This window comes from Jaculus jaculus, chromosome 14 (genome assembly GCF_020740685.1).
Source record: "Jaculus jaculus isolate mJacJac1 chromosome 14, mJacJac1.mat.Y.cur, whole genome shotgun sequence".
Taxonomy (NCBI): Eukaryota; Metazoa; Chordata; class Mammalia; order Rodentia; family Dipodidae; genus Jaculus; species Jaculus jaculus.
This window is the reverse complement of record NC_059115.1, coordinates 18989944-19109392: the sequence shown is the minus strand read 5'-3', so window position 1 is coordinate 19109392 and position 119449 is coordinate 18989944. Positions and strand designations below refer to the sequence as shown.

General features: G+C 50.7%; 6 protein-coding genes across 10 annotated transcripts; 1 reads left to right on the top strand and 5 right to left on the bottom strand.

The window, feature by feature from the left end:
• Nucleotides 1–16070: 16070 nt before the first annotated feature.
• Emc10 (ER membrane protein complex subunit 10) lies at nucleotides 16071–21519 on the bottom strand. Of its 2 annotated transcripts, XM_004672556.2 has the most exons (8): nucleotides 21339–21519; nucleotides 20067–20139; nucleotides 19183–19292; nucleotides 18344–18448; nucleotides 17816–17997; nucleotides 17635–17728; nucleotides 16894–16980; nucleotides 16071–16726 (listed from the first exon to the last, which is right to left on the bottom strand). In XM_004672556.2, exons 1-7 carry the CDS (start codon nucleotides 21450–21452, stop codon nucleotides 16894–16896), a joined length of 765 nt encoding a protein of 254 aa, XP_004672613.2. In that variant the 5' UTR covers nucleotides 21453–21519; the 3' UTR covers nucleotides 16071–16726. The 2 variants fall into 2 exon arrangements, with proteins under 2 accessions (XP_004672613.2, XP_004672612.2); XM_004672555.2 differs by lacking the exon at nucleotides 16894–16980 and having other exon boundaries at nucleotides 21339–21516.
• Fam71e1 (family with sequence similarity 71 member E1) lies at nucleotides 21508–41996 on the top strand. Its single transcript, XM_045133960.1, has 5 exons — nucleotides 21508–21832; nucleotides 21982–22082; nucleotides 22806–22936; nucleotides 38100–38343; nucleotides 41850–41996. Exons 1-5 carry the CDS (start codon nucleotides 21748–21750, stop codon nucleotides 41904–41906), a joined length of 618 nt encoding a protein of 205 aa, XP_044989895.1. The 5' UTR covers nucleotides 21508–21747; the 3' UTR covers nucleotides 41907–41996.
• Nucleotides 41997–44900: 2904 nt separating this feature from the next.
• On the bottom strand, nucleotides 44901–72571 carry Mybpc2 (myosin binding protein C2). Its single transcript, XM_004672576.3, has 27 exons — nucleotides 72553–72571; nucleotides 70472–70549; nucleotides 69906–69992; nucleotides 69445–69593; nucleotides 68956–69073; nucleotides 67027–67075; nucleotides 66809–66868; nucleotides 64377–64570; nucleotides 63984–64116; nucleotides 61021–61145; nucleotides 60841–60946; nucleotides 58869–59041; nucleotides 57259–57424; nucleotides 56721–56827; nucleotides 56380–56409; nucleotides 56047–56186; nucleotides 53125–53284; nucleotides 52932–53036; nucleotides 51913–52101; nucleotides 51421–51555; nucleotides 50439–50606; nucleotides 50207–50295; nucleotides 49577–49772; nucleotides 47931–48070; nucleotides 47332–47491; nucleotides 47076–47212; nucleotides 44901–45206 (listed from the first exon to the last, which is right to left on the bottom strand). The coding sequence occupies exons 1-27, from the start codon at nucleotides 72569–72571 to the stop codon at nucleotides 44901–44903; spliced, it is 3519 nt and encodes a 1172-aa protein (XP_004672633.2).
• A 3472-nt stretch (nucleotides 72572–76043) lies between these two features.
• Spib (Spi-B transcription factor) lies at nucleotides 76044–82815 on the bottom strand. 2 transcript variants are annotated; one of them, XM_012952231.2, is made up of 6 exons: nucleotides 82793–82815; nucleotides 82009–82036; nucleotides 78712–78787; nucleotides 78288–78508; nucleotides 77753–77903; nucleotides 76044–76535 (listed from the first exon to the last, which is right to left on the bottom strand). In XM_012952231.2, the coding sequence occupies exons 1-6, from the start codon at nucleotides 82813–82815 to the stop codon at nucleotides 76237–76239; spliced, it is 798 nt and encodes a 265-aa protein (XP_012807685.1). In that variant the 3' UTR covers nucleotides 76044–76236. The 2 variants fall into 2 exon arrangements, with proteins under 2 accessions (XP_012807685.1, XP_004672611.1); XM_004672554.2 differs by having other exon boundaries at nucleotides 78712–78784.
• A 732-nt stretch (nucleotides 82816–83547) lies between these two features.
• Pold1 (DNA polymerase delta 1, catalytic subunit) lies at nucleotides 83548–111720 on the bottom strand. The gene is made up of 27 exons (XM_004672553.2): nucleotides 111623–111720; nucleotides 97522–97724; nucleotides 97018–97131; nucleotides 96532–96678; nucleotides 96328–96453; nucleotides 96064–96232; nucleotides 95899–95980; nucleotides 95660–95789; nucleotides 95235–95401; nucleotides 94914–95018; nucleotides 93165–93305; nucleotides 92964–93074; nucleotides 92569–92760; nucleotides 92395–92483; nucleotides 91849–91965; nucleotides 91264–91377; nucleotides 90915–91062; nucleotides 86982–87077; nucleotides 86680–86817; nucleotides 85750–85925; nucleotides 85330–85482; nucleotides 85148–85250; nucleotides 84748–84880; nucleotides 84561–84674; nucleotides 84265–84317; nucleotides 84093–84190; nucleotides 83548–83707 (listed from the first exon to the last, which is right to left on the bottom strand). The coding sequence occupies exons 2-27, from the start codon at nucleotides 97721–97723 to the stop codon at nucleotides 83602–83604; spliced, it is 3324 nt and encodes a 1107-aa protein (XP_004672610.2). The 5' UTR covers nucleotide 97724; nucleotides 111623–111720; the 3' UTR covers nucleotides 83548–83601.
• An 854-nt stretch (nucleotides 111721–112574) lies between these two features.
• Nucleotides 112575–118811, bottom strand: Nr1h2 (nuclear receptor subfamily 1 group H member 2). Of its 3 annotated transcripts, none has more exons than XM_045134243.1 (10): nucleotides 118640–118811; nucleotides 118414–118545; nucleotides 117079–117140; nucleotides 116823–116996; nucleotides 116321–116611; nucleotides 115980–116242; nucleotides 115707–115886; nucleotides 115129–115228; nucleotides 113163–113371; nucleotides 112575–113050 (listed from the first exon to the last, which is right to left on the bottom strand). In XM_045134243.1, exons 3-10 carry the CDS (start codon nucleotides 117119–117121, stop codon nucleotides 112904–112906), a joined length of 1407 nt encoding a protein of 468 aa, XP_044990178.1. In that variant the 5' UTR covers nucleotides 117122–117140; nucleotides 118414–118545; nucleotides 118640–118811; the 3' UTR covers nucleotides 112575–112903. The 3 variants fall into 3 exon arrangements, with proteins under 3 accessions (XP_044990178.1, XP_004672608.1, XP_044990179.1); XM_004672551.2 differs by having other exon boundaries at nucleotides 116883–116996; XM_045134244.1 differs by lacking the exon at nucleotides 115707–115886.
• Between the last annotated feature and the right edge of the window lie 638 nt (nucleotides 118812–119449).

The window sequence follows — 119449 nt, the reverse complement described above, 5'->3', positions numbered from 1 at the left end:
ATGGACCCCAGGGGCCTTGGGCACAGGCTGCTAGTGGGGGAGGGTGCTGGTGGTAAAGGCATGTGTGCGCAGCTGTCACTGGCCTGTGCTGACAGCTGAGGCCCGATTTAGCTGCAGGGCCTGGGTCTGGCCAGATAAGGCGATGAGAGGGGGAGGACCCGCCCCCAGGGCACCCCTTAAATTGTGGAGCTGAGCTAGGGTGGGGGCGCTGCCTCCGACACCAGGTGAGAGGATCACCCTGCCTGCCCAGGGCCCACTGAAGCAATCTGGCTGTCTGCTCTTTCCAGGCTCCCTCAGTCTTTCTCACTTTTTGCAAGCTCCATGAGCTGTCTGTCTCCCCTCTCTGCCTGTCTGTCCTGAATCACCCCCTCCCCACTCTCGCCTCATCTCTCTCTCTCTCCTCTCTGTCTTTCTGTCTCTGTATTTGTCATCGATCTATCTTTCTTAGTCTGACTTTCCCTCTCTTTGTCTGTCTCTTTCTCTGTCACCAGCTTTCTGTTCTCTCTCAGCTTGATTTTCCCTCTCTCTAACGCTGTCTCATCTATCTAGTCTCCCATCCATCTATTTGTCTGTCCATCTGTCTATCTTGACCTGACTTTTCCTCTCTGTCTCTTTCTCCCCTTTCTCCCTTTCTCCTTTTTTTTTTTTTTCTTCTCCCTTTCTCCTCCTCCCTCTCTGACCCCTCTCAGCTGGGGACAGTCCCTACCCCCTGCGTTCTCTGCTGAATAAAGCTACTCTGTCCTGGCTCTCACTTCTCTGTCTCCTTCTTTTCATCCTCATTCCTCACTCCTCCGGGTGCCCATCTGCGATCCCCAAATGAGGAGTGCAAGAACCCAGGGTGGGGAAGAACCTCCTTCTCCCCACACAGCAAAAGCCAGGAAAGACAGAGATGGGGACTGAAGGGGACTAGAGATGGGAGAGGCAGGAGAGGGATAAGCAGATGTGGCACAGTGGGTCACAGGGACACAGAGGCCAGGCAGTAGCCCCTGTACCCAACAGACCCAAGGGATCAGATTGGTTGGCTACCCTCCCCCTATGGGCCAGGCTGTGCCAGCCATAGGACAATGGTCTCTTGTTCCCTCTCCTGGCAGCTGAGGGTGCCTGAGGGCTGGTAAGAAGGGGCTGCCCCCAGCCACCTCCTCCCACCTCCCTTCCCAGGGCCAAGGCCTTTCTGCTGTGCCAGGGCATGGGAGTGCCTTTGGGGAAAGGCCTTCTGTGCACCTCCTGTGTCAAGTCCATTCCTGGGCTACAATGTCCTTAACTTCCCTCGCTTCTGGCTCCAGCCCTGGTGTTTGAGAGCCATTTCAACCCTGTGCCTCTTATCTTTTAGTCCTTCTATCCTCTGCCTTGTCCTTCCTCCCCTTTCTGGTTTGCCTGGCCCCTCCTGACAAGGAGATGGTCATCTCCCAAGCGCCTGCTCTGTACGGGGGGTCCACAAACTACCCTCTCTCCATCCTTCTCTCCTTCCCAGGTACTCTTTTCTGCTCTCCTGGAGGAAGGAATGGACACATTTTGAGCCCCTACAATGTACCAGGCACTTCACACTCCTATTCTTCTCTTTACACACTCTCCTTATCCCCTGTTCTTTCTCACTGTCCTCTCTGCCCTCTTCCAAGGCAAGAAACACGTTCAATGAGCACTTCATGAGCGCATGCCAAGCAGTGGCGTTGTATTCTCCTCTTGTTCTCTAGTCTCCACTGATGCAGGATCTCTGCCACCCTCAATTCTGTGCATTTATTGAGCATTAGCTGTGTGCCAAGGTCAGGATAAGCCCTTCCTGCCTTCCTCACATATACACTTTCTCCTTTTCCTTCCTTGACACTTCCCTTTCCTCCCCCCAGGAAAGGGAAGGGCACTAATTAAGTGCCAGCTCTATGCAAGGCAGCCCAACCTATGTCTCTTCTTGGCTCTCTTTGGACCTATCCCCCTCCTCTTCCCTGACAGAAAGTGTATGTGTGTCCTCAGGAACCCAGTCCAGAATGGGACTGGTCAGCTTGGCCTCAGGTGCAGGACAGGTGGCAAGGGCAAAGGACTTAGGCTCCAATCTGATCTTTCACTGGAAAGGAATGTGGCTGAGAATAGCCATGCCATCATGGAGGAGTGAGGGCTGGGTGAGAGCCAGAGGACGAGGGAGAGCACTCAAGAACAGTCCCTGGAGTGCGCCTCTGTGCCTAGGGCTTCAGTGTTTACTGGGTCTTTCTTCCCTCCACCCATCTGCAGGCCTACACGGTGCAGACCTAGGGCAGGGGTCACCCCCAGATGTGGCTCAGAAGGGAAAAGGGAGGGTCTTAACTGGCTGGCCTGTATCCCCTATGACCATCTTCCTCTTGCTGTCTGTCCCTCCTGCAACTCCCTCTGCCTCTGTCATTCTTGTTACACAAGGACACCCATTGCTCTGTTCCCACCTCTGCCCCCATGATGGGGTCATGTGTGCTCCTCCAGGCACAGAGATCCTCACACACTAAACTTCCTTCCCATCCCTTCTTACTCAGGCTTTATTATCTCCCCTGCCTTCTCCCCAGGCTGGCCTCTTCCTCCTCCTCACTCCTTCACCTGCTACTTCTACTTTACTTAATCTTCCTCCATCTGCATCTCCATCTACTCCTCCCTCTGTACCTCCTCTGCCTCATCTCCTCCTCCACCTTCTCTGCTTACATCTTCTCTCCTTTCTCCTCTTCCTCTATCTCCTCCATGTGTTACTCCTCCAACTCCTCCTTCTTCATCTACCATTCTTCCACTAACTCCATCTGCTTCTCTTCCATCTCCTCAATTTTCTCCTCCTCTATCTATTCCTCCATCTCCTCCTCATTCATGTGTTCCTATGACTCTATCTCCTCTGCTACCTTCTCCTCCTCCACCTCCTCCTCCATCTCCTTTTTCATCTACTACTCATCCTCCTACTCCACCTGCTTCTCTTCCATCTCCTCCTCTATCTGTTTCTCCCTCCAACTGCTCTTCCTCCATCTCCTCCTCTTTCATCTGTTCCTACTACTCCATCTCCTCCTGTAGCTCCATCTCATCCTCCTACCCCACCTCCTCCACCCCTACTACATCTCCTCCTCTTCTGTCTGCTTCTCTGCAATTCCCTCCTCAATGTTCTCCTTCAGCTACTCCTCCAATTCCTCCATCAACTCCATCTGCTTCTCATCCATTTCCTCCTCCTTTATGTATTCCAATCTCATCCTCCACCACCTCCTCCATCTTCTTCTTCTCCACACTCCATCCTCTTCCTCCTGCTCCTTCTCCATCTCCTACTTCTGCTCCTCTTCCATCTGTTCTTCCTCTATTGTTCCTCTATTTTCTCCTCCTCTTGTTCCTTCTCCTCTATTTGTTCCTACTACTCCATCACCTTCTCCTCCATTAACTCCTTCTCTCTCTATCTCTTTTTTCATTTTTCTTTTATGGGTTTTCAAGGTAGGGTTTCACCCTAGCCCAGGCTGACCTGGAATTCACTAAGTAGTCTCAAAGTGGCCTCGAACTAATAGCAATCCTCCTACCTCTGCCTCCCAAATGCTGGGATTAAAGATGTGTGCCACCACACCTGGCCTCTAACTCCTTCTCATTTTCATCCTTCATCTCCTCTTCCATGTCCACCTTCCTCATGTATGACTCCTCCAACCCCTCTACCAATTCATCTGCTCCTCTCCAGCTCCTCCTTCATGTACTATGCCTCCTCCATCTATCTCCTTAAATTTCTCCTCCATTTCCTCCTCCTCTATCTACTCCATCTCCTCCTTCTTCATCTATTCTTCCTCCAATGACATCTGCTCCTCCTTCATCTACTTCTCCTTCACCTGCTCCCCCATCTCCTCCTCCACCTCCTGCTTCCATCTCCTTCTCCTTCATCTCCCTATGTCTTCTCCTCAATCTCATCCTCCTCAATATCCTCCTCCTAGATCTACTTGTCCTTTTCCATCTGCTCTTTCTCTATCTCCTTTTTCATTGTCCCTTTTCTGAATGCTTTTATCCATCTCTTGCTTCTGCTCTGCCTTTATCTGCTCTTCCTCCATTTCCTCTAACATCTGCAGCTACTACTCCATATACTCATGCTCATTCATCTCCTCCTCCAACTGCTTCATCAACTCCATCTGCTCCTCCCTATCACCTCCAATATCTGCTCCTACTACTCCATATACTTCCTCATCATTTCCTCTCACCCCATTTCCATGTTCCTTAGTGTCTTCCTTTCTGTTTGATCCTCCACCTCCTACTACTAGTCCATATCCTCCCCCATCATCTGCTCCTCCTTCATCTCTTCCTGCTACTCAATCTCCTGTTCCTCCTCCTCCTCCTTCATCTCCTTCTCCCTCCTTCCTTTCAATCTATTACTTCTCCATCTCCTCACCCATCTACTCCAACATCTGTTCTTACTACATCCAACTCTTCCTCCATCATCTCCTCCTCCATCTGCTTTTCCTCCATCTATTACTCCACCATCTTCACATCCTCCATTGCCTTCTCCATTTCCATCTTTTCTTATTCTCCTCTTCTATCTCCTACTCCATCATCTGCTCCTCCATCTGTTCCTCCTCCATCTCTTCCTCTGCTCTATCTTCTCCTCCTACATCTCTTCCTCCTTCATCATCTCCTTCTCCAACTGCTCTTCCCCCATCTCCTCCTCCATTTCATTTTTTTTTTTTTTTTTTGAGGTAGGGTATTGCTCTAGCCCAGGCTGACTTGGAATTCAGTATGTAGTCTCAGGCTGGCCTTCAACTTATAGTGATACTCCTGCCTCTGCCTCCCAGAGCTGGGATTAAGGGCATGTGACACCATGCTCAACTCCCATTTCATCTTTTTTTTTTTAATCTTATTCTCCTCTTCCAGCTCCTCCTCCATCATCTGCTCCTCCTCCAACTGCCTTCTCCATCTTCTGTATCTTCTCTTCTTCCATCTCCTCCCCCATCTCTTCCTACTACTTTTTTTCCATTTCCTCCACCTACTTTATCTCTTTTATCTTCTCATCCTTAGCCTCTTCCTCTTCTTTCTACTCTTCCTCATCCATCTCATCCTGCTCCTTCATCTCCACCTTCTCTTTCCTGCACCTCCTTTTTCATGTCTTCTCCATTACTTCCTTCATTTCATCCTTTATCCCTTCCTCACTCATCTCCTCCATCTTCTTCTCCTCTATCTCATCCCTCTCCTATCCTCCTCCAACTCCTCAATCTCCTTCTCCAAGTACTCCAACTCTTTCTCTTTCTCTCTCTCTCTCTTTTTGTTGTTTTTGGAGATAGGGTTTTACTATGCAGTCTCAGGCTGGCCTTGAACTCATGGTGATCCTCTGCCTCTGACTCCCAAGTGCTGGGATTAAAGGCGTGCGGTACCATGCCCAGCTATCTTCTTCTTTTCAAATATTTTATCTATTTATTTAGCCAGGCGTGGTGGTGCACACCTTTAATCCCAGCACTCAAGAGGCAGGGGTAGGAGGATCCCCATGAGTTTGAGGCCACCCTGAAACTACATAGTGAATTCCAGGTCAGCCTGGGCTAGAGTGAGACCTTGAAAAAGACAACAAAAAAAATGTATCTATTTATTTGAGAGAGACAGAGAGAGAATGAGAATGGGCTCACCAGGGCCTCTATCCACTGCAGACAACCTCCAGACACATGAGCCACCTTATACATCTGGCTTACATGGGTAATAGGGAATGGAACCTAGGTCCTTAGGCTTCACAAGCAAGTATCTTTAACCACTAAGCCATCTCTTCAGCCCTTGTTTTGTTTTGTTTGAGGTAGGTTCTCACTCTTGTCCAGGCTGATCTGAAACTCACTCTGTAGTCCCAGGCTGTCCTAGAACTCACTGTGATCCACCTACCTCTGCCTCCTGAGTGCTGGGATTAAAGGTGTGTACTATCATGCCAAGCCTCTTTCCCTTATTTTCTCTCCTCCTCCAACTCTTCTCTCTCCTGGTTTATCTCTTTTTTCCATTTTCTCCTCCATCTCCACCTTCTCATCTTCACCTGTCTCTTCTTCCTACTGTTTATCCTGCATCTCTTCCTCCTGTTACACTTTTATCTCCTCCATATTGTGCTCTCTATTGCTTCCTTCCCCATCTCTTCCTCTTTTATGTCCTCCTCATCCATATCCTCCTCCTCTGTCTTCCCCTTGTCCTCCTCTTGTACATACCTTCTTCCTACTCTTCACCTGCTGCACCTATCATCTCCTACCCTTCCTTCATCTCCTCTTCCAGGTCATCCTCCTTTGTCTCTTTGCCCACCTTTCTCTTCCATCTCCTTCAATTCCTCCATTTCCTCCTTTGTCTTTTCTTGCTGCTCCTTTTTTTTTTTATCATGTCTTCTTCCTCATTCTCTGTCTTCTCCCACTTCATCTCCTCCTCCATCTCATTCTGCTACTCTACCTCCTCCTACTTCATCTCTTCTATCTCCACCACCTTTTTCATGCCCTCCTCCATCTCCTCCTCCTCTGTATCCTCCAACATTTTCCTTTCCTCCTCTATCTCCTCCCTTCCATCTCTTTATCTCCTCTTCCATGTCCTGCTCCACCTTCCTCTGTTCTGCCATCTCCTCAGCACCTCTTCCTCCATCTGCTTCACCTCTTCTTTCTCAATACCATCCTTTTCTAAATCTACTATTCCACTTTTTCTTCCTCCCATTCCTTCTTTCCCCTCCATTTATTCTATTCAATCTACTCATTCTTCATCTCTTCCTACTCCTAGATACCAGCTCCATATATCCTTACTCCTTTTCTTCTATGTCCTCCCTCTCTTCTAACTTCTCCTCCTCTTCTTCCTTCTTCCTCTCTTCCATCCCCTCCTAATCCACTATCTCTCCATCCCATCTTTCATCTTTTCCATGATTTCCTTACCCCCTCCATTTGCTCCTTCATCTTTTTCCCACTTTTATCTCTTGCATTTAAAAAGTATATTTTTAAAGTTTTATTAAAGAGAGACAGAAGTGGGAGAAAGAAAGAGAGAGAGAGAAAATATGCATGTGCCAGGGTCTCTAGCCACTGCAAGTGAACTCCAGAAGTGTACACTACTTTGTGCATCTGGTTGATGTGGGTACTGGGAATCACACCTGGTTCCTTAGGCTTTGCAGACAAGCACATTAATTGCTCCAGCTCTTCCATTTTTTTCTTACCTCTTTTGTCTCATTTTCTTCCTCTTCCATTTCATTTCCCTCTTGTTCCTTCTACTGATGCACCTCTTCCTTCATCTCTTCCTTTTCTTCCTTTTTCTCCTATTCCTCTTCTTTAAATTCTCCCTCCTCTTCCTTCTAATTTGCCATCCTCATCTTCTTCCCCTTCTGTTCAATCTCCCTCATTCACCACTGTTCTTCCTCTCATTTCTGCTCTTCTTCTCAATTTCTACTCCTCCCTTCCCCATTCTTTTAAAAAATATTTTCATTTATTTGCAAGGAGGGCAAGAGAGGGAGGGAGGGAGAGGGAGGGAATAAGGGAGAGAGGAAGAATGGGAACACCAGGGTTTCTAGCCACTGAAAACAAGCTCCAGATGCATGTGCCACTTTGTGCATCTGGCTTTACATGGGTCCTGGGGAACTGAACCCAGGTCGTTAGGCTTTGCCAGCAGCACCATCTTCCCAGCCCCTCCATTCCCCCATTCTCACTCCTCATTCTATCTACTTCTCTCCCCGCCCCTTCTTCTCTGCTTCTGTCCTTCTCCTACTAGTCCTTGCTTCTCTCTTCCCTTCCAGTTCCTTTGCCCCTCCTGCTCTCCTCCATATCATCCCCCATCTCCTTCTCTTAGACTTCCTTCTCCCCATACAGTTCCTCCTTCTATTTCCTTTCTCCATCTCATCCACCTCTTCCTCTCTCCTCCTCTTACTCCTCATCTCCTCCTCAACCTTTGTTCTCCCTCCTCTGTTTCATCTCTACCACTTCCACTTACCATTTGTCCTCCCACTTCCTCCCCTCACTGTTCCTTTCTTGCATTCTGCCACTTCTTCATCCTTCTCTTGATGTTCTCTTCACCTTTCTATTCCTCCTCTGTCTCCTTCCTCAACTTCCACTCCTCCTTCCCACCCTCATTCCTAGTCCTCATGCCTTCTTTCCTCCTCTACATCATCCTCCTTTTCTTACTCCACTCTTTCAATCTCTCCATTTATTCCTTCCATTATGATATTCCTCTTCCTCCTTCTCTACCTCTTTATCCTCCATTTTCCTCTGTCTGTACTCAACTACTTCATCCTTCCTCCTCTGCCATCTCCTCCTGTTCTTCCTGCTGCTGCTGTTCCTCCTCATACTCCCCCTAACTTTCCATCTTCCTCCTCCTCTTCTCATTCTATCTCATCCTCTATTCCTCCTTTCATCTCCTTTTAATCTTTCTTCTACTCCCTCTCCTCTAACCTATTCCTCTTCCAAATGCTACTACTACTTCTTTTTCCTTCCCCCTTTGTTCTCTCATTTACTTCATCCCCTTTCCACTTCATCCCCCTATTCCTTACCCTCCCGTCACCTCTTCTTCATCCTCCCTATTCCGACTATTCCACCTCTTCCCCCTCATTCACTTTCCTGTCCTTGTCCTCCTCACCTCTTCCCCAAGCTCCTCTTTCTCCTCTACTCTCCCTCTTCTCTTCATCCTCCTAGTTTCTTCTCTTCTTCTTCCTCCTCCTTCCCTCATCTTCATCCTCCTCTCATTTTCTTCCTGTTTCTCCACCTCCTTTGCCCTTCTCTCTCATTAGTTTTTTCCTTCTTTCTACTGCTTTCTCATCCCTCATTATCCTTTTTTCCTCTTCATCCTCCTCATTTCTTACTCTCCCTTAGTCCTACTCTGCCTGTATTCTTTCTCCTCTTCCCTGTCCTCTTCACTTTTCTTGCTCCCTTTCTCCCCTTCCTTTTCTCCTGTTTGTCCCTCCTGCTTCTCTACATCCTCCAATCTTCCCCTTCACCTCGTCTTTCTCTTCCTTTCCTCCTCTTCATCCCCTCATCGTCCTCTTCTCTGCCATCTCTTTTTTTTTTTAATTTTATTTTTACTTATTTACTGAGAGTGACAGCAAGAGAATGAGCATGCCAGGACTTCTACCATTGCAAACGAACTCCAGAGGCATGCACCACCTTGTGCCTCTGGCTCATATGGATTCTGGGGGATCAAACCGGGGTTGTTACGCTTCACAGGCAAGCGCCTTGACCGCTAAGCCATCTCTCCAGCCTCTCTTTTGGTTTTTGCTTTGTGCTTGTGTGTGTGTGATATTCACATGCATGTGCCCTTGCCGCACCCCATGTGCTCGCCTATAGCAGTGGGGTGCCTGCCTGCGGAGGCCTGAGCTGAACATCAGGTGTCTGCTCCATCTCTCCTCTGCCCATTCTCATTTTGAGCCAGAATCTCTTTAGGGGAAAAATGTGATTCAGTTTCTTTCTTTCCTTTCTTTTTTTGTTTGGTTTTTGTTGTTTTCTGTTTCTCAAGGTAGGGTCCTGCTCTAACCCAGGCTGACCTCAAATTAGTCTCAGGCTGGCCTTGAACTCAGTGATCCTCCTATCTCAATTTCCTCCTGAGTGCTGGGATTAAAGACATGTGGCCATTACACCCAGCTAATTTCTCCTTTATATATATATATATTTAGTTATTTGCAAGCAGAGGGAGACAGAGAGGAGAGAGACAGAGAATGGGTTCACCAGGGCCTCCAGCCACTGCAAATGAACTCCAGATCCATGTACCACATTGTGCATCTGGCTTTAAGTAGGTCCTGAGGGATCCAATCCAGGTCATTAGGCTTTGCAGGCAAATGCCTTAACTGCTCAACCATCTCTCCAGCCCAGGCCAGAGTCTGTTACTTAGACTGGAGCTTGCTGTTTTTCCTAGAGCCAGGTGATTCCCTAGCCTCTGTTCCCCTTTGTGGGACTGAGTCACATGCATGTGTTGCCACACTTAGCTGTTTATGTGAGATCTGGAGATTTGAAGTCAGTCTCAGGCACCCAGGCCCCTCATGCTACTGCCAAAAGCACATTTAACTGCCATGTTTCCAGCCCCTTTGCCATCTCTTAATGTTTCCTTTTCTTCTTTTTTTTTGGGGGGGGGGGGCAAGGGTTTCAAGATAGGGTCTCACTCTTGCCCAGGCTGACCTGGAATTTATTGTTGTCTCAGGCTGGCCTCAAACTAACAGTGATCTTCCTATCCCTGTGCTGGGATCAAATGCGTGCACCACCATGCCCAGCTTTAATTTTTTCTTTTCTCTCCCTCCTCCTAATCCTCTCTCCTGTTTCTCTTCCTTCTTCTCTGCTTCTTCCTCCTCCTCTTCTTCCATTTCCTCCCCCTCCACCCCGTCTCTTCCCTTTCCCTCCTCCTTCTCCTTGTTCTTCCCCTCCTTCTGCTCTTCCACATTCTCAACTCCCCATGCCCTCCTTTTCCTCCATCTCCTATATCATTTCTCCTCCTTCTCTTCCTTCTTCATCCATCTTTCTCCTCATCCACCTCCCCCCTTTTCCTCTTCCTCCTTTCCGTCCTCCCTGCTCATAGCTCTTCCTCTTCATCTAACATTCCTTCCATTTTATGCTTTTCACTGCTTCTTCCCCTCCATCTATTGCTGCCTCTTCTCCTCTTTCCTCCTCATCCAATGGTTCTTCCTCTTTCTACTCATCCTGCCACCTCCATTTTCTTCCTCCTCTTCCTTCTACCCATCCTCTCATGCTTTCCTTGTCCTCTTTTTCCTGCTTCGTGTCCCTGCTCTTGTTGCCCATTGCAGTCTTCCCTCTACCTGACCTCATCCTCTTCCTGCTTCTTTTCCTCCTGCCTCCACTTCCCATTCTGTCTCCTTCACTTTGTTTCCTCACCCTCTCCTCCTCTTCTAACTCAATCCTTTGCTTGTTTGGGTGTTCTTGTTTTTCAAAGTAAGGTCTCACTCTAACCCAGGCTGACCTGGAATTCACCATGTAGTCCCAGGCTGGCCTCAAACTCACTGTGATCCTCCTACTTCTGCCTCCTAAGTGCTGGGATTAAAGGTGTACGCCACCACACCTGGCAAACTCATGCTTTATTCTTATATTCCCTAGTGCTACATGTGCTTGTCAAGGCCTGAACATCTCAATGCTACTTCTTTTTTTGGGGGGGGGGGTGTTCAAGGTAGTGTCTTGCTTTAGCCCAGGCTGACTTGGAATTCACTATGTAGTCGCAGGGTGGCCTTGAACTCAATGTGATCCTCCTACCTCTGCCTCCCGAGGGCTGGGACTAAAGGCGTGTGCCACCAAGTCTGGCCCCTTCCTCCCTTTCTCTGCCCATCTCTCCCCACTTGTCTGCTTTTCTTGTCCTCTGCACCCTCTCTGCCTCTCTTCTCTCTCCGGGTCTCCAGCAGAGTGCTCACCCCCTCTGCATGGCCCCTTTTCTGTTTCTTGCATCCCCTTACTTCCATCCTCTCTCCTCCTTGCTCTATTCCATCCTTTCTTTTTACCCCTCTTCCTCCTTGTCCTCCACAGTTCTCATGGGTGCCCCCACTGCACTTGTCACCTTCCCCTCTGCTGTGAGTGGGATCCTTTCCTGCAGCTTCCAAGTCTTCTGCACTGGTTCTGTGAGATCCCCAGGCTTGGGCAGGACCTGGAGACACCATAGGTCAAACAGACCAGAGGCAGGAGGCTGGCCACAGTCCAGGAGTGGGCAGAGACCTTTGTGACACCCTTTTCTCTTTTCTGTCTGTCCTGAACGCTGGACACTGCCTGGAGGAATCAGATCCTTGAAGGAGGAACCAACGAACTGGCTCAGAAACAAGGAGCTGCCTACAGACAAGCCTGTGAGTGACAGGGTTGGGACTTCACGGGTACCCTGGGTTGACCACAGATGGGTTCCTAGAGTCAAATCCAAGCTGGCTGAGGGGGGGGAAGAGATTTTGTGTCCCCTGCTCCACCTTCCATCCTGTCCTCAGGCATCAATGTGGAAGGACTTCCCTGATTTCAGTTCCCAGATGAAAACATCTGTACCCAGCAACTCTGAAAGACAGCAGCTCCTGGACACACAGCCTTCCTTGGACCTGCCCAGCTGGAATGACCAAGCCTCCCTCCACAGCACACCTGTGTGACAAGAGGGACCAAGACCTGCCTCAGAGGAACCATCACCACCTGCGGGCAGCACATAGAACTGCAACTCTACTGTATTAGACACAGCAAATGGTTCCCAACAAAAGCACAGTGACTGGGAGTCTGAGAGGGGCTGTTGGGTGGGGGGAGTGGAAAATTGGGAAAATTCTGTAGAAATGAAGATTTGTACTCAATACATAAACATACCGAACAAGCTTTGTTTTATTTTCTGTGGGGAGGAGTATACATGTTTGTATATGTATGGATAAAGATGTTATGTATGGTGTGTGTATATGTACATGTGTGTAAACAGAGGCCAGAGGACAACTTCCGGCATTGTTCCTCAGGTATGCCATCTCTTTTTGAGACAAGGTCTTCACTGGCCTGAAACCGATTAGGTTAGACTGGCTGGCCAGTGAGCTCTAGAGGATCCTCCAGTCTCCACCTCCCCAGTGCTGAGGTGATGCACACATCAGCACTTCTGGCATTACATAGGTAACGGGGATTGAACTCAAGTCCTCATGCTATGAGTCAAGCACTTTACCCACCGAGCCACTTCTTCAGTCCCACTGGTTTTGACACATAGCCCAGGGTGGCTTCAAATTCACTACATAGCAGAGGCTGGCCTAGAACTCCTGATCGTCCAGCTTCTACCACCCAAATGCTGGAATTCCAGGTGTGTATTACCACATCCAGCTTCTTACTGTGCCATTTTACACAGTCCTGAGCCTCACATTTTTAAGTCACTGGGTGGGAGGCTCCTTTCTGACATCCTCAGGATTATAATGTGAGATACAGGAAAATACTTGGCGCATAAAAGCTTGTTAGAGACTTGTCTCCATGATTATAGGATTATTTCCCTTTGTACTGACACTGTCATATTGTGCTAAACAGAGGTGGATTCAAGCAGGAGCGGGAGAGGCTGACAGAGGCCCAAGAACTGCCCAACCACAGACTACCTTGGGAGCAATGTCCAGGAGCCACATCATGGGCCTATAGAGTCTCACAAAAATCTTAAAGTAGCAACTTCTTCACTGTCACAGAACAGAGATGGGCACCCAAAGGCAAGGTAGAGAATGAAGGCAGTCCCCCTCCTCAGCTCCCTCACTAGAGACCTGAAGCCACCAGTCTGGAAAGGGTCCAGAAGGAGACGGTGAGGATAACTTGAGACCAGAACCCTGGCCACAGAGGGCCATGCAGGAGGTGATGAAGGGTTGGACAATGGGGAGATCAGAGCAGCATGTGAGGTCCCACTTATCTTGATGTCATTTTGACACATGCAACCATGAGCCTCGCATTTCAGGCTGAGGCACTGGGATTGTGTTCTGTGGGTGACAGGAGGAGGGGGAGGAGTGGGATCAGCATCAGCCCTGGTATTAGAAGGCCATAACAGGATAGGAAATAGGTTGGGGACAATGGAGACTGGGAGGCCAGGAGGAAGCTGGATTGAAGGTCCAGGAGAGAGTGGATGAGGGTTAAGTTGGGGCCAGATACAGGAGTGAGGCTCAGGGGCGCTGGAAAGGCAGGAATGGTAGGGCTAGAAAGAGCAGGTCCTTTCTCCATGAGGCTGGGCCAGTAGCAGCACCCCTTCTAGAACAAGGATCACAGAACAGCCATGCAGGACAGCAGGAGGCTCACGGGAGCTGTGAAGAAGATGGGGCCATAGCCTTGGGAAAACAGGGATGTTGGGATCAACAGGAGGATGCCACAGAGACACAGAACAATGAGCAACTCACTTCACAAGCATGCAAGTGTAAGCTCACACACACTTCATCCTGAGTGATCTGTGCATCCTATGACACTGCGAACATGACGCAGTCACCAAGCTCTTGCGCGCAGGTGTGACAAATCCCAAGACCAACCCACAGGGGACCAATGAAAGAAGCTCTGGCCCCATTTCTGGGAGATGGAGGTCTCTCCTGTGGCCGAGCAAAGATGCTTTGCAAAACCATCCACAAGGCGTTGGCTGTTTGTAGGCTGTTTCCAGCCAGAGAGCCATGTCCCTAGACACCATAGCCCATAAAATAAATGGCCAGTGAGCTCCCCAAGAACCAGTAAGAACTGGGAATGCAGCTTAGTGTGAAAGAGCCCCAGGGAGCCTGATGTAACTCAGACAACAAACTACAACACAGCACAAGGTGCTAGTTAGAAAACCATCAGCTATATAAAGATCTCCAACTCAGTGAAATGGCTCTGCAGATGACAGTGGAGAGGATATGTCTCCATAAGACTATTTTTAAAAACATTTTTAAAATTGATTTTATTTGAGAAAGAGAGAAAGAGGCAGATAGAATTGGTGTGATAGGGCCTTCAGCTGCTGCAAACTCCAGATGCATGTGCCTGCCACTTTGTGCATCAAGCTTACATGAGTCCTGGGAAATTAAACCGGGGTCCTTTGGCTTTGCAGGCAAGTACCTTAACTGCAAAGCCATCCATCTCTCCAACCCAAGACTATTTTAAAACTTTTTTTGCAGTACAGGGGAAGGAATTCAGGGATTTAAACATGTTAGGTACTCTATCACCAAGCCACACCCCCAACCCTAACTGTGGGTTCTATATTGGTGCTCTACCCCTGAGCCATATCCCTACCTAGCCCCTCACTGTGGATTCTAGGCAGGAGCTCTACCGCCTAGCCACACCCCCAGCCTGGGACCTCAAATTAAATGATTAATTTTTATAATGAAAGTTTGAATGGAATTTCAAAGGGAAAAGTGTGGGGGGTGGGGAGGGAGGGAATTACCATGGGATTTTTTTTATAATCATGGAAAATGCTAATAAAAATTTTAAAAATTTTTTAAAAAAAAGAAAGTCTGAAAAAAGCATCAGAGCCTCTAGGGCAGTGTAGAAGACAGAAGGGTCGATCTACATTGAAGGAAGGCACAAAGAGTGGTGCTTGTTCTAGGAAAAGATGTGGACATTGGAGAATCTTTGGACCACTGTTCCATGCATCACCAGCCAACTGTCATGAACACCAAGGGAACATGATGGCCAAACCCAAGAGACTCTGAGACTTTCTGTCATATTGCAATGTGTGTTGAGAGGGGCATAGTACTGGAAGAAGGGGCCAAGGGCAGGGCCCTCATGAGGCAGGTCCAATCAGAGCACCACTCCCATATCTCCTCACAGGCGAGGCCCATGAAGGGCAAGGGAGAGGAGCTCAAAGTGGACATGCTACCCACAAAATGCTGCTAGATCCTTTCTAGCCTATCAGACTGGCCACATTCCCATGAGACCAGTTTGCTTTGAAGGCTGAGGGGACAAAAATTGGCTTTTGTGGGACTGGTGGTGGGACTGTAAAATAGCCCGCATAGCCCATGAGTACCTGAATACCTCCTAGTCCCCATATAGTGGCATTATTTTGAGAGTCTGTAGAACCTTTGGACAGCGGGGCTTGGCTGGAGGAAGTAGTTCACTAGGGATGGGCCTTTGAAAACTATAACTGGCCCCTGGTTCCTCCCTGCTCTGCACTCAATCTGCCATGGTGTGAACCATTTCTGTGCCACATTCTCCCACCACCATGAGGTGAGCTGCTCTACCAAACCTGCCCTGTCATGATGAGCTGAAACCCTCTAAAACTGTGATCCAATACAAATCTCCTCCGTTAAGTTGTTCCTGCCAGGCACTATATATCATAGTGACACAAAAGTGAAACACCAAGTTACATCTGCACCCAAAAGACCTAGGAAAGCCAATCAGGGCAGGTGAGGCTGAGTAAGCACTGAGAAGGTCAGGTTCAGTATGTTGGTTGGTGTTCTAACACAGGGCCTCATTACCTAGGCCAGGCCCGTAATTACACACGCCTGCCAGCATATCCACCAGTGTGCTCTCAGAGTGCTGGCTTCAAATGCAGTCTTTGGGGTGAAGAACAGAAGACTCTCCCAGCTGTGTCTGGTACCAGGAGGGACACTGACTTGCAGTGACACGCCTCCTTGCACAGTGACACGCCTCCTTGCACTGTTCTGAGGGTGCTTCCTCTCCCAGAAGCCTCAATCTGCCCCAACCATTCAACTGTCTCACATCCCAAGGAAATCAACCATGCAACAGCCAGATGCAAAGAACCACCAAGGACTATTTAGTACCACAGAAAGCAGTGAGTGAGTTAAATGGCAGCCATCTGAGGAGCAGTTTAATCAGTGGCCACACAACACAGCTGAGCTTTACTTTCTCGTGTTCCCAAAGTCTATAGTAAGTGCCCAGCAAATCAACACAGCCTGCGTGGCATAGCTGTGCCATAAATCAACAGTTGTGTACAGCTGCTAGAAATGCAGTCACTATAGAGTAGTAGACATAGACAGATGGGGACTAACAGCTGAGCCCATGATCCTCTCCTGATGCCACAATTGGAGTGGGCTGCTCGGGCCCAGAAGCTAGAGCGCGCCTGGCAAGGTGGGATAGGAGGGGGCAGGACACTAACACCAGGGCAAGGGGAGCCAGTGGGTCTGAGGGGAGCTTAGGGGAAGTGCACCCCCCATTCTGGCACTCCTGGGCTAACAGGAACAGAGGGAGGGCCTTCTGGGAGATGCAGCCTTCCACCCTAATGGGATGGGGGGACTGGAGGGGTCTGGCAACTCCTTCTTGAGATGGCCAAGGATGACATGAGGGGTGTCTGGGTGGCAGGGAGTCCCTGGTGAGAGGACAGCTGCTCACCGGCCACTACCCCCACCCCCACCTCCGCCTCCACCTTGGCCTCCAGCAGCATCTGGTGCTCCGGACATCATGAGGAACAGGACAACTGGAATGATGTACATCCACTGCCAGACAGATGGACAGAGAGACAGAAGAGAGGGAAGTAAGTGTGGGCGAGGCTCTGCCCAAGTGGGGCCACGTGAGGGAGGGCCCCAGGTCCCCTATTATCACTACAGGCAGGGGCAGGGCCACGGGGTTGGAGGGGTGAGGTGGGTGGGGGCTGGGTCCTCACTCAGGCCTCCATTGGTGGCAGCGCAGGCCCCGGGGCAGCAGGACGCAGGGCTGTGAGCAACACGGCCCCCCCCAGGATGAGATGCCACTGGGGAGGGAGGAGGGAGCAGTCAGCAAGCTCCTTGGGTTAGGAAGGGTGGGCAAACAAGGGCTGAGCCTTGCTGGGCCTCAGTTTCCCTGAGTGGCTGTTTAAACTATCTAGACAATCCTATACTAAGGCCCCTAAGTACAAGTGCCTGGCTCAGTAGGCTCCGTGAGCCCAGGCCTCAACACCCTCCCACTTCACCCTTGAGCCATGCTAGCTTTGCTGGGCCCTTACCTTGTTGGGCCTGGGCCTGACACAGGTCTCCAGCCATGAGGGACAGAGGACTCCTCAAGAAGGGCTTGCCCTTCCTCGTCCCTGGCCTCAAGCTCAGGTAAGCTTTGGGCCTGTATAGACTTGCTCCTGGCTGGAAGGCCCATTCCACACTTGTACCCTGAGCCCCACCCCCTCCCCCGGGTCCACCCCAGGGGCACCTCCTAGACCCTGGCCTCTGGGTCCATGCTTTTCCCTCCTACTGAGCATGCTCTGAGGCTTCCTGCCCTCACTGGCTACCCTAAACACTGGCACAGCTCCTTGGGCCACCCAGCCTCAGATCTTTCCATGAGCTGACACACAGATGGGGTCCACACCTGCAGCCACCTGCCAGAGGGGCATGCTCACCACCTGCCCAGGAGGAGGGGGCCAGACAGCTGCACTCACATATTTGGCAAAGAAGGACTTCTGTTCCTGGGGGTTCTTGGCCTTCTGGGCCTGTTCCATCTCCAGACGCTCGATGAAGGCCGCTGTCTCGGGGCTGGGCACATGGAGAGAACCTGAGCTGAGGCAGCCAGAAAAGGCACTAGAGCCTCCCTCCCTACCATGGTCTCCATCCAGTGCTCACCCCGGGGCCGTGCCCGGTGGCCTCAGCTGCACTGAGGTGTTGAATAGTTCCAGGTCCACATCTTCTACTTCATGACCCCTGCAGCCACCAGGGTGCGTCACCACCGACACGCCCACCACATTGCCAGCCACATCTACGTGCAGGGTCAGCTGGTCTGAGAGATGTGACTCCACCAGGGAACACTATGGAGAGCAGAAATAAGGATGCCTGGGTCTCTGCTACCCTCCACATGAGTCCAAACTCAACAATCTCCCCACACAGAAGCCCATGGGCGGAACCCAGGCTCGAGATCCTCAGGCAAAGCCACAGAAGAGTCCTCTTGGCCTCTGCCCAGAGAGGTGCTCTATGAATGTGAGAGATATTGGTGCATGTAGAAATAAGGCAGGGCGTGGTGGCGCATGCCTTTAATCCCAACACTTGGGAGGCAGAGGTAGAAGGATCACCATGAGTTTGAGGCCACCCTGAGACTACACAGAGAAATAAGGCAGACAGGGTAGCAAAGGAGTAATGTCCTGGTCACTGACTCACCGCAGGGACAAAGGAAGACACATAGCCACCAGCTGCTAGGTCATCAGTGGACCCAGATCGCCTTGGAACCCGGACCCGATACAGGCCATTCAGGGCAGCCACATCCTGGGGGTGTGCAAAGGAGGCCCATGAGAGAGAGGATGCTGACCCCGCCCCCACCCAGTTTCAGGCAAAACAAGCCTCACCCAGTCTCATTCTCCCAGGATCTCACAACCTCTGGCCAATGCAGGTCTGCCCAGGACTCTTCTTATGGGGGCAGCCTGGCTAACATTGAGACCAGACCAGTGGGCCACTTTGCCTACAGAGCCAGCTCAGCAACACAGTGAGTCTGAAGACATGCTCTGAGCCTGGATCTAGCCACACCCAATCAGCTGCACTTAGACCCGAGGTGACAGCAGTAGGGTTCTTATGAGAATAGCAAGGACAGGGAATCAAACAGGTGCCAGGCAGAAGCAGGCCAGGTGGATCCCACACTGCCCTCTTTCATGGGGAAGGCTGGGGTGGGAGACAGAAGTGGGATCGAAATACACTGGCTTCCTTGAGCTAAGCCTGGACCGGGAGGAAGCTGTGGCAGTGACAGAACAAGCCTCCTGTCTAGTCATGGCTCTTTGGAAGTTCTCCCCACAGGCAGGGAGAGTGCCTCAATGGACTACTGGGGGGTGGCTCCATACCAGGCACCAAGGCTAACCAAAGTGCCATTCAGTCTCATTTTTGCTAAAGTCCTAACCTTCAAGAGTTCCAACTCCTGTGGCAGCCACAGGGATAGGACGGGCTCAAACTCTGCCTGGACCTGGAGAGATGTCTATAGGCTCACCCACTCCTCCAGGTTCCCACCTCACCCGAAGTCGGCCTCGCTCCTCCTCACTGAGTTGCCGCTGAGACAGGGACAAGGTGCCATCCTGCTGGCTCCAGAGCAGTGAACCGCGCTTCCGGAAGTTGGCACTGTCATCTGTGGGGAGCCAGGCCCACCCCGTCACACTCTTCAACACTAGCAGGGGCCAAGCGACTTGCATGCAAGCCTTAGCCTGGCCTCCACCTCGTAATAGGTGGCTTCTTCACCCTGAGCCCACTTCCTGCTCTGGACAGCCCTCTACCGCCCAAGGCTGCCCTGAGGTCCACCCCTGTCTTACCAGGCGACCCTGGGAGTTCATAACCTGTATGTGCTGACCAAGGTCAGATTTTAACAAGTGCCCTCAAGGCCACTAGGAAGCCCTGGGCGGGGCTGAGCTGGCTCTGAGCCTACTGGCCTCTGCCACTTTCGCCAGTTTAGCTAGGTGGTCCTTGGGGCTGTCCCAAGCTCTGCCATTCCCTGACTGATTGGTGTCAGCTCTGCTGCAAAATGGGGCGAATGCTTACCTCTGCTGCCTCACATGATATAACACAGGGAAAACATGACACCACTAAGGCAAGGCATGTGTCAAAGGTCAGAGAAGTCTACTCTGACACCATCACTTCAGCCTGACCAGGTATGGAAGCAAATAAATAAATAAATAAATAAGCAAATGAATTTGTATAGGCTCATACATGTCTATGAATATCTATATCATTTCCAGTACCAGGGGTGCAGCCCAGATTTTTGGGCATGCTAGGCCAAAAAATATATACCACTGAATCAAACCCCCCAGCCAAGTTTAGGGGGCATTTAAAGGCAATGTTTCTCTTCAGCCATATCCTCCTCACTGGACCCCAGGTACAGGCCAAGTGTAGGACATGCTAGACTTACCAATCTCAAATGAGTGCTCCAGCAGCAGTGCCACGGTGCCACAGCCCTCACCCTCGCGGCCATCTGCCCCCACCTGTAGAAAGACAGGAGCCCCAGTGAGGACCACTCAGTGCTGGGAAGGGCAGGACACATAAGTCCCTCGACAGACTGGGGGACTGGAGGGAGAATCTTGTCTGCATGGTCACATCCAAGTATAGATGTCTTTGCTCATTCCACTGGTGCCCGCCCACTCATGAATATTCATAAACTGGACTCCCCATTAAGAAAGTCCTACCAACATGCTTAAGTTATCCCCACCTGACTTTCTTTCCCTCTCTTTGGCCTGCCTCCACTTCTCACCATAAACATTCTTGAGTTCACTGGAACTGGATTACTTCGCTTGTTAACATCCATATGTCCTCATTCTCTTTTTTAAAAAAATTTTTTTTTGTTGCTTTTTACTTACTTGAGAAAAAGAGAGAGGGAGGGAGAGAATGAACACACCACGGCCTCCACCACTGCAAACTCCAGTCACCATGGGCATCTGGCTTATGTGGGTCCTGAGGAATCGAACCCAGGTCCTTTGGCTTTGCAGACAAAGTGCCTTAACCTCTAAGCCATCTCTTCATCCCTAGTTCTCATTTTTTTTTTGTTTTTGTTTTTGTTTTGTGAGGTAGGGTCTCACTGTAGCCCAGGCTGTCCTGGAATTCACTATGGAGTCTCAGGGTGGCCTCGAACTCACAATCCTCCCACCTCTGCCTCCCGAGTGCTGGGATTAAAGGCGTGCGCCACCACGCCCGGCTCAACCTAGTTCTCATTTTTGTTAAAGTTCCAACGATCAAGAGTTCTAACCTCGTCCAGTACATCCTAGAGCCTACGGTTTTTCTCTTTTTGGTGTGTTAGGACAGGGTGTCATGAGTTGCCCAGGCTGGCCTGAAACTTCCGATCCTCCCTGCCTCTGACAACCAAGTCCTAGGATTACAGATGACCGACTTTATTTTTTGGTTTGAGACAGGGTTTTCTATAAAGCCAGGGCTGTCCCTGAAGTAGCGAGTCACACGCCACAGCTTCACCAGGGCAGACATGACAAACCCTCCTCATGCATATTCAGAACTACGACTCCGCCCCCGGCCCTGGGAACCACCCCGCGGGCGTCTCGTTTTAAATGTCCAGACTTCGGATTGGTCCGTCCTACAGGGCACATCCTTATGAATATGCACGACGGGGACCGGTCACCTCTAAACCCACCCATCGACCTTGACTTCCGCCGGCCGCGAACCAGTGAGCACTCACCCCCCGCGAGGCGGCTCCGGCACGGCAGTTGCTGCCCCGGGCCCGACTGGGAGCCGCTGCGGCCATCAGCAGAATCACGAGCAGCCGGGTAGTCCCGGCGCCGGCCGCCGCCATGCCCCAAGCCTCTTCCCCCCAGCTAAGAGGCTGATATTGAGCCAGGCGCCGCGGAGCACGCTGGGAAGCCGCGTGCTGACGCGCATGCGCCCACGGACCGGTGCCCAGGGCCCTCTGCCCGGAACAAAATGGCGGCCATTTCTGCATCCGGGTCTCTAGGGCCCGCCCATCGGGTGTCACCTTGCGGCCCGCGCTGTCTGTGACGTAGACACAACGTCACAGTGCCCGAGGTCCCGCCCCCAGTTTTCCTTCCTTTGCTCCTCGGTCCGCTGCCCACAGGAGGCGGGGCATTGCGATGGGGCCGGGCGTCGTGATGATGTGCGAGCGCGAACGTCGGCCTGCCCTTGGCAGAGTTGAGGCACAGCCCGGCGGGATGGCAGGTGAGAGACCCGGCCCGGTGAGGGGACCCCGGGAGACCCGGCCGGCAATGCGGACGTCTCTATGCTCCCGAAGCTCAGCTCAGGGCTGCCGGGCCGAGCCTGCTGAGACTGATCCCGAGCTTCGCCCTCCACACTTCCCCTGGTTGCAGCCTTGCCCCCCCGCCGCCCCGGCCGGCTCCAACGTCACCTCCTGAGCGGCGAGTTCGACCAGCTGCGGGACTTCCCCATCTTTGAGAGCAATTTCGTGCAGGTGCGCAGTCCCCCGCCCGTTCCCGGTGGGGGAACCCTGCGGCCACTCTGTGGCTGCTCCCCACGATCACCTTCGTGGAATCAGCCTACATGGGAGCCCACGCATCCATTATCTCCAGCCCTTTAGCTTTTCTGTGCCCTCGGTTTTCTAACTCAGATTCCCGGACTCCACATACATTGATTCTTGTCCCCAGCCCCTCACTGTGGATTCTAAACAGGAGCTCTACCTCTGAGCCACGTCCCCAGCCCCTCACTGTGGATTCTAGGTAGGAAGGAGCTCTGCCTCTGAGCCACGACCCCAGCCCTCACTGTGGATTCTAGACAGGAGCTCTACCCCTGAGCCACGCCCCCAGCCCTCACTGTGGATTCTAGACAGGAGCTCTACCTCTGAGCCACGCCCCAGCCCTCACTGTGGATTCTAGACAGGAGCTCTACCCCTGAGCCACGCCCCCAGCCCTCACTGTGGATTGTAGACAGGAGCTCTACCCCTGAGCCACGCCCCCAGCCCTCACTGTGGATTCTAGACAGGAGCTCTGCCTCTGAGCCACGCCCCCAGCCCTCACTGTGGATTCTAGACAGGAGCTCTACCTCTGAGCCACTCTCTGTCCTCCCTCTGCTCCCCACCATTGTCCAATTTGATATTCAAATCCCCTCCCAAGACTCTTGACCTCTATCCCCTGCCCAGTTCTGCCCTACATCTTTCTTGTCTTCAACGTTGCCCTAGGTTACCCGGCTTGGGGAAGTCGCCAACAAGGTCACCATGGGGGTGGCAGCCTCCAGCCCAGCCCTAGAGCTCCCAGACCTACTGCTGCTGGCTGGTCCAGACAAGGAGAATGGATGCCTCCAGCTTCTCGGGTGACTGCCCCGCTGAGCCCAGACCTCCTCTCTTCATTCTGGTACCCACGCCTCAGGAATCAGGATCATGGGTGGTTGCCAACCCTGTCCACCAAATGTTATAGCAGGAATAGTCCTTAGGGGGCAGAAGGCATGGACAGGAGGGGGTCACAATGGGGACATTTCCATGGTGCTTACCACATGCCAAGAGCCCCTGGGGCCATGCCGCCAATCTCAAGCTTTCATCACACTCAAGCCTTCATCACACATGCCATCACATCAGGCCCACCATATCAGAGCCTGCAGTTCTCAAGTTTATGTCCCCTATTCCCTTATGCCTGGTTGGATCTTTATGATCGATTGATTTTCTGATGTAGTGTCTCACTCTAGTCCAGGCTGACCTGCAAGTCACTATGTAATCTCAGGGTAGTCTTGAACTCACAGAGCTCCTCCTGCCTTTGCCTCCTGAGCACTGGGATTAAAGGCGTGTGCCACCATGCCCAATATTGTTGTTATTATTTTTTATTTATTTATTTTTGGTTTTTCGAGGTAGGGTTTGCTCTAGCCCAGGCTGATCTGAAATTCATTATGTAGTCTCAGGGCAGCCTGGAACTTATGACGATTCTCCCACCTCTGCCTCCCAAGGGCTGGGATTAAAAAGTAACATACACAGGAGAGAGTAAATACTATAAGGTATAAAACTTTTAAGCACAAAATATCCTTTTCTATCCAGGTTCCCATCCCCAGAGGAAAACATTTTCAGACATTTACATTTACATTTACCTTCACTTTCTCCATCCCATTTCAGTTTATGAAAGAGAGAGGGAAAAACTAAGGAGGGGCAAGGCCTGATGATACATACCTGTCATCACAGCTACTTGGAAGGCTGAGGTAGGAGGGTGAAAAATTCAAGGGCAACCTAGGCTACAGGAGACCTGTCTGAAAAACAAAGGGCTGGAGAGATGGATTAATTGTTAAGGTACTTGCCTGTGAAGCCTAAGGACCCATATTCGACTCCCCGAATCCCACATAAGCCAGATGCACAAGGTGATGCATGTGCAAGGTTGCACATGTGCACAAATTGGCGCACACATCTGGAGTTCAATTACAGTAGCTGGAAGTCTTGGTGCACCAGTTCTCTCCCCCTCCCTCCCTCCCTTCCTTCTCTCTCTCTCTCCTTCCCTCCCCTTCATAAAAAAGGCCAGTCTGTTGGGTTTGCCTCAGAACAAAACAAAAAACAGCACTGAGACTGGACATGGTGGCAAAAGCCTCTAATCCTACTTTCAAGAAGATAAAGCAGGGTTAGAGATACAGCTTAGCATTTAAGGGGCTTGCCTGCAAAACCAAAGGACCCAGGTTTGATTTCCCCAGTACCCACATAAAGCCAGATACACAAGGTGGTGCACGTGTCTGGAGTTTATTTGCTGTGACTAGAGGCCCTGGCATGCCCATTTTCTCTCTCCCTCCCTCCCTCCCTCCCTCTTTCTCTCTCATAAATAAAATGTTTTAAAAATAGAAGAAATAACTTCTTTAAAAAAGAAGCTAGCGGGGCGTGGTGGTGCATGCCTTTAATCCCAGCACTCGGGAGGCAGAGGTAGGAGGATCGCCATGAATTCAAGGCCACCCTGAGACTACATAGTGAATTCCAGGTCAGCCTGGGCTAGAGTGAGACCCTACCTCAAAAAACCAAAAAAATAAAATAAAATAAAAAATAAAAAAGAAGCTAAAGCAGGTGGATTGTTCCAAGCTCCAGGCCAGCCTGGGTTACCTAGTGCAAGCCAGCCATGACATGCTTGTCATCCCAGTGCTTGGGAAGTGGAGGTAGGAGGATCAGGAGTTCCAGGCCAGTCCCAGTTAAGTAACGCTGTCTGCAAACAAGGACCGGGGAGATGGCTGAGTTGGTAAAGCGCTTGAGGCACAGTATGGGGACCTCGGCTCAGAGATCCAAAGTAAATGTTGGACAAGTGTGGGAGCTCCCCTGTAATCCCAGTGCCCTGGAAATGGAGACAAGGAACCCCTCAGACAAGCTGGCTAGCTCGACTAGCTGAATTGGAGAGCTTGACCAAAACCAACAAATTTGGGGCAGCTGGAGAGATGGCTTAGCAGTTAAGGTGCTTGCCTGTGAAGCCTAAGGTCTCATATTCAACTCTGCAGGTTCCACATAAGCCAGATGCACAAGATGACACAAGCATACGACGTTGCACACGCTCACAAGGGAACACATGCATCTGGAGTTTGATTGCAGTGGCTGGAGGCCCTGCTGATTCCCCCCACACCCCGCCCCCTTTCTCTCTCTCTCTTAAAAAATAGCCAGTCAGTTGGGTTTGTCTCAAAAAAAAAAAAAAAAAAAAACCAGCACAGAGACCTCAGGTTTCTCCTGGACACATTAGTCAAGCTTTCTCACACACTGGGAACATCCTTAGCAAGGCTGCCTTCCCACAGCCTGGGCTCAAATTCTGCCTTCATTTCTTCTCTGGCTTTGACCAAACTCCTTGCCTACCTGTGCCTCAGCTTACTTGCCTGGAATATGGGGTTGAGAGACAGCCCTCCTCCCACATGTTTATAGAACATAGCAACACATAAATGTCTCCAGTTACTCTGGCACTTAGAGAATGTTCACACATCATCCACTAAAGAACACTGAGTCTGGTCCAGTGACCTGGGGCCACAGTCTGTGGAGCTGTAGACATCTGTGTAAGTATGTGCACAAGTGAGGGGGCTGGGGTCACATCACTCACCAGAGGCAGGGACAAAGGGGCTGTGGTCATCAATCCTGGAAGAGCTGGATTCCACCTGTGTTGGGTAGCCTGGACCATGTTGCTTGCTCTCTGAGGACCATTTTCTCTTCTTCCTTGTTGGACTTGGAATCTGGCTAAAGGCCTAAGCAATTCCTCTATGCACATATGGTTCTAGCATCTGCTAGCCAAAGCTCCCTGTTCTAGGGAGACAGGCCCAAATCTTTCAGAGAATTCACATTCTATGGAGAAGGTAGACAACAATGTGTTTATATGGGATAAGTTCAGGGTTGGGGGGAGGGTTCGGCAAAGGTGGGTGTGATTATAAATCAGTCAGGGACCTCTCCAAGCAGGGGCTTCCTGAGAAAGATAAATCTGGAGACAGTTTCAGGTAGGAGGAACACTTTGCAAAGGTCCAGGTGTAGGATGGAACCTGATGTGTTTCCCAGGGTGGCTAGAGGTGTAGAAGGGGCAGAGAGGTAACCAAAGATCAGATCCTGAAGGGTCTAATGTTAACCCAGAATTCACAAGAATAAAGACCACCACCAACAAATTGTGGGCAAATTGAAGCAAGCTTTTAATTGTGTACAATAGAGCCAGTCCAGTGGCTGCCCCCCTAAGACAGGGTGTAAAGAGCAGCCCTGAGGCAGCTTCTCATCTCTTTTTATAGGGTGAAATCAGAAATCACAAGGTAGGGGGTTATCAGAGGCAAGCAGGCATGGTGACAGAAGCAGACAAGCTGTTATGGTTAAACTACTTCCCAGAACATTATGAATAAACAATCCTGGGAACAGTAACCAGGGAACAATTTGTGACCCCAGCTCAGACATTGAAACTTAGTCATCATATCAAAATAGCTCTTGCTGTTAAAATGGAGACAGATTGGCTCTTCATTCCCCTCTTTTCTTATGTATCCCTGTCAAGTCTCTGATAGGGGGTTTCTAAGTCCATTGGCTGTACTGGTTGATAATATTTACGAACAGCAAGTATTTTAGTACTTTCTATCCGTCTGGATGCAAAATTAGCTGTGTCCTGGAGAATACATGGCCCAATTGTTATGGCAAGTAAGACAAGGAATAAAGGTCTCATTGCAGCTGAGGTGAGAGTAGTTAACCAGAGGGACCAATTGAACAAAGACTGATACCAGTTCCCTCTTTGGGATTCCTTCAGCTACTGACAGAGATAAGTTCAGCTTCTTAGCAGTTAACTCTTATAGTGACTTTACATTTCTCTTCCCAGTCATAATCCCTTATATTCTAACACGTTCTTTTTTTTAACCAGGCACAGTGTACATCATGTCCATTTTTTAAAATTATTGATTTCCTCAAGCTTCTGCTATGCGTAGACTAGTCAGCTTCCAGAGTGACTAGAGCAGGGCTGTAGTCTCCTTGTCAGGGGCAGGTGTCCTCTGGAGCTTGACTTGGAGGGAACGGGAACCCCTTGGGTTCCGGGTAATCTGTTAGCTGCTACAGTCAGCTGAAGACACTGTCCTCTTGACTCTGGTGTGATGAATCTATACCCCATGGCTGAGGGGTATGGGCCCAATTCCCTGAGGGAATGTGGATCCCCTTGTGTTACAAATTTTAAGGGAGTACCATTGATGGCAAGTGAATCTGGTTTGCCTCTATAAATTTGAGCAAAGAGACAGCTTTAACAACCAGGACCACCCACATCAGCAAGTACAAACAGCTAGAACTCTAAGTTGCCTTTACATGTTAGGATGAGGGTCTGCGATCTGTCCTTAGTGATATCCCTCCTTTAATAATACATATGAAGGAGAGATTGGATTAATACAAATCAGTAACTATCAGGTGAACATAACCAGTGAGGACAATTTTTGGAATTTTTATTTAAAGGCAACAGTGGCTGACTAACAGGGCCAGGCAGAAGGCATGAGGTAATGTTAGAGTTCAGTATTGTAAGCCAGCACAGACAGGTACACTTATTAGTTTGAGTCTTTGGTTATATTGTAATGTTTTGTAGTTATATTTTCTTACTGGGTGATTAAGACCATGCAGGCTGCCAAAATTAACTATACATATTTTGAAGGTTAATAATAGTGCTGTAGGAGAGACATTTTGGGACCTATGAGGAGTTCTATGAAAAAGTAAATACATAAAAATTACCCTAGCCTTTAATTTTTTTTAAGAGAAAGAAAACACATTAAGAAAAGCTAGATAATTGGGCTGGAGAGATGGCTTAGTGGTTAAGCGCTTGCCAGTGAAGCCTAAGGACCCCGGTTTGAGGCTTGACTCCCCAGGACTCACGTTAGTCAGATGTACAAGGGGGTGCACGCATCTAGAGTTCATTTGTAGTGGCTGGAGGCCCTGGATCACCCATTCTCTATCTATATCTGCCTGCCTGCCTCTCTCTGTCTCTCTCTCACTTGTCTGTCACTCTCAAATAAATAAATAATTTTTTTAAAAAAAGAAAGAAACCGGGCGTGGTGGCACACGCCTTTAATCCCAGCACTCGGGAGGCAGAGGTAGGAGGATTGCCATGAGTTCAAGGCCACCCTGAGACTACATAGTTAATTCCAGGCCAGCCTGGACCAGAGTGAGACCCTACCTCGAAAAACAAAAAACAAAAACAAAAAAAAAAAAAGAAAGAAAGAAAAGCTAGATAATTTTCAAAGTTTTTTCTCCCCAGTGAGCTGACTGGTCAAAAATATCATTAAGCAAGTGAAACATAAAATCTAAGAGTTTTCAGTTTCTTTTATATTCTGTTATTATTGATTGGCTCAGCTGAATAGTTTTGCTTATTGGTAGCCAAACATCATGGACTTTGTATAAACCAGATTACAATATTCTGATATATGGAAAAGTATGATATTGACAAAAAGTACAGTTCACACATTTAAGGCACATGAGGCTACAGAGAGTAAACTATGAACAAAAGATCTACTAACAGAATTCAAAATAAAAAGGAAATCTATATTATGTAGTAACATTTTTGGCTTAAATATGAAGACATGAAAAACTTTATTTTTAAAGCTCATAAGAACAGGATACATATATATATTATATATGATACATATTATATATTAAATATACATAATATATATATATATACATATTATATATTAGGAGGAGATATAGTACTTTTTAAAGCTTAGTAAGATGTCCACCCAATCTATAAGTTAGTTTCTGAAGTTAATTCAGCTCTAATATACCTAAAGAATAGAGGAACTTGTCTAAACTGCTATGACCTAATGAAAAAGGAGAAAAGTCTTGTGAAAAAGAGAAGGAATGGCCATGCCAAGGCCATTTGTTATTGCAAACAATCTCCAAATGCATGCTCCACTATGTGTACCTGGCTTTGTAAACATGAACCTTTAACTGTTCAGCCAGAAAGAAATATTTTTAATCTCCTCCAAATTATTATTTTTTTTTTTTTTGAAGTAGGGTTTCACTCTAGTCCAGACTGACCAGGAATTCACTATTATAGTCTCAGGACGGCCTCGAACTCATGGTGATCCTCCTACCTCTGCCTCCTGAGTGCTGGGATTAAAGGCATGCACCATCGCACCCAGCCTCTAAATTAATTTCCCAACCATTATCATGATCAGATTAACATCAATGATTTAAGTTTTACGTTTACAACCTGAATACCGTAACAACTTGCCACCAGCCACGGCCATCCGTTTTTAGTCTGATGTAAGCCCTAGGCTAATAGTTATTTTATAGCTCAAGAAGTCTATAATCTGTTCAAGTACTTTAAGATTTAATCAACTTTGTCTTTAATTTTCTCTTTAAGTTTATTCATGTCTACATTTACTAATTTTACTCTAACATCTATGTAACCACTTTGTAACAATCTTTCTCATCAAACATTTAATATCCAACATTTAAAGTTTTCTCTCCACTTTATTTTTTTAGTCATTTAGTCATAAAAACATTTAGTTTTTTTTATCTTATAATTACCAACAAAAGCTTTTATTGTCTTCACCATAAGACTTTTAATATGACCATTTGGTTTTTTTCCTCAAAAGGCTTTTTGAGTTAGTTCTTTATAGAAGAGTAGATCCGATTTGATTTATTTTATTTACCCAGAATATCCTGAAACATATTTTTTTAAATATGAAAGGAGATTTGAACATCATTAGAATTTTTTTGTTTTGGTTTTGGTTTTGTGAGGTAGGGTCTCATTATAGCTCAGGATGACCTGGAATTCACTATGTATTCTCAGGGCAGCCTTGAACTCACAGCAGTCATCCTACCTCTGCCTCCCAAGTACTGGGATTAAAGACATGTGCCACCATGCCTAGCTATATTATTAGAAATTTTCTGAAAAACTCATTACTCAGTACGTCTAACTTAAACTTAAATCTTGAGGCCATTGTCTTTTAGTAGTCCCATAGAAGCATAGAAAGATAAAACTTTAAAACAGTTGTAAATTTCTTATAAGAAGTCCCCATCTGTTTGTAGTAATTTGGGACTCACCCATCATCATTGAGGCCAGGATTCTGAGATTCCCTGTGCCTTCAGCCCCCACTGGCTCTGCAAGACAGGAAAGCTAAGAGCCATCAGGGATTCTTCTAGGGACAGCATAAACTCCAGAGAAGTCTGTGTCTTGTCTTTCTGTCCAACAGTGAGTCTTGTGTGTTAGGCTACTCCTCTTACTCCCAGGGCCACCTGATCATCTGCAGATCAAGCCCTCCAGAGGAAAGTACTAGGTGACACATTGCAGGTGCCTGTTCATGTATAGTTCCCTACTTTTATCTTTGTTATGGAGAATTGCCCCAGCCACAGCATGTGAGAGCAAGATGGCTTTCCCTCAGGTTCTAGGATCTGCCTGGGATTAGCCCAGAACTTAACTGTATTTTTTCTTTTTGTTTTTATTGACAACTTCCATGGTAATTCCCTCCCCCCACCACCACTTTCCCCTTTGAAACTCCAATCTCCATTATATCCCCTCTTCAGTCTCTCTTTTATTTTAATGTCATGATCTTTTCCTCCTATTATGATGGTCTTGTGTAGGTAGTGTCAGGCACTGTGAGGTCATGGATATCCAGGCCATTTAGTGTCTGGAGGAGCACATTGTAAGGAGTCATACCCTTCCTTTGGCTCTTACATTCTTTCCTCCACCTCTTCTGCAATGTACTCTGAGCCTTGGAAGGTGTGATAGAGATATTGCAGTGCTGAGCACTCTGTCACTTCTTAGCACCATGGTGCTTTCTGAGTGATCCCAAGGTCACTGCCATCTGAAAAGAGAAGGTTCTCTAACTAAAAGTGAGAGTAGCATTAATATATGGGTGTGAACATTAAGAGAAGTGCTTACTGGGCAGTTTGGTGAGCATAGTATATACATTTAGCCAGAACCAGCAGACGTTATTCCCCTAGTGTTCATGACTACCCCTGTTGTAGGTTTTCAATATCAGGCATGTATTCCCTTCCATAGAGTGGGCCGCCAGTCAAATTAGAGAGCAATTGATTTCCCCCATAACATATGTACCACTATTGCACTCATTGGCTCACTTGGCCTGCCTGGCCAAATAAAAGGCTTTCAGTGTCCACTATTGAGTATCTTTACTGGGGAATTCTCTCTCTCCCATTGAACTGCATGCAGGGTAGCTTTATCCAGCTTTCTGTCACCTGGTCTACATGGAGGAGGTTTTCAGCTCAGTTCCAGCAGGGTTTTTCAGTGACCTTGAAGCCCAATCATGGGGAGTCTTCAGCAATAGGGCCTTACCATCTACTCCTGGTGGGAAACCAAGGGCCTCCACAATGGCCTGTAATCTTTTGGGGGCACCAAGGACCTCCCTGGTCAATAACTCACTGGAAGGTGTCCCATCCCTGGCACTGAAAATTTTCTAGTAACAATCCATGGCTCCTGAGTATTCTATTGTCTAAAAAAGTATGTTTCCATATGACTTATTTATATCCTCTTAGATTTTGATTAGCCCTCCCTCCACCTTTCCTTCACTCAATCTCTTTCCCTGACCTCACTTAGGCCTTTTCACTCCCATTATATACATATACAATAACATCCTACTAAGTCCCCACTCCTTCCCTTTCTATTTCCTTTATATCTCCTTTCTAGCTTACTAACCTCAGCTACTGAGTTTTCTTCTTACTCACATAGAAGTCCAATCATTTGTAGCTAGGATCCACATATGAGAGAAAACATGTGACATGTGGCTTTCTGGGCATGAGTTACCTCACTAAATATAATCCTTTCCAGATCCATTTTCCTGCAAACTTCATAACTTCATTTTTCTTTACTGTTGAGTAGAACCCCATTGTGTAAATGAGCCACATCTTAATATAGGCACTTAAAGCTATAAATTTCCCTCTTAGGACCGCCTTCATTGTGTCCCAAAGGTTTTCATATGTTGTGTTCTCATTATCATTTGACTCTATGAATATTTTTATTTACTTCTTAATTTCTTCATTGACCCATTCATCATTTAGTAGTGTCTTGTTTAGTTTCCATGATTTGATGTATGATCTATAGCTTTTCTTGCTATTGATTTGTAGTTTGATCCCACTGTGGTCAGACAGAGTACAAGGAATTATTTCACTTTTCCTGTATTTGTTAAGATTTGCTTTGTGTCCTAATATATGGTCTATTTTAGAAAATGTTCCATGTGCTGCTGAAAAAAAAAGTGTATTCTGCAGCATTTGTATGATATGGCCTGTGAATATCTATTAGGTCCATTTGTTCTATGACCTCATTTAACTCAGATGCATCTCTGTTTATTTTTTGCTGGGATGACCCGTCACTTGATGAGAGTGGGGTGTTGAAGTCACCCAGTACAAGTGTGTGTGGTGTTGTCTGTGACCTTAGTTCTAATAGCATTTGTTTGATGAAGTTGGGAGTCCCCCTGTTAGGTGCATATATGTATAGTATTGTAATGACCTCCTGTTGGAGTGTGCCTTTAAGCAATATAAAGTGACCTTCCTTATCTTTCTAACTAATGTTGGACTGAAATCTACCTTGTCAGATATTAGGATAGCAACCCCTGCTTGTCTTCTATGCCTGTTTGCTTGAAAGACCATTTTCCAACCTTTCACCCTAAGATACTGTCCATCCTTTGTAGAAAAGTGAGTTTCTTGGAGGCAACAAATTGAAGGATCCTGCTTTTTAACCCAGTCTTCAAATTCATGTCTTTTGGTTGGGGCATTGAGGACATTGATGTTAAGAGTTATTATTGAAAGGTGTGTTTTTATTTTTACCATTTTTCTTGTTTTGTAGTTCTTCCAGTTTTAACTTTGCTCTTTTGTATTAACTACTATGTGAGTGTTGTTTGTTCTTTCCAGGTTCCTTCTATGTGTGCTTTTCTTTCTTTTCAGCATGGAGGATCCTGTCAAGTATTTTCTATAGAGCTGGTTTTCTCTTCACATATTCTTTCAGCCTGCTTTTGTTGTGAAATGTCTTTATTTGTCCATGTATTTGAATGGGTAGCTTTGCAGGATAAAGTAACCTTGGTTGACAGTTGTTATCTTTCAGAACTTGGAATACATCATTCCAAGCCCTCTCTGGATTTTAAAGTTTGTGTTGAATAATCTGCTGCTATCCTGATGGGCTTGCTTTTATATGTGACTAGATTTTTCTCTCTAACTGCTTTCAATATATTTTCTTTGGCTTGTATGTTTGGTAGTTTAATTATGATATGGTGAGGAGAGTTTATTTTCTGGTTTTGTCTGTTTGGTGTTCTAAAGGCTTCCTGTATCTGCATTGGCATGTCTTTCCCAGCTTGGGGAAAGTTTTCTTCTATGGTTTTATTGAAAATGGCTATTATGCCTTTGGAGTGAAATTCTTCTACTATACCCTGAATTCTTATGTTTGATCTTTTCATAGTGTCCTGAATATCTTGAAATTCCCATTCATACTTTCCTATTAGTTTGTCTTTCTCGTTGTTGGACTGTATTAAATCTGCCACCTGGTCTTATAGTTTAGATAATCTGTCCTCTCCTTCATCCATTCTACTGGTGAGATCTTCTACAGAGTTGTTTTTTTTTTTTTTTTTTATTGCACTGACTGTGTTCTTCAATGCTAGTATTTATTTATTATTTTATTTATTTATTTGTTTTGGTTTTCTGAGGTAGGGTCTCACTGTAGTTCAGTCTGACCTGCAGTTCACTATGTAGTTTCAGGACGGCCTCAAACTCAAGGTGATCCTCCTACCTTGCCTCCCAAGTGCTGGGATTAAAGGTGTGCACCGCCATGCCCACATTGCTAGTATTTCTGACTCGTTTTTCTTTATTATTTCTATTTCCTTATTTATGTCTTGTATTTACCTCCTTATTTCATTAAATTGGTTTCCTGTGTCTTCTTTGATTCCTTTGATTTCCTCTTCCACTCCTTTGATTTCCTCTTTGATTTCTTTGAACTTATTTATAATCATTCTCTTGAAATCTTTCTCAGGCATTTCCTCTAAATCTGTCTCACTGGAGGTCATTTCTGATGTACTAGTACTTTTTGGGGATTTCTATTGTCTTGACTTTTTGTGTTTCTTGTGTTATAATGTAGAGATTTTTGTATCTTAGATTAATTTAATGCTTGGATTTTCTAATTATCTGCAGTATTATTAGAAGTATCAATTAATCTGATGTTGTAGATCTTCAGGGTAGAAGCTTAAGGTGCTAAGTTTGGCTCTTAAGACTCTCAGAGTAACCACAAAAGTGACCCTAGGGATTGGGTTTGCCTGTTATGAGAGTATTCAAGTAGGCTGGGCGGAACAAAATATGGGCAAATTCTAAAATTTAACTAAACACTGTACACATTCAATGGAAAGCACATGGTATTTATGCAAGAGTAGGTATTATGACAAACAGATCCTCTAACAAAGTCACAGTCCCTGAGGATGTGCATTGCCCCACACCCTTAATCCTGTCAACTGTGAGACTAAGATTTCTGATCTGTAGAGGGTTCCAAGTCAGCTTGTGATCAAGTGAGACCCTTCCCCAATGAACAACAGAAGAGGAAACAAAGGCACTATAAATCAGGAAGCAATCACAAGCCCAAAATATTTAAGAATGGCTAGTCCAACCATTCATCAGATTTAACATATACCCTGACAGGGAAGGTGCAATTAGCACTTCTGATTCAAGCCTATATACCAGGCTTATTTGGTGGGTACTGACCTGATGTAATCCCAGTTACCTTTTGAGATAGTTTGGGTCTCAACTATGCTGCACACCCACTTGGGTCCCTCTTTGCTGGGCTGTGGGCTCAGGTAGCCTGGCTGGGTCGCTGAATCGCTGTTCTGATAGCCTGTACCTGGTGCTATGTAGATGAGCTCCCTTCCCCAGGTCTCTGGTGCTTGTTGGTGCTTGTGCTGATGGTGGGGGAGGGGAGGCTGTGGATGGTGGCTGAAGTTCTGTCACTGGACCTCACTATCCTCTTCCTCATGAGCCACTCCGTTGGTCCCTGCCATCCTCCCTTCACGTTTCTTGAGTTTTTTTTTTTTAATTTAATTTATTAGTTTTCTTTTCAGCAAATACAGGCAGTTTGGTACCATTGTTTAGGCTCATCTATGATCTACCCCCTCCCATTGGACCCTCCTTGTTGATGTAAATGGGTTGTGCATTGTGGAGTTAGCCCACAGTTATTGGTATGATAAATGTCTCTGCAAATCTTGACCCAACATGTGACTCTGACATTCTTTCCGCCCCCTCTTCCGCAAAATTTCCCTGAGCCATGTTGGGTTCATTTTTGGTCTGCTTCAGTGCTGAGGTGTTGGGGGCCTCTGAGGCTCTGGCTCTCTGATTTGGTAGGAGTTGATTTTTCTCTGCGTTGGTCTCCTTCCCCTTTGTGCTGGTATCCGGTTCACAGGAAAACATCACCCTTGCTTGTTTTGCCAATTGTCCTTAGTTTCAGTTGGGCCCCTTTTGAGGTATGTTGGGGCAGCTTTCTCCTTAGGATCTGCATCTATCTTTCTTTCCCCAGTATCTGGAGTGCAGCTAGGTGGTCGCCATCTTGGCCGGAAGTAGTTTCTTGAGTTTTTGAGGAGGCCAGTGTGAGTGAAAAATCTCCTCACCTGGCTTTTCCTGCAGCTCAGGCTGAGCCTTGCTGCTGTGCTATGAAGACCTGGTGCCACCACTTTGGGAGCTGATTCTGCCTGCTTCTATGATCTCTAGACACTCTGAATCTCTCCTACTTCTCTGCTGCAGTTGACCATTTCTTATAAACACCTCACCTGTTAGTAAAAGAGTGTATATTGCTGGGTTTTTGTTGTTATTGTTTTGGTTTTTTTTTTGGGGGGGGGCGGGCTTTTTCTCCCATAGGCTGCTTTGGTGTGGTTCCTACACTGTCATCTTAACCAGAAGTAGAACTTAACTATTTTTTATCTACTTTTTGCCCCTGGGGAGCACAGTGGGACAGCATAATTTCCTCCCCCCCCCCCCTTTATCCCTTAAAATTGCAGGGATAGTTTGGACTTTCCTCAGGGTTATAAGGCAGCTTTCTGATCTTTTCATTTCATAACTTTTTAAGAGTAAGAGAATCTTGTATTTTTTTCTGCCTTTGATTTTAATTATTTTCAGTATTCCTTCTGGTGAACACTCAACAGTAAAAGTTGGCCAAGCAGTCTAGGACAGTGGGCTTGGTGCAGGACATCCCCCACAATGAATTTCCCATTATCATTCTGCAGCCTTAAGGCTGTAAGCCACACATACATTCATATATGCACACATTCATTTCAAATGGACTTTTCATATAGACTCCAGACAGATTTTCCCACACATACATTCATTCATTTAGAAGTTATGTATCCCATTTTAAATTCCTATTTTATTTATAATTCTGGAGAACAAAACTAAATCTTGAAATTCAAGTATGATTTCAGATTTTATATTCATGATTTTCCAAACCAAAACTTGGTTAGTCTCAAACCGAATTTTTAATTTCCAATTTTCATTTTACCTGGGGGTGGGGGGTGTCAGGTTGTCCATGTCACCCAAGGACAACCTGTGACTTGATAAACAGTTCCTAGGAGGATCCACAAAAGTTAAGCACAAAAGGACAAAACAACAGAAGGACAAGACATAAAAGAACAAGCAAAAGACAAAGGACGGACAATAACGAAATGATATATGGGCCCAAATATCAGAACCAAGTAGACAATGCGACGTCTCTCTACTAGAATCAGGACCAAGTGGACAATGTGGGCTCCGCAGATGTCCTGAACCAGGTGGGCAGTGCAATGATTTGCAATTGTCCTGGACAGGAGTGTGAATGTGCCTCGTCAGACACCTCTCTGTTCTTAGAAGGGATCCCACCAGAACCAGAACCAGATGTCAGAAGGAAACACCCTACTATGACTAACCCTTTGCTGGTTTCATTTTTGGGTGTGTGGCCATTCATCCCAGCTGCCTGTGGAACAGACGGTGTGTCCCAGGACCTTGAAACATCTTCAAGGTATGCACCCCCTGGGAGCAACACGTCAGCCCCAGAGGCTCAGAGAAAAGGGTCTGGCTTCTGAATTTGGGCTAGGGTCTCAATCTTGCTGGGGCCTCCATTATATTAACCTAGAATTCATGAGACTAAAGATCACTAACCACAAATTATGGCCAAATTGAAGCAGTTTTTTGTCTGTTTATTTTGGTTTTTCAAGATAGGGTCTTACTCTGGCCCAGGATTCACTATGTAGTCTCAGGGTGGCCTTGAACTCATGGCAATCCCCCTACCTCTGCACCCGAGTTCTGGGATTAAAGGCGTGCACCACCACACCAGGCCTTGAAGCAAGTTTTTAATGGTATACAATAGAGCCAGTCCAGCGGTTGCCTCCCTAAGGCTGGGTGCAATGAGCATCCCTGAGTTAGCTTCTTAGGCTCTTTTTATAAGGCAAAACCATAAAAATCATGGTGTAGGGGGTTTTCAGAGGCAAGCAAGCATGGTGACAGAAGCTGACCAGCTATTACAATTAAACTGCTTCCTGGAATGGTATGAATGTACAATCCTGGGACTGGTAACCAGGGAACAATTTGTGGCCCCAGCTCAAACATAGAAATTTTGAGAAGCAGAAACTTAACTTAGTCATTATCTCAAAATGGCTCTTGCTGTTATAATGGAGTCAGGTTGGCTCTTCATCTAGTAGCAGTCCTGGAGCCAAGCTACAACATTGTTAAGCAGAAACAAACCACAGGTCGTCTGTGTGGCTCCAGAGATGGGAGAGGAAGAGTTACAACTCAGCAATTTGTGGTTACCTTTGGAAGGTAGGACTAATAAAATAGGAAGATGTGAGGAAGATGAATTAGGGTCGATTCCAGAGCAGTGGATGGAAAAAGAACAAGAGGAGTAGGCCCCTGAAGCCAAGAGACAGCAGAACTTTACTGGAGAATCAGATGGTGCATTGGAGTAGGGGGTTCAGGATAGGATCCCCAGAAATGAGGTGATTTGTGTCTCGAGGAAGAAGTGGACTTAAGATGCCATGAAAGGCCACTGAGGGGTGGGGAGGAGCTGGCCTGAGCAGCCCTGTGTCTCCCTCTACCCCACCACCCCAGGCTGTTCCCCTTGCAGTATGTGAAGCTCTTTGTGCATGATGAAAACCGCCAACAGCTCAAGGTCAAGTTCACAACAGGCCGCGCCTTTTACCTGCAGCTGCGGGCACACCCGGAGAGCCGAGAGTCCGAGTTTGGCCAGTGGGTGCGGCTGCTGTACCGCCTGCGCTTTGGCTCAGCCGGCAGGGACGTGCCCTTCACGCATGAAGACTTGACACCATGCGACAGCGAGGAGCACACTGAAGAGGTGAGGGCAGGCGGGAGGAGGGCCTGGGAGGGAATAGGGAAGAGTGAGAGTTTGGGCTCTGGAGAAATGATTGGGTTGAGCCAGGTAGGTGGTCTGGGAGCTGGACCTGTGGGTCTGAGGAAGATGACCCCCCCCATTGAAAGTGGTGAGGTTCATGGAGGAGTCTGGAGTGCTAACATTCCTATCCAAGGTGGCTGTAGATTTCTCTTTGTTTTTTCTTTTCTCTCTCTTTTTTAAAAATTATTGGCAACTTTCATAATTATAAACAATAAACCATGATAATTCCCACCCCCCACACACACTTTGCCCTTTACAACTCCATTCTCTATCATATCCCTTTCTCCTCTCAGTCTCTCTTTTATTTTGATGTCATTATCTTTTCCTTCTGTTATACTGGTGTTGTGTAGATAGTGCCAGGCACTGAGAGGTCATGGGTATCCAGGCCATTTTGAGTGTGGAAGAGTGCTTTGTAAGAAATCCTACCCTTCTGGCTCTTACATTCTTCCCTTCACCTCTTCCACAATGGACTCACCTGAGCCTTGGAAGGTGTGATAGAGATGTTTCAGTGATGAGCGCTCCTCTGTTACTTCTTCTCAGCACTGTAGTGTCTTTTGAGTCATCCAAGAAAAGAAAAGAGAAGCTTCTCTAACCAAAAGTGAGAATAGCATTAACATATGGTATGAACAATTAAGAAAAGTGCTTACCTGGCAGTTTGGTAAGCATAATATATGTATTTAACCAGACACCAGCAGGCATTACACCCCTAGGGCTCATAACTTCCCCTGTCATAGGTTTTCAGCATCAGGCATGTATTCTCTCCTGTTGAACAGGCCTCCAGTCCAATTAGAGAGTGGTTGGTTTCCCCCATAATAGACATGCCACTAAATTGCACCCATTGGTCATTTGGCCTGGCTGGCCAAACTTAAGGCTTGCAGTGTCCACTGTTGTTTATCTCCACTGACGACTGTTGTCTCTCCCATGGAGCTGCATGCAACATGGCTTTTTCCAGGTTTCTGTCAGCTGTTCTACAGGGAAGAGGCTTTCAGTTCAGTTCTAGCAAGATTTCTCAGTGACCTTGCAGCCTAAGCATGTGGAGTCTTCAGCAGTAGTGTCTTATGATCTCTTCCTGGTTAGGAACTGTGGTGGTTTGAATAGATAGCCCCCAATATATTCAGTTTTTTATTTGTTTGTAGTTTGCATCTACAGCCACCTGGCTGGAGGCAGTGTCACTGGGTGGATCTTAAGGTGTGGTAGTGGGTTTCAGATTTCAATCTAAAGATACGCAAAGTGTGCCTAGCTGGAGTTCCTGAAGTGTGCTTTTTGGCTTTTGGCTTGTGCTTCTCTTGCTCTGCTTGGTCCTGTGAAGGCAGGGCAGCTTCCTCTGCCATTAGGGAACTTTCCCTGGATCTGTAAGCTTCAGTAAATATCCCTTCCTCCCTAATCGTGCCTGGTCTGGAAGTTCATCTCAGCACACCTGAAGCTATCTGCTACAGGAACCAAGAGGATAAGCAATGGCCTATAATGTTTTGGGGGCATCAGGGACCTCCCTGGCCAATAACTCACTGGAAGGTATCCCATCCCTGGCACTGAAAATCTTCTAGTCAATCTATGGCTTCTGAGTGTTCCATTGTCCAAAAAAAGTAGGTTTTTATATGACTTATTCATACCCTCTTAGATTTTGATTAGTCCTTCCCCCACCCTTCTTTATTCAATCTCTTCCCCTGATGCCACTTAGGCCTTTCCACCCCCAGTAACCTGTTTTTCTACTTTCATATGTGCAATACCATCCCCTTAAGCCTTCCCCTCTCTTCCCTCCCTTACAGCCCCTTTTTGAAAGGTTTCTGGCCTCTGCTACTGAGTTTTATTCCAACTCACATGGAAGTCCAAACATTTGCAGCTAATGTCCACATATGACAGAGAACATGTGGCGCTTGGCTTTCTGGGCCTGGGTTACCTCACTTGGTATAATCCTTTCCAGGTCCATCCATTTCCCTGCAAATTTCATAACTTCAATTTTCTTTACTGCTGAGTAGAACTCCATTGTATAAATGTACCACAGCTTCATTATCCACTCATCAGTTGAAGGACTTCTAGGCTGGTTCCATTTCCTGGCTATTGTGAATAGAGCGGCAGTAAACATGGTTCAGCAAGTATCTCTAAGGTAGTGAGACAAGGCCTTAGGGTATATGCCTAGGAATGGTATTGCTGGGTCATATGGTAAATCTATTTTTAGCTGTCCCAGTAACATCCACCTGATTTTCACAATGGCGGTACCAGATTACATTCCCATCATCTTTTTTCTTTTTTTCCCCCCACAAGTCAGGGTCTCCCTCCAGCCTAGGCTGACCTGGTGCTCACTCTAGCTCAGGATGGCCTTGAACTCATGGCAATTCATCTACCTCAGCCTCCCTGGTGCTGGGATTAAAAGTATGGGCCACCATACCTGACTAGCTGTAGGGTTGTTTTTTTTTTTTAATATTTATTTTACTTCTTTCAGAGAGAGAGGAAGAGGCAGATAGAATGGGCTTGCCAGGGCCTCTAGCCACTGCAAACAAAATCCAGACACATGTGCCACCTTGTGCATCTGGCTTATGTGGGTACTAGGGAATTGAACCTGGATCCTTAGGCTTCACAGTCAAGTGCCTGATCTGCTAAGTCATCTCACCAGCCTGAGCTGTAGATTTTTTATTTATTTATTTTTTAGAGAAAGAGAGAGAAATAGAATTGGCACACCAGGGCCTCAGCCTCTGCAATCGAACTCCAGCTGCTTGCGCCACCTAGTGTGTATGTGTGACCTTGCACTTGTGCCACCTTTGTGCATCTGCTTATGTGGGATCTGAACAGAGATTGAACATGGGTCCTTAGGCTTCACAGACAAGTGCCTTGACCACTAACCCATCTCTCCAGCCCTTAATGTTTTTTTTTTTTTAATATTTTTTGTTCATTTTTTATTTATTTATTTGAGAGTGACAGACAGAAAGAAAGACAGATAGAGGGAGAGAGAGAGAATGGGCGCGCCAGGGCTTCCAGCCACTGCAAACGAACTCCAGACGCGTGCGCCCCCTTGTGCATCTGGCTAACGTGGGACCTGGAGAACCGAGCCTCGAACCGGGGTCCTTAGGCTTCATAGGCAAGCGCTTAACCGCTAAGCCATCTCTCCAGCCCCCCCTTAATGTTTTTTAAAAATATATTTGTTTATTTGGGAGGGTAGAAAGAACATGGGCTCTCCAGGGCCTTCTGCCACTGCAAATGAACTCCAGATGCATGTGCTACCTTGTACGTCTTGGCTTTACCTGGTTGCTGGGGAATTGAACTTGGTAAGCCATCTCTCCAGCCAACCCCCATGGCATAGATTTTCTAATGGGAGAACATTCCCTCCTCAGCCTCTGCATTTGACTTCCAGTGTGAGATGAGGAGGAAGCAGTTTTGGAAGGTGGGACTTCCTTCTAGGAAGTCCGACTGGCTACCACAGGCCAGGCCTCTGAGACCCTTTCTCTCCCACTTAGTTTCAAGACATGGAGGCAAGACTTGACCCACTGATTTCTGAACTCTGGGGACTCTGACTCGGACAAGATCTTCCAAGTACCAAGGGACCAGAGATCCAAAGCACATGAGCTATTAACATTAATAAAGATGGGGCTCTTGTGAACAAACACCTGAGTGCTGGCAATTTTCCCCACAGGTATTCAAGGTGGCTGCCTCTAGGATGGCTTTATGAGACGTATGTTGTTCCTTAGGCCACAATTGTACCCTTCCCAGTCCCCACCATTCTCACATGGCTCCTTGGTAGCACAGCTTCTCTAGTCTTTTTCTTTGTTGGAAATTAGAACTCGGAACCTTGAGCATGCTAAACATGTGCCCTACCACTAAGCCATGTCCCCAGCCCTCACTGTGGATTCTAAGCAGGAGCTGTACCTCTGAGCCACACTCCCAGCCCTCACTGTGGATTCTAGACAGGAGCTCCACCTCTGAGCCATGCCCCAGCCCTCACTGTGGATTCTAGACAGGAGCTCCACCTCTGAGCCACGCCCCCAGCCCTCACTGTGGATTCTAGATAGGAGCTCTACCTCTGAGCCACGCCCCCAGCCCTCACTGTGGATTCTAGGCAGGAGCTCTACCTCTGAGCCACGCCCCCAGCACTCACTGTGGATTCTAGACAGGAGCTCTACCTCTGAGCCACGCCCCCCGGCCCTCACTGTAGATTCTAGATAGGAGATGTACTTCTGAGCCATTCCCCCAGCCCTCACTGTGGATTCTAGACAGGAGCTCTACCTCTGAGCCACGCCCCCAGCCCTCACTGTGGATTCTAGATAGGAGCTCTACCTCTGAGCCACGCCCCCAGCCCTCACTGTGGATTCTAGGCAGGAGCTCTACCTCTGAGCCACGCCCCCAGCCCTCACTATGGATTCTAGACAGGAGCTCTACCTCTGAGCCACGCCCCCAGACCTCACTGTGGATTCTAGGCAGGAGCTCTACCTCTGAGCCATGCCCCCAATCCTCACTGTGGATTCTAGACAAGAGCTCTACCTCTTAGCCACGCCCCCAGCCCTCACTGTGGATTCTAGGCAGGAGCTCTACCTCTGAGCCACGCCCCCAGCCCTCACTGTGGATTCTAGACAGGAGCTCTACCTCTGAGCCATGCCCCCAGCCCTCACTGTGGATTCTAGTCAGGAGCTCTACCTCTGAGCCACGCCCCCAGCCCTCACTGTGGATTCTAGTCAGGAGCTCTACCACTGAACTACATCTTTAACCCTCTTTTAATTTTTTCACTTATTTATTTGCATGTATATGTGTATGGGTACACTAGGGTCTCTTGCTGCTGCAAACATCAAATGGTTGTGCCACTTTTTGAGGCTTGGGAATCGAACTCTGGCTGGCCAACTCTCCAAGCAAGCACCCCTAACCACTAAGCAATCTTCTCAGTCCTCCTCTTTTTACTTTTTGTTTGTTTCTCTGAGGTAGGGTCTCACTCTAGCCAGGACTATCTGGAATTTACTATGTTGTTTCAGGATGATCTGGAACTCACAGCAATCCTCCCACCTCAGCCTTCCTAGTGCTGGGGTTAAAGGCATGCATTGCCACACAGGCCTCTTTTTACTTTTGAAGTCAAAGTCTCATTAAGTTGCACAGGCTGGCCTTGAACTTTCCATCCTCCTACCTCAGCCTCTGAGCAGCTGGGATGGCAGGTGTCACACCTGCCTTCTCTCTCCTTGTGGGTAGGTAATCCTCAAGGATGTTCAGCTCACATGGCTTGGGTTCACCTTTGAAGCTGTGTAGTTGTCCTGACAATGCAGTTCCCTCAAGTCAGTGTTCCAGGGTGGTAACCCCAGTGGAGCCTGTTTCTTTGCTGATGCCCTGTGGTGGCCCTGTTTCCCAGCCCTGTGTGACTAGACCCCATCCACAAGGGGACCAAGAGCTATAGATTCAAGAAGGAAGGGCACAGGCTGGAGAGATGGCTTAGCGGTCAAGTGCTTGCCTGTGAAGCCTAAGGACCCCAGTTCGAGGCTCGATTCCCCAGGACCCGCATTAGCCAGCTGCACAAGGGGGCGCATGCGTCTGGAATTCGCTTGTAGTGGCTGGAGGCCTTGGCGCGCCCATTCTCTCTCTCTCCCTCCTTCTCTTTGTTGCTCTCATATAAATAAATAAAAATAAACAAACAAACAAAATAAAAAAAAAAGGAAGGACACAAGATAGTTTGAGGAAGACCGTGTTGTTGATCATTCTGGAATGGAGGTGCAGTCCTCAGGGTTCTGGGTTGGAACTGTGGCTCCTTGTGCTTCACAGGTGAGACAGTGACAGCGTGTCACTGCGGCACTGTGGGTGAAATGAAAGAAGCTGGTGAGGTGGGCTGCTCAGGGTCTCTTCCTAACCCCCCCAGGCTCCTTTGCCACCTGTACCCGGGTGACCAGCAGGGGGCGCAGGATGGCACGTTCCCATCCAGAGCCCACCCCTTCACCACTGGTGGTCATCCTTGATGTCATTTACTTTGGTTTTGTTTTCAGACAGGGTCAGGTGTTGTCCAAGCTGGACCTGAATCCCTGATCTTTCTGCTTCCACCTCCTAAATGCTGGGATTACCGGCCTGTGACACTGTACCCAACTGTCTTCGTTCTTTGAAAGTGTTTTACTCTAGCTCAGGCTGGCTTTGAACTCATTCTATAGCCCATGCTGGTCTAAACTCTTAATTTTACAAGTCAGCTGTCTTGAGTGCTTGGGTGACAGGTATACACCACCACTTCTGGGAGTTTACTGTCATTTTCAGCTCTATACCGTAACTTTCAGGGAAGCTGTTGTCTGCAAGCAGTCAGTGGGACCCTGGAGCTGAGGCATTTCTGAGCTGATTTAATGACAAACGGGTCTACAGAATATGAGATGGGTCCACCTGGGAAGCTCAGAGCTCTTGTTAAGGGACCCCACCCACTTCTGTCTGTTGTCACAGGGGACATCAGTGCTGGGTGCCCCTGGAGGCCAGTGAGAGGCAGGAGGGCAGCTCAATTCTGAATCCAGAGGGGACCGGCAGGAAGGAGCTAGCGGCAGGGAGGAGAATGGACAGAGGGCTTAGGAGATAAAAGTAAGCTGAGGGCCTAGGCCGGACTCCTCTACATCTGGATTCCCCCACTTGGACTTCTGAGTAGGCTGAGGCCAGGCAGGCAGCACTGGGAGGCGCTCCCTCTCACCTCGGACATCCAGCTTGCACTCGGCCAGGGCTTCACCCAGCTCGTTGAAGGCACGGCAGGAATAGGTCCCCGCGTCAAAGGGCGAGGGCCGGCGGATATTCAGTGTCAGGATTCCTTGGTAGTTGGTTATGAGGAACTTGGGATCTTCGTGGATCTCCATCTTGTTCTTCATCCACACCACTTTTGGCTGGGGAGGATGTGACAAAGGCCAACTTACAAGGGTGCCCGGAGAATGGCAAAATGGAGCACTGAGGCTAGGTCAGCACCTGGATGGATGGATATCCTTAAACTAGTCTCTTCCCTCTCTGACCCTCAGTCTCTTCTGTATAAACAAGTAGGGGTCTGTACAGCTCAGAGGGTTTTCTGTGTTAGAACAAAAACCTCACCACAGGGCCCCGTCACTCCTCTTGCATCTCCTCCCATCCCTCCAGCCATACTTCCTGAGCAGGCACAGTGATCTCCCACTTTAGGACTCTGACGCATAAATTTGCATGGCCAATAAAACTTTATTGAAAAACACAGGTGGCAGAGGGCTTTTTGGTCCATGAGTGTAATTCACCTGGGCCTGGTCTATATAGTCTTCCAACAGTGCCCTTCTCGCCTCTCCTAATTTGTGTTCTACCTCCCACATCAAGCTGGCCAGTCACCTCCTGTCCCCTAGACAGAGACAGGAGCATTCAGTCTACTGTCTCAAAACTTCTTGCATTTCTCTGACACACCACCATTTTTATAGTTGTATATTATTTGTGTGACTCTGGATCGATGACTCACCCAACACAGAGAAACTCCTTTGTCCTGTTTGTGGAGCATGTGCAAAGCCTCTAGGTGTAACTGAATGACTGATGTAAATAAGCAAATGCAGTGAATGAATGAGCTAAGAAAATGAATGGATTGGCAGGTGAGTGAAATGAGTGACTGGCTGACTGACTGACTGACTGACTGACTGAATCAAGGTATGAGGGTGCACACCTGGAATCTCATCACTCAGAAGGCTGAGGCAGGAAGCATTGTTCAAAGCTAGCCTGGACTACATAAGACCCTGTCGCAAAAGGACCGATATTTATAAACAGTGGTGTATCCCTGTAATCCCTGCACTTGAGCCATAAAGACAGAAGGATCATGAGTTCAAGGCCTTCCTTGGCTACATAAGGAGTTTGAGGCCAGCCTGGGCTATGAGACCATGTCTAAAACAATGAATGGAAACAAGCAGATACAAAGGAAGGAAGAGGGCTGGAGAGATGGCTTAGCAGTTAGGATGCTTGCCTGTAAGCCTAAAGACCTAGATTCAAGTTCTAGGACCACAGAACCCACATAAACCAGATGCGCATGGTGGCACTTGCATCTGGAGTACATTTGCAGTGGCTAGAGGCCCTGGCGTGCCCATTTTTCTCTCTCTCAAATAAATAAAAACAAAAGGAGGAAGGAAGTGAACTGATGAGTATGGTTTACCTCCTAATGGATTTGAAGCTAAAAACTAGTGTGGACAAAAGTCAACAAACTTTTTTACAAAGAGCCACAAGGCAAATATTCCAGGCCTTATGGACCTCAAAGTCTCAGCTCCATCTGCTCTGTTGTGGTTGTGCAGAAGAAGATGGGGACCAGGAACAGAGAATAAATGTGTGTGGCTCTGTGCCAATAAAACTTTATTGAGAAAGGTGGCGGGGGTCTATGGTCTACTAGTGTAATGTTCCCAGTCCTGGTCTGAATGGGTCTCTGGAGCATACGGTTGCAGTCTGGAAACCTCAGTGGAACAGGAAGACTCGGGAGAGCCATGAGGGTGTAAGAGATTCCTCACAGTTTCCCAGCAAATGCCACTGTTCTTGGACAAGAGAGACTTGAGCTATCAAGATGAGCTCTACCTGACAGTCATAAGGCAGAGAAAACACAGGATGACAGGGAGTGTCTGAGATGTGGGATCTGGCCAAGGAGGAGACACAGGAAGTGGGGTTCAAGTGAACCCAGAGACCTCAGGGAGGAATTGCTGGTTATGGTAGGCCTGGGGCTGCAGACCACTCATAGTTTCCCACCGCCCATAGGAGGGAGCCCCATCTAGCACCTTCGGGTTTCCTCTGACGGCACAGTTGAGGGCTGCAGAATACCCAGCCACCACCACACGGTCCATCAATGGTGTCAGGAACTTGGGGGCCATGCGGAAGTCATGCTCCTTATATTCAAATGGTTTCAAGGTGATTCCTGGGGAAGGAGATAGATAAAGCTGGAAGGTGTGAACTGTGCCTGACCCTAGTGAGGGGACAGAGCCCAGATGGGCCTGAGGAGTAGGGTGCAGGGTGCCAAGGCACAGTAAGCCATACCTGTCTTGAGGATGTGGGCTGTGTTCTTGGAGACCCCAGGAGAGTCACTGAGCCCACAGATGTTCTCCGTGAACACCCGGAAGTAGTACTCATTACCCACAATGAGGTCAGACACGGTACAGCTCGTGTGCCGGTTGTGCTCATAGACAGTGAACCACTCCTAGTGTGGGGACAGAGAGGGACGCGGGGGAGGGGGAGCGCAGACAAGCATGAGCCAGATGGGAGGATCAACACGCCCCCAACTCACTCACCAACCCATCCTTCAGTCCCAGCCTCACCCTCCCAGCTCTGCCCACTCTGCTGACTCCAGCAGCATTCCTCTGTGGACACTCTGTCCCCTTACCATGGTCCTATATATGTATATGTGTGTGTGTGTGTGTGTGTGTGTGTGTGTGTGTGTGTGTGTGTGTAATATTTATTTGCAAGAAGAAAGAAAGAATAGGTACACTAGGGCCTATTGCCAAATGCAAGTGAACTCCAGATGCATGCACCACTGTGCATCTAGCTTTACATGAGTACTGGCGAATCAAACTCAGGCCATTAGGCTTTGCAAGCATGCAAGTACCCTTAACCACTGAGCCATCTCTCCAGCCACTCACCATGGTCTTCTTGTCAGCCTTCTGGACAAAGTACCCTGTGATCTCGCTGTTTCCATCATCCTTGGGTGGCTGCCACTCCACCAGTGCATTGGTACCCCACACTTCCTTCACCATCACATTCTCTGCCGGCCCTGCTTTTTCTGGAAGGAGAGATGTGGTTCACACCAGCCCAAGGGTCCCAATGTCCTGCTTCACATGCCCTTCCTTTCCCAGTCCTGTATTAAGAAATGGACTGTGGGCCAGGTGTGGTGGCACATGCCTTTATCTCAGCACTCAGGAGGCAGAGGTAGGAGGTTTGCTGTGAGTTTGAGGCCACCCTGAGATTACATAGTGAATTCCAGGTCAGCCTGGACTAGAGTGAGACCTTAAAAAAATAACAAAACTTGGGCTGGAGAAATGGCTTAGCGGGTAAGCGCTTGCCTGTGAAGCCTAAGGACCCCGGTTCGAGGCTCGGTTCCCCAGGTCCCACGTTAGCCAGATGCACAAGGGGGCGCATGCGTCTGGAGTTCGTTTGCAGAGGCTGGAAGCCCTGGCACGCCCATTCTCTCTCTCTCCCTCTCTCTGTCTTTCTCTCTGTGTCTGTCGCTCTCAAATAAATAAATAAATAAAAATTAAAAAAAAAATAACAAAACTTGATTGTGTGTGTGCATGTGTGCATGCCAGAGTCTTTTACTGTTACAAGCAAATGTCTGTCTGGTTTTATGTGGGTGGCTGAGGAAATGAGCCTGGGCCAGCAGGCTATGCAAGTAAAGTGCCTTTAACTGCTAAGCCATCTCCCCAGCCCCTTCCCTCCCTCCTTCCCTTCCTATCATTTCTTTTTTCTTTTTCTTCTCCTCCTCTTCATCTACTTATTTTTTTATTGCCTTTTTTATTTATTTTGTCTGTTTGTTTGTTTTGAGGTAGGGTCTCACTCTGGTCCAGACTGACCTGGAATTCACTATGTAGTCTCAGGGTGGCCTCAAACTCACAGCAGTCCTCCTACCTCTGCCTCCCCAGTGCTGGGATTAAAGGTGTGTGCCACCACGCCCAGCATCTTTTTTATTTTAAAATAGTTTTATTTATTTGCATTCACAGAGAGAGAGAGAGGAGAGACAGATAGAGAGAATGGGCACACCAGGGCCTCTAGCTACTACAAAGGGAACTCCAGATGCATGTGCCACCTTGTGCATCTGGCTTTACGTGCTTTGCAGGCAAATGTCTTAACCACTAAACCATCTCTCCAGCCCTGTTTTTGGTTTTTCAAGGTAGAGTCTTGCTCTAGCCCAGGCTGACCTGGAATTCACTATGTAGTTTTAGGCTGGCCTCTGATTTACAGTGATCCACCTATTTCTGCCTCCTGAGTTCTGGGATTAAAGGTATACTCCACCACCCTCGGGCCTTGTACTCACAGAGATCCCCCTGCCTCCGCCTTCTGAATGCTGGGATTACAGGCAGAGTCACTATGCCCAGCTTAGATTCACCACTTTTCCCCATACTCGTCCTTCCCTGTTTCAAACCTCCCTTGCTCCTTCCAGGGCTATCTTCCTCCCTCTTCCCCACCCCAGCCTCTTCCTCACATCCCGTCAACCCTCTCCTCCTCTCTGGCTCCCCTCAAGTCTCCTCCAAACCTGGCCTGACCCTGACCCCTCTGTGCCGCTGCTACACACCCACGACCTGGATGCGGATGGTGGCTGTGTCCTTCATATTCTCAATCTCCACACTCAGCTCGTACTCTCCGGAATCCGAGCGCGCTGCCTGGCGCACAAAGAACACTGTGTCGAGGTCGCTGGTGCGCACATGAACACGGGAGGTGTCCACGGGTGCGCCACCCTTTGTCCACACCACCTGTGGCCGGGGCTTGCCCTGGGGGAGAACACAGTAAGGTCAGTGGGGCCTGCAGGCCCCAAAAAGGCTGACCCTGGCCCTGACACCCACCTGACTCTTGCCTTGACCATACCAGCACCAACCCTCTCCCTCCCCACTCTCAACCTAAACCTGACACCTGAACCTCTTCCTGGTCCCAATCCTACCCCTAACTCTAATCCCAATGCATACCCCCAAACCTCTCCCTGGCCCTGATCCTGACCCCACCTCCACCCCTAGTCCTGACTACTGACCCTTTCCCTGGCTCTGACCCAAACCCAAACCTTGACCTTGACCCTTACCCTGACTCAGGCCCAACTCTATTGTCCTCCTCCCAGCCCCAGCCAGGATCCTGCCCCCATCCCGAGTTCATCCAAGCTTGCCCCTGGTTCTGCCCTAACCCTGATCATGGCCCTGACTCCCAGATGGAGTACCTGGAAGGGGATGACAAGGTTGATGGCCTCCCCCACTTTGCGGATATAAGTCTGGCGCAGGTGACGGGGGAGGCGGATCTTCGGTTGCTCTGGGGACAAGCACAGGGAGGGGCTAAGCATGGGACCATTCCAAGGGAATGAGGCCAACTGAGGACACTCTCGGGATGACACAGAAGACAGATGGAAGGATAGCAGTGAGCTCAGGAGGGCTGAGGGGCCGGGGTTTGCTCACCCACAATCTCCCGGATGGTCACTGGTTGAACTAGTGTGGCAGGCTCACTGCGCCCTGCAATGTTGACCCCAACAACCCGGAAGAGGATCCTGGCTCCCGTTGGGAGATTCTTGACAGTGAAACCACATCTCTCCACAGGCTCTTTGTTGGCAGGAATCCATTCTTCAGCTAGAGAGATGAGCCATGTGGTGGACCTGGAGACCCCCTCCAGTCCTCCACACCCTTCCCTTGTTGTCCCTTCCAGTAGCCTGAGCCCCAACACAGTGAACACTCAGGAAGTACCAGCAGAAAGTGCAGTGGCCACTGGCCCAGCGATCATGGTGACCAGGTTGTGAGGGTCACACACATGTCACATCATTGAGACATCAATCTTGCCCCATTTCAGACATGGGGTGCAACCACCCAGCCCTCCACATGTGGCCTGATGTGTCAGTTGCTGTCCATGGTCAGATGGGGACTTTTCATCTAAGATGAAGGTTCTAAGATGGGCCCAAGGCCACATGGCCACAGACAGGGCAGGGTGGGAATCAGGCCTGAAGGCCAGAAATATGGTGTCAAGAAGATGTCTGTCCTCCTCAGAAGATGGTGGGCTGCAGACACTCTACAGGCCCGCAGGCGTGTTGCTGGGTCCCAGGGCAGGTAGCGTGTGCCTGCATCTGCGCCTGCGTGTGTGCGCAGCAGACATGAGGATGGGTGCAGGCTTGGGGATAATGGAAGAACAAGGGAGGAATGATAATTATACAAGTAGATATGTGGGTGAAAGAGAAAGATTGAAGGAGAGAGGAAGAAAGGAAAAGAAAAAAGGAAAGAGGGAAGGATGTATTTACATGGATAGAGATAGATGAAAAGCCATTGCTGTATGGAGGTAAATAGAGAGAGAGGAGTCTGGCTCCACCCGCCCCATTCCTGGCACAATGCCAGTTGTCTCACTGCATGACTCTTGTCTCTCTCTCTGGGCCAGTGGGGGCTAAGTGCCACTCACAGCCTTCCAGGCAGTACTCGATCAGGTAGCCATCGATGCCGCCCGCCCCGATGCGGTCTGGAGGCCGCCACTTGAGTGTGGTGGTGGTGTCTGTCACGTCCTCCACAGTGAGGTGCCGGGGCTGACTTGTGGGAGCTGGAAGAATCCAGAGAAAGGGGTGGAGGGGTTAGTGAAGGACCAAAGCTTAGCGGGAGAGGGCAGGGGTCAGAAGTGTGTCAGTGTTCGGGAAAGGGATCATCATGGGGGCCCCAGAGGTAAGTGAGCAAGAAATAGACCTCAGCAGTAGAACACCTGTCTAGAAACAACCCAGAGGCTGGGTGTGTGGCTCAGTGGTAGAGCACTCACCTGCCATTTGAAAGGCCCTGGATTCTATTCCCACTACCACAAAACAAACAGAGGTCTACATTCTTTGGCCAAAAGCCAGGTGTGGGTCAGAAGACAGATAGTGGGCATGGGGGTCAGAAGTGGCAGATGGGGGGAGGGCAGCCTTACCAATGGGCATGAAGGGCTTGGTGTTCATGCTGGGCTGGGAGACGCCAATGGCATTGACAGCAAAGACCCTCATCTCATAGAGGACACCCTCAATCATCTTGGTGGACTCATAGGTTGTTTCCGTGAAGACCTCAAAGTTCAGCTTCATCCAGCGCTGGGAGCCCTTCTTCTTCCGCTCCAGCAGATAACCTGGATGCTCCCCAAGCAGAAGGAGTGGGGGTTATGGGCAGGCTGTGAGTTCCAGTTGGAATAGGGAGGAGCACATCAACAGAATTATGAGCTGGGGTGATGGCGCACTGCTTTAATCCCAGCACTGGAGAGGCTGAGGTAGGAGGATTGCCATGAGTTTGAAGTCAGCCAGGATTGGCATAAGACCCTGGCTCAAAATAACCAAAAGGGGGGCTGGAGAGATGGCTCTGCAGTTAAGGCACTGGCCTGAAAAGCCTAACGACCCCAGTTAGATTCCTAGTACCCATGTATAGCCAGACACACAGAGATGCATGCATCTGGAGTTTGTTGGTAGCAGCTACAGGCCCTAACGTGCCCATATTCATTTTTCTCTCTCCCCTTACAAATGATTTAAAAAAAAATTAAGAGGCTGGAGAGATGGTTCAGCACTTACTTAAATGCCTGATGGTCCAGGTTCAATTCCCCAAAAAGCCAGATGCCCAAAGTGAAGCACACATCTGGAGATCATTTGCAGTGGTTAGAGGCCCTGGTGCACCCATTCTTTCTTTCTCTCTCTCTCCAAATAAATAAAAAGTGGAAGCCAGGCATGATGCGTCATGCCTATAATCTCATCACTTGGGAGGCTGAGGTAAGAATAACAAAATGAATTTAAGGCCAGCCTGAGCTACAGAGTGAGTTCTAGATCAAGTTGGGCCAAAGTGAGACTCTGCTTCAAAAAAAAAGTGGAAACTTAGGTCTAGGGGTGATCCATGAGCAAGCTGGGGACTCTGGGGTCAAAGAGCTGAGGTCAGAGAAAGTAGGTAATGGGGACATTGGCATATGATACGCACCAGTGACCGGCTGTCCTCCATCATACTTTGGTGGTTCCCAGACCAGAATGGCCCAGTCCTCTCCAACTGAGGTGACACGCACAGCCTCAGGAGGGTCAGGGACGTCTGGGGAAGGGGAGAGAAGAGAGTCAGAGAGCATCCTTGGAGTTAAGGATGAGCCACCCCTCATGTCCTCCCTTAGCCCTGTGCTCACCCACAACCCGTAGGAAGATGGTGGCCACATCCTCGCCCACGGGGTTGGTGACTTTGATGGTGTAGCGGCCTTCATCAGCCCGCTCAGCGCTCTCAATCACGAAGCTGCTGCAGTCCGGCCTCTGCTCGATACGCACCCTGCCCTCGGTGGCCGAGAACACCTGGACACAGCCACCAGTGCCTGACTCGCAGCCCTTTTCCAGACTCAGGCCTGCTCAAAGCCCTGCAATGGCTCCCTAAGCCACTGGACGTGAGGTCCTTCCAGACCTCCTTCCCCACACCCTGTCATTCCACACTGCTCTCTTCACCTGCCACACACCTTCCCTCGAAAACACCACGCTGGGGATGGGGAGGTGGCTCTACAGTTAGGTGTGCACTTGCTTGCAAAGCCTGCCAGCCCAGGTTCAGTTCTTCAGTAAAGCCATGCATGTAGAGTCTGCAGTGGCAAAGGGGCCCTGGTGCACAAGTATAAAATTTTTTTTTTAATCCAGGTGTTGTGGTGCACACCTTAAATCCCAGCACTTGGGAGGCAAAGGTGGTAGAATCACTATGGGTTTGAGGCCACCCTAAAACTACATAGTGAATTCCAGGTCAGCCTGGGCTAGAGCAAGACCTTACCTTGAAAAAAAATGTTTGAAAATACACTGTCTTGGATTCTCTGTCTCTCTGGTTGCAAATAAATAAAAATTTTAAAAAGAAAAGAATCTGCTGTCTTGGAGCTGAAGAGATGGCTCAGCAATTAAAGGCACTTGCTCGTACAGCCTGACAGCCAGGGTTCAACTGCATACTATGCACATAAAGCCAGATGCACAGAAACGCATGCAACATGAGTTCATTTGTAGTGGCAAGAGGCCCTGGCATGTCTGTTTTCATTCTCTCTGTGCATATAAATATAGTTTAAAAATACACTTTCCCAATATTTAGCAAGCTGCATTCCATGCATGTCGCATAATTGTTTTTGAGGTAGGCTCTTGCTCTAGCCTAGGCTGACCTGGAATTCACTATGTAGTCTCAGGGTGGCCTTGAACTCACAGCGATCTTCCTACCTCAGCCACCGGAGTGCTGGGATTAAAGGCATGAGCACCACACCTGGCTTCAATTAACTTTATTTTGTGAGTTTGTGGTCTACAGGTGCGCGCGCGCGCGCGCGTGTGTGTGTGTGTGTGTGTGTGTGTGTGTGCGCGCGCATGCACAGGTGCACATACATTATCATAATAAGTCAATGCCAATGTCTTTCTCAGTTTCTCTTCACCTTTTTCAAGACAGGGTCTCTTGCTGAATATGGAATTCACCTATTAAGCTAGACTAATTAGCCAACAAGTCCCAGGAATCCTTCTGTCTCTACCTCTCTAGTTCTAGGATTACAGACACCCACACACACACTTGGCTTCTCTGTGGGTGCCATCAATCCCAAACTCAGGTCCTTGTGAGGCAAGCATTTTACCCACTGTGCCCACTTGCCAGCCCTCAGCATGACAATCTTACTCTTTCTCAGGATCACCCAGAAGTCAGCTTGTTCAGGAAGCATCTTGGATGCTCCCATCTGAAAATGATAGGTCTGTTCCTAAGATTCCTAACGCTCCCACGTCCTCCTGCATCTCAGCTCCAGCCCTTCAGGCCAGCAACTGTCATCTCCCCAGAGAGGAGGATCTGGAGCTGGGCTGCATCTGAGGAGTGTGCACTTCCAGTGTCTAGGCTGAGCTGCTCAAGGAAGACCCAGAGAATTCTGGCTGAGAGGAGAAATGATGAACAGAGCCACACTGTCCATAACCACAAACAGGAGTCCTGTGCTTCCACCGTTTGAATAAGTGACTCCAAAGTACACATGGACTGAAGGACTGTCCCCAGTTCTCAGCATTACTGGGAGGACATGGAGCCTTTAACAGGTGGGACCTGGTGGGAGGAAGTCTAATCATTGAGGGAGTGTTCTGGAAAGGAAGGTTAGGGCTCTGGCTTTTTCCTGTGTCCCTGGCTATCTGTGTCTGCCTACCTCCTTATGTCTTCCCCCCCCCTTCTTCCCTCCCCCACCTCTCTCTCTCTCTCTAGGTTCTAACTCCTACTATGATTACTGTGATGTTCTTGTCACATGGGGCCTGGTGACCAGTAACTAGAACCATGAGCCGATATGAACTTTTTTTTTTTTTTTTTTTTTTTTTTTGGTTTTTTGAGGTAGGGTTTCACTCTAGCCCAGGCTAACCTGTAATTCACTATGTAGTCTCAGAATGGCCTCAAATTCACAGTGATCCTCCTACCTCAGCCTCCTGAGTGCTGGGATTAAAGGCATGCGCCACCACGCCAGCCAAAATGAATCTTGAATCTTACTAAATTGATCTGTTTTTCAGGTATTTCTTACAGTAACAGAAAGCTAAATAGCACAAGCAACAATGAGATGACAATAAGAACTGACCCAGGGCCTAGGATATACAAAGTTCAAATACCTGTTGGATGGATGGATGAGTGAATGGGTTGGATGGGTGGGTGGACAGATGACTGGATGGATGGAATGAATGATGGTTGGTTGGGTGGATGGGTATATGGATGGATGAATGGGTGGTGGATATGTGGATGGATGTTGGATAAGTAAATGGATAGATGGATGAGTGGGTGGATGGATGACTTAGATCAGTTGGATAGGAGGATAGGTGGGTGGGTGGATGGATAGGTTATTGGACAGATGGATGGGCTGGCTGATCCTTGACTAACTAGCTCTTTGCTGAAGGGATGAGTGAATGACATATCCAACCATATGCCAAGCCCAAACAATGTGGTAGAGCCACACAATCTCCGATCTGCAAAACATCCCCATGCACCAAGAATCCTTGTCCTTATTCCAGAGAAGCTGGAGCTCAGTGAGGATGTGCGTTGTGTCTAAGGTCACCCAGCACAGCTCAGAGGGAGAGGACCTCAAGCTCACCCAGCCTACCTCATCTCCCTTCAGCCAGGTGGCAACTGGAAGGGGCTCCCCTGTGATGGCCACGTCCAGCCTCAGCTTATTTCCAGCCACAACCACAAGAGCATTCTCTGCGGTCTTCCCTGAGCAGTCCAAGTGGATCTTTGGGGGTTCTAGAGAATGGAAGAGGCACTGGGTACCTGACCTGGGTCTTCAACACCACCACAGGGCCCACTGAGAAGCCCAGTTCTAGGGCCAGATCCTCCTCCAGCCCCAGACCCCAACCTTCCTCCCTCAGACCCAGGAGTCCAGACCCCTGCCCTCCTCTCTCAGACCGTTAAGTCACTGAAGCCACCTTGGTCTTACCTTGCTTAGGAACATACTCCACCTTGATCTCTAAAAATCAGGGAGATTGCATTGTTAGATCTAAGCCCTCAGGCTCCTTACCCTTCTTCACAACCCAGAGGTAGACCTGAGCATCTGGCAGAAACCCTGGGAACTGGACAGGGTCAGGCCCAAGCCAGCCTGCTGCCTGAGAGTACATATCAGCGTATCAAATGTTCTCTCTCAGCTTCTCATCTCACTCCACCCATGAACCCCACAGACACTTGCTAGTATGTAGGTACTCTTAATTCTCCAGGGAGATAGCTCTGGGTTCTGGGAAGGAAAGTCCTCTATCCCCAGGAGAAATGGAAAGGTGTCTTTACCCAGGAAGTTGAGCTTGGCTGAGAGCGACAGGGCATAGCCATCAGGTACAAATGTGTAGTCTCCCTCATCTTCTGGGCGGACATCATCAATTACCAGTTTGTGGATTCTAAGGAGTGGAGACAGCAGGGTGGGCGTCAGTTCCAGTCTGCCCCAATTTACTTCCCTCAGTGTCATCTACCTGGCCGCTATTTTTATTTCAGACCTTGAAATGTTCTAGTCTGGTTTTGAATCCCACTTCCTAGCTCTGTGACATTGAGCAAATTCCTAATCCACTCTGAGCCCTGATTGTCCACAAATGGGGGATAACACCCTATGTGAGGGTTGTAAAGACTCAATCTAAGGAAGCACCTGACACCCAGGAAGTGCCCTATTGGCATCAAGCCTGGTTATCATCATCAATGCCACCAGCAGATTCAGTTCCTTACATAAAGACACACACACACATAGCCCTTCTTCTTAAACCAGGGGATTTGTTAAGCAGCTATAGCTAACACACACAACTAACCCACCCCACCATCTCCACAGCCTGCACTTCACCTGCCCACGTGGGAGATGGTGATCCTCTTGCTGGGTCGCACTTCCACTCCATTTTTGTACCACTTGCCCGTCACCTTCTCGTCAGACACCTCACACTTGAACACAGCCTGTTCTGAGGCCTTCACAGTCAGGTCTGCAATGTCCTGCAGCACCTCCAGCTGTTTCTCTACATGGGAAGAAGGTAGTGTGGGGCCACGTGACTCCAGCCAGCCTACATGTAGTTGTGAGCACCAAGTGTGTGCTGAATACTATGCAGGGCATACAACTGTGAGGCTGAAGAGGCTACCAGGAAGAGCCTCTTGAGTTGGGTCTTGAGTTGGGCTGGGGTTGGGGGCATGGCTCAGGTGGAGCTCATACTAGAATCCACAGTGAGGGGCTGGGGTCGTGGCTCAGAGGTAGAGCTCCTGTCTAGAATCCTCAGTGAGGGCTGGAGTGTGGCTCAGAGGTAGAGCTCCTGTCTAGAATCCACAGTGAGGGGCTGGGGTCGTGGCTCAGAGGTAGAGCTCCTGTCTGGAATCCACAGTGAGGGGCTGGAGGCCTGGCTCAGAGGTAGAGCTCCTGCTTAGAATCCATAGTAAGGGGCTAGGGGTCTTCCCTCCCCAGGAGAAATCCTAACTAGCATGCCCACCTCAGATGCAATTTATTTTCCTAGTATGGGAAGTTGATAGACTACACTCACCTGGACCCTGGGTTAGGAAGATGACTGTATATATCAGTGCATTCTTGTTTTGTCTTTTTCTGTCCTTCCTGCCTTTTATCTTGCCCCCCCCCAATACAATAGTATCATATTTGCTTCTTTGTTAAATGACCGCATGCAGAGATACCATCATTTATCTTCACATAGATGACTGGGATTTATGATTTACTTTTCTTTTTATTTTGTTTTTCAAGATAGAGTCTCACTGTAGCCCAGGCTGATCTGGAATTCACTGTGTAGTCTCAGGCTGGCCTCAACCTCACAGCAATCCTCCTACATTGGCCTCCTGAGTGCTGGGATTAAAAGACAAGTGCCACCACACCCAGCTACTTTTCTTTTCAGGACATGGTTTCCTGGGACTTTTGCTGGCCCTCTTTGTCCCAGTGGAGACATTTTACATAGCAGTGGTCCAATATCCAAAGCAGAACACTGACACGGTCTGATCCTCTCAACCATCTACAGACCTCGTTCAATGTCATGTGTGTCAGAGCTGAAGCATGAGGAGGTTGGTGGTGACAGGAACAAGGGGAACACACCATGCTGTGCACCAGTCCAAGAACGAGGGTGCAGAAGCTGGGCCAGGTGGGGGTGATACAGAATGTACTTTGATGTAGGGTCTGAGCAACTTTAGGCTACAAGAAGTATGCATTGGGGCTGAAAGATGGTTCAGTGGTTAAAGGTGCTTGCTTGCAAAGCCTGACAACCTGGGTTTGATGCCACAGTACCCATGAAAAGCCAGATGCACAAAGTGGCACACATGTCTGGAGTTTGTTTGCAGTGGCAGGAGGCCCTGGCATGCCTAGTCTCTCTCCCCCCTCACCTGCCTCTGTTTTTCTCTCTCTCTTAAATAAATAAATTAATTAAATTAAATTAAAACAAGTATGCATGGCCCAGACCATCCCAGAGGGTGTACCTTCCACAATTAGGTCAGCCTCACACTGGCCACCATTGGTTATGACCTGGTAGCGACCCCCTTCCTCCTTGGTGACATCTGAGAAGATGAGTATGTGACGCTTCCCGTCTTTCTTGAAGCGGTACCTGGCCTGGTAGGCGTCTTCCCGCGTCAGCTCCACACCATCTTTCATCCTGGGTAAGAGGGATGTGGGAGGGTAGGAGGGGCAGATGGATCAGTAGGTGGGGTGGACAGGTGATGGATGGGTGACAGATGGACAGCTGGGTGTTCTGATGGTTAGCCATGAATGAGGAGTTTGAGAAGCCAACACAAGTCTGGACAGCTCTTGGAGGTGAGTTGGCATTGGAGGGAGATTAAGGGTGGTCGGCAGATGCCTTAAGGGCTGGAGGTGACAGCAGGGTAGAGGGAAGAGAATGGACATCAGAGAGCACACAAGACATTATGGAACTGGAGGAAATCCAAGGGTCTCACAGTGTGCTGGATAAGCCATTCTTCCACGAGTGGGACACCCCTATCCTGCTCAACATTCAGACCCCAGCTCAACTGCCTTCTCCATGTAGGCTACCATGCCTCTTGAATCCCCTTTCCTTTGAAAACCAGATGCAGCCTCCATTCCTGTTCCTTTCAAACATTTGTCAAAGTGGGACTTTTGTACTGATTTGTGTGATAACTTGGCCAACACCTCTCTGTCTCCTAGTCATGGCATCATTGTAGGTTTTCCATCGAAATCCTGAATACAGGAGCCTGGATGATTCTTGTCTCTCCCCAGTATAGCTCTGATGTTTAGAAAAGTGCACAGTCTGCAGTCTCCATGGGCATCTTCTACATAGAGGAGTGGAGGGATGGGTACGGGCGTGGCTCAGGGGATGGAGGGGTGCTTGGTGAAACAATGGGATGGAAGGATGGATAGATTGTAGAGGGATGGAGGGATGGTGGAAACACACAGATGGAAGGATGGTAGATGAATGATGATGGAAGGATAAGAGATAGATTATTGGGGTATGTTGGGGATGTATGGGTAGATGAATGGGTGGATGATAGAGGGATGGATGGGTAGAGGACAGAGGATGGAAGGGAGGATGAAGGGATGGAAGGAGGAATGGGTAGATGGCAACAGATGGAGATATGGGTGGATAAGGGGATAGGTTATGGATTGATGACTGGATGATGGATGAATGGACAATGATAGGTGATGGTGGATGTATGCATGCGTACATGGTGAATGATGAATCATAGAAGAGGGTGCATGTGTATACATACAGATGGATGGATCCAAGAACAAATGATTAGGGTGGAGAGGTGGCTCAGTAGTTGAGGCACTTGCCTGTGGAGCCTGGTAAACCAAGTTTGATTCCCCAATAACCATGTAAAACCATATGCACAAAGTGGCACATGTATCTGGAGTTTGTTTGCAGTGGCTGGAGGCCCTGGCATGCCCATTTTCTCTCTCTCTCTCATCTCTCTCTGCTTACAAATAAATAAATAAAATATTTTAAAGAAAAAAGAACAGATGATTGACTGGAAGATGAATAAATATTTAACACAACAGCAGGGATCAGGAAAAGACTCTAAAGAGGACAGGATGGATAGAGATCAGAAGTTCTATTATAATGACTCCATAAGGAAAGACAGGATTTAAAGAGATAGGCTGAGGTCTCCAGATGCCTACTGGGAAAGGTCAGAGTCTCCCAGGGGCTTCACAGGTCCCATAAAGACTAGGACTAAGGTGCTGGGAGATGCCTCAGAGGTTTAAGATGCTTGCTTGCAGAGCTTGTCAGCCCATATTGCACTTCCCAGCATCCATGTAAAGCTGGACCCAAAAGTGGTGCATGCATCTGGCATTTGTTTGCAGTAGCAGGAAACCATGTCATATACACACATACACATGCAAATAAAATTTTTAAAAAGGACCAGAGCTGAGACAGAGCAACTGTAGACCTCTGTGCTCAAATCAAGACCACAGGTCACTTACCACTTGAGCTGGGCGCCCTCTTCAGACACCTCTACTGACATCTCCACTCGATCCCCCACAAACACCTGCTGGTCCTCCAGGGGAGTGACGATCAGCACTGGAGGCTCTGTGCAGTGCAGGACAGGAGGTGAGGATCCCATCTGCTCCCCCTCCCCGAGCTAAGGCCAGACTAAGCCTCACCTTTGACAAAGAGCTCAGTGAAGCACTTCTCGTCTTTGACGGCCACCTCATACGCAGCATCATCTGCCAGTGTGCATTTGTTGATGGTGAGAATTCGCTTCTTCCCAACATTCTCAAACACATACCTAGAGCAAGAGGGTCACCTAAGCATTAACTCATTCCTGGAACACATCACCCAACCTTTCTCCCAGCAAGTCTCTCTGAATCAGTAGATGGAATGGGATAGAGGATCTAGTGTCTATCCCTTAAATAATCAGAGCAAATCCAGGCAGATGGTACATGCCTGTAATACCAGCTCTAAGGAAACTGAGATGAGATTACCATAAGTTTGAAGATAGCCTGATCTATGTAGTTCCAGGACAGCCTGAGCTATAACATTCAACCTTGTCTTGGAAGGAAGGAAGGAAGGGAGGGAGGGAGGGAGGGAGGGAGGGAGGGAGGGAGGGAGGGAGGGAAGTAAGTCAGGCAGGCAGGCAAGCTGGGTGTGGTGGCCTACACCTCTAATCCCAGTATTTGGAAGGCAGAAGTAGGTGGATCAACATGAGTTCAAGGCCAACCTGGTTTATGTAGTGTGTTCAGCACAGCCAGGCTGCAGAGACAGACCCTATCTCTCAAAAACAAAACAAGGGCTGAAGAGATGGCTTAGTGGCTAAGATGCTTGCCTACAAAGGCTAACAACCTGAGTTCAATCCCCACTACCCAGGTAAAGTCAGATGCACAAAGTGGCTCATGCATCCGGAGTTCATCTGCAGTGGTTGGAGGCCCTGGTTCACTCATTCTCTCTGTCTGCCTCTCTTCTATCTCTTTCTGCTTGCAAATAAATAAAATTAAAAAATAAAACAAGCCAGGTGTACTGGCACATGCCTTTAATCCCAGCACTCAAAAGGCAGAGGTAGGAGGATCATTGAGTTCAATGCCACCCTGAGACTACATAGTGAATTCCAGGACAGCCTGAGCTAGAGTGAGACCCTACCTCAAAAGACTAGAGAACAAAACGAAACATGGGCTCAAGAGATGGCTAAGTGGTTAAAGGTGCTTGCTTGTGATGCCTGAAAGCACAGGTTCAATACCCCAGTACCCACATAAAGCCAGATGTACAATGTGGTTCATATATTTGGAGTCCATTTGCAGTGGCAAGAGTCCCTGGTGTGCCTATACACTCTCTCTCCCTCTCTTTCTGTCAAATAAGTTTTGTGTGTGTGTGTGTGTGTAAATATATATATGTATATATAAAAAACAAAACAATATACACACATATATATACTATATATATGTGTGTATATATACGTATGTATGTGTGTACATATATATACATACACACACACACACACACACACACACACATATATATATATATATATACACATACATACATACATACATACATATACATGGTTTGGTTTGGTTTGGTTTTCCAAGGTAGGGTCTCACTCTGGTCCAGACTGACCTGGAATTAACTATGTATTCTCAGAGTGGCCTCAAACTCATGACAATCTTCCTACCTCTGCCTCCCGAGTGCTGGGATTAAAGGTGTGCACCACCACACCTGGCTAAAAATATATTTAAGATAAAAACAGACTAAAAAAAGTTTTAAGGGCTGGGCATGTTGGTGCATGCCTTTAATCTCAGCACTCGGGAGGCTGAGGTAGGAGGATTGTCATGAGTTTGAGGCCAGCCTGGGTTAATTCCAGGTCAGCCTGGGATAGAGTGAAGCCCTGCCTTGAAAAAGACCAAAAATAAAACCCCACCGTAATAGAGCTAGACATGGTGGCACATGCCTGTAATCCTATTCCTCGGAAGGCAGAGGCAGGAGGACCAGAAGTTCAAGGTCATCCTTGGCTATATAGCAGGTTCAAGGCCAGCCAATGATATAGGTATCCCTATCTCAGAAAATCGCCATAATGGGGGCTGCAGAGATAACACAGTGAGGTGCTTGCCATGAAAGCAGGAGAACATGAGTTTGATCCTCAGAATTTGTGTGACCAAATGCTGGGCATGGTGATGCACACATGTAATCCCAGCTCTGGAGAGTTATGAGACAGGAGGATCCCTGGGCCTCACTGGCCATCCAGGCTAGCCTACTTATCAAATTCCAGACCAGTGAGAGACCTTGTCTCAAAGGAGATGGACAGTGCCTGAGGACCAACATCTGAGATGAGGTTGTCCTCTGGAACACACCCACACTCAATGCCCTTTATAAGATTAGGAAGATTGCTCAGTGGTTAAAGGTTCCCCTAGCCTGCCAACCAGAGTTCAGATGGCCAGCACTCACATAAAGACATATGCAAAAAGTAGCATACACATCTGTAATCCCAACATGCCTATGGCAATAGGAGTTGAAGTCAGGAGAAAACCAAAGATCACAGGACAGGCTGGTCTGGCTTTACCATTGGCAAACAACAAGAGACACCTTGTCTCAATCAAGGTGGAAAGAGAGAACCAACATCTCCAAGTTATCCTCTGATGTTCACATATGTGCACTCATACAAATACACAAACACAAGTAAAAACCCATTATAGGGGGCTGGAGAGAGGGCTTGGCAGTTAAACATTTGCCTGCAAAGCCAAACAACCTGGATTCCATTCCCCATTACCCATGTAAAGCCAGATGCACAAGGTGATGCATGCATCTGGAGTTCATTTACAGAGACAGGAGGCCCCATTGTGCCCATTTTCTCTTTCCCTCTCTCTTTCTCTCCCTCTCTCAAAACATAGCCAGATGTGGTGGTGCATGCCTTTAATCCCAGCACTCGGGAGGCAGACATAGGAAGATTGCCATGAGTTCAGGGCCACCCTAAGACTACATAGTGAATTCCAGGTTAGCCTGACCTAGAGCGAGACCCTACCTCAAAAACAAAAACAAAAACAAAAACAAAAAAACATGATAACATATACACCCAGGGAAAAGCTGTAAGCCTCTTGTGGCATTCTCCCTGGACCTCCCTCCCTTGCTGCCCACATACTTGCTGCTTGGTTTGATCTCTTGGCCATTCTTAAACCATTTGAGAGGAAGATCTGGATCACTGATCTCCACCATCAACTTGATCTTGTTGCCCCTGTCCACATAGTAGGCTGGGTCCAGTTTCTTTGTGAAGGCTAGAGATTGAGAGAGAACCAGGGGATGGGGGAGGGAGGAAAGTCCCTCATTACCCTGGTCATCTCCAGAAGAGCCAGATCTCCCTCCCAGACTTTTGGCCCTCTGTGGTCAAGTTTAGAGGCCTCCCATGAACTTGGAGATCATTGAGAATAAGGTCAGCCACTCCTCAGATTGACACTTCCAGAAGATGGGTCCCAGGTTCATCTGGCCCTGATGTTGGGGATCCAAGGGGACAGAGATCTTCTGGGTGGGTGCTAACCTGCGCTCTTCTTGACCTCGACCTTGGCCTTCTTGAGCCGCTTCAGCATGCCTCGGAGGTCAGTGATGCCATACTGAAAGGCGATCTTCTCATACTCGCTCTTCTTTGCCCCTTTCAGGAGCTCCCAGATCTCTGGGGGGATGCCCAGGTCATCATCGTCTTTCTTTTTCTTCTTCTCTTCCTCGACTATTTCCCTGAGAACACAGCACAGGTGCGACCACCACAAGTGAGGAGGTGAGGGTGTCCCTCGGCCTCCATGGCTCAATTGCGTTGTCACTCAACTAAGTCAGTGGCTCATGCTGTCTTCCCACCTGGGCCGCTCTCCCACCCCAGACTTCCTTCCTAACCTGCCTACTTCCTGCCTTTATGCCATTCATCTATTCCTTCCCTAATTAGCCAGATCCCATCCACCCATGTATCTACCCACCTGTCTATTCTTCCATCTATCCATTCATTCAACCATCCAGTTATCTGCCTACTCATCTATCTAGTCGTCCAACCAGCCACCCACCCGCTCACCCATCCATCCATACAAGCATCTATCTACCCCACCCATCCACCCATCCATTTATCCATATATCCCACCCATTCACCTATCCTTCTGGACACCTACCCATGGATGACATCCATCATCATTCATTCCTCTCTCCCTCTACCCACCTATTCATCCATCTCCACCCATCTATCTACCCATCCATCTAAACAAACAGCCATCCATTTGTCTTTCATCATCCATTCCCCCATTTCCACATCTGTCCCACTGATTCATTCATCCACCCCCCGCCCACATCCCCATCCACTCATCCATCTATACACCCATCCAGCAAATGTCTATTTTGCACTTTCTTTTCCAGTTTGTTCCACACATGACCCTGGTGAGATGTTTCTAACACCCACATTAGAGACTGTCCTTCCCTGTTCAAAACTGTTCCATAGTTCCTACTGCCCTCAGCAGAAAGCCTACCTCACTTGGCCTGGCTATCCCCAGCCCACCTACCTTTCCATCAGCACCTACAGCCATGCAAATGAAGCTATATCCTGCCCTTTGCACACCAGGCTCTACTGCCTCCTAGCTTTGATGTCCCTGCCTTCATGTCTCTGCCCACGATTTCTCCTCATCCTACAGAACCTAGTGCCAACAATCGCTTCTCTATGTGACTTCTGTGTCCTCCAGTGACTTAGTCTTGCCCTGAAGTCTTAGGTTCTTGCAAACTGTCTCACACAGTGCCTCTGCCATTGAATCCAATGCCCTGAGGTACTCAAGACAGTGACCCAGTAGGGCTGGTCTATGCCCAAATCTCAACCCAGTGCCTGGTGGGCAGGTGACTTCACAGGATGTTTGGGTCACGAGCAATGGAAGGGAGGAATATATCCACGGATCTTTTTTTAAATCATTTTTTATTGACAACTTCCATAATTGTAATATCCACGGATCTTTTGAAAGGGAGGGGACAGGAAGGAAAGGGAGAAGTGTGGGTGGACTTGGTGCTGTGAATAGAGTAGATTAATAAAGAGAAAGACGGGCAGGAGGAGGGTGGCTGAACAGGCTGGTTCTGTGCAAAATGGTTGGGCAGACCCTTGGGTACTAGTAAGTTGAAGGGAGATGGGCCAAGCTGTGGCTGGCTGGTAGGGCACCGTAAATGAATCAGTCTGTGGAAGGGGTTGGGAGGAGTTGGATATGGAGGGGACTGGGGATTAAAGGGTGGATGGGTGGAGAAGTAGATGATGAGTGAGTGGACAAGCACTATGGGGAGTTGTATGAGATTGCCGTGATGATCCTGTCATGTTTGACCTGCAGAACCTACTTCAGCTCTAACAGGAGTGTGGTGAAGGGGATGAGGGGATACGGGCTGCATGGGATGCTGGGTGTAATGGGGAGAGGTGCAGAGGGACAGGTGCAGGGAAGTGAATAAATGGAAGGAGGGATAGGTGGATGCCTTGTTGATGGAAACAGTGGGTGGGTGGACAGTGAGGGGATGGGCAAAGAGCTGTCTGGGTGAGTGGTGGATGGACTGGGGGAGATGTGGGATGGTGGTGGAAGAGGAACGCCTGTGGGATGGATGGATTCGGAGATGGGTAAGTAGCTGGGGGGGTTGAGGACGGGTAGGTGGGTGGTGGGCCAGTGAGGACTGGGTGCTACGTGAGCAGAAGGCCAAGATCCTGGGTGGATGGGTGTCTGACGGCTTCAGGGTGAGTGGGGAAGGGCTTGTGGGGCAGGTAGGTGATTTGTTGGCTGGGGCTGTGGGCAGGGGTTACTTTCAACAGGTTGATGGGTGAGTTGGTGGAAAGGGATGACAAAATGGAGGTGGGAGTGCACAGAGACAAGCAAAGAACCCAGAGATGGCTTTAAGGAGAAACCAGGTAGTGGCTCTCCATCCCCCAGCCCCCTCTCCATGACCCCTGTCCCCTCTCTGCCAGAGAAGCAGACTCACCTCTTCTTCAACAAGCCACTGAAATCCAGCTCACCAGCATCATCCGACTTCCCTTCACCCCTGCAACCATAGACGGGGGTTGTGAACCCCCAGGGAGACCCACCCTGCAGTTCACACTGCCAAATTCCCCTCCCCCAACACTTCCACCTCCCAGAGAAAAGCCTCCCATGATTTTCAGCCCCAGGGGTTGCCTCTCCCCAGGGTCCAGGGTCACTCACGAACGCTTGAAGCTCTCTAGGCTCTGGCCAGAGGAGTCCTGACGGGGTGCTGGGGACAGGCCATAAGGAGTGGAAAGTAAGCCAAGGCAAAGATCAGAGCTCCTCTCTTGGCCTGGGCAACCTCTCCTCAGGCCTTTTCCCCTGTCTCCTGGGCCAGCACACTCTTTCTCCAGGCTTAGACATCCTCTACTTTTTGCTTATTTGTCATATATTGTTTGAAGCAGGGTCTCATGTTAGCCCAGGCTGGATTAGAACTCACTCTGTATGTAGCCCAAGCTAGCCTCAAACTCATGGCTATTCTCCTACCTCAACCCCTAAATGCTGGGATTAAAGGCATATACCACCACACCTGGCTTTATTTTTACTTTATTCATTTGCAAAGAGAAAAGGGGGTGGGCACATCAAGGCCCCTTGCCACTGCAAATAAACTCCAGTTACATGCACCACTTTATGCATCTGGCCTATGGGGGTACTAGGGAATCAAACCCAAATCAGGCTTTACAAGTTAGTGCCTTTAACCACTGAGCAATGACCAATCTTTTCAACACTCTTGTTTTTTATTTTGTTTTGTTTTTGTTGTTGTTGTTTGTTGTTTTTGAGATAGGGTTGCACTGTAGCCCAGACTGATCTAGAATTCACTATATAGTCTCATGGCGATCCTCCTACGTCTGCCTTCCAAGTGTTAGGATTAAAGGTGTGAGCCCACTTGGGAGGCAGAGGGAGGAGGATTGCCGTGAATTTGAGGCCACTCTGAGATTACATAGTGAATTCCAGGTCAGCCTGGGCTAGAATGAGACCCTACCTCAAACCCCTCCCCCCAAAAAAGGGCATGAGCCACCACACCTGGCTTGTTTTTGTTTTGTTTTGTGAGATAGAGTCACCTTATGTAGCCCAGGCTGGCCTTGAACTCATAGCAATCCTCCTGCCTCAGCCTCCCTAGTCCTAGGATGACCAGCCTGGGACACCAAGCCTGGAACATCCTGTACTTCTTGGCAGGGAAGCCCCACATCTGGTGGATGTACACCACTCAATGGTCTCCTCCACCTTCCTTTTGGGCAGAAAGTAGTTCCATGTGTCCCAGGCCTGGGCAGTCTTGGTCCCTGGGCCCCTCATCTGCAAGCCCCATACATCATGAGATTCAGACCTCCAGAGCCTGGGTGCCTTCAGGACCCATCCATGCTGCCCCTGAACCAGTGTGTCCTCATTTCTCCTGTACACCCCACCCTAAGCCCATAAACTTGGGGTCTCATCCCGAGGCCCTCACTCCCCAAATCTTCATCCTGCTTTCTCAAATCTGGAACTCACTTGCCTCCTGAGCCTTTGCATGTGCACCCCTAAGATTCCACATTTGCATCCCTGAGTCTATACTTCCTTTTATGGCCTGGAGTCATCTCCTCATTGAACCCCTACATCCTGAGTCTGGACTCCTCCAAGAACCTGTGTCTTGGGGCTGGAGAGAGCAGTTAAAGTGCTTGCCTGTGAAGCCTAAGTGCCCAGGTTCGATTCCCCAGTACCCACATAAGGCAGATGCACATGGTGGCACACGTGTCTAGAGTTTGTCTGCAGTGGCTGGATGCCCTGGTAGGCCCATTTTCTCCCTCTTCCCACCTTCTTCCCTCCCTTCCTCCCTCCCTCTCTCTCTCTAATAAATAGGTTTTTAAAAGAAGAACCTGTAGCTGGGTGTGGTGGTGCATGCCTTTAATCCCAGCACTTGGGGGGGTGGAGATAGGAGGGTTACCGTGAGTTCAAGGCCACCCTGAGACTACATAGTGAATTCCAGGTCAGCCTGAGCTAGAGCAAGACCCTACCTTGGAAAAAAGAAAAGAGCCTGTACCTGCCTCCCCTCTGCCCCTGTATGCTCCCCCTACACATGGCTGGGCCTCCACCCCTGCCCCTCTAGAACCCTCAGTCCCACCCCAACCAGCGCACCCTCCACATCGATGTTGAAGCCACAGCTGTCACAGGCGTCCTTGGCTTTGACCTCGAGGCGGTAATCTCCACGGTCCCCCAAGACCACTTTCCCAATGTGCAGCTCCACGGTGTATACCTGCGAGCCAGGTCCACGGGTGTGGGTGTCTATGACCACCACAGCAACCAGACCCCCACCCTGACCAAAAGCAGTGGCAAAGAAGGACCTAAGTTGGGCCTCAGCAGCTGGGCACCAGCTCTGTTCCTCCTGCCCTGACAATCTTGACTCCTAGGGAGGGGGCTCATATTCCGATTCCCTAAGGCCTTTAAGGGGGCACATGACCACCTGTTGCACCTGCCTTAGCCCTACATGCTCCATGCCTCCCCTATAGCCTCCATCCTGGGCATTCCAGACTCCATCTAGGGGATCCCAGACCACCACGATCCCTCAGGCAATGGGCCTTCTGAGAAGCAGGACGTGTACACCCTTTTGTCCCACCCTGTCCTCACATTGCTGGCAGAGTCGTGTGACTCCTTGAAGGCAAATCGGGTTCCACTCTTGCTGCTCAGCTCCTGCCACTTCCCTTTGAACCACTTGATGGTTGGCTTGGCGGGAAGCTCCTTCCCATTCACCTTGGCAGTGATCACTGTATCCTTCCCTAGGGAGGGGTACGCGGAACCCAGACCAGCTTCCTCAGACCCAAGGGTCCAGACCCCAGCCCTCCTCCTCCCTCAGATTCAGGGTTCAGACCCCAGCCCTCCTCCCTCAGACCCAGAGGTCCAGTGCCCAGGCCTCCTCCCACAGACACCAGCCTTCTTACCTCAGACCCAGGGACCAGCCCCCAGCCCCCTCACTCAGATCCAGCTGTCCAGACCCTGGCCCTCATCCCTTAGACCCAAGAGTCCTAGCCCCCTCTCCCTCAGACCCAGGAGTCCAAACCCTAGCCCTCCTCCTGGCTCCAGGCCCTCACCAGCCTCCACTGACACAGAGTCTGGCTTTTTCAGGAAGACGCCTGTGGGCTCCTCTGCAGTGGGGGACTGGTCCTCAGGTGGGGCCTCTGTTCAGAAGACAGGATCGAGAGATCAGATAGGGGCTGAGAGAGCCCAGAACCTCTTTGGGAAGGGCTTGGGGCGAGTGAAGAGACTCAGAAGGCAGAGATATAGGGGTGCTGTGGGTGTTGCACATGGCTCAGCCCTTTGGGCCTCAGTTTCCCCATCTGTGGACTAGCAGGTGGTGGACAGGATGGTGCTGAATGAACTTTGAGGTAGGGAAAGTTTAAAGATGGGCTGAGGCTTTTGGCACTGGGCAGGACTTGCTAACCAGGAGCAAAGGTTTGGAATTTGAGGCCATGCTCAGGATGAAACTCCAGCCTTGGAGCACAGAGGCAGCCAGCAGAGGGTATGTCTGGGCAGGGGAGGGCCACACAGCTCTGGCACTTGGTGGGGACAGCTACAGAAGCGATCCAAGGAAGGCTGGGCCAGTGTGCAGAAAGGCCTGAGCCACAGAGTGGCTGAACCCCAGGGAAGTACAGCTCACCTTTGGGAGGCTCTGCAGGAGCCTGCTTAGGGGGCTCTTGTTTGGGAGCATCTTTGCCTTTGGGGGCTTTTTTAGCTGCTGTGAGGGAGAAATCCAGAGTTTAGCACACAGCGCTCTTCTCCCAGAACCTGGGCATCCAGACCCAGCCCTCCTCCCTCAGACCCAGGAGTCCAAACCCTGGACCGCCTCTCTCAGACGGGATTGGGACATAGATGTAAGAAGAATAGGGGTCCAACAGGGTGGGGATGCAGACCCCCAGCCCAGGATGTAAGTGGATCCTATTCTAAGTCTGGGATCAGCTTTCTCCTTCCCCAGTGGCCATGCCCTGCCACCCAGGCTATCAACCCTGACCTTTCAGGCTCTGAGTATAATTAGCATTCCCTTTGCCTGGAAACTGGACACTCTGCTGACCACAGCAGGCTTCTTATGCTGCTGGCCCCTAGCCCGTGGAGATACAGTCTCCACAAGGGGCTGGTTCCCTCCCACAGCCTGGTTGGTTTGACCCCAGGGGACCAGGCACCTCAAGAGAACACCACCCCAGGACTTCTATGTCCTGTGCTCATTTCCTCACAGAGGCACAGCCCATGCCCAAATAAAGACATGCCCAGCCCCATTTAAAGAGATGCCCCTAACTGTACATGGAGAAAGACCAGGGTGTGGCTCAGTGGGTGTGAGGTCCTGGGTTCCATTTTCAGCATTGCAGGAAAAGGCAGGGGCTCCAGCCGGGCGTGGTGGCGCACCCCTTTAACACTAGCACTCTGGAGGCAGAGGTAGGAGGATTGCCGTGAGTTCAAGGCCACCCTGAGACTACGTAGTGAGTTCCAAGTCAACCTGAGCTAGTGGGGGGAGGAGAAACAGGAGGGGGAGGAGAAGCAGGAGGGGCAGGAAAAGGGGATCCACCTAGGAATGGAGGAAACAGTAATTCCTATACAGAGGAGCCCCAATTCTCACACCAAGGGGGTCCTCCTCAATCTATGTAGAATTCCATTTGTTTTGTCATGCACACAGCACCCTACTTATCTATAATGCCCCATCCTCGCTCAGTGAGGAGGCCAAACTCCTTAAAGGATGTTGACCCCACACTGACAGGACCCTTGGTCCAAACCAAGTCTCCACCACACATGTACCTAAGAGCCCATCCACATCAGGAAACGAGAACATCAAACCAAATATGGTGGCATGTGCCTGTCATCCTGGCACTAGGAACACTGAGGCAGGAACATCAGGAGTTCCAAGCCGGCCTGGATGACATGAGAACCTACCAAGAAGTAAAAAGGAAAACGGAAAAAGAAAAAGAAAGGAAGAGAGAGAAGGGAAAGGAGGGAGGGAGAGAGGAGGACGGAAGCAAGCCAGGCATCATGGGGCACATCTTTAATCCCAGCACAGAGGCAGAGGCAGGAGGATCACTGTGAATTCAAGGCCACCCTAAGAGTACAAGGTGAATTCCAGGTCAGCCTGGATTAGAGCAAGACCCTACCTCAAAAAAGGGAGGGGGGGGCTGGAGAGATGGCTTAGCGGTTAAGGCACTTGCTTGCAAAGCCAAAGAGCCACGGTTTGATTCCCCAGAACCCATGTAAGCCAGATACACAAGGTGGCACATGCATCTGGTATTCGTTTGCAGTGGCTGGCGGCCCTGGCGCGCCCGTTTTCTCCCCCCCCAAATGAATAAAAATAAAAAGAAGAAAGAAAGAAAGAGAGAGAGAGGGAGGGAGGGAAAGAGAGCCAGAGGGAGGAAGTAAAAAAAAAAAAAAAAAAAGGAAGAATAAAAGCAATCCCAGTAACAACAGAGCAAGGGTGCACAGCAGACTTTGGCTCCCAGTCCCCTGCACGCCCCAGAGCAGAGCCTTTCCCTGCAGTGCTATGGGTTTCCCCATCCTACACAGACGTGGGATATCTGATGCCATACGAGTATGGAACACCCTTCCACACAGGAACAAGCCCCTGTTTCGCAAACAGTGAAGGAACCTTTACCCTAAGCCAGAGATGGGAACAGACAAGCGAACCCCTCTCCCCACAGAGAAGGCACCACCCCCCCCTCCCTTCTTCCCTCATCCTCTTCAGAAAGAGATTCTGCCAGCCACCTGGTTTAGCCTCCGGCATGTCCACGACCTCCTCCCCTACCACCGCAGCGCGTCTGGCCAGGCCCTGGGAGGGGGGGACAGGTGGGTGCCCAGGGGGAGCCCTTTATGGAGTCCTGAGACTCCCAGGAGGCTCTGGGAGGCAGCTCAGAGCCGCCCCACATTCCTCCTGCGTGCTCTAAAGGGCGAGAAATAACAAGTGGACACAGAGAGAGAACTAGACTAATGTGGCCAAGGGGGACAAGCTGGGACACCTGGGTCTGTGGGAGGAGGTGCGGATGCGCAGTGTGAATGACCTTAGCTGGTGGGGGTGCACAGACTCTAGAGTTTGGGGACACAGAGCCCCATATCCTTGAGTCCTGGAGAAAGGAGGTGCTTGGATCCTGACGACGGAGAGGAGGGGAAGGAGGAAAATGGAGGGGGAGGGAGGGTACCTGGTCCAGGAAGAGGGGGAGGCAGAGGAGGAAAGGGAGGAGGGGAGAGGAGGAAGAACTGGACATAGGAGTGGGGGGAGGCGAAGCAGGGAAGGAGGGAAGAGGAGATGGATGAGGAGGGGGGAGAGGAGGGAAGGAGGGAGGGAGGAGAGAAGCAGTGCTGGGGTCTCAGGTGTGCAAGGAGGGTTAAGGGCACGAGAGGGGCGGAGTCCCATTGCCATTCTTAGTAAGTGCAAGTCAGGACTTTTCTGGAAACTGGAGCCGGGAGGGAGGGTCCGGTTTCCCCGCGTCGGCAGGACCGGAACCTGCCAGGGGGAGGAGGCCTCGATGTCCCAGGGAGGGCACTGGGGCTCTGGGACTCTTGGGAGCGCGCCGGGCAAGCTGCCCGCGCCTGTCCCCTGGGCCCCCGAGGCGGGCGGGGAGGCTGGAAGGCTCTGGAAGGCTCGTCCGACGCCAGCGCCCTTCCCAGCGGGAGGACCTGTGGCTTTCCGCGCCGGGGCTGCACAGGGCCCCAGGTGTGGCTGGCCGTGGAGGGGCTAATGACCTGGACAGGGTCAGGGATAAGAGAGAGACTGGGGTGAGGTACTCAGGGGTGAGAGAAGCCAAGTCCCTTCCCGCTTTCTCCCAGAGAGGTTCCCACCTCCCCTATTTCCAAAATCCCCTAAGAGCCGGAATCTTCCCCGCCCCTAGGGCGCCTAGCCAACCAGAGGTAGACGTCATCAGTTGCCAGGCAGACTTCCATGCCAGGCCCAAAGGGCCCAGCGTGGTGGCGTCATTCCAGCACTGGAGAGGCTGAGCAGAGGAAGTAGGATTGTCATGAGTTAGAGGCCAGCCTGGTCTATAGTGCAAAGCCCTGTGCCAAAACAAATACAGACAAATCCCCTACGCCTAGAGTGGGAGGAGAGGGGGGAGTAAGCCAGGAGGAGGCAGGGGAGACCCAGAAGTTCAACAGGAGCCCTGGGCTGACTCTTGGCACCCGGCTGGGGCATTCAAGGCCTCCGCAGGCCCCGACTGCTGTTTCATCTTCCGTTTGCTCTCCCATGCGCCCACTTGCCCTCGCTCTAACAGTCTCAGCAAGCCAGCCTCGGCGGAAGAGTAGGCTCTAGTCCCAGAAAAAGGGTCCCAGGACCATCTGTAAACTTAACTTGTGGTTTTATTTTAGTCCACTTGTAAGGGATGATGGTAGATATTTGCAAAAAGAATCTTCTTTGTGTGCGATCCTTGGGAAGCATTGTGCACCCTCTCCCATTTCCTCTTCTGTGGAGGCCAGGCCCTAGCTTTAGCTGGTCAAGTGGACCTCCTGGCCACCGTGGGGTTGGGTTTCAAATATGTTACAAGCCAGGGGTGCAAGGTTTGTTTTGTTTTAAGCCTTCCTCCTCCCCTTCCCCTTTCTTGGGACTTGATGTGTGTGGCTCAGCCCTTGTAGGCTCAAAGGTCTGGACTCTTGAGTCCCACTGTGGGCCAGTGAGAGCCCCATAGCTCAGGCTAGCTTCACTTGAGGAAGGTTACGCCCCACCAGGTGGCTGGGAAAAGTCATAGGTAAAACAGGCATGGGTAGGGTATGGCCGAAGAGACCCCCTTCTTGGTGCTATAGCTGATAGTCTGAAGCTTGACATCCAGAAATATGGGTCATGCAAAACCTCTCTAGCTTGAAGGGGGGCTGTTAATTCAGGTTCCTCCCCCAGGCCCCTGCTTTAGAACACTGGGATGAACTAAAGAAACCAGTGAGTTTGCCTGGGTGGGTGGTGGAGATGGCTTTAGATCTCTCATTAGCAATGGGATGGGGTAACAGGGCATGATGGTTCACATTTGTAATCCCAGCACTCTAGAGGCTGAGGCGGGAAAATTGATGTGAGTTCAAGGGTAGCCTGGGCTATATAACAAAACTTTCATCTCCAAAAGAAGAAAGTCAAGTGTGGTGGCATGCCCTTCTAATCCCAGCTCTGGAGAAGCTGAGGCAGGAGGACTGCTGTGAGAGTGAGGCCAGTCTGGGCTACATACAAAGACCTGGCTGGTCTTAAAGAAGCAGAGGGAAGAAGGGAAGGAGGGAAGAAAGGAAGGAGGAAACTAAAAAGACAAGACCAAGAAAAAAATGGAAAAGAGCCAGGCATGGTGGCACACACCTTTAATCCCAGCACTCAGGAGGCAGAGGTAGGAGGATAACTGAGTCCGAGGCCAGCCTGAGACATAGTGAATTCCAGGTCAGCCTGGGTTAGAGTGAGACACTACCTTGAAAAGCCAAAAACCAAAATTAAAAAAAAAAAGAAAGATAAGGAAATAGAGTGTTGCCACCCCCTGAAAACATCAGCCAGGTGGTAAAACGACTCTCAAGTACAACATAAGATGGTACCCTAGAAGGGAAGGGGTCCATATGAGAAGTTGGAGCTGCTAGGACTCTAGAGGGACCTCCAATGTGATCAAAGGACCCCAGATTGGACAGGGGTATCCAGGCTAACATTCACAGAACTCTCACCTGGCCCCTGACAAATCATGTCAGAAGTGATCCACCAACCCAGAGTGACCCTAGATGTGACTGGAGATTTCCAGACATACAAAACTGTGACAACAGAGCCATGCAGGAAGTGAGAGCTCAAGGGTGACAGGAAGATATGAGGGGAGACGGACACGGCAAGATTCATAGATGCAGCTTGATGTGGTGGCTTATACCTGTGGCCACAACACTCCTGAGGCTGAGGCTGCTGAGTTTGACCACACCCTGGGCTATACACATGACGTTGTCTCAGACAAAAGAAGTCATAGACACAAGAACTGATATGATGATAAAGGCTCTCGGGAGGGCCCCAGACATAATTAGGAGATCTCAGATATGACAAGGGACTCAGGTGAGAAGGCTCTAGAGGGACCTGCAGTTCACAGGCAGGGCTTGGAGCTGCAGCAGCGCCATCTCCTGGTATGACAGTGTGGGTGCTGAAGTGAGTTCCCAGACACCCCAGGCACCTAAGAGAGGGAGCGGGACCCAGATGAGCGGACCTCAGTTTTCCTTCCCAAGGGGGGAACCCCAAAGGAGCCTTGGCATTCTGGAAGCAGTGCTATCTTTCACACAGCAGAGACACCAAAACATGACCATGCTGGGGCCCCATTCATGGCATGGAATCCCGGAGACACACTAGGAGGGGGGACCCTGGGCAGCGCTTAGCCACCTGGCAGCCCTCTACCCCCAAGTGTGGGGCTCCGTGTGGATCCTCTGGTCTAGGGTGTGAGGGACCCGGCAGTGAGGTCCCCAAGTCGGGGCTCAGGCGCGGCGAGCTGCCGGCAGCAGCGCGCTGTCGAACTGGTAGGTGAGCTTGCGCTTGACCTTGCGGATCTCGCCGGTTTTGGCGTAGTTGCGCAGTGCGCGCGCCAGCTTCTGGTACGTCATGCGCTTGCGGTTGCCCTTCTGCTGGCCCCAGCGGCGAGCCAGCAGCTCCTTGTGCTTCGAGGAGAACTGGAAGACGCCGGCGCCCGGCTCCACCCACCACACGCACTCGCGCATGTCCCCGCGCGTCAGCAGCCCCAGCAGGAACTGGTACAGGCGCAGCTTCTTGCGGGCACCTGCAGGGGGTGGGCCCGCGTTACAGGGGCGTCCCACGCCCCCACCACACCCCCGGCCAGCCGGACCCCTAACCCGCTTTAATTTCCAGAATTGAACCGGGCCTGGGGACCCGACGCATCCTATTCGTACCAGCTACTCGGGAGGGTGAGGCCAGAGGCTCACAAGTTCAAGGTCTCTCTCTGCCTGAGACTCTCAAAACAAGTGAAAAGATGGGAGAGGGGGTGGGGGCTGGAGATATGGCATAGTGGTCAAGGCGCTTGCCTGCAAAATTAAGGACCCAGGTTCGATTTCCCAGTACCCACGTAAGCCAGCCAGATGCACAAGGTGGTGCATCCGTCTGGGGTTCGTTTGCCGTGGTTAGAAGCCCTGGTGTGCTCTCCATCTGCCTCTTTCTCTCAAATGAAAATAGAGGATTTTTTAAAATATGGGGCTAGGGCGACGGCCCAGGAGTTAGAGGTTTGCAAAGACTGCGGGCCCAGTTCAAATCCCAGCCACTCACGAGAAGCTGGACACAAAAACTGGCACAAACGTCTGGCGTTCCCTTGCAGTGGCCCCGGTGCACGTGGGCAAACACGCACGCACGCCCACGCCCACCCACACACACGTGCAAAGGTGGAAAGAAGGCTGGGGGCGTGGCTCAGCGGTAGAGCTCGTACTTAGAACCCACAGTGGAGCTGAGGGCTTGGGGAGCATTTAGAGAAATTCTACCACTGAACCACCACTACAAGTGGCGAGCATTTAGTCCTGATCTTTTCAGGTGGCTTGCGAGTACGAGGTGTCGACATGCTAATTTTACAGATAGGAAAGTGAGGCACAACAAAAATTGATGACCCCAGGGTTCAGGCACTGGGGCAGAACTGAGGCATTGAGTAGTTGGGGTGGGTAAGTGTTTTGGGCTTCCATTTGCTGCTACAGTGTCAATGATTCTGGGGACACTGACATCCCGAGTGCTTACACTATGCCCAGCTTAGCTGCCCTGCACACGTTATCCCCACTCATCCTCCCTACAAGCCTTCTGAACGCATTCACAATCGCTTCCATCCCCACTGTGCACCGCAGAAAGCAATGCACAGCAAGGTTGGGGTACTTGACCAAGGTCACCCAGCCAGCAGGTGGCATGGCTCTGAGGACCTGCCCTGAGAGAGGAGTAAGTACCTAGGGAGACTTGGTTCCTTCAAATCTTGTAGCCCTCTACCGAAGTCTCACTCTCACATACCTGCCTCAGAGCCCCTCCCCTCAGGGCCAGCTACAAAGGCCTCGTCCGACTCGCTGTCAGAAACCTCCAGGGCAGGGCTGTCCAGCACGATGTCCTCCTCCTCCGACAACACAGGGCTGGGATACGGAGCATGGGCCAGGGGAGCCAAAGTCTGCAAAAGGCCAGGGTCTCCTGTCCCTCTGCGTCCTACCATGTGGCCCTCCCCTCTTCGGTCTCTTTCTGTACAGAGTGGTTTGCCGCTCCATATAGTGCCCATTGGAAACCAATGCCCAGTGAGGTTGAAGCACTGCCCAACGCCACACAGCCAGCAAGTGGTGTGGACCTGGGAACTGCCCTCAGGTATGGTGTATACAGCAGGGAGCCCAGAGGACAACCTCTGTTAACCTCATGCAAAAGGAAGTCAGTGGTCTCAAGGGTGTTTATGTAATGACATCATGTTACCCAATTTACAGGGTGGCAGAAGGAATTTGAGGGGTAAACAAATGTGCCTTCCTCCAACCATTAGGGGGAGTTTATCTGTCTCCCTTCCCCTCACCTGGCTGGTGAAGTCCTCTGAGGAGTACACTGGGAGGCCGGGCCCTGGGGCCTCCAAGCTGGGGGCTGGCTCGAGGGTCCCTGTGGGGCTGTAGACTGACGGCACAGGTTCATAGCAGAGATGCATGGTCTGGGGGTGGCCAAAGGCGGCAGAAGTGGGGTCGAAGGCTTCGTAGGGGGTGCCCAGGACAGGTGGGGCCTCAGTCCAGCCCCACACAGAGTCTGGGAGGAGGAACAGAGTCAGAAGCTGTGGAGTGCCCTCCCCCCACCAAGGCCCCTGTACAGAAGGGCCTTTGTAAGCTGTGCAAATCTCAGACCCCAGGATTTGCATGGAGCGGGGAGGGGGGCTGTCGGAGTACAGGCAGCCCCAGGTCAGGAGGTACCTCCCATGGGTCCCAGTTCACACTGGGACCAGGGTCACTCACCAGGGGCCCCATCTGAGTCTGGGTAGCTGAAGGCTTTGCAACTGTCCAGGTCATAGAAGACACCCTCTGGGTACTGCTGAGATGAAGATACAGTCATTCCTGGCTTTGGGGACCTCTCCAATCCCTGGAGAGACCAACCCAGTCCATTCGGCTCATGGGGTAGAGAAGGGGAGAAGCTGGTGAGGACAGAGACAGACACCAGGCACAAGGGACACAGGGCAGCCAGCTTCTGCCATGCCAGTGATTCCCTTATGATACAGTTGGTGTCTGGGAGAGGTGTGGCAGAAGTCTTCAGCTCTCTACGTTCCTAGGAGAGTTGGTGGGGGGAAGCAGGCTGAGTAGATTTGTTTGCTTGCTTTGGCTTTATTTACTAATTATTTATTTATAAGGAGAGAGTGAAAAGAGAGAGAGAATGGATGCTCCAGGGTTTCTAGCCACTGCAAATGAACTACAGGCATATGTGCCACAATATGCATCTGGCTTATGTGGGTCCTGGAAAATCAAACCTGGGACCTTAGGCTCTTCAGGCAAGCACCTTAACCTCTAAGCAATCTCTCCAGCCCTGTTTTGACAGTTTTTTTTTTTTAAATTAAGTTGTTTATTTATTAGAAAGCAGAGAAATACAGAGAGAAAGAAAGAGACAGAGAGAATGAGAATGGGCATGCCAGGACCTCTAGCCACTTCAAATGAACTCCATATACATGTGCCACTTTGTGCATCTGTCTTACATGGGTACTGGGGAATCAATCAAACCCAAGGAGTTAGGCTTTCCAGGTAAGACCTTAACCACTGAGCCATCTCTCCAGCCCTGTTTTGGTGTTTGTTTTTTTAAATTTTTATGAGGTAGGGTCTCATTCTAGCCCAAGCTGACCTGGAATTCACTATGTAGTCTCAGGGTGGCCTCGAACTCACAGCGATCCTCCTACCTCTGCCTCCAGAGTGCTGCTGGGATTAAAGGCATGTGCCACCACGCCCAGCTTTAAAAATTGTTTAATGTATTTATTTGCAAGGGGTGAGGGGTTGAGAGAGAGAAGAAAGAGAATGAGTGTGCTGGGGTCTCTAGCCACTGCAAACAAACTCCAGACACATGCACCACTTTGTGCGTCTGGCTTTACGTGAGTACTGGGAGTCGAACCAATGTCCTTAGGCTTTGCATTAGGTAAGTGCCTTAACTGTTGAGCCATCTCTCCGGCTCTGTTTTGGAATTGTTTTAATTTTTAAATTTTATTTTTATTTGAGAGCGACAGACAAAGAAAGAGGCAGATAGATAGAGAATGGGTGTGCCAGGGCCTCTAGCCACTGCAAACGAACTTCAGACGCATGTGCCACCTTGTGCATCTGGCTTACGTGGGTCCTGGGGAATCAAGCCTTGAACTGGGGTCCTTAGGCTTCACTGGCAAGAGCTTAACCACTAAGCCATCTCTCCAGCCCTGTTTTGACATTTTTGAAACAGGGTCTACACTGTAGCCCAAGCTGGCTTTGAGTTTGCAGCAATCCTCCTGCCTTGGTCTCCTGACTGCTGGGATTACAAGTGTGGTTTATACCTTTAACCTACTGCTTTAGCCACTGAAGGCCAGGAAAGGCCGAAGCTGGAGATGTGTGCTATTCCATGACCCAGCAGACTACTGTTTGGCAGAAGAGGTGCAAATCTGCCTACAGCTCTGTCCCCACCCCACACTGGAAGCAGAGCAGGTGTCCATCAGCAGAAAGGGAGATGGCATACTATGAAGCAAGGAAAAAGGACAGATACCCAACACAGACTGGCAGGAAAGAAACCAAGCGATCAAAGGGATCTGCTGCATGATTTCCTATGCTTCATACATCAAATGAATCAATGGTGTATGTAACATGTTAAGTGTGCTGGGATTGTTTAGAGAGGGATGTAAAGAAAAATTCTAAAATGTGATTGTTCTGAATCTAGGTCTGGGGGTGGTCACTCAGGCAGGTAAGACACAGAAACTCACTGATGTGCACAGTTTTAGAACAGCAAGCCAGGGATGGTGGTACACACCTATGATCATAGCACTCAAGAGGCTAAGGCAGGAGGTTTACAAATTCCAGGCCAGCCTGAGCTGCAGAGTGAGACCCAGCCTCAAAAATGTTAGAACAAAGAAAAGAACACTCTTTTTTTTTTTCCCTTCCATCAGCTCCACAAGGCATAGGGAAGAATGAGATCCTATCTTAGAAAGGAAGGGGATGCTGGAAGATAGCTCAGTGGTTAAAGGTGCTGACTAATTGGTTGTGGTGGCACACACCTTTGCACTGAGGCAAGAGGCCCTGGTTATCCCCTCTCACACACATGAAAATAAAATTTTTGGGCTGGAGAGATGGCTTAGCGGTTAAGCGCTTGCCTGTGACGCCTAAGGACCCGGGTTCGAGGCTCGGTTCCCCAGGTCCCACATTAGCCAGATGCACAAGGGGGCGCACACGTCTGGAGTTCGTTTGCAGAGGCTGGAAGCCCTGGCGCGCCCATTCTCTCTCTCTCCCTCTATCTGTCTTTCTCTCTGTGTCTGTCGCTCTCAAATAAATAAATAAAAAATTTAAAAAAAAAAAGAAAAGAAAATTTTTAAAAATCCACAAAAGGGGCTGGAGAGATGGCTTAGTGGTTAAGGTGCTTGCCTGTGAAGTCTAAAGATCCAGGTTCAATTCCCCAGTACCTACATAAGCCAAATGCACAAAGTGGCACATTTGTCTGGAGTTTGCAGTCGCTGGAGATTCTGGCACACTCATTCTCTCTCTCTCTCAAATACATAAATAAAATTAAAATCCACCAAAGTTAAGCTGTGTGGCGGAGGTAGGAGGATCACAGTGAGTTCAAGGCCAGCCTGAGCATAGTAATTCCAGGTCAGCCTGGGCTAGAGGGAGACCCTACCTTGATTAAAAAAAAAAAAATCCACCAAAGTTGAAGGGGGTTTCTTGCAACAAGAGGAGGAAGGTCTGGACTCTCTGGCTGAGTTGTTTATGAAGGTATAGGGGAGAACATTCTAGAATATCCCAGCACAAACGATTTAAGACACAAAAAGAAAAAGGAGGGAAGAAACTGAGGAAGGAGAATACATGGATAATGTGGAATAGACAGGCACAGGCAAGTGGGAAGAAATGACCTCAAAATTTCCGAGGGGCATCAGAAGACACAGGTCTTTGGTTGATGGGGATAGGCATTGGGGAGTTACCTAGGAGGAGCCAGAAAGAGAATTGGGAAGGGGAAACTGAGGCAGGGACCAAATGCTATCTTTAGGGAAGGTTAGTCCCATGGGCCATTCGGATCCCTCATCCCTCTGGGGGCCCCTGACTCACCAGACAGCTGAAGTGTGGCCCCTCGAGCCTGGTGGGAGAGAGACAGGGGGGCATGTCAGGCCTGCCCTCAGCCACCTGAGTCTCTAAGTGGCTGTGGTCCCACAGGGGGATGTGGTGGCAGCTGTGACCACCACAGCTCTGCAGTCTGGTGGCTGTCCCTTGTGTGAGCCCAACCCTCCCACAGTCACCCCCACAGGGACAGGAAGTAGGGGGCGGGTGCCAGGCAAATGTCCCCCCTCCCCTGGATTTGCATAGACAAAAGGAGGGGGCAGGGAAAGTGAGGGGGAGAAAGTCTCCCAGCGGAGGTGGGGGCAGGGTGGCCAGGGGCTGGATAGGGGAGTCCGTTAGATGGGTTCAGCGATGAAAGCACACTGGGGAGGACAGCGAACATCAGCACGAAAGGGGGAGGGGGACAAGAGGCTGGAGGAGGAATTTCTTGAGCGCCAAGGATGAAGAGCTAGGGGTAATGCTGGGTGCCCAAAGACAAGCCGACTGGAAGAAATGGACAGAGCAAGGGGCAGGAAGCTCCACACACAGGAGACATGGGCAAGGCGCAAGGTGGACAGATAAGTGGGTTGCCTGGGAGAGGGCTTGCGCAAGAAGGAGCAGCAAGTGACCCGAGACCATGAAATCTTTAGGGATCTGCGGCTGAGAGGATGGAGGGAGCCATCTCTGCAGACAGTGGGACCCGTCCCACCCACCTATCTGCTCCTGGGTGTTAGAGGGGTTCCCAGAGACGTGTGGGGTGAGAGTCCCAAGTGCAAGTTTAGGGGTGCCCACTTACTGTGCAGCCTCCAGGGCGAGCATGGTGGTTCTGGGCTGGCTGGCCTGGCTGCAGTGGCCACCCCTATATATACCTTGGCCTGTCCCCCGCCCCCCCCCAGAAGGAGGGGCGAAGCACCAGGCCCTCCTCAAAAATCCCCTCGGGGAGGGGTCTGGATTGCACAACCCTCTGGTCACGTGACGGGGTAGGCGGGCCTAGGGGCTATATGGATTTGGGGATCCCCATTTTTGGGGTGGGGATGGGAGGCTGACTCCAAAGGGGTGGAAATGGGAGATTGGAAAGGAAGCCCGAGTGTTGCCGTGATCAGAGGCAGAAGGGTTCAGGAGCCAAACCTCAAGGGGAGCAGGGTGCCAACTATACAAGTTGACCAGGGCAGAATGACATCCAAGACAGTGAGGGACCAAGTGAAGGCTGTGCCAACAGAGGTCTAAGAATACAGGGTGGGGGATAAGCCCTGGAGGAATTTGACCACCAAGACCCCAAGGAGGAAACACCGTGGGCGTGACATGGCATGGGGGGTCCCCTGGACTCGCTGAGGAGTGAAAGCCAGCCTGTCAGGGGCTGCCCCGGACCCAGAGGGACCCAGTAAGCACCTGACATTGGCAGGCGAACAGCAGTCCCCTGGGGAGGAGCAGTTTGGGGCTAGAGGACTCCCAGTCAGGGCAGAGGAGAGCCCAGAGAGGGCCTTGGGGTAGCAGGGAGGCCTGATCAAGGAAACCCGACCTTCATTCCCAAGGACCACAACACACCGGGCAGCAAATGGACTCAACTTTATTCAGCCACCCCGGCAACCCGCCCAAGCTTGCAGGTCACCAGGCCTCAGGGCCTGGAGGCCCGAAGCGCCGCAGCAGCCGCTCCTGGTCTTCCAGGTCCTTGCGTACCTTCTTGCGCATGTAGAAGATGGGGCAGTCCCGGCTGTGGGCGGGAGGCTCGGTCAGGACAGGGCAAGCACGGCCGCGGCTGGTCCTTTCCCAGGACTTTGGCCCCCGCCTGTTGCCCACCCCGGGGAGGGGGCTGTTTGCTCAGCGGGCACAGGGAAGACGATAACAGCCGGTGCCCAGAGAGATGGCCTACCTGTATATCACCTGTCACCTGTCGTGGGAACCCGCCCCGCCCACCTGTTCCCTGGGGAAAGCCCGGCCCCACCCTGGGGGAGGCGGGGCTGCGGTGGGGGCCATGTTCCGGGCAGTGGACCCTGCCCCACTACAGGCAAGGACACAGCTCTCGGGGCTCCGGGTCTTAAAGGAACAGAGAACGTGGGGTCACGGACCCCACCCCCGCAGTCTGAGGACTGCCACACCTGGTGCAGATAACATCCTCGTGCAGGCTGCCCTGGCAGCGCTGGCACTGCGTCCACAGGCGCGAGAACCTCTCCTCCAAGGCGTTCAGGTGTGACACCTGGGGATGCAGGGGACTGAGCGGGGCTGCGGGGACAGCACCCAGTCCGGCTCCCAGGAAAGCCCGTCCCTCACCTCCTTCTGATACAGCTCCGACTCCCGCGGCCGGCAGAACTCACACACAGCTCCTGAAAGGGTCAGCACAGAGCTGAGCCATGCCCTGACCCCCATCCCTGCCCTTCCCCACCCGCTGCCCATCCCGACTTCTGAAAGTCCCCAGAGGCTGGAGAACAAGGGCCTAAGTGTGTGGGGAAAACTCCCCTGGGGAACCCCAGGCGGGGGAGGACCCTCTACTTGGGTGCAGGCAGGAGAGGCTCCCCACACCGCAGAGGGGGCTGGAGACCTCAGGGAATGGCAGCCTGGGGTCTCACCCTCGTGATTTATCACTGAGCGGCAGCCGATGCAGCAGCTGCGGCGCTTGGCAAAGGCCAGAAGGCCGCCCACCTTGCCCGTGAGGACAGTCTTGCAGCGCGTGTGGTCACCTCCTGCAGGGGGGAGGGTGTGAGCGGCTGTACCCCTGATAACCCCTCCACGTGACCCTCACGTCCCTGGCCTTACGCAGCAACACGGCCTCCGCACGGCTCTCGCCCAGGATGGGCTCAAAGATGCGTAAGAGCGGCTTGGCCAACTGCTGCTCCAGGTAGTACTGTGTGTCAATGGGCAGGCTGTGCTCCAGCACGAATAGGGGGTCCTGCAGTGACCAGGACATCCAATGTCAGAGGGTGGGGTCCTTGGGGAAGTGGGATGACCGATGCAATAGTGGTCGTGGGAGGCTCCAGGAGGGCCAAGGTTGGTCAGTGACTGAACTGGCTGACCACAGCAGGGTACAAGAACGGTGAGAACGGCAGCAGAGGCTGCTGAGGGCCCGCCTCTGGGGATGCAGGTTCCAGGGCACACCCAGGGGCTTGGAAAGCAGAAGTGAGAGCCCAGAGAGGGGAGCAGCCCAGGTGGGCCTGACCTCCGACTTCATGTAGGCAGCCACGCCCTTGGCAGCTCCAATGATCACATAGGGCACTCGGTCGCCTAGGCTGGGTGCGCTCCCGGGGTCGCGCTTCCTCATCCTGTGGAGAGGGGCGCCGGGTGAGGGCGGGCTGTGGCTGCCCAGCTGGCAAGGTTATTTCTGGGTCTCCCCATGCCGACCTCTCAGCCAACTCCACATGGGCCTGCTTGCCCGCATAGTCAGCGGCGGCCCGGGTCAGCTCTTTAGTGATGACCAGCTGCGAGATGTCAATGCGGTTACACAGCAAATCTGAGATGACATCCTTTGCGTGGGCCACAGCGCCATCAGGGTCCCTGCAGGGATGGGAAAGTGTCACCATAGCTACTGAAGGCCACGCTGGATGCTTCACCAACCAGGAACCAGGAGAGAGGCTGAGCCATGGGCACAGAAGACAGTCACAGCTGCCAACCTAACTTGCCACCAGGGAAAGAAGACCCTGGCACCTGTCCCCAGTAAGGGCTTGGGTGAAGGACCCTATATATGAGGGAGGACGCTGGGACCTAGACCCCTGGGTCTGAGGGGGTCTGGGGCTGGCTTCTTGGTCCAAACGGAGCACAAACCGGTCCACGAGGATACGGCGCAGGGAGGAGGTGACAAGGTTGGCCACAAGGGGGCAGTTGTCTCTGCGCACAGCCTCCAGGCCCTTGCAGTCCATTCGGTCATGGGTGTCCGGCCGGGAGGAGAAGAGTAGGCCAGCATAGCGTTTCTTGCTGATGAGCAGGTAGGGGAAGTAGACCTGGGAGGGACCAGTGGTGGTAATCCCTAGTATGTGGGACTCAGTTCCCAATCCTGACACTCCCTCAGAAACAGTACTAGCAAACATGGTCCCCAAGTCATGAGTAAAACAGAAGCATGCCTGAACCGGGTAACATGAACCCTAAGATGCCCTTGAGCCTGATGAACACTCCAGGGACCCACATCTGACAACATGGAATAAGACTAGAGCTGGCCCCTAAAACACGGCATCCAGAGGGGACACAGTGATGTCTCCTCAGCAACATGAGGGGAGGTGAAGGCCTGGGCTGTGTGTGACTTCCCTAAACGAGGAGGCCTCCAGTCAGGGCTGGCCTGCTCAGAGGTGCACACTGAAACCACAGGGAAGGGATGACCAGGAGATCATGGAGCCTCATCTGAGAGCCCTGGAGTACCTGTGTGGGGCCCAGGTGCTCCCTATTTGGTCCCCACCCACAAAGGGCACCCCATGCCTACTGGCAGAGGGAAGCACCTAGAACCTAGACCTGACTCAAGGAAGCAGAACAAGGGGTGTCTACACCTGAACAATGGGGCTCCCACAGGGCTCTAATTTTGTTACTCCAAAACAGGGCTTGAGGCACATCAGGTCTCCCATGTCCTAACAGGCCAGGGATCCCTCCAATTAATGTATTCTGCAGCTCTGGAGGCACCCCGAGAAGCAGAGACCACCCCCACCCCCCAAGCTGGCAAGACCCACAACTGTCTCCAATGAGTGGAGTGTAAGGGAGGCCTTGTACCTTCTCAAATTCAAGCCGGATGGGTGGTGGGAAGTGACTGGACACCCAGTTGGCTGCCTCCCGCCCCAGAGCCATTGCCTCAGCCACAGAGGAAACGCCGAATCGGCACATGACGGAGTCAGTATCCCCATAAACCACCTGAGGGGATTGAGAGGGAGTACATCTTCATCGAATCCAGAGGCCAAGAGCAACAGGAAACCAGGCAGGCAGGGCATGAATAGGAGGCAGGGGGCACACAGTCAGGCTCTCTTCTGAGCCACTGGCCTCAGGCCCGCCTTGAAGTACGACAGGTGGCCCCTGACCTTAGCATTGGTGCTGTAGCCATTCTCTATTGTGTACTTGGACTCCACCAGCTGCTTGGTTTTCTCAATCATCTGACGCCCAAACCCGGTGACACTCTGTGGGTGACAAAACCGGAAAAAGTGTTGGCCCAGGGCTGCCTAGTGGACAGAGCAGGGGTGCCTCTGCCACTCCCCAACTGTACAGACTCTACATTTCAAGTCTGAAAAATGGGCCAATATAGCCCCTGTCCAAGTTGGCTGGGAACAGGCTTATGGTTTGGAAAGAAACCATTCCTTTCAATTGGATTTTTTTTTTTGGCCTGTATTGGGAATAGAATCTAGTTTTACACATACTATGAAAGCACAAATTACTGAGCCACCCTCAGCCCCTCATAGTGGATTCTGGGTAGGAACTCTACAGCTGAGCCACGCCCCCAGCCCCTCACTGTGGCCTGGAACTCACTGCAATCCAGACAGACCCTTGAACTTGCAATCCTCTGCCTCAGCCTCCTGAGTAGCTAGGGGATACAGGCCTGTACCACCATGCCTCACCCACCTGTACTTTCTTATAAATAAGGAAACTGCAGCAGAGGTAGACACCAAGGAGATGGGTGTAATGCTCCTCTTTCTGTCTGCAAGAGTCCAGGCAGATAATCCCTTGTTTTTGTTTCATTGTTTTTTGGAGACAGGGTCTCACAACTGTCCCAAGATGGCCTCATGGCCATCCTCCAACCTCTGCCTCCTGAGTGCTGGGATTAAAGGCACGCACCACTAAGACCAGCTTTAATTTTTTTTTTTTTTTTTTTGGTTTTGTTTTTCACATAGGGTCTCACTTTAGCTCAGGCCGGCCTGGAAATCACTGTGAAATCTCATGGTGACCTCAAACTCACAGCTATACTCCTCCCTTGGCCTCCAGGGTGCTGGGATTAAAGGCAAACGCCACCATGCCTGGAGATTTTTTTAAACTGCAGCACTTATCCACTTACATCTGGTGCACCCAGGGGTCTATCCACACTTCAACCTGCACCTGCACTGCTTGTCCTCCACAAGCCCTGCCCACTTCAGGTTACTTTTCCTCTACCTTAGTCTTGAACTACTTAAGAGTTTATTATTATTTTACCGTAAGCTTCAGGGACAGAAATAAAAGGCAAACAAGACAGAACAGAGACCAAGGAAGGACTAGAGGAGATAGACAAGTTGGTGACAAGGCAGACATGGTGGTGCACACCTTTAGTCCCAGCACTCAGGAGCCTGAGGTAGAGGGACTGCTGTGAGTTCGAGGCCAGTCTGGAAGTAGACTGAGTTCCAAGTCAGCTTAGCTCAGACTAAAGGGAAATATCTACCTTGAAATATTACAAACAAGGGGCTGGAGGGATAGCTTAGCAGTTAAGGCACTTGCCTAAGAAGCCTATTTCCCAGTAACCATGTAAGACAGAAGCAAAAGGTGTCACACACATCTGGAGTTCATATGCAGTGGCTGGAGGTCCTAGTGGTCCCATTTCCTGTCCTTCCCTCTCTCTCTCAAAATAAGTGAATAGCTGGCTGTGGTGGTGCACACCTTTAATCCTAGCACTTCGGGGGCAGAGGTAGGAGAATCACCATGAGTTCAAGGTCACCCTGAGACTTCAGAGTGAACTCCAGGCCAGCCTGGGCCAGAGTGAGACCCTACCTCAAAGGACCAAAATAATAAATAAATAAAATTAAAAACAAACAAGGGCTGGAGAAATGGCTTAGTATTTAAGGCACTTGCCAGGAAAGCAAAAGGACCCAGGTTTGATTCCCCAGTACTTATGTAAAGCCAGATGCACAAGGTGGCACATGTGTCTGGAGTTTGCGTGCAGTGGCTACAGACCCTGGCATGTCCACTCTTTCTGCCTCTACTTTTCCCATGGAATTCTGGGTAGCACCTGGGTATGGTGATAGGATGAACAAAAGCGGAATGAGAACCAGTCAGGGGTTCACCCTAGCAAAGGAGGGCTCCAGTAGGGGCTGGCTCCTGGGAGCCAACCCCAGACTGCTTGGGAATCCAGGCTAGCACTGTTTATCTGGACCTTGAGCCCTATCAGGCTGCTTGGCCATGTGTGGCTGGAGAGTAATGAAACAGGGTACGGACATTCACTGGCATCAGCCCCCGCCCCCCCCCACCCCGTGTTGGGATTACAGGTGTGACTGATTTGAACTTGTGTATGTCATTAAATCTTAACTATGGCCAGGTGTGGTAGCACATGCCTAAGATCCTAGCTCTGGAGAGGCTGGTAGGAGGACTGCTGTAAGTTCAAGACCAGCCTACAATAGAGTGAGATCTAGGTCAGCCTAGACTAGGGTAAGACTCTGCCTCCAAAAACAGTGGTGGGAAAGCTGGGTGTGGGGGGCACACATCTTTAATCCCAGCACTAGGGAGGCAGAGGTAGCAGGATTGCCACGAGTTCAAGGCCACCCTAAGACTACATTGTGAATTCCAGGTCAGCCTGAGCTACAGTAAGAGCTTACCTAAAAAAAAAAAAAAAAAAAAAAAAGAAAAAGAAAAAAGAAAGAAAGGTAGAGGGCTCAGGGTTAAAGGTACTGCTTACGCCTGGATTCAACTCCCTAGTCACATATGTGAAGCTGAACACAAAAAGTAGCTTGAACATCTGGTGGGGTGCACGCGCACACACACACAAATAAATACAAATTTAAAGAAAGAGCAAAAACTAGAGCCTGGTGTGGTGGCTCATGCTTTTAATCCTAGCTAGCACTCAGGAGGCTGAGGTAGGAGGAAGGCCATGAGTATGAGGTCAGCCTAGGACTACAAAATGAGTTGCAGGTCAGCCCAGGCTATAGCAAGACCCTAGTTTGAAATACCACCCCCCCCCAAAAAAAAGAAAAAAGAAAAACCCTTTTTAAGTATGAATGCCTGGCCTCTAGTCAGTCAGTGAACCTGACTGGGCAATACTGCAGGTGGGTGGGACGGGCACAGTTCCCTCGTACCGGAAGCCCCGTCAATTCTTCCATCCAGAGCCTAGGAAGCATGAGGTGTTCAAGTGCAAAATGAGGTTATGGTGGGTAATTAACGAGAGGTGCCCAGTACCCTACAGGGCACTGGACCCAAAGCCACAAGACAATGGAGGGCAGGAAGACCATCCTCACTCAGGCCTTCTTCTCCAGTGGAGCAGAACCTCAGACCCTCTGTGCTCATTAGGAATCCCAGGGCTACTGTGCCTGTTGAGGGAGATGGGGCAGACGTCCCATTTCTGCCCCAAGTTGGCAATGATAAGAACTCACTGAACACCCTCACCAGACCCTCATACCCAGAGTGGAGGGGGACTCCCAGCTCTGACAGAGTCCAAGATCAAGTGATCTGGCAGAGGTCACAGCAAATCCACCCTGGTAGTGCCCTGGCTGTCTCCAGCCCTGAGTGGAGCCTGCCCAGCACCTGGGTGCAGAAGAGGACTCTGCTCACCTCCCCTGGAGGAGGCAGCCTGGGTCTACAAAGTGAGTGCCGGTTCAGCCTGAGCTATAGACCCTACCTTGAAAATAAATAAATAAATAATAACAAACACATAAATAAGTGTGAGCTGGAGGAGATGGCTCAGCTGTTAAGGCCCTTGCTTGCAAAGCCTGATGGCCTGGGTTCAATTCCCCAGTACCCATATAAAGCCACATGCACAAAGTGGCACATGCATCTGGAGTTTGTTTGCCCCAGCTGGAGGCCCTGGTGCACCTATTCTCTCTCTCCTTGCAAACAAAAAAGCATTTATAATATATACATAAATAAATAAACAAATGTTTTATGCTGCCACAGTCCATGTCCTCACGGACTTCAGCAGCTTGGGTTTCTGGTCACCCTTAGTACCCCCAGTGCAAAGCAATGCTCCTGCCACCAAGACACCCATCCTCAGGGTGGGGCAGCCCAACCTCACAATGCAGCTTCATTGTGGCAGCCATGAGGCCACAGCAGTCTGGCTGAGAGCTCACCTGTGAGATCTCCAAGCAGGGCAACTTGCCCACCTGGGCACCAGTGAAGCCATACACAGAGTTGGCACTCACTTTGAGTGCCAACTGCCGCCCATCTAGGACCTGTCGCCGCAAGGGGTCCGTCTCCTGGGCCAGCTCAGCCTTGGCCCTAGGAAGAGATGGATTGACAGGCACTAGGTATGGCTGTTCAGGGTGCCTGTCTGGAAAGGGATGTTGTGTGCAGCTTGACACTGCTGAGGAACCACAGCCCAGAGGCTAAGAGGAGCTGCCTGGTAGGGTGCCTTGTTTAGGGGAGTGAAGTTGGGGCATACAGTGAAAACAGGGGACTCAGAGAGTCAGCAGAGCCCACCTCTTCCGGGCACTGAGCAGGTTCTCAAGGATCTGGGGCAGCAGCCCCTTCCGCACTGATGTCTTCACAAACTCATCCCCAGTGGGCGTCCTGATGAACTGATCTGGTGCCAGACTGGGAGGGCAGGGTATGGGCGTGATGCTGCCAGGCTGCCTGGCACGTCCAGCCTCCTTCATGCCCCGCTACCATCTGAACCCTCTTCTCCCCCTTCCCTCCATCCTCTTTCTCCTCTTCTCCACCCTATCCCGAAGCCCAGCCTCTACCCCAGCTTCCTTTTACCTCCTCCACCTCTCCTCCAGCCTCTCTCCCAGACTCCGACTAAACCTGCCTTTCTTCCAGTCACTCCCTTTTCACCTCACAGTTCCCCAGCGTCCCATAAGGCCCACCTCTTCCCTGGCCCCCACCAGGCCTGTGTCCTGGTCTTGGAGGGAACCATCTCAACCCTCCTCAAGCTCCCTGAATCTCATGCTTCCCTTTTCCTGCCCCAAGGCCTGGGCCTGCTCTCTCCCCACCAGGCTGCAAGCCTTAAAGCCAAGACTCAGGGTGGCTTTGGAGAAAGGTGCATGTTGACTGAGTGCACCATACCCCAATTTCTGGGCAGCTCCAGGGCGCAGGAGTGTGGTGTAGCATAGGTTGTGGGCCATCATGATGGACGGGTACAGCGAGGAGAAGTCCAAGGTGGCGATGGGGACATCATAGTACCTGGGGGAAAAGCCACAGGAAGTCGGGGGGGGAGCCCCTGCAGACTCTACTCAGGCTGTGAACTCATCCTTTTTCTTTAACAATAGAGGTGGAGAACGAGAGAGAGAGAGAGAGAAAGAGAGAGATAAAAGGAGGGGGAGAGAATTGGCACACCAGGGCCTTAGCCACTGCAAACGGAACTCCAGATGTGTACACCACCTTGTGCATCTGGCTTACGTAGGTACTAGGAAACTGAACTTGGGTCCTTAAGCTTTGCAGGCAAGCACCTTAACCACTACGCCACCTCTCCAGCCCTCATTCTTTTCTTGATAGTTTTCAAGACACGGTATAGCCCAGGAAGGGCAGGCCTTGAATTCCTGATTCTTCTGCCTCAGTCTCCTGAGAACTGGGATGACAGGTATGTGTTGTGGTGCCCAGCCAGGGCCTCACCCTTTCAGGGGCTCGATGACAGTGGCTCCTGTGTAGTCCTCGCCACCCTCCGTCTTCACCACAGGCATCAACAGCCCCTGACGCATGGCCTGGAGAGGAGCCGGGTGAGTGGTGAGGAGTGTTGTGCAGGGCCGCAAGGGATGGTGAGGAAGCCTGACCCCCACGGACACTGACCTGCCGCAACAGCTGGGACACAACCTTGACCTGCTGGCCCCGGGTTAGCAGGTAGCCAAGAGGCACACCAGTGACACGTGCCATCTCTACTGCGTTGACCAACACCATAAGGCGCTCGAGCAGCCGCAGTGGCAGGTAGGCATCCTTCAGGCAGTACACAGCCAGGCGGCGGCGGGTCTGTTCATTCCCATTCTGGAAACAGGCCCATAGGCTGGGGTCAGGGTTGGGGAACGTGGGGATGAGAAGGGTGGCTTCCTGGAGGGCCAGGGTGGGGACTGTCAGTCAGGGCAGAGGACAGGTCAGAATACGGATGTGGAGAATGAGATGTGAAGTCAGGGTAGGAGGTAACTGTGAGGAGGGGCAGTGTGGCCGACTGGACGGGTGGGTGGAGGCACCTGCAGGTCGGTGATGATGCTGTGCTGCACGTCCTCCTTCTGCTCGCCCAGGAAGTGGAAGCTGACTGCGTTGAGTGTGTACGAGCGGAGCTTGTACTCACGAAGCAGCACCTGCAGAGCCAGGGACGGGCAGAACCTCTGGTGGGCAGGGCAGGGCCTGGGCAGGCTGGCCCACCCCCAGGCCCACTGAACCAGCCGCACCTGCAGCATGTCCATCTGAACGCGGCCCACCATGCTGACCACCTTGCTGTCCCTCCGGCCCATCTGCCTTGACTGGAAGGAGGAGTCACGGATGTTGGAGCGAAGGCCAGTCACGCGGCCCAGGAGAGCGAAGTGTTCCACCTGTGGGGGAGATGGCCCCCAGGGTGTCATTGTGGTGTGTACGTGGGGGGGTAGTTCAGTCCCACTGGGAACCCTACCGACACTGGCACAGGATGAGAGACAGGGACCAAGAATAGCACCCCTGAGGCCACCTGGGGCTGAGTGCCTGCAGGCAGGCAGGGCTCCTTTCAGGCAGAAGTGGAATGGGCAGCCTGTAGACCTGAGCTGGGATTGAGGACTGAGGGGATAGTAGCATGAGGGCTGGTGTCTCCCTATGCTGCTGGAGGCAGAACAGTTGGTTAGAGTAGGAGGGGATGAAGCACAAACGAGGCGGATCCCCTAGTGCCTCACGCATGACAAGTCTTTGACAGACATGAGGTCCTTAGAGAGGACCTTAGTCTAGCAGGTCCATGGAAAATGAGCACACAGCCGGGTGGGGTGGTACACACCTGTAATCCAAACACTTGGGAGGCAGAGGTAAGAGGATCGCTGTGAGTTCCAGGTCAGCCTGACCTACAGCAAGACCCTACCTCAAAAAAATTTAAAAAAAAAAAAGAAAAAGAAAGGAAGAGAGGAGGAAGAGACGAGAGGGAGCTGGCTGAGCAGCAGCGTTCATCACGCTCTGCTTCCTCAGTGTGTACTGAATGCAGCCAGCTCGGCTTCCGGCTCCTGCCTCCACGTCTTCCCCGTCATGCTGGACTACAACCTGGAACTGAACTGTAAGAAGAAATAAGACCTTTCCTTCCTTGAAAATAAAAGGACCACACAGGCTGCAGGGGTGAGATGCGAGAAAGCAGGAGAGTGGGTCCTGTGCAGGCAGAGAAGGAAGGTACCAGCTGCTTCCAGAGCCAGAGTGGATGCTGCTACTAGCCACCGGGCCTGCAGCTTGCTAAAGGAGCTGGGGTGACGAATGCCTGTGCACATAGGTTCTCATTCAGCAACTCTCAGACTTTGCCAAGTAGAGGGAGGAACACCCCTTTCTCTCTCTCTCTCTTTGCTTCCCTTATTTTTTTCCCCTCTTGCCTTGCTGGTGGATCTTTTTGCAACAGGGTCTCATGGAGACCAGGCTGCCTTGAACTCTTGGTCTTCTTGCCTCCATCCCCATATGCTGAGATTACAGGCATCTAACACCAAAACAGATCGCTGGTGAATTCTAAAGCAAAACTACATGTGACAGCTCAAGTGAATCCCTATGTGTGAGGGCTGAACTGCTGAAGGCAGCTGCCACTCCCATTAACCACAATGTCTTCCTTCCTAAGTCAAGGAAAGTAACACTGGGGGATTCTAAGCAAGACAGGCCAGGCCTGAAATGCCTCTGGAGGGACAGTAGAACAGAAGCTGCAGGTCCAGCTAAAGAAAACAAGGATAGCTTGTCAAATAAATAAATAAAAATAAAATATTAAAAAAATATTTGAGACCCAGGCATTATGGCACATGCCTTTAATCCCAGCACTTGGGAGACAAAGGTAGGAGGACCGCCATGAGTTTGAGGCCACCCTGAGACTACCTAGTGAATTCCAGGTCAGCCTGGGCTGGAGTGAAACCCTACCTTGAAAAAGAAAGAGAGAGAACAAGGACAGCCCTTAGGGTGACAGAGCCAGAAGGCAACCTCCTTAGTGGCACCCTCACCTTGAGATTCTGGGCCCGAGAGATGAGGTATGGGAGGTCAAAATTCTGGATGTTGTAGCCAGTGATCACGTCGGGATCCATGGTACGGACAAAGGTGGACCATGCCTGGGGTGGGAGGACAAAGGGTCAGCCCAGTCGCCCCCCTTCCCGAGATACCTTGATTTCTACAGTGTTCCAGAAGCTTCTAGTACTTGTGAAACCTTCACAGAACCCAGGAGAAATATTCGGTCTTCCATGTATGCACCCAAACCCAGTGACACTGTGTCAGTGTGCAGAGGCTGGGGACATGGGAGCTGGGTGGGTGCTGAGGGGGAGGAACACCTGGAGCAGGTCCTCTTCCCGCTCATAGCTCTGCACTTTGGCGCCCAGGATGGGGGCGCAGGGCTTCAGCGTGAGTGCCAGGCGCAGGAAGGGTTCTGGCTCGCCCCAGCGCAGGCCCAGCGAACAGATCTGGATCACAGGGTCCCGCTCTGGTTCAGGGAAGATGCCTGTGGAGGGAGGAGGGGACACGGGCCTGACTTCCTCTCTCTCACACCCCATGATGTGGCTACAACTTTAGACCATCCAGTCCACCCTTGCCTGTCCCCACTGCCTGTTGCCCACCCCCTCCATTTCAGCCACTCAAGCTGAACCAGTCCTGCCCCAAGGCCTCTGCACCTGCAGTTCTCGGTGGGGAGCACCTCCCCAACTGTCATCTGGCCAGGGCCTGGCATGTCACTGATTCCCAGAGGGAGGAAGAGACAGACCTTTGCGGCCAGCACACTCAATATCGAAGCTGAGCACACGCAGGGGTGCAATGCGCTGCCATGTCCCTTCAGGAGGGTGACTGATGATGTCTGACCAGAGCACATCGGCCTCCAGCTGACACAGGGTAGCCTGGAGAAGTGTGTGGGTGGTGTCGGGGAGAGGCACATGAGTGGCACAGGGGACAGTATGAGTTGTGGTGGGTTCCAACTCCCTGTCCCCACCCCTGGGAGACCCTTACCTTCTTCTCCGTCCTCAGCATGTACTTCCCAGCTGGGAGCTCCAGCCAGTTGCAGCCAACGATGTCTGTGTCCACCATGAACCTGGAAGTGGACAGCAGGTCAGCAGGCAGCAGCAGTGGGAGAGGAGGGGTGGTGGGACACAGGGGAGGAGTGGAACACTGCACCGGATCTCAAAGTCCACGTTGGCTTCATAGGGAGCGAAGCTCGGGGTGCCCAGGCCTGGCACACGTATGCCCTGCTCCAAGAGACGACGGGCAGGTGCCACAAGGCGGGGAAGTGCCAGCATGATGCGCAGAAATGAAGAGGGGCCGTGCCCATGGTACCCGAACATGCCTGTAGACAGAGGAGGCTGTTACCTGCTCTCAGCCCAGCCCAGCCCAGCCCAGCCCAGCCCTGCCCAGCCAGCTGGTCCCTCAGTCCACACTCACTCTCCCGGGAGCACAGCTCCACAGCCAGCACTGCAGGCCCAGAGAGCTCCTTCCCTCCACGTTGGTCCCGGCTGATAGCAGAGTTCAACTCCTGCTGCAAGTCACTCAGGTGGTTGGCCCCAAAACCTGGTGCGGGAGGCAGTCAGGGGAACGGGGAGAGGCTCTGAGGTCAGGAGTGGGGTCTCCCAAGTCAATGTCACTCACCTGGAGGCGCAGGGGTGTAGAAGTAGGGTGCGAAACCATGGATGTGGCAGCAGACAGACACACCCTCGTCGGTGACCCCAAATGCACGGATTATGGGCACAGAGTTACGGGATGGTGGAGGTCGTCCTGGCAAGGCCTGCGCTGAGCCTGGAGGTCACAGGGGCAAGGCAGAGCACCCCTCAGGTCCCCTTCCAAGGTCCATTCTTACAGTCTCGCATTTCTCAGCCCACTTTGTCCTTCACAGGATCCTTCTTGGTACCCTTCTCCAACCACAGCTGCCAGGTCCCCATTACAGTGGAAAAAACTCATCCTGCCCTTGTGGAGCTGGGCCTGGAATGCGCATGTTCTGAGTCTGGCTCCCAGACTGGGTGATGAGGTGACATCCTCTCACCTAGCCTCTCCCTCTGGCTCAGCCATGGCCACAGCAGTGGAGACTACCTATGTCCAGAGCACACTATGGCCTCTTTCCCTTCCCCACAAACTCACCCACGTAGTGGTCAATCTCTAGCTGCTGAAAGATGAGGGGCTGTGTCTGGGGGTCCAGTTGGGGCGGGGTGGGCCTCAGCCAGCGCGGGTCTATAGCTGCCATGGAGAGCTGCCCTGGAAGAGGACATGGATCTCCATGAGTGACTCTCCTTCCAAGGGGACATGGCTTTTCCAGGCCAACCCAGGTACCCCATGGCCAAATGAGAAGAAAGTGGGTAGAGATGGAGGCCTGGGTCAGGCAGGAGACTCAGGGGAGATTGGGGGTAAAGGACAGGCACCAGAACAAAGCTGCCCCATCAGGCACAATGGCCCAGCTCCTTGGGATGCTCATTTGAGTCCAGGACTTTGAGAACAGCCTGGGCAACATGGCAAGATCCCGTGTTAGAGAAACAAGCTGAAAGCCAGACAGGACTCTACTGGCACAGTGTCAACGGTCAGCCCTTGGGCAGATCACAGCGGGCTGAGGGGCTCTGAGGCCAGACCAGGGGTGGGTGAGGGTCGCACCGTGCAAGGCGCCCTCTGGGGTTGGCTGGAGTTCCTCCTCCTCCTGCTCCTGCAGCCGGTGCTCAGCCTCCATCTCCTCCAGCAGTGCCAGGTCCTCTTCAAACTGCGATGGCGGGGGTGCCTCCTCATCGTCCCACAGGCCCCCACGGGCCCGCTTTGGGGGTACCCCAAGGCTTGGGCCTTGACGCCTCTTGCCATCCATCCTGTCAGAAAACAAGTGGTTTTGCAGGAGTTCTGAGCAGACTCTCATTCTCATCTGCATGCCCTCCCATGCACTGCTGTGGCTGGTGGTGCCAGTGCTGCACCGACAGGCTCAGCCAAGCAACTCCATGTGCTCAATGCATCTTTTCTACCACCATGGTGCACCCACCGCATCACCCCCTTCCTATCACACAGACCCCTACCCACAGTTATTAACCTTGGGGCAGAAAACGGTCTGAGACCACAGCTGACCAGGCCCTTCCCTGTCCAGTTCAGGGAACCCTTGATCTCACCCCCAAATCAATACGAGGATGCCCATCAAGATCAAACTCAAATACCAGTCTGTTCTGATGTGATCTCACACAGGAAACCTGAGTCCCGCCCCCAGATTCTCAGTGGTCAACCCCCATCAAGACCATTTCTGCACCATCACACACATCTACAATGACACTCCCACTACTCCCATGCCCCTCCATTCTTCAGCATATAGCTCTTTGTTCTGGTTTGAATAAGGGGTAGCTCCCCAACCCCCCAAAGTCCATGCGTGGACTATCTGGTGCTGCTGAGGTGACAGGGCAAGGAGAGGGCCTCCTTCTTCACTGATGGAAACAGGAGGAAGGGCCTGGCTAGGACATGACGGTCACAGAGGGGCATGCCTGTGAACAGCCATCTTGTCTCCTGCTGTTTTTTGTTTTGTTTTGTTTTGTTTTTCAAGGCAGGGTCTCACTCTAGCCCAGGCTGACCTGGAATTCACTATGTAGTCTTAGGGTGGCTTCAAACTCTCGGTGATCCTCCTACCTCTGCCTCCTGAGTGCTGGGATTAAAGGCATACGCCACCACGCCCAGCTATTTGTTTGTTTTTGAGGTAGGGTCTCACTCTAGCCCAGGCTGGCCTTGAACTCACGGTGATCCTCTTACCTCCGCCTCATGAGTGGTGGGATTAAAAGCATGTGCCATCATGCCTGGCTAGCTACTTAAAAAAAAAATTATTTGTGTGTGTAATGGGGTGCTGGGGAGAAAGAATGGGCATGCCAGGGCCTCTAGCCATGGCAAATGAACTCCAGTCGCATGTGCCACCTTGTGCATCTGGCTTACAAGGGTACTAGGGAATTGAATCTGGGTCCTTTGGCTTTGCAGGTAAGCGCCTTAACCATGAAGCTATCTCTCCAGCCCTTGTGTTTTCTTTTTTTTTTTTTTAAACTTTATTTATTTATTTGAGAGTGACAGACACAGAGAGAAAGACAGATAGAGGGAGAGAGAGAGAAAGGGCGCGCCAGGGCTTCCAGCCTCTGCAAACAAACTCCAGACGCGTGCGCCCCCTTGTGCATCTGGCTAACGTGGGACCTGGGGAACCGAGCCTCGAACCGGGGTCCTTAGGCTTCACAGGCAAGCGCTTAACCGCTAAGCCATCTCTCCAGCCCCCTTGTGTTTTCTTAATCACAATCCATGAAACTGTGGTGCAGTGTGTTAAAGTTGAGTCTAAAGTGTGCCCCTCAGGCTATTGTTTTAACATGTATTCCCCAGCTAGTGGAGCCTTTAAGAGGTGGGCCTACAAGTGAGGTCAGGGGAAAAGAAAAGGAAAGGTGGAGGGAGGGCTAGTCAAAATATAAGAGAATATAAATAAATTGCATGGAAACCTACTTTTCTGGACAACAGAACACGCAGGAGCTATAGATTGTTGCTAGAAATTTTTCAGTGCCAGGGATGGGATACCTTCCAGTGAGTTGTTGGCCAGGGAGGTCCCTGATGTCCCCAAAAATTATAGGCCATTGCCGAGGCCCTTGATTTCCCACCAGGAATAGATGGTAAGATCTTATTGCTGAAGACTCTACTTGGGCTGCAAGGCCACTGAGAAATCCTGCTGGAACTGAGCTGATAACCTCCTCCATGTAGACCAGCTGACAGAAAGCTGGAAGAAGCCATTCTGCATGCAGTTCAATGGGAGAGAGAGAAATCACCAGTGAAGATACTGAACAGTGGACACTGCAAGCCTTATATTTGGCCAGCCAGGCCAAATGAGCCAACAGGTGCAACAGTGACACATCTGTCATGGTGGAAACCATCTGCCCTCTAATTTGACTAGAGGTCCGCTCCATGGGAGGGAATCCATCCCTGATACTGAAAACTTAAAACAGGGGTAGTCATGAGCCCTAGAGGTCTGCGGCTGTCTGGCTAAATGTATATACTGTGCTTATCAAACTGCCCAGTAAGCACATCTTTTAATGTTCATACCCTTATATTAATGCTACTCTCACTTTTAGTAGAGAACCTTCTCTTTTCAGATGGCAGTGACCTTGGGATGACCCAGAAGGCATCATGGTGCTGGAAAAGAAGGGACAGGAGTGCTCAGCACTGCAATATCTCTATCACACCTTCCAAGGCTCAGGGTCTATTGTGGAAGAGGTGGTGGAAAGAATATAAGAGCCAAAGCAAGCAAGGGTAGGACTCCTTACAATGTGCTCCCCCAAGACACAAAATGGCCCAGATATCCATGACCTCACCATGCCTGTTACTACCTACACAAGATCATCATAATAGGAGGAAAAGATCATGACATCAAAATAAAAGAGACTGATTGAGAGGGGGAGGGGATATGATGGAGAATGGAGTTTCAAAGGGGAAAGTGGGAGGGAGGGAAGGTATTACCATGGGATATTGTTTATAATTATGGAAGGTGTTAATAAAAAAAAAAGTGGGCCTGGCTGGAGCAGGTGGTGCTGGGGTCTGGTTCCAGGCTGCATTTGTCCCCCTCCCCTCCATGTGAGGAGTTTGCCTCATGCTCCCACTGCCAGGTCTTCGCTGCCATGACTGATGGAACCATGACTGATGGGAACTCCTCTGCACCTGAGCCGACACTAACCTCTCCTTCCCACACTGCTTCTGTCAGGTGCTTCATCACAGTACCACCGGCCTGGTCTTCCAATCCAATGAGCTACGCTAATATAGGTGAATGCATCCTATGTGAGGCTGGAAAAGGCTATGCTTGGGCTATGCTTGCTGAAGTGGGCAACTGACTCAGCAACAGTTGGAAGACATACACACAAGTACAGTAAAATGGCCACGACCTGCACCCATGTTTCCCAATCTGTTTTAGGTCTATGTGTACCCATGGAAAGGGAGGAGAGAAAGCACATCAAACAGCAAGTGAGAGCCAGGCATGGTGGTGTGAGTATTTAATCTCAGCACTTGAGAAGGTGAGGTAAGAGGATTGCCATGAGTTCGAGGCCAGCCTGGGCTAAAGTGAGACCCTGCTTCAAAAAAAATTTTCAAAAAGGGGCTGGAAAGATGGCTTAGCAATTATGGCTCTTGCCTGCAAAGCCTAAGGACCCAGGTTCGATTCCACAGTACCCATATAAGCCAGATGCACAAGGTGAGGCATGTGTCTGAAGCAAGCACAGGTCTGTCATCCCAGTGACTCAGGAAACTGAGGCACAAGGCTCACAAATTCAAGGCCTGGTGATGTGACTTGGTAAAGTTTTTGCCTTGGGTTCGATTCCCAGAACTCCACAAACCAGGTGTGGTTGTGTGCAACTGTAATTCTAGCATTCAGAACATAGAGACAGGAAGATCAGAAGTTCAACAACAGCAATGACAAAATCAACAAAAGAGAAAAAAATGGGCTGGAGAGATTGCTCAGTGGTTAAAGTGCTTGCTTGCAAAGTGTAAGGACCCAGGTTTGATTCCCCAGGACCCATGTAAGCCAGATGCATAAGGTGACATATGCATCTAGAATTCATTTGCAATGGTTAGAGGCCCTGGTGTACCCATTCTCATTCTCCCTCTCTCTCTCCCTGCCTCTTTCTGTCAAATTTTATATATATATATATATATATATATTTGCTTTTTTTTTTTTGAGGTAGGGTCTCACTCTAGCCCAGGCTGACCTGGAATTCACTATGGAGTCTCAGGGTGGCCTTGAACTCATAGTGATCCTCCTACCTCTGCCTCCCGAGTGTTGGGATTAAAGGCGTGGGCCACCACACCCGGCAAATAAAATATTTTTTAAAAAAGAAAAAAAATCAAAATATTGATAATCTCTGGAAAACACTGGAGCATCTCCATGTACTGCGACAGCCAACTTGAGCCAAGATCCAATTCTTTATGTATGAAACAGGCACACAGTGGTGGTTTGATTCAGGGGTCCCCCATAAACTTAGGTGTTCTGAATGCTAGGTTCCCAGCTGATGGAGACTTGGGAATTAATGCCTCCTGGAGGGAGGATATCGTTGGGGGTGGGCTTATGGGTGTTACAGCCGTTTCCCCTTGCCAGTGTTTGGCACACTCTTCTGTTCCTGTTGTCCACCTTATGTGGGCCAGGGAGTGATGTCCACCCTCTGCTGATGCCATCATTTTCCCTGCCATCGTGAAGCTTTCCCTTGAGTCTGTAGGCCAAAATAAATACTTTCGTCACACAAGCTGCTCTTAGTTGGGTGAGTTCTACCAGCAATGTGAACCTGACTGCAACACACACCCATCTTGTTAAAATGCAAACTAGCTTATCTTTAATAAAGGATAAAATTACATGCATAGCAAAGACATCTTATAAATTTATGATTTATTATCAAGAAAAGTTTGATTTGTGTATTCATTATACATTCCTATATAACCAGGGTCACTTACAACATTTCTCAGACTGGGCAAATGGTACACTTGCTTGCTGAGCCTGCTGGCCTGGGTTCAATTCGCCAGTACCCATGTATATCTAGATGCACAAAGTGGGTGCACACATCTGGACTTCATTTGCAGTGGCAAGAAGCCCTGGCACAAGTATACACATGTACAAATAAATAAAGTTTTTTTTCTAATCTTTTGGACAAAAGGGGGTCTTGAGTGGAGAAAATTGGAAGAAGGCCTGTCTATAAAGCTTGAAATTAGCCATGCAGGAGGAGGGTGGTGATGGGAGGAAGATACAAAGGAATGTTCTGGGATGATAGAAACTAAAATGTACTTCAAACGACTCCCTAGGTGCTAAGTGTTTCATTAAATGTGAATTACACATCAGTGAAAAAAAACCCACAAAAGTTGGAGGCTGGGATTCCACACCTGACCCCTGACAGGTTAGGGCACTGAGTAACCTGTTTTAACAAGGTGATTTCCTGCTGCATTGTTTAAAATCCCAAAAGACTGGAAACCACCTAAATGTCCTTTGTAGGGGGACGGTTTCAAATGCAATCCATTAGTCCTGTTCAATGGAGTACTATGCAGCTGTATAAAGGAATGAGGAAGTTGTGTGCTGATCTGAAAGGCTCTCTAAGAGGCTTTGTTTAGTATATAAGGTAAACTGAGGAATGGTGTGCTTCCACTTTCTGTATTATATGAAAAAATGTCTAGGACAATGTTCAATTATTTTCTTTTTCTTTTCTTTTTCGGTTTTTTGAGGTAGGGTCTCACTCTGGAATTCACTATGTAATCTAAGGGTGGCCTCGAACTCACAGCAATCCTCCAACCTCTGCCTCCTGGGTGCTGAAGTTAAAGGCCTGCGCCACCACACCTGGCTCATTTCATTTTTTCTTAAACTTTCTTTTTATTTATTTATTTAAGAAAGAGGCAGAGAGTCAGAGAGGAAGAATGGGCGTGCCAGAGCCTCCAGGCTTATGTGGGCCCTAGAGAATTGAACCGGGATCCTTTGGTTTCACAGGCAAACACCTTAACTGCTAAGCCATCTCTCCAGCCCTCAATTTTATTTAAAAAATACGTATTTTTTAAATATCTGCCTTTTTCATTTGTTTTTGTTTTTGTTTTTGGAGGTAGTCTTACTCTAGCCCTGGCTGACTTGGAATTCACTATGTAGTCTCAGGGTGGCCTTGAACTCACAGCGACCCTCCTACCTCTGCCTCCCAAGTGCTGGGATTAAAGACATGCACTACCGAACCCTGCTCTCTCAACTTTTTATTTGACAGAAAAAGGGGGGGGGAGAGAGAGAGAGAGAGAGAGAGAGAGAGAGAATATGGGCGCACCAGATCTCTAATCACTGCAAAAGAACTCCAGATGCATGCGGCACCTTGTGCATCTGGCTTACACAGGTACTGGGGAATCGAACCTGGGTCCTTTGGGTCGACCAGCAAGCACCTTAACCAATAAGCCATCTCTCCAGTCCCTTTTTCTTAAGAAAGGGTCTTGCTCTAGCCCAGGCCTGGAATTCACTCTGTAGTCTCAGACTGGCCTTCAACTCATGGTGATCCTCCTACTTCAGAGTGCTGGGATTATAGGTGTGTACCACCATACCCAGCCTTCCTTTTCATTTGCATTTGGTCTTCCTTTATCTCTTTATGAGGGGAGGATGGGGAGTGAGAATGGGCACGCCAAAGCCTCTAGCCACTGCAAACAAACAACAGATGCATGTGCCACCTTGTGCATGTGGCTTACATGGGTACTGGGGAATTGAACTACTAAACTATCTCTCCAGCACTCATTTTCATTTTATAATATTTTTTTTTCATTCATTTATTGGAAACAGAGAGGGAGAATAAGAATGAATAATAGGCTCTGCAGGGCCTCTTGACACTGTAAACAAACTCCAGACCCAAGAGACACATTGTGTATTTGGCTTTATCCAAGTACTGGGGAACTGAATCTAGGCTGGTAAGTTTTGCAACCAAGTCCTTTAACCATTGAGAAATCTCCTCAGCCCGACAATGTGATTCTAGTCACAAAGAAATAAGTAAATCCAAAGTGACTGCTGCCAAGCACTGTTGGAACCTTTAGACAGGCCTATGTCACAGAAATGCAGCTAGTATAATCAGTGCGATCCCATGTGGGCACACTTATCATCCCAGCTAATAGGGAGGTTGAGGCAGGAGGATCAAAAGCTCAAGGTCAGCTTGGGATACATAGCCAGACTGGTCTGAAAATGAAAAATAAAGATAGCTAGGCATGGTGGTTCTAACCTATAATCCCAGCACTTGGGAGACTGAGGTAGGAGGATCACTGAGTTCAAGGGGAGATCCTACCTAAAAAAAAAAAAAAAAAAAAGTGTGGTGGCACACGCCTTCAATCTCAGCACTGAAAAGGCAGAGGTAGGCGGATCACTGTGAAGTTGGGGCCACCCTGAGACTACATAGTGAGTTCCAGCTCAGTCTGGGCTAGAGTGAGACCCTACCTTAAAAAAAAAAAAAAAAAAAAAAAACAAGGAGCTGGGGAGATAGCTCAGCGGTAGAAGGCATGACCCTGCAAAGCCTACAGGTCTGAGTCCACGCCCCAAGACATTCACATCAGATGAACGCAAACGTGGTCCAGGTGTCTGCAGAAGCCAGAGGCCCTGGCGCATGCACGCAAGCACACACACACACACGAAGTGGCTCAGGGGTAGAAAGCCTGTCTAGAATGCACAAGGTCTAAGGTTCAATCTTTGGTACCTTAAAATTTAAAAAAAGGATGCAAAGAATGGGCAAGGGAAATGGCTCATGACTGAGTACCTAAGTTCAGATTTCCAGAACCCCAAAAGAGCTGGCTAGAATAGCATGTATCTATAATCCAACAAGCCTATGGTGAGATGGGAATCCAAGAAGAATTCTGTGGACCAGTTAACCCTAGCATGTGTGAGACTCCATGCCTAGTACTGAGGAAGGAATGGAGCGAGGGAAGGAAGAAAGAAATCAGTCCAATGCTTTATAACATTTATACAGCTATCACCAAATCCATGTAAAAAGCTTTCATCTGGGCTGGAGGGATTGCTCAGTGGCTAAGGTGCTTGTCTGCAAAGCCCAACAACCTGGGTTTGATTCCCCAGTACCCACATAAAAAGACAGATGCACAAAGTGGCACATGTACCTGGAGTCTATTTACAGCAGCTAGAGGCCCTGATGCGCCCATTCTGTTTCTCTTTGCTTGCAAATAAATAAAACATTTAAGGGCTGGAGAGATGACTTAGCTGTTAAGGTGCTTTCCTGAGAAGCCTAAGGACTCAGGTTTGATTTGCCAGTACTCACATACGCCAGATACACAAGGTGGCACATGCATCTGGAGTTCACTAGCAGTGACTAGAGGCCCAGGTGTACTCAGTCTGTCTGTCTCTCTCTCTCTCTCTCCTAAATAAAAATTTAAAAAAATTTTTTTTATTTTTATTTATTTATCTGAGAGCAACAGTGAGGAGGCAGAGAGAGAGAGAGAGAGAAAGAGAGAGAGAAAATAAGTGTGCCAGGGCTTCCAGCCACTGCAAACAAACTCCAGATGCGTGCACCCCCTTGTGCAACTGGCTAACGTGGGTCCTGGGGAATCGAGCCTCAAACCGGAGTCTTTAGGCTTCACAGGCAAGTGCTCTCCAGCCCTTAAATAAAATTTTAAAAAATATTTTAAATACTTTAATCCTTCCATAGAAAACTCAGTCACCCCACTCAGTCCATCAGTCCCCCAGACACTAAACTTTGTAGTAGCCTGTTGTGGGTCTTTCCTGTAAGTGGACTCTTCCATGTACCAGGTTCAACATGTTACAGCCTGTACTAGAATGACACCCTCCTCATGCCTGCCTGTGCTGACAGAGCAGTTTGCTTGCCGTCCCCAGGCAGTGAATATTGGGAAGGGCCCGCCCCACGATCTGTCCCTATGGGAAGGACAGTCAGTCACAACTATAAGCTTGTCTCCTCTCAAAGCCCTTCAGAGAGCACCTACTTCACCACAACTGACCAAGTTCATCAATCCAACAGCTGTGGGGCTGGAAATGGAACCTGGGCTCTCCTGTACCAGCAGGTGCTCTACCACCAAGACTCCCACCCCTACCCCCCCACCCCCCTGCAGCCTCTCACAGTGGATTCTAGGCAGGAACTCCATCTCTGAGCCACGCCTCCAGACCTCACTGAGGATTCTAGACAGGAGCTCTATCTCTGACACACACCCCCAGCCCTCACTGTGGATTCTAGACAGGAGCTCTACCTCTGAGCCACGCCCCCAGCCCTCACTGTGGATTCTAGGCAGGAACTCCATCTCTGAGCCACGCCCCCAGCCCTCACTGTGGATTCTAGACAGGAGCTCTACCTCTGACACACCCCCCCAGCCCTCACTGTGGATTCTAGACAGGAGCTCTACCTCTGAGCCATGCCCCAGCCCTCACTGTGGATTCTAGACAGGAGCTCTACCTCTGAGCCACGCCCCCAGCCCTCACTGTGGATTCTAGACAGGAGCTCTACCTCTGAGCCACGCCCCAGCCCTCACTGTGGATTCTAGACAGGAGCTCTACCTCTGAGCCACGCCCCAGCCCTCACTGTGGATTCTAGGCAGGAGCTCTACTTCTGAGCCACACCCCCAGCCCTCACTGTGGATTCTAGACAGGAGCTCTACCTCTGAGCCACGCCCCCAGCCCTCACTGTGGATTCTAGACAGGAGCTCTACCTCTGAGCCACGCCCCCAGCCCTCACTGTGGATTCTAGGCAGGAGCTCTACTTCTGAGCCACGCCCCCAGTCCTCATTGTGGAGCTCTTCTGTTCAGCTGCCATAATCAGCCATCTTTTCATTCCCTCCAGCCTCTGTCCAAAGTGGGGTCTCTAGTCCTGACAGACCTGGAACTCATACTATAGCCCCAGGCTGGCCATCTTTCCAGTTATTTTTTTCTTTTAAAGTTTACAGACTTTATTAGAATAAGAGAACAAAAGAGAAACTAGAGAGCTTCTGCCCAAGAAAAGGCAGGAGGGTCTTTTTCCCTTTTTTTTTCTTGTTTTGGCTTTTTGAGGTAGGGTCTTACTCTAGCCCAGGCTGACCTGAAAAATCACTCTGAAGTCTCAGGCTAGTTTTGAACTCACGGCAATCCTCCTACCTCTGCCTCCTGAGTACTGGTATTAAAGATGTGAGCCACCATATCTGGCCTACTTTCTTGTTTTGTTTTTGCTGTTTTTTAAAGGTACAGTCCCACTCTAGCCCAGGCTAATCTGGAACTCATTTTATAGTCGCAGGCTGGCCTCAAACTCACATCGATCCTCCTACTTGTCTCTCCAGTAGTGAGATTAAAAGCATGCACCACCATACCCAGTTTCTTTTTATTTTTTCAGACAAGGTTTCACTGATTTTTCTAGGCTGGCCTTGAATTTTCACTCCTTCTGCCTCAGTCTCCCAAGTATCTGGACAACTGTTGGTTGGTCTTGTGGCGGTTTGAATTTAAAAGGTCCCCCATAGGCCCATGTGCTTGAATACTTAATCCCCATGATGCTGTTTGGGAAGGATGTGGAATCTTCAGGAGGTAGAACCTTGCTAGAGGAGGTGTGTCGATGGAGGTGGACTGTCAGGTGTTTTAATCTATGGTCCTGTTTGATGCTTTGGCACTTTATACTTCTGCCCTGCTGTGAAGATGACAATGGCTTCCTGCACTGGCCATGCTTTTCCTGCCGTGGACATGTCCCCTTACAATTGTAAGCAAAAATAAACCTGTTCCTTCCATAAACTACTTCTGCTGGGGCATTTTGTTCTAGCAATGAGAAAGTTGCTGAAACTGATGTCTCCAGCCACCTCTCCTCTGCCTGCCAGATCCAAACATCCCTGGATCTCCACCAGCAGGATGACTTGTTAGGCATTCCAGTTCCCAAGCTGAGCTCCTCCCCAACTGCTCACACCCTAGTCTCCCCCAGTCCAGTCAATGGCAGCTCCCATAACACCAACAACCTTAGAGACATTCCAGCTTCCCTCTTCTCCTCAGGACAAACACACTTGCCCCAGCAGCAAACCCAAGCACGCATGGGCCTCCTAGATCCTAGCACATGGCTGGTCCCATTCGACTCTGCATCACCTCCAGGAATGTAAAGGGGGTGGTATGTAGCATGGTGTCTACAAAGTTCCCAGGGACCTCCTCAAGTATGATGAAAGGAATGCATATCTGATACTCAACAGTGGACACTTCAAGCCTTATATTTGGCCAGCCAGGACAAATGAGCCAATGGGTGCAATAGTGATATGCCTGTTATGGGGAAACCAACAGCCCTCTAATTTGACTGGAGGCCCGCTCCATGGGAGGGAATACATCCCTGATACTGAAAACCTACAATAGGAGTAGTCATGAGCCCTAGGGGTGTAAAGTCTGTTGCTGTCTGCCTAATGTACATACTATGCTCAGCAAATTGCCCAGTAAGCACTCCTCCTAATGTTCATACCATATATTAATGTTACTCTCACTTTTGGTTAGAGAACCTTCTCTTCTTAGATGGCAGTGACTTTGGAATGACTCAGAAGGCACCATGGTGCTGAGAAGAAATGACAGAGGAGTTCTCAGCACTGCAATATCTCTATCACACCTTCCAAGGCTCAGGGTCTATTGCGGAAGAGGTGGAGGAAAGAATGTAAGAGCCAAAGGAAGGGTAGGACTCTTTACAATGTGGTCCTCCAGACACAAAATGGCCCAGATATCCATGACCTCACCGTGCCTGATACTACCTACACAAGACCATCATAATAGAAGGAAAAGATCATGACATCAAAATAAAAGAGACTGATTGAGAGGGGGAGGGGATATGATGGCAAGTGGAGTTTCAAAGGGGAAAGTGGGGGGAGGGAGGGAATTTCCATGGGATATTGTTTACAGTAATGGAAGTTGTCAATAAATATAAATAATTAATTACTTAAAAAAAAAAAAAGAAAGGAACATGTACCTGAGAAATCCCTGTGGATGGACAGCCTCCGCCATTCCCCCACCTCTTCCTCCTTCAGAGCCCAAGCCTCCATGTGCTCCCCAGCCCTCCTCAGGTCCTTCTGACACTACCCCTGTCCATTCCCTGGCTCAGAGTCCCTTATGCACATCAGTTCAGTTCTACCTGAGGATATTCACACATGGGTACTGGGGAATCGAACCTGGGTTCTTAGGCTTTGTAGGCAAGCACCTTAACCATTGAGCCAGCTCTCCAACCTCCAAGCCATTCTCTGTATGAAGAATGAAGACTCTCCACAAACCCTCTAAAGTAGGTGTTTTAGTGCCCCATTTCATACCAACAGGTACTGAGGCCCACAGAAGTGAAGGCAGTTGGCTGGGTTGGCCCAGCCTGCCCCAGAGGGCAAAGCCACTGCTCACAATTTCAGGTCGGCTCTGGAGCCCATGGCTACCCAACACATCATACTGCACTTCTGCAGGCCAAGCACATGCTGGGGGGAGACACAGGATGACCTGCCCCAAAGCTGGAAGAGTCATCCATGCTTGTGTTCCCACACATACTATGGGGACAGTGGCATTCTCCCAGTTGTCACTACTCATTTTGCTTAGGACACCTCTATGCAGTTAGCTCTCACTGACCCTTTCCTGGGCCCCTCTGGTGGCTTCTCTTCTTTGACTGTCCAGGGTGTGTGTAGCCTCCCTCTCCAGACAGCAACACTGGGTGGAGGAAGCAGACGTTAACTCCCTCCTAGCAGCACCCAGCCTAGGACCGGGACTGTGGGGCCCCTTTCCACGAGTCACACCAGCAATAGCATCCTACTCTCAGCTCTAGCAGGGTTGGCCCGCTGTCCCCAGGCTCATGTAGTACCAGGGTGATTATCACACCATGTACACCTTGGGTGAGTTCAGTCTGGGAGCACCTCAAGAACAGGAGCCAGAGTCCTCAGCACCACAGCAGGCCACTCCATGACCACTGAGGTTAAGAATGCCATCAGGGCTGGAGAGATGGCTTGGAGGTTAAGGCACTTGCCTGTGAGGCCTAAGGATCCAGGTTCAACTCCCCAGAACCCATGTAAGCCAGATGCACATGGTGGTGCATGCTTCTGGAATTGGTTTGCAAGTGGCTAGAGGTCTTGGCCCACACATTTTCTCTCTCATAAGTGAGTAAGTAAGTAAGTAGAGTGCCATCAAATGCAACCAACCCCGGTGGGTTTTCCCAAAGCCCTTTGCTCTCCCATGGGCTCACAAACATTAATGCTCCTTCCTGATAGCTCAGAGCACCCGATTGGGAGTTTGCGACCATTCCCAACCAAGTAAGTTATTTATGTCACCCAGGTACCTTAAGGAGCAAGAAGAATTTTGGAAGAAGAGAAGGCAGGCCAGGAGTAAGGAAGGAGCCTATGTAAGGGGCAGGAGAGGAGTAAATGGAGGAAGGAGGGAACCAATATGGCCACAAGAAGTTTCTAGACTGGATGGGCTGGACCTAGAAGACTAACACCAGGCTGCCCCCCTCATTCCTGTAGCTGAGCTGACTTTAAAAGGCCCCACACCTCAAGCCTACTTCTCTCTCAGCTCTTCCCACTTGTTATTCAAACCACAAACCCAGCCGTCATTCTGGTCTAGACAGCCCATTCTCCAGAAGTCACTTTCAGCCGAAGCTACCCACCATTCCCCAATACATCATAACTCCTTTCCCTCACACTACAATCCAACTTCCACTCTGCAGCAGCCAGTTTTTCAAAACATAGACCATGCCTCGACTGCTCTCAAATCCATGGCACTCCAGGGAACCCACAACAGAAACTGAACCCCATTGGAAGGCTGCCAAGGTCGTCCAGAACCCATGTCTGACCACAGTTAACAACGTGCCCGGCCTTCTGACCACAGGGGCTGTTGCACGTGCGGGCACAGCTCTGCCCAGTCTTTCCCATAGAAAGCACTGGTCACTCCGGCTGAGGCAAGTGTCCGCAGCCCGTGATCACCTGGCCTGTTTAAAATTTTCACATAACGCACCACAGCTCCAAGACACTGCTGTACTCCTACCTAACAGATGTCCACCACTTGTCCTCCCAAGAAAGGGACTTTCTGGGTGTTGTCGCAGAATACCCCAAAATACTTAACGCAGAGTGACTCCAGCCCTGCACTTGTCTCCCGCCCCCCCAAGTCGGCCCCGGTATTTCCCGCGCTTCCGTGCACACTCCCTCCCTCCATCCGCACGCGCCAAGCCAAGGGCGTCTACCCCGCCGCCCCGGCCGCGCGCCTCCTCCGCGCCCTGCCGAGGTTCCCCAAAGCCTTACCCCACGCCGCCACGCACCCCCACTCCCCTCATTCCTCACTCACCCGCTTCAAACAGCGTTTCCCGCCACAGAGTACGCAGCCGTGACCCCTGACACCTGCGCGCGCAGGGGCAATGGGAGCGCGCGCCGCGCCGAGCTCCGCCCCCGCCAGCCCACGGCCCGCGAGGCCACGCCCAGCCAGGGTCAGGCCACGCCCCTTGCCGGTTGGGGACGTGGTTGAGCCTCGTCCGCGCCCTTCCCGGACCCAGCGGTCTCACGACCTGTGCAACCCAAAGTCACACCCCTCCCCACTTCGGGCGAGGCCAGTGGTCAGCCAGGGCTCTTCGGTACCGGACCCTCGTGACGAGAAAGCCCAAAGCCACGCCCTCCCCCGCGACGTAAACTATGCGAAGCCACGCCCCCGGATGCGCTCGCTGCCGGCGCGGGTCTCACTCCCGGGCGCTGCGCGCGCAGCCCGCCCTCCCCCTTCTCCCGGCGCTGCGGGCACCCGGAAGTCGGCTCTCCTCTCTCCAGAGCTCCGGGCCCTGGACCCTGCCGTAGAGACGTTCTAGCCTTTGTACCCATGTGTAAATACACCCTTCGGCTAGGATGACCCGCAAATAACTACTCTCACTTCCTGTCTTACCCTCCCCCAGGCGGTCACCATGCCTCCCTCCGAACTATGTCCCCAAGTCAAGGAGGGGTCTGTGGGAGAATTTCCTCCTAGCCTCTACCGGATCCGGACGGACTGCGTGAGACCCTCACCTGGAAAACGGGGGGCGGGACACTACCTCCCACTGACTTTCCTTACAGCTTCTCACAGTGTTCACTGCAAGTGGTACGAGCTCCAGCGAAGCACTTAACCTACAGGGACGCAGGGGATGCCCTAGGCCTTCAGCAGTCATCAGCTCATGTCCAGGGGAGGACGTATCTGACAGCAGTATGGTGTGTACAGACCCCAGGGACCACCCCCATCACCTCTAGCTTAGGCTAGGGCTGGTTGGTACTCAAGACTCTTGTTTTTATTTTTTATTAAATAAAAGGCGCAGAGAAATGGGGCTGGGGCCGCGGTCTTCGGGCTGCGAAGAGCCCCACTAGCCCTCGATCCGGTCCGCCCAAGGTGCAATGGCATGGTGGGCTTGAGGTGTAAGCTGGGCACTGAGCGGCAGCGCAGCTAGGGAAGTGGGGCCTGTGACCCTCACCCCTCCTGGAAGACTCGGTGGGCAGAACGGAGTCCCGGTGCCAACTGCAGAGGGTGTTGAGGTTGGGCCTGGCGGGCACCCAGAAAGCCAGGGCATAGTCCCTCTGCTGAGGGTGCAATGCTGGGCCGTGGCAAGGCTCTCCATCACTCGTGCACATCCCAGATTTCAGAGAGCAGGGGCGGTAGCTTCTTGTCCTGGAGCCGCAGGGCAAAGACCTGCTCAGAGTGCACTGAGCTGAGCGTGCGAAGGCTTACCAACTTCATCAGCATGCGTGGGAAGCGAAGTTGGTCCTGAGGGCGACAAATGGCGGTGGATCTGGATGCACCCAGGCTCAGGCACACCCATGTGGGCCTGGCACCCAATCCTGCCCGCCTCAGGATGGAGTCCTAGCAACTCAGGTACCTGTGGCCTCTTGATTCGCGTGTAGGACAGCAACGCCTCCACATAGGGTTGCTGCAGTGCCTCCACGCGGCTTGGCTCCTGCACGTTGGGTCGGTCAGCTGAGAAAATGTTGATGGCAATGAGGAGGGCGTACTCGGCGTCGTCCAGGCCCAGCCGGCGCATGGCCCTGGAGAACTCAAAGATGGGGTTGATGAACTCCACCTGCAGGCCTGTGGGGATGGAGGCGGCACCCATCAGCTCCTGCCTAACGCCCTGAGGGCCCAGTAGGTGAAGAAAAACAACAGGGTGACATTTCTGCCCTCCTGTGTATTCAGGGCACTCACTCAAGCAATAGGCATGCCACACACCCTGTCTACATGACTGGTGGGCAGAACACGACCTTCATCCAGTTTCCCACCATCCCCACCCTGGCTAAAACCTGGGACAGGACTGGATGGCAACTCCTCCCTCAACTCCAGAATCTGACCTCAAGAAAGGCAGAGGAAAGAGGTCAAACTGTGCCCATACGTTGGGGCTAAACTAAACTCACTTCTAAGACTGGGTTATTCATCAAACACTACTATACATTTGCTGTGAGCCAGGTTCTGCATAGAGCAGTTTGTAACCAAACTCCCTCTCTGGTTTTCAGAGACAGGGTCTGGCTATACAGCCCAGGCTGACCTCCACCTCTTGACCTTGGCCTCCAGAGTGCTGGATCCACACATCACCCACTCCTGTATGGCTTTGGGGTAACTGACATGTGTTGATGAGGTTTACAGTAATACATGGAAGGGTACTGGAGACCCCTGAGAAGCACCTTTTATGACTCACAGAGGTGTGGAAGGTGTCACTGTTGGGCCACATTTGAACAAGGAGCATGGGGATGAGGAAACAGGTTACAGGGTTCTGGATAGGGCAGCCACTGGGCTCTGCACGGGACCTGAGTGACCAGGACTACCCAGGCCATGAGAAATCAGAGCTCAAACAAGGAGGGTCATGCCACTGCAGGCTGAGGCGAGAGGACCGAGAGTTCCAGGTCAACATGGGAAGATAGCTCAGCAGTTAAAGGTGCTTGCGTGCAAAGGCTGCCAGCCCAGGGTTAATTCCCAAGCCAACCATGTATGCCAAATGCAGAAAGTGGTGCAAGCATCTGGTGTTTGCAGGGCAAAAGGCGTGCACACACATGTGCAAATGGCCCAGGTGTAGTGCTTGCAGAGAGGAGATAGGACTAACTGGAGTGTGGCTGGCACCTTCGTACTGCTGTGAGAACACACACTGGGAGGGGGGAAGCAAGAAGCCTAGGCAGGGGCCCTCGGAGGGCTTCAAGGAGGTGTGACTGCAGCCTGGGCCAGGTGACAGCAAGACAGAAACCCAAGCCCTCTTCAGATCCCTCCCCTTGTACTCCAACTGTTGGACTCCCAAGTTCCTTCAAATCGTCCATTCTTCTGGGCCTTTTCACATTCTGGTTCTCCACAGTAAGCACTGTTGTCCCTCAATCCTGGCCACTAAGTCTACACTGGAAGGGCTCCTGGGACTGTCTCACATGGAGTTGGGAAAAGAGAGGGTTGGGACTAGATGCCTGGTAACATCCCAGGTAGACAATGGGAGTTACTGACACAGCCCTAGACCCACACCAGGTGAAGCATCTGTCTCCCAGATACCCACACCTGTGCCTCCTCCAGGAGCCCCTGCCTAGGGTCCAGGGGCTGCCCTGGGGAGGCAGCACTCAGTGATGCCCTGCACAGCGGGGCAGACTGCATGTCTCTTCCCCCAACCATATGAGATGGGTTTGGAAGGATCATGTGCCTTTCCCAATCCCTAGCCAGTGACCCAGGTCAGGGCCTCCCAGACATCTGGCACCCAGCCAACAAACTCTTTATCTTGCCTTCAGGTTGGCTTGACGTGGAGTTTCTCTCGGAGGCTAGTTCAGGGTACAACACAGCAGAGATCCCCAACCGGTGGTGCCCCACCCTCCCATCCCACTGACCTGCACGATGGAAGTCATCTTTGCTGTAGGTGAAGTCCTTCAGGAAGGTGATACACTCTGTCTCATGGTTGTAACGCCGGGCTGTCTCCAGCAACATGATCTGAGGGTGACAGTGGGCACAGGGCCCTTCAGCCCCAGGGCCCCTGCTGGTCTAAGTATCAGCATGGGGTTGGGCAGCTCTCCCCCCTACTCCAGCTTCACCGTTATGGCCCCATCCTGACACTTGCCTCACGGGGTTGCCGGGTACAGGCCAGAGTTTTGACTACCGAACTCAGCGCCGGCTTTGCATACTGTCAAACACTCAGAACTTCCTCATTATCCTTGATTTGCACCAAATATATACTCCTCTGAAGGACCTTTGGAGCCTTGTTCCTCTACAGCAGCCCCTCTAACCCAAATCCCCCACAATTCTGTTTGCTTTCTCTCCTGGACTCATGAGGATCCAGCTATAGGGTCAGGACATTCGCCTGGTGGACTGCATCCCGCAGGGATCAGGACCAGGCTTGTTCTGCACTCAGTGCTCCAGCCTCTGTCCTGGGGCCCTCTGGAGAAGGTTCCCCATGTGGCCTGGCTGTTACCTCTATGGTGGATGCCTTTAGGAGAGCAATCTGGTCCTCACGGCCCAGCTGCAGGAAGCCAGGCACCTGCTTGGCAAAGTCCACAATCTCCTGGACGGAGATGATGGCCAGCTCCGTGAAGTGGGCAAAACGCTGTTGGCGTGCGTCACGGGACTGGGGGTCTGCGCCCAGGGGCCAGGGCTGAGACACAGAAGACGGGGTCACGTGGGGCCTCCTGCACTGGGGGGGGGAACCCTCTCCACCCCGACCCTGTGAGGTAGTGCTGGGCAGTACCGTCACTTTAGGCTGGTCGGAGAAAGAGCGCTTGTTGCACTGGAGCTGCGCCGCCACCAGCTGCTGGATCATCAGCTCCTGCGCAGCAGTCAACTGAACGCCTTCCCCTTCCCCGCAGCCCTGGCTGCTGGCCTCCGACCCTCCAGGGGACACCCCTGGCCCAGACGCTGAGCTGCTGGCCAGCTCCACTGGCGGCTGTGGTGGCGGCTGCTGCTGCTGCTTCTGAATCTTCTTCTGGCGGATCTGCTCTTCAGAGAGGACGCCTGTGGGGGGACGTGGGCCTCAGCAGCGTCCTGGGCCTGGATGGCAGCCAGGAGGGCTCTTTCCCTCGGGGCACTCACACTGCTCCCGCATCCCGGCCTCTTTGCACTTGCGCAGTCGGCACAGCTGGCACTTGCGCCGCATGAAGGCATCCATCTGGCAGGTCCCACTGCCCCGGCAGGCATAGCGCCCGGCCCCGCCATGGACCACGCTGCGCCGGAAGAAGCCCTTGCAGCCTTCGCAGCTCAGCACATTATAGTGGAAGCCTGAGGCCTTGTCCCCACACACGCGGCACAGCTCGTGGCCCAGCATCTTCGGAGCAGGACCTTTCTTGCGCTTGCGTTCCGGTTCATCCTCCTGCTCTAAGATGACTGGAATGGGCAAAGGCCATGAGAGACAGCCACAGAGCCAGCAGCCAGAGGGGCAGGCAGGCCCACCAGAGCCCAAGGAGAGGAATTCACCAGGACGGGGCTTGGGCGAGAAAATGGTTCCCCAGAGAATGAATGAAATCAAAGGAAGAAACATCAAGTAGAAACGGGAGGAAGAAAACACCAAGAAACAGGGGCCTCCCATCTCCCCCACCTTGCTTCTCTGCTTGTTCCCGGCCTCCATCCCTCCCTGTCAACCGTGTTCCTGTCTCACCCACGATGTTGGCAGAGTCAACCCCATTAGTGCCTGGGACATCAGGCTCCAGCCCCTCCTCCTTTATGGCGGGTGAAGAGGAGGAGGAGGTGCTGGGCTGAGGGGAGCCATCTCCTAGGAAAGGAAGGAAACGGGGTACAGTCAGCATCTCCTGCCAGTGTGTGACAGAGCCAAGTAGAGAAAGTGACTCACTCACCAGGCACTGGGGTGTCCAGGGAACTCGTGTTGGGGGAGGACATGGTGGGGTCACGGAGCAGCCTGCAGAACACAAGGGAGACTGAGAGTCATGTGGGCAAAGGGGGGAGTTGGGCCAGGATGGTTACAGTTTCTAATAGGGGATGCTCAGTGTGCCTCCTCTAAGATTTTTTTTTTTTTTTGTATTTCAGCATCACACTGTAACCCAGGCCACCCTGAACTATGTAGCTTTAGTTGCCCTTGAACTTGCAACAATCCAGCTTCAGCCTGAGGAATGCCGAGGTGACAGAGCTGTGCAAACATACCTGGATAGCTTTAAAAAAAAATTATTTTTTGTTTATTTTATTTATCTGAGAGAGAAAGATAAATAGAGATGGGGGGGGGAGAATGGGCATACCAGGGCCTTCAGCCACTGGAAACGAACTCCAGACGTATGTACCACCTTGTGCATCTGTCTTACGTGGGTCCTGGGGACTCAAATCTGAGTCCTTTGGATTCACAGGCAAATGCCTTAACCACTAAGCCATCTCTCTAGCCCCCCCCCCCCTTTTTTTTTTTGAGGTAAGGTCTCTTTCGAGCCCAGGCTAACTTGGAATTCACTATTTAGCCCCAAGCTGGCCTCAAACTCACAGCAATCCTACCTCAGCCTCTGAGTGCTGGTATTAAAAGAATGTGCCACCATGTCCGGTTGGCTAGAGTTTTTTTTTTTTTAATAACAACTTTTTATTGTACGTGAGTTGGAGTAAAAGTCAGTTGCTGGCTTTTTTGACTAGTGGATGGAGTTCCCATTCCCACCCTTACCCCCTACAAACGTCCCCACCCACTTAAGTAACGCCTAGACCTCTCTTAGCCCCACCTATCTTCTCACAACAAGTACCAGCCCTTCAATCATGACTCCATGAACTTTACAAACATTTACAAAGAAAATTCCCATTTCTCTTTGCAAGCCCATTTCCTCCATTTATGTCCGCCCCCCTAACTCTTAGCACCGTGAGCCTACCTATGGCTTCGCTCCACCCAACCTGTACCGCCCTCAGGCCCCGCCCCATCAGCTGGCTTAGACCACGTCTATATCCTCCCATCAGACCCCCCCCAAACCATCACATGACTCAAGACCCACCCACCTCATTTCCCCAAGGCCTACTCCATCCCTATCCTAACCCTCCCATACTGTCCTCCTACAGAACAGCGCTAGCTTCCAAGCCCCGCCCACCTCTTCCTATCAGGATTGCGCCTCACGAAAAGCCCGGCCCCTCCCACCAGGGCGCGTCCCGCAGGCCCCGCCCACCTTCGCGGTCAGGCCCCGCCCATCTCGCCACGTGGCCCCGCCCCTCACCTCGCTCCAGGCGCCGCCCCTCTCCGAGCACCAGTGGAAGGCGGGGCTCATGACTGCGCGCAGGGTCCGGTGCGCGGCCTCGCGGGGGTCTCCGACTCCGGGTGCCCTGGAATCGGCCTGGGGACACAGGAGCTACGGAGGGAAACGGGGTGCTGAGCGGAACCACGCTCGCGGGCACCGCGGGATCCCGGCCGGCTCCTCCCGCGGTGCCCGCGCCCGCGTTCACCTGCCTCGGGCCCCGCGCTGTTCTCCTCGCTCGCCGCCGCTACTTGGTCCCCTCAAAAGTAACTTCGGGGGCTCGGGGACTTCCTTGGAGGTAGAGCACTGCTGAGCGCAAAAGAAAACAAGGAGCAAAAGAAACTTCGCCACTTCTTCCGGCAACCCCGCCCAACGTAACTTCCGGAAAGGGGCGGGTAGCGAAAGGTGACGGACTTCCGGCCTGCTTGGGACCCGTCAGAATGAATGGCTGCGCCAGGAAATGGCTTACCCGCCGGAAATATGTTCTTTGCTGTAGCTCCTCTAGGGGGCCTTCGGACTAGTTCTGGAAAGTTAGGTGTTTCCCCCGCCCTCCACCCCTTCTCTCTCACACACATGCCGGACTATAAGCATGCTTTCCCTTTTTGGGTTAAAAGTTTTAACTCTTCAAGGAGTGGAGCCGCATGACATTCTCCCTTGTTTTTCCGTTTTTTTTGCTTTTCTGTTTTTGAGCTCTTCCTCTTTACCCCTCTAGAGTTCTCGGATTAGTGGCATGCACCCCTAGGCGTGGACTGCATGTTGATTTTATGTAAAACGTGATTCCAGAATTGTTTACTTTTTTCCAGGGTTGGGAATAAAATCAGGGTATTGCACGCTAGTACTGAGCTTCATATCAGCCTCCGGAAGAATAGCTTTCAAATAAAACAATAATTGAAAGACTTCAAAAGGCCTTCTGGGCTCAGTAGATCATAATTGTAAACTCAATACTCAGGAAGCTGAGGCAGAAGTATTACTTCAAGTTGGAATCCAGCCTAGGTTAAAGAGTGAGACCCTGTCTCAA

Coding starts and splice junctions, on each gene's coding strand:
- Mybpc2 (XM_004672576.3), bottom strand. Junction 69,993..70,471: donor TCCTGCAGAGCCTCCCAAAG/GTGAGCTGTACT, acceptor TCTTCTGAACAG/AGGCCCCACCTGAGGACCAG. Junction 51,556..51,912: donor CAAGCCCTTCATGCCCATTG/GTAAGGCTGCCC, acceptor GGATTCTTCCAG/CTCCCACAAGTCAGCCCCGG.
- Nr1h2 (XM_045134243.1), bottom strand. CDS start 117,121: ATGTCCTCCCCCAACACGAGTTCCCTGGACACCCCAGTGCCTG. Junction 116,997..117,078: donor CCTGGACACCCCAGTGCCTG/GTGAGTGAGTCA, acceptor TTCCTTTCCTAG/GAGATGGCTCCCCTCAGCCC. Junction 116,243..116,320: donor GGCCGGGATGCGGGAGCAGT/GTGAGTGCCCCG, acceptor GTCCCCCCACAG/GCGTCCTCTCTGAAGAGCAG.
- Spib (XM_012952231.2), bottom strand. CDS start 82,815: ATGCTCGCCCTGGAGGCTGCACA. Junction 82,037..82,792: donor CTCGCCCTGGAGGCTGCACA/GTAAGTGGGCAC, acceptor CTCTCCCACCAG/GCTCGAGGGGCCACACTTCA. Junction 78,509..78,711: donor AGACTCAGATGGGGCCCCTG/GTGAGTGACCCT, acceptor TCCTCCTCCCAG/ACTCTGTGTGGGGCTGGACT.
- Pold1 (XM_004672553.2), bottom strand. CDS start 97,723: ATGGATGGCAAGAGGCGTCAAGGCCCAAGCCTTGGGGTACCCCCAAAG. Junction 95,790..95,898: donor TGCTGAGGACGGAGAAGAAG/GTAAGGGTCTCC, acceptor ACACTTCTCCAG/GCTACCCTGTGTCAGCTGGA. Junction 92,761..92,963: donor GCATCATCACCGACCTGCAG/GTGCCTCCACCC, acceptor GCCTGTTTCCAG/AATGGGAATGAACAGACCCG.
- Fam71e1 (XM_045133960.1), top strand. CDS start 21,748: ATGGGGCCGGGCGTCGTGATGATGTGCGAGCGCGAACGTCGGCCTGCC. Junction 22,083..22,805: donor TTGAGAGCAATTTCGTGCAG/GTGCGCAGTCCC, acceptor ACGTTGCCCTAG/GTTACCCGGCTTGGGGAAGT. Junction 22,937..38,099: donor GGATGCCTCCAGCTTCTCGG/GTGACTGCCCCG, acceptor CCACCACCCCAG/GCTGTTCCCCTTGCAGTATG.
- Emc10 (XM_004672555.2), bottom strand. CDS start 21,452: ATGGCGGCGGCCGGCGCCGGGACTACCCGGCTGCTCGTGATTCTGCTG. Junction 20,140..21,338: donor CCGGAGCCGCCTCGCGGGGG/GTGAGTGCTCAC, acceptor GTCTTTCTACAG/GTGGGGGCAGATGGCCGCGA. Junction 17,998..18,343: donor TGTCTTCCTTTGTCCCTGCG/GTGAGTCAGTGA, acceptor TGCTCTCCATAG/TGTTCCCTGGTGGAGTCACA.